The sequence below is a fragment of the Vipera ursinii genome (genome assembly GCF_947247035.1).
Source record: "Vipera ursinii genome assembly, chromosome: 6".
Lineage (NCBI taxonomy): Eukaryota > Metazoa > Chordata > Lepidosauria > Squamata > Viperidae > Vipera > Vipera ursinii.
The window spans coordinates 74,917,100-75,061,278 of NC_139515.1; the positions used below are offsets into that span (position 1 = coordinate 74,917,100).

Sequence of the window (144,179 nt, forward strand, 5' to 3'; positions counted from 1 at the left end):
GATTGTTGCACTGGCGAAGATCCACCACTCCGAAGAGTTTTAGGGGGAGGTTTCGCCGCCATCTTTTAATCCTCAAATATGACGCACTTTCACTTAGAGTTTAAAAAGTTCAAGTAATTAGAGAGTATATTAAAATAAGCCTCTTCACCTTTATCTCTTGTACCGCTCTGCCTGCTCCTTTAAATCATAGTCCTTTCTTCAGGCAGGGATGGTTCGCAGACGCCTGGCTCTGCTCCAAAAAGTTCAGAGCAGACACGCCGGCCAGCTGGGAGCAACCCAGGCTACGGGGGAGTTCAATCCTTCAGCCGCCCAAGCTCCAAGCTCAGGCGGCCTCGGAGAGCTCTACCCCTACCTGGGGCCTCACCCCCTCCTCTTCTCCCGAGGAGGGGGCTTCAATTTCGCCCGAACAGCTGTTCGGCGCTGTTACGGGCGAAAAAACAAACAGCTGAGCCGCGGGCAGCCCGGGAAGGCTGTCTTCGGCGCCGCGACGCCACCGGAAGCCAAGTTGTGTCAGGTCTTGAATAGCTACAGTATTGCCCCATAGAGATCTGACATTTTTAGATGTACTTTACATATTGAGCAGTGTGAAAACATGAGCTTGGAGCAGAACTTTTAAAATTAGGAGCTTCTTTGATTTCTGTCTTGTATTTCAGCACATGTTCTAAATTAAAAACCATTCTTAGCAATTGCTTGAAAACTTGTTAAAATTGGTCTGAAGGATACTAAAACAAAATTAGCAACATGATCAATAAATATAGTTATGGCTCCTTAGAGACTGACAAACTACTGCATGAGCTCTTATGGATCCATTGCTCACTTTAAGGTAAAGGTTCCCCCGCACATGCGTGCTAGTCGTTTCCAACTCTAGGGGCCGGTGCTCATCTCCGTTTCAAAGCCGAAGAGCCAGCGCTTGTCCGAGGACGTCTCCGTGGTCATGTGGCTGGCATGACTAGACGCCAAAGGCACACGGAGCGCTGTTACCTTCCCACCATAGTGGTCCCTGTTTTTCTACTTGCATTTTTACGTGCTTTCGAACTGCTAGGTTGGCAGAAGGTGGGACGAGTAACAGGTGCTCACTCTGTCACGTGGCACTCCGGATTTGACCCACCAAACTGCCGACCTTCTGATTGACAAGCTCAGCATCCTAACCCACTGAGCCACCACGTCCCTTATTGCTCACTTATATACAGTAGCTATTTAATATCAGATCGAAAGGGAAGGCATGTCTTTTACATTTTGACAAACATGTTTTTTTCCTGTTTTAATTATGAGATTGATTCGAGGGCAAAAATATATTTTATATGCATTCTCTTGGGATAAAATAGTTTCCAGCTAAGCAGATAATTAACTTTTATTATTCAAGATATCCACTCATAAATCATTACATGATAAATTCATTCCCTGATGCTATTGCCATTTTTAAGAGTTAAGTCACTTATATGTAGTTGGGTAGCTATATAAATTTGTTTAATAGTTAATAATGAGGAATACAGTATTGAATACATAGAAGCTATACATTACCTTTTAAAATCTCATATTGCTTTACTAGGCTAACTATTAAACAAATTTATGTAGCTGCCCATCTACATATAAGTGACTCAACTCTTAAAAATGGCAATAATGTCATGGAATGAATTTATCACGTAATGATTTTTGTATCTGTCCTACAACATTTAAAGAACAGGTAAGAAATTACATAAATATTAGAGATATTTATAGACAAAATAGAGGTGAATAAATGCAGTACCTGGGAATTCTAGTAATTTTATTCCAATATATGAGAATATCATATTCATACAAAATAGTACAAAATCCTCTAGTAATATGTGAGGAAGTATAAATTCAATAAATATTTCCTTGGAAATATATGCAAAATTTCTTAAGCAAGTCAATTCAGCCAATATTTTATTCAGAACATTGTACAACCTCTCACTTTCTTGGTTCATTTAGAAGCAATTTGGTTGAATGATGATCAAATAAAGTAGAAAATAGAATAGAATCTGAGCTATTGGATATAAAAAGCACACTGTAAGACAGACAAAGAACTAGAAATATAAATACCAATTTGCCTGCACTTTCTTGGATCGAATAAGGAGCACTAGGGGGAGATATTTACAGTGCAATCGTTTTCAGAAACATTTCAAAGCCCTCAAAAGCCAACACAAAACTTAAGAAGCATATCATATTAAAGACTGTCTCTTGCCTCTTCTGATAACTCAAGGTTCTTTAAGACTGGACTAAATCAAACTTCTCTAGTGAGAAGAAACATCTCCTTACTTTCAAACAACTAGCTTGCTGTGAGGTTGGGATAACACCTTTTGACCTCATGCACATGGAGTTCCACCACAGTTCCGGAGTATCCAATAGCCTCAGTGTAGGGATACCCTCTGCAAGGAGTAGGAAATATAAACCCTGTCTTCACTTCGAGATCAACTTAATTTTCTCCATGCTGGTTGGGGAATTCTAGGAGTTGAAATCTACATATGTTAAAGATGCTAAGGTTGAGAAACATTGGTTTATATTATCCTACAATCACTGAAATCTAAACTCATACATAGCTCTAAAAACTTCATTCCTTAACACAACTGTAATACATAGAAACCAAAGAACATCTTTGGATAAAATATATTTTAATACATAAAGAGAAAGCAATTAATATTTGGAATATCAAAGGATGTCCCAGTTGCAACTATGACAACCCAACTGCCTTTTCAAATAATGTAAAAATAGAATACAAAACAAGTTTTCAGAGCCTTTCACTTGTTGCAAAAGAAGATTAATCTGTAAAGCTTTAAAATAATATACATGCCTATAAAGCTTATTATTAAAGCTAGCAGAAATTTGTACTGTGGCTTATTTATCATATACTGTATAGAGCCAATGCTTGCACCGATCTGTATTTTAACAACCTGATAATATTAATCGAAATACAAAATTAAAATTAAGATTCATATGCTTTCTATAGCCATTTGAACTTGAGAAATGGGTATGTATGTGAAAGCAGGGCTGCTTTACGCCCCCTGCAAATGATATGGGACTTTGACTAATCGGGACACCCAATTGGAGGAGAGTTCATGTTTGTTTGAAAGCCTCTATGACTCTAAAACAGAGGTGGGAAATTATGGCCATTTTATGACTTGTGGACTTTTAACTCCTAGAATTCCTGAGACAACATGGCTGACTCAGAAAAGTCTGGGAGTTGAAGTCCACAAGTCATAAAAGGGCCATCATTCCCCACTGCTGCTCCAAACTAAGGGTGGGCAACTATGGCAACTTTATGACCTGTGGACTTCCACTCCCAGAATTCCAGAGACAGCATGGCTGACTCAGAAAAGTCTGGGAGTTGAAGTCGACAGATTATAAAGTTGCCATAGTCGCCCAGCCCTGCTCTAGCATAATGTCTCATTTCCCAATGTTCTGATTGCTATGGTAAGTTTTCCTGAAACAAAAACTAGATGTATGACATCCTTGAACTTAAAAACATTCATAGTAGTTGCTGAAAATGTCCCCAAAATCTATGATACTGGAACTGCTGTATTTGGAACAACTGGTGTCATTACCAGCACGTGTCCCAGAATGTGCAATAATTCAGGAATGGGGAACTTATTATCCTCCAGCTACCATACAACTTCTATGATCTCAAACTATTGGCCATACTGGTTGAGGCTGGATTCCAACCACTGAATACGGCAATACATTTCCTATGTCTACATGGATAGTGGGGCCTTGGGAGATTTGGGCTGTTTATGTTGAGGATTGTGCCTTTTCTGATCAGGTTGCTTTAGTTATATAAAATCTTTTTCCAGAATCAAGTGTAGAGCTGGTTATGGAACGACAGATTAGAAAACAGGTTGAGAAAAAAGGAAGCTTATAAATGGATCAAAATCAAAGGGTGTCCCTCAGGTCTGAGGTCTGTAGTTCTGCAGAAAGATCTCCCAGTCAACTGCAGTGTACATCATCCTGCAAGGAAAATCAAAGGTTAAGGACTGTTGTATACATTATCCATCCCAACACTGCTGATGGAATTTAAAGGAGGTAAATTTAATAAACTCATGAAATATAAACATATGTTTACCCACCTCTTTGCCCAAAATGTCTCCCAGAGCTATTTGTATTAAATTGATTTAAAAAGAAGTGTTTGCATTGCATTTTTTTCAGTACTAAATTAAATGATTAATACACACACACACACACACACACACACACACACATCATAAGATTCTATTTTAGAAGTGGCAACTTTATCCAAGATTCTCCTGGAGAAAATCTATCTACATCAGGGGTGGGCAACTTTTAGCAGCTTTATGACCTATGGACTTCAACTCCCAGAATTCCTGAGCCAGCATGGGATTCTGAGAGTTGAAGTCCACAGGTTGTAAAGTTGCCATAGTTGCTCACCCTTGAGCTATATAGTCCTTGAGAGTTGAGACTGATTTGCTAGCACGTAATCAATCAATGAAAATCATGCAAAGCAGAGCAAAGTATTAGAAATTAGATATGAGGTAAGAAAAAAGGAAAAAAATGACTAAATCTATTTTACACCACCATTTTTCACTGTATCTTTATAAAATGCCCTTGCTTCAATTACATCAGTATTCTGATTCATACATCTTTTTTGTTGTTTCAATTCTTAAATTCTCTCACCTGTGGATTTCATTAGCTCCCTCCAACCACAATTTTCTCAATCTTCCTCTTCTTCCTCCTCTCATTTCATTCACTCTTCCTTTAAGCATTTTTTCCCCCAAGTCAGTCCATATTCTTTCTCTCCATATGGCCAAACTATCTTAATGGGCTTCGTTGGGATGCTTTTATATTCTATCTCGATTCATTCAGTCCTCATTTATTTTTGAGCCCTTATGTTCTTTTAGCATACACACTGCTTTTATGTAACCCCCTGATCTCAAATACACAGCCCTTTTCACTTCTTTTGGCATCCTTTCCCCTCAGAAGCCTACATACCACCTTCTACTTTTCTATCCATTTTAAAAATTTCTCCATCCATTCTCCCAATGGATATTGGTAATACATAGCCAAGTTAATTTTTCTAGCTAACTAGCTAACCAGACAGCTGAAAGCTAAAAGAATGGGGGGCGGGGGAGAGAAACAGGGCACCAAGAAATATCAACTTACTCAGATGAAGAGTTAGATAGGATTCCATCACCTTCTTACCCTTTCAAGAGTCAGTAGAACCTCCGTCCATAAGAGTTTGGATACAGTCCTGTCTTCTGCACCCCAAAGGCTGTAATGAAGATGTTGATAATGACTGTGATGAAAACTAGGACTGTGGTAATATTGTTGAGCAAGTCCAGACGCTGCTGTTTTGCCACATCGTTCAGATTCAGTCGAGCTATAAGCATTAAATCCAATCTGGTCAAAATTTCAGACAGAGGTACTCTGTTTTCGTGACCCCCCTCCCTCCCTTCAATTACAGGAGCCTTTTACTAAGACTCAAAAAACATTTTTTTAAAAAAATCACAAAAATGCATTGGATTATTTTATGATTTCTTGAGTATTAAGGTGATCTTATTTTATTTTTCTCCAAAAAGATGTCATTCCCAATCCTATATGTGATTCCTCCCCCCCACCCCTCTACAAAACAGTGATATGTACTGCTAAGCTTGTAAGCCGCCCTGAGTCTTCGGAGAAGGGCGGGATATAAATGGAATTAAAAAATATATATGTAAAAGCTGAGAAACAGGGTTTTGATCAGGTACAGTTGCGTGTCTTTACTGGTATATTTATAGCTGGATCAAATATTTCAGAAGCAAATTACATCTCCAGTTATCTCTCCTCCTTGAATTTCTCACTGCCTAGCAAAGAGGAGAATGCAAAACAATACATTTCCTTGATGTAATATAAGTTTACACGACTCTTAAAATAAAATGTGCATATGGAGAACAGGTCACAGGAAACATGTGGCCCTTCCTGATTACTTCCCCCCTGAAGAGCAGGATTTGCTGTCAAGCAAATGACATGTGTATCTAATAGCAAAAGTGTCTTGGTGCTTGGTGATCTAGCCTAGCTGCAATTTTCAACAAAGTTTGTTTAATTGAAAACCAAATGCAACTGTCCATCCAAAAGGGCCCTAATTGCTTTTTAAGAACGGATTAGATGACAGTGAACCATTGAGAAAAAAAATGAGTCACTTTTTGGACCCCCGGTGGTCAGAGTTTTTAAGAAGCTGAAAGCCAAGGGGAGCAGGATCCATGCATGTTGGGAATGCTAACAATCATCCCCTATATATAGAAGAGAGTTTCTATTGATACAGCAGGACTGCAGCTGTATGGAGCTCAAGTTCATGACCCTGTCATGCCTTTCAATGCCAAATACATAAGGAGAGAAAGACAGGCTGCTTTTATCATGCAAGGGCACGAGGGCGGTGGCGGGGGGAGGGGAAGCAAGGGGAGGGAGCATGGAGGACCATCCCAGACAGTTGCGGACACTGCGCCCTCTATATATAACCACAGAGATACAGAGAAATATACTAGGGCGATTACAAAGGGAGAGAAAGAACCACCAGGGTGGTACATTTATTTAAGAAATGGGGTCAGTGCAGGATGGTGTGTAGGCAGTTTCAGTTGCAACATGCAACAAACACATCCGTAATTTCATTGCTGCTGACAGCAAGTATCAAAGTCTTCCCAACAAGAGCACCGTGATGAAAATTTGATTGCTCACGGTGACCTGGTTAATTGTAGGCTTCCAAGCTATCTGCTTCAATGGAAAAGCTTAGCATTGTTTAAGGCTTCGCTTCTCATCAACTCCAGCTAGTAGAGACAAGGACTGATAGAAACTGTAGTTCAACAGTCCTGGGGAGGCAGCAAGCTCATTATTGACATATCTGTTGGATCTTAAATTGTGCAAATTTTAAAAATGGAATAAAACAAGAAATTGGAGATCCCCATTTTGTTTAAACAGGAGGAAACTATCTTAATATCAGTATCAAAAATTTTAGTAGTTCTTAGATTACAGCTTATTTAGCTAACTACTATTCGTACTAATATACCAATACTAAAGTAAGTTTCATTAAAACATATTTTCAATGCCCTAAAATTATTATAATCTAGGAATAAATAATTATATATATTATTTTTTCTTTTCTTTGTTTTATATTTGGACTTTTATATTCTTTTGAATGATCTCCCATTACGCAAAATTGATGGCTGGACAACAAAAATTAATTCCTCATGGCCTGCCTTATTGCTATAAGGATGATATCACTCAGTGAACTGAAAAGTTGAAGTTACTTGCAGTTTATGAACACATTGCTTATAGATGTAGATTATATTTGGATGGTTACAATGAAATAGAATGTCCTTCACTGAAACCGATATTAAAATGTTCTTATATACATATAGGAGAACCCCTTACAGATATAATATTTGCTGTTATAGTTTTGCTCCTATCTCCCATCTTTCTCTCTTTTTTTGCTATGTTTTTTCTGACTAGTTAAATAAAGGCTAATATATAAATAAAACAGATGACAAAGTGAGCTGTAGGTAAGAGAAATCATTTGCCAATCAGTTTTCTCAACCATTAGTTCTTTCCACAATTTGTATGCACCAAAGAAGTTGGAAGTGAACTTGCAGCAGTCTGGCTGTTGACCACATGGAAACTGCAGTCACAAATCCCTAGCCCAGGGGTGTCAAACCCAATTGCACTGTAGGCCATATTGTGATGTATCAGGACTTTTTTGCCTTTACAGGGCCAAGGTGGGCATGGCCTGCGCAGGCCACATCTAGCCCGCAGGCAGCATGTTTGACATGCTTGCCCTAGCCCAGGGGTAGGCAACTGACTCAGGAATTCTGGGAGTTGAAGTCCATGAGTCATAAAAGATCCGAGGTTGCCTACCCCTGCCGTAGCCAGTAAGCAATACTAGCATTTCTGAAGGCCACCACATTGGAAAAGGCTGGTCTTGAGTAATTCTGGCGGCTAGTTTTGGCATTTGCATTTTGGGACTGTTCACATGCGGTAGCTACTCTTGTAAATGATATAAATGACTCAAACAATTCAACCACAGTTTGAAACAAAGAACAGGAAAGCTCTCCTTATATCTGCCCATGAAACTAAATGCCTGCAATAAAAACAACCTTACCCATCACAATAAGGAGAATCCCAATGGTCATCTGGAAGAAGAGGGACACACTGATGAGAACTATCAGAGCCACATAATAGTAAAATGAAGGTCCCTGTTCCAGGACTGCCTTCAGCTGTGTAGCATTAGCCATAAAGAGGGCCACGTCCAGCATGCTCTCCGCCACACTTTTCTTGGTAGCATAATGGTTGATGTTGATCACACTTTCCCTGCTAAAGCCGGGACTAGAGGCCTAGAAGAGAAGAAAAACCATTAAGATTCAGGAAGGGAAATGACCTTGCCCTTCTGCTATAGGTAGATGCACAAAATGTTCTTTAGATGATAGGCAATACCACCAAAAGGGCAAAGGAGTCCTCTATTAGCCAAAACAAAACTAGATCATGGTCAATGACCAGAATTCCAAAAACAGATAACACTGCATATATTAAAATCAGGCTCTATTATCTTTTTGCAGCCTGACACCCTCTAAATATATTGGATTAAAAATACAAAATGCATTTACATATATGCAACATGCATTTGCAAATTAAAAATACAAAATACATCCATTCTTTTTTTCTTGTTATTTGTTTGCACCTTAACCTATTTATCCTGATAAATGAGAGTGAAAGATTCCAGTAAATGTTGGATGTAATGTTGTTTAGAGCAGCCCATAGTCTTTGCCACAGTATGCCTCAGTTCATTGTATAGTCTTTGCTGTAAGTGCTATCTGGAGAGTTTTTGAGAGACCTGGATGGAGAACAGCAATAGCACCTAGATTTATATATACCTTCATAATGCTTTATAGCCCTCTTTAAGCAGTTTACAGAGTCAGCATATTGCCCTCAACAATCTGGGTCCTCATTTTATCGACCTCGGAAAGATGGAAGGCTGAGTCAACCTTGAGCCAATCAGGATCAAACTCCTGGCAGTGAGCAGAGTTTGCCTGCAATATTGCATACTAACTACTGCACCACCAGGGCTCTTGTGGTGTCTCCTGTGTCTTTATTCGACACACCTACAGTATCTTCTCTTGGTATGCCATATATTTTTCTCCATTGTTTTTTTTCTCCACTGAAATCAATGACCCAATAAACAAGGGCATGTATAGAAACCCAACAAGCTGAAATAACTCACGACATCATTTTTAACGTCTTTGTTTTACTGCTTCAAGAAACAACATTCATGTATTAGTAATGGTCAAATCTCCTTGGGACTTGTTTTTTGCTTGTCACAGATTTGCACTGTCACCTTTTTGGGCCTCCCAATCTATCCTAAGCATACCAAAATATCTGATTATTCTACCAAGGAAGATTTCTCAATGAAACAGAAGCTACCATTAAGAATTAAGTTTGTGTTGTGATTCAGGGTCAGCCTGTGGGTTCGGCAGTTGGGTCAGACGACTCAGTGGAGGAGGGTGTTGAAGAACTTGCTGAGGGGGTTGGAGAGCTTGCTGATGAGAGCTCTCAGCCAGGCCCCTCCCACCTGGTCACTTTCTTGGTTAATTTAGAAGCAATTTGGTTGAATGATGATCAAATAAAGTAGAAAATAGAATAGAATCTGAGCTATTGGATATAAAAAGCACACTGTAAGACAGACAAAGAACTGGAAATATAAATACCAATTTGCCTGCATAAGACAGACAAAGAACTGGAAATATAAATACCAATTTGCCTGCACTTTCTTGAATCGAATAAGGAGCACTAGCTGTGTGAGCCTGACAGCGTGGATGAAGATGACCCACAGCTGGCCCTGTTCAAGGACGCCCGACGCAGGAGGCAGTCAATCAGGAGTAAACAGAGGAAGGCAATGGGGCACCTCGGAAGGAGGCAGAGAGAAGCCACGCCCTGAACTGTATAAAAGGGGAATGTGTGGGAGGGCGGGTTTGCTGAAGGCAACCGCTTGAATAGCTCCTGTTTCATGGTTCGTGTCTTGTTTGCTTTTGTATCCATAAATTTGGTAGGCTTAGTTCCAGCCTCTTGCCTTCTTGTAAAAGGGGTTGTCCCTGCCTTTTCTGCATGGCCGGTAGCAGGCTGGTACAGAACAGTTTGGAGGAATAGAACCATTCAGAATAAGAAAGGTCAAAAATGCATTGACCTTATATCTGTTTAACTTGCACAGGAAACACAGTGCAAGTTGCAGTATCTGAAGAAATAGCTGAGAAAATCAAAATTGGAGACTAAAAGTTACAAATCTCAGATATGGAAAAGACAATACTTTGACAGATGAAAATATATCAGGCTCAAAAGAGCTCATTAGAAAAGTAAAAATGGAAAATGAAAGGTAATGCCAATCTGTGCACATATGATGAATTTATTGTGTTCAAGAATGGAATAAAAATAGATGGTATGCTAGGTACATCAAAAGATTAATCCCAAGGAGGTAGGAAATGATAAACTTAAATAAGAGTCTAAACCTTAGAGCCTCTTGGTGAGTGAGATGGACATTTTATATATAAAGTAAATAAATAAATAAGATCATCAAGGATCAGACTACCAACAAAGATAGGAATAGTTAAAGGAAGACTTTCTTAGTGGAAATTTATGGCTGTGAAAGCAAGACACTGAGAAGAACAAAAGAATGAAAATAAATAGTTGTGAATCATGTATTTGGAAATGGTTTCTAAGAATATCATGAACGGCTGGTCAGTCCTTGAACAAATAAAGACTGACTACTCTTGAGGCAGTGATCAGTAAACTTACATACATTTGGGCATGTGGTGCAAACAGGTGATGAACTAAAAAAAAATGAGTCTGCTTGTAACAGTGTGGGAAATACAATAAGGTGAAGATAACAGATAAGGGGGATGAATGAGACCAAGAATATCACTAGAACATTCCTGGAAAAACTGTACAACATAAGTAGAGGTTGTTGAATTGGAAAGCATTTGTCCATACAGAATAGTCACACAATCAGACCCACCTCAGAGTGGCTAAAATCTCTCTGTAACCTTTCACCAATTGGAGGCAGCCAAGGTACCACGGGCTTGCTTCGCTGGAGGTTGATCATGTTAGTTTATGAGAGCAAAACATCAGAAGAAGTCTAGTGACATCTTTTCCAACAAATTACATTAAAAGGTATTCACTTTCATGAGCTACAGTTCATTTCAACAGATACATACTGTATAGGTAGTCCTTGGCATGCGACCATAATGGACCCTGCCCATCTCAGTCATAAGTTGTGAGAATCATAAAACAGAAAAATTGGACAGTGAAGCAGGCAGTATATATAAACAAAATGGGTTGGTCACATGACCAATCTGATTTTACAGTCCTTTTTGTGATGTTTATTAAGTGAATCATCACATTAAACAAAGCAATAGTTCATTATGGGTGCAGTTTGGCCAAAAACTAGAAATGCTGGTTTTGGCCAAAACTATTGTAAAATGCTATCATGTGACTGCGGGATGCTGCAAACAGTTACAAATGCAGCCAAAATTCAGTCACAGGACAATGAGAGGGTGGAACTTTAAATCCGGGTTGTAAGTAGCCCCAGGATAAGTCTGTCATAACTTTGAATTGTTGCTAAGAGACCGGTCATAAGGTGAGGACTACCTGTAGTGTGGTTAAACTGAGGTGGGATTTAAATTGGGATAAGGTGGGGGGAAAAGACTGATTATGCATATACAGCTAAGACAGATTATGAATACCTTACTATTAATGTATTAAAAATCCATTGCGTTTGTTAGGATCATCTGAATTTGTCTGAAAGCTGCTACTGAAGTCACCTAGCAATTTCTCACTTAATAGTGTTGTTAATAAACTCCTACTTTTCTAAAACACTCACTCTCAGGTCTGCAGCAGAATACTGTAACAGGTTAAAAAGCTCTGATATCATTTTGTCTGAGCTTTAAGTTCTGGTCAAACTTTTGATCATTGTATGCATTAATTGCTTTGCACAAAGTTTATTCCTTTTGTCCTACACAGAATTCAGAGAGACATTGCTGGCAGGTGACCTTGGAGGTCTTCTAGTCCAACCCCCTGCTCTGTCAGGAAACCCTATACCATTTCAGACAAATGAACTCTTCTTAAAAACTTCCAGTGTTGGAGCATTCACAGCTTCTGGAGGCAGGTTGTTCCACTGGTTAATTGTTCTAACTGTCAGGAAATTTCTCCTTAGTTCTAGGTGGCTTCACTCTTGATTAATTGTTAGGGCCTATGCTTGTGCTGTTGGTGTAGATGTGGGGACAAAATAGACAACTGGCTTTGTTGCAGGGAGCCAAAGCAATTGTACTACTGTTAGAGAAAAATAGGTAACATTCCAAATGATTTCCTGCAGGGGTATTTTAATCAGGAATGTGGAGCCTCCACCCTTTAACTGTTACACTGTGGGAAAAGAGATCCTTGCAATTTCTAACAAACTTTTTCTTTTGCCATTACCTCTTTCTTAGGGCTGAGTGAAAGTGACCAGTCCAAGGTTACTTATGATGGGACTAGAACTCACTGTCTCAATGTTCATTACAGCTTTGCATTGTCATCCATGCACTTCAGATTTCTCAGCAGGCATAACAAAGAACCATCTTACATCACTATAAGTCTAATTAATACTTTTGGGTTTTTTGGTAAACATATTTGTTGTTGGTCACTTCTGCCCATCAAAGCCCTTTTTTATTATCTACAGATTTTAAAAAAACAATTGAAAACTCTAAAGCCAGGGCAGATTGAAACTGACAGTGTCATGCCATTCTACTTCTTTTAACATCCTATTGTTCTTACATTTCATGACTGGCTGAGCACAGACAGTCTCTGTGGTCACCTGGCCACCAACATCGAATTGTGGAAAAGGACCTTTCAGGGCCAAGTACAGCTAGATCAGATGAACTGCCTGAAACTGCCTTTAAGAATATAAGAAAGTGGTCTACATTGCATCCTGTGCCGGTTTCTCTTACTGCTCATCATCCACTCCAATGATAAAAATATCCATTGCCCAGTTGATTGTGATTTTTTCCAACATAGTACACTAAGCCATGCCGTGCCTGTCCATGATTTGTAAATGGTTTCATAAACTCTATGCCTTAAGCCATGAGTAACATTCATGTAACATGCTAAACTACATTTTGATTTATTTTCATCATAGGTAACCCCTCTCTTTGATTTCTACTCACAGGAGCTATTTTATAGTACGGTCCTCCATTACTGGAGGCTTTTAAGAAGAGACTGGACAGCCATTTGTCTGAATTGACATAGGGTAGTGGTTTTCAACCTTTTCTTCACCAGGGACCCCCTTTAAATACCTTTTGTGGCACAGACCATGGCCACGGACCCTCAAGACTTAAGATTTAAATCATAACATTTCTTTAAGCCTTTGTGGACCCCCTGTGACAACATCACAGCCTCCCAAGAGTCTATGGACCACAGGTTGAGAACCCACTGGTATAGGGTCTCCTGGTTGAACATGGGATTGAACTAGAAGACCTCCAATGGCCTTCCAACTCTGTTAGTCTGTTGTTCAGTAGCTGAGACTCACACCAAAAAAACCCCTGCTAATCTTATTTTTTAAACAAGTCTCAATGACAGCAGAGCTAAACACAGGAGAAGCTGGTGAGATTAAAGTTCAATAAATCTGTCAAAGGCCTTATATGCCTTGCTTTATTTTACTTTCCTCTATTCCTAAAAAAATTACAGGCAACTCTTCATGGGCAACACTACTCATCACAACTGGTTTTTTAAATATATTGAATCTGTTTACACTAAAAACTACTTTACAATTTGAAAAAAACTAGTAAAGTCTGCTAGCATCTTTAAGACCATAAAACAGTTTATACCAACACATATAAGGACAGAAACGTCCTTATATCAATAGTAAAATAATAGTGCTGCTACTCATCTGGAAGTTGTTACCAGATGCCAGGGGAGACCACTCCTTTTTTTGAGTTATTCCAAGATCTAAATCTGATATTACTTCATTTTTTGTGACTTAAAGGAGGGAAGGAAGGGGGAGAGGCAAGGACAGCAGGAGAGGAGCATGTCCAGGAAAGAGAGGAGGGAGAATCATATGAATGATAAATAATCTTCTCCTCTTTGAGAGTATTTGCTGGCAACTATCAAGGCACTTTGTTAAGAGGCCGTTAATTCCAAGTGAGCCTCTGTGGAATGCCAAATCAAACAGAGAGAGACACCCCGGCAATCCACACAAAGGAAACAAAAGAGGCAGCATGTACAACTGGGCGTAGGAGTCCGGGATCCTTAAGGCTGCACAATCAGACAATGAATGTCTGAAGATGATTATACAGAGACTATTCAGGGCTGAGGCCTCATCTTGAATGTGAGCCATGAGCCAAGGGGCAGAAGAAGAATGTAAAATGCCCTGGGTTGCAAAAAAAAAGAAGAAGCTTGTTTTGACTTCCCACAGCAACAGTTCAACACAAGGGAAAACCATCTTTTTAAATGCATAAAGGTAGTCTTCCACTTACAGCCATTCATTTAGTGACTTTTTGAAGCTATAACAGCGCTGAAAAAAGTGACTTATTTTACACTTATGACCGTTGTATCATCCCCGTGGTCACATGTTCAAAATTTGGATGCTTGGCAACTGGCATGTATTTATGACAGTTGCACTGTCCCCTGGGTCATGTGATCATCATTTGTAATCTTCCCAGCCAGCTTCCAACTAACAAAGTCAATGGGCGGGGGAGCCAAATTTATTTAATGACCACATGATTCACTTAACAATTGCAGTGATGTGCTTAACAATCGTGGCAAAAAAAGGTTGTAAAATGGGATAAAACTCACTTAACAACTTCCTTGCTTAGCAAAGGAAATTTTGCGCTTGGTTGTGGTCAAGGATTATCTGAATATCCCAAAGATGCTTTTTCACAAGGCAACTGGACTTTCTTGTTTTTCTTTGAAGACGTTTTGCTTCTCATCCAAGAAGCTTCTTCAGCTCTGACTGGATAGTGGGGAATGGAAGCTGAAGAAGCTTCTTGGATGAGAAGTGAAACATCTTCAAAGAAACACAAGAAAGGCCAGTTGCCTCATGAAAAAGCATCTTTGGGACAACCATGACCTGGGTGACTGAGAACCTCCATAGATGATTACCTGAATACCACTCAGGTAATCTCTAATTTATTCCAACAGGCCTATGCATTATAAAGTGCCTTTCCCAACTTGCTGTCCTTTAGATGGGTTGGACTACAACTCCCAGAACACCCAGTCCATATGGCTGACTGGAGGTGTAGTCCCTATATATCAAGACACCAGATTGAAAGCTGACTGAGAAGCTACACTTCCTTTCTTCATATTGTAGGGGAAATGATGAGGTTGCATTGTAAACTATCTTGGCCGTACATGCTACAGAAAGGTAGAATATAAATAAAACAATTAGGACACTGAGACTTCTCTTTAAACCATCAGGGTATTCCCAAATGGCCTATTCAAAAGTTCAGGGACTGCCAAGCACAATGTTCAAAAGTTCCAAAGCATAATATTATATTAATGGTCATATGATGTTCTTCAGAAAAAAAAATCACACAATGTGTCTTTTGAGAGTCCGTGTTTCATTAAATAAAACACAAATATTAAGCCATAAATAGTTTCAGCTGAATGTTTTGTGCCAAAAAAAGTTACCCTAAGCCTGCAATCATGGATTGTCTTCAAAGCACTTTTGTGGGATTACGGAGTACAAAAAATCACTTGGCTGAGATGGTGGCTATAGAAATTGATTAAATAAATATATAAATGAAAAGAATGGCAAGACATGCCCTCAGTTGTAAGGTAGAACTCCCCACCCTACACAATGGCTTGATGGGCACCCCAACATTAGGACAGGGAAGCTGCAGTGTTTGAGATAATGCTTTTTCTTTGGGATTAGCTAGCTCAAATGGGGTTCCCACAAAGTAGAAACCTTCTAAGAAAATAATTGTAATACTGAGAAACTTTCTGACATAGAAAGAAGATTGGCATGTCTCCCTGCTGAAAGTTGTTGAAATTACAGCTGTTTACATTTAGACAACAACCAGGAAAGATTGCTTCAGACCTCACATGAGTGCAACCCCCACCTGCTATTCATTAAAACCAAACTTTTTTTTTCTATACAAGCCTGGAAAAAAGGAGCTACTGCTTTAAGAGTCACATTAAATTGAATGATTCTTTAAGCAGCAGCAACTTTTTTTCCCCAGCCTTGCACAGAAGCTTATTGCAAGATTTAACACATTGCTTCGGGCTCATTTTCAGGGCTTGTGCAGCCTAAGAAAAAGCAAACCTCTGAAATTTAAGTCTTAATTTTCTTAGAAAGCTTTCATGTAGACACCCGCTCCCCCAAAATGTTGATTTTTGTGAGTACTGTCATGAGGAGAGAGAAAAGTTGCTAATGGTGATCAAGAAAGAGTTGAAGAGGGTCCCCTAATGTCAGCTTAAGCAAACACTGTTTGATGAATTTTAGTTCTGCCACTCATCTCATTGACACGTTAGGCAGAGCAACTGGAAATACATGACAAGAACAAGTCTTGGCTGGGAATTTAAAGTGTGCAACTTTTCAAGAACAGGTAAATCAAGACGAAAGGATGTTGGCGGACAGGTTTATGGCCTGTACTTGGCAGGCAGCAAGAGCCAGCAATCATTCCCTAAGAATTAAGTGGAAACTAACTCTTGACCTTTATATTCACCTCTCCATCAGTTTTCTAGGATGCTGGAACAGAACTACAAGCAACAAACAAGAAGAAGAAATGGATTTGGTTTTCCAGGAAGAATCTATATTTACTACATCCAGGTTTTTTAGCCTTCAGGAAACCCTGAAAGTCAGTTACTTTCTATGAAGGCAAAAATAGCAATAGCAATAGCACTTAGACTTACATACCGCTTCACAGTGCTTTACAGCCCTCTCTAAGCAGTTTACAGAGTCAGCATATTGCCCCCAACAATCTAGCACCTCATTTTACCGACCTGGGAAAGATGGAAGGCTGAGTCAACCTTGAGCCAATTGAGAATTGAACTGGGGGCAGTCGGCAGAATTAGCCTGCAATACTGCATTCTAGCTGCTGCACCACCACCATTCAGAACAATCTGATAAATTAGTGAAAAGAGCTGAAAATGATACAATGACATTTTTCAAATAAAAAATAAATTTTGCTGAAGAATTGGCAAGGTATAGTTGCAAAACAGGAGAAATCAATTTCAGACTGCATCCATTTCTAAATCACAGGATGTAATATTTTTGCTTTACGCTCTGTTGCTTGGAATCCACCTCCTTCATTATCTCCAATTCAGGATACCACATTTAAGAAGGAGTGTTTGAATTTGCAAAATTGCAAAAGTTTGGTCAGAGAAAAAAAAACAATTAAAGCTCTTTTTGAAAGACTGGAAACCTTATATGGACTTTTTGCTGAAGGAAGAAGGGAAAGACACGATGATTTATGGATGTGAAGATTAAGAAAGATATGGATTAAATGAGGGGCTGAAGGAGTCTGTATAATATCTAACAGGGAAGAAAGTAAAATTGTAATTATCTGTTTAAAAAAATGGTTGGCAGTCCCATATGCATTCTTTTAACTTTATTTTTTTTTCTTTTTCATTTCTTGTACTTTTCTGATTTTCTCTTCTTTCAATGTCTTTTATTCTCTGGAAAAAATATCAATAAATACAAATAAATTGTATCAATAGCCTGTTATTTTGCATGGTGGCTTGTGAAGAGAAGGTAAAATCTCTCTGGACCACCTCGATTGTACAGTATAAACACCCCCCCCCCTTCCATATGGCAGCTCCCTAGATATTGGAACACTGCTACTATCATGTCATCCCCAATTCTTCTTTACATTAAACTAGACATATCCAATTCCTGCAACCATTGTTCATGTGTTTTAGCCCCCAGTCCCCTAATCATCTCTGTTGCTTTTCTCTGCACTTTTTCTAGCATCTCAACTTCTTTTTTATAACATGGCGACCAAAACTGGATGCAGTATTCCAAGTGTGATCTTGTCAAGGTTTTATAAAGTATTTCTAACACTTCGCATTTTCTTGATTCTATTCCTCTGTTAATGCAGCCTAGGACTGTATTGGCTTTTTTGGCAGTTGCAGCACACTGCTGGCTCATATTTAAGTGATTGTCTACTAGGTCTCCAAGATCCCTCTTGCAAATAGTACTATTGACCTATTCTATACCTGTGTATTTATTTTTTCTTGCCTAAATGTAGAACCTTACTTTTCTCACCATTGAATTTCATTTTGTTAGCTAGGGCCCTATATTCAAATCTATAAAGATCCTTCTGTATTTTGAGCCTATCTTTTAGAGTGTTGGCCATTCCTGCCAGCTTGGTGTCATCTGCAAATTTGTTAAATTCCTGTTTTATCCCCTCATCTAAATCATTGATGAAGATATTGAAGAGTACTGGGCCTAAGACAGAGCCTTGCAGTACTTCATTGCATATTTCCCTCCATGCATTGATGTCTGCAAACCTGGAGTTGCTCTACTACAAATGCATTACTCAATACAATAAACAAAATCTTCAGTCATTCTTAGCTTTGCCACCATGCATAAAAGTCTATGGAATTAATACGGATCCTTTCAAACAACTCATGTAGAATGTGGACTTTTTCTGGAATTTTTCAAGATTACATAGCTATTCCTAGTGGTCTCAGGCCCTGACAAGCTAATTTTGGCAACTGGAAAGTACACTAAACTTCACTAAGTCTGTATTATTATTGTTATGTACGTATGGGGTAGGAGCAGCAGCTCTGCAGGTACCACCAGGTGGCGCTGTGCTGTGGTTGGATTGGCTGAAGGGTTTTTGGCAGGAGATTCAGATGGATGGATTGGCCAGAGTGATACCTGGCTGGGTATATAAGGGGTCCAGGTAACCCCCTTTGTTCAGTATGCGCCTACCACTAATAAAGAGCTGTCATGCGGTACTCATCCGTTACTTCCTTACCATGCGGTCCAGAACCCACTACACAATAGTGGCAATGAGGATGGGATGCTGTTTCGCTCAGAGCTGAATCACTAGCTGAAGTCACTAGCTGAAGTCACTGGGTCGGAGAAAAAGAGTTCTTCCCTGAACCCTTGCCGGAGCAGCATCTTAGACCAGTCAGACCATGGCAAAAATCACTCAGATCCGTGACTTCGACATTCACCAGCCCGAGCGATGGGAATCGCACCTGGGCCAGGTTGAAGGGTACCTCCCCATCAACAGAATTACTGAGGATCACATGAAAGCAGTGGCGCTACTGTATATCAGCGGGTCTGCCGTTTATGATGTAGCCATTGGGTTGTTCGCCCCGATGCCCATCGCATCCATTCCCTACCACAACCTCGTAAACAAGCTGAATGGGCATTTTATGCCTAAGAGGTCTGAGATGTCCTGGAGATTCCAGTTTATCCAGTGGATCCAGAGGCCAGGCGAGTCAACAACTGACTTCATTGCGGACGTGCGACAAGCTGCCCATCTTTGCAAGTTTCCTGACTTAGAAGACCGCCTGCGAGATTGTATCATGTTTGGGCTGAATGACAAGCGGCTGCGGCAGAAGCTGTTCGCGAAGCCGAAGATGAGCCTGCAAGAGGTGTTGGGCAAGGTCCAGGCACATGAAGCGGCCAGTGGCAACGGTCAAACAACCCACCAACCCAGCAGCAGCTCTGGGGGATCAGTGCACCCGGAGAGCACTGCGTACTGTGGAGCGGACAAAGACAAGGCGGCAGAGATTGACGCAGTAGACCGGAGGCTGGCACAACAACAACTATCACAACCGTGGGTAGACCAGGGGACTCAGCAGAGACCGATGGCATCGCAGAGAGCTGCTGGTAGGATCGGCGCTGATGCTATTCTGGGAGCCGGAGCAACCAGTCTTAAGTGTGCCGGCTGTGGGGGGAGCCATGCAAGAGTGACCTGCAGATTTCGCTTGGCTAAGTGCCAAATCTGCAGGAAGACAGGCCACATCACTGCGATCTGCCAGAGCCGGAACAAGGATGCATCACCAAAAGGTACTGGGACACCCCAAAACGTGACCTCCAATGCTGTAGTGAATCTTAAGGCTGTTTCCCACTTGGGGGTCCATCAGCTACTCACCACCAAAATTATGCTAGAGGTCCACTTGCAGGGCATTCCCTGTAAGATGGAGCTAGACTCCGGAGCCGCTGTCTAAATAATCTCTGAAGAGACCTTTAAACAAGTGTGCGGCCGGAGCAACTGATGGGCTACTTTAAGACTGACTAACCTAAAACTAACTGACTTCCAGCATGCTCCCATGAAAATTAAGGGGGAGGCCACACTGTTGGGGTTCAGGGGGTTCCGTGGGGACTTGGATTTGTTGGTAGTTAATGGCTGAAGGACTAGTCTAGTGGGGCTGGACTGGTTCGGGCCTCTGGGCATAGAAATCTCAGGGATCCATAGGGTCCAGGTCACGAGCCTCGAATCCGTCTGCAAAACATTTACAGACGTATTCGAGGACAAGCTAGGCACATACACGGGGCCACCCATCAAGTTTAAGCTAAATCCCAATGTTATGCTCATTAGAATCAAACCACGAAGGGTTCCCTTTGCCCTTAAAGGTAAAATAGAGAGGGAGTTGGACAGGCTAGTGGACCAGGGGGTGTTAGAGCCCGTGGAAGGGGGTGAATGGGAGACCCCTATAATTACCCTGCTAAAAGGTAACGGGGAGGTGAGGATCTGCGCTGACTACAAGTGCACTGTGAACCAGGCCCTCAATTCGCATGCTTACCCGGTTCCGACGGTCAGCCACATCCTTGCCTCTCTTCAGGGAGGTGCCATTTTTGCAAAGCTAGATTTGGCGCAAGCGTATCAGCAGCTCCTGGTTTCCCCAAAGACAGCTGACGCGCAAACCATAGTAACACACAGAGGAGCATTCATAGTTAACCGTTTACAGTTCGGTATCTCTGTAGCTCCAGGGATTTTTCAAGAAGTGATGGAGAAAACTCTGAAGGGCATTCCAGGAGTATGCCCTTACTTTGATGATGTCCTCATCGCTGGAAGCTCTGAGGAGGTATTGGCTGAAAGACTGCAGGCTGTTTTAAACAGATTTCACTCTGCAGGGCTCAAACTTAAAAAAGACAAGTGCAGCATAGGGGTGACATCTACTGAGTTCCTTGGGTTCAGAATAGATGCCAAGGGGATTCATCCTGCTGAATCCAAGGTGAGGGCAATAAAAATGGCCTCCACTCCAAAAAACAAGGGGGAATTACAAGCTTTCCTGGGGCTCCTAAATTTTTATCATTCATTTCTTCCACATAAAGCTGCCATTGCTGATCCTCTACACAGGCTCCTAGATAAGCAAGCTGCTTGGAACTGGACAAAGAGTCATGAAAAAAGTTTTAGGGAACTGAAAGAGCTACTGTCCAGTAACTCTACTGTCACCCACTTCATAGAGTCAAAACCTATATGCATCACATGTGATGCATCCCCATACGGAGTGGGTGCTGTACTGAGCCATCTTGAAGATAATGGGGACCAAGTGCCCATTGCCTACTACTCACACACATTGTCTAGGGGAGAAAGGAACTATGCTCAAATTGACAAGGAGGCCCTGGCCATAGTGGCTGGGGTTAAGAAATTCCATGATTACCTCTATGCAGGGAATTCACCATATTCACAGATCATAAACCTCTGTTGGGTTTGTTCACAACAGACAAACAGACACCTCAAATATTATCACCCAGGATGCTTAGGTAGTCCATATTTATTTATTTATTTTATTTATTTTAATCCCATTTATATCCCGCCCTTCTCTGAAGACTCAGGGCGGCTTACAATTTAAGCACAAACCAATGTGCTTAGCAGTAGCCTTCATTCTATGTATATGCCTGCTTATTAGGGCTTTCGCCCCCCCCAAGTGGCATTATTACAAAGTCAGCTTATTGCCCCCAACAATCTGGGTCCTCATTTTACCTACCTCGGAAGGATGGAAGGCTGAGTCAACCTTGAGCCTGGTGGGATGCGAACCTGCACTAATTGCAGGCAGCTGGTGTTACTTAAGGAGGCATCAGCCCACTGCTCCACCAAGGCTCCTATCTGCATACTCTTGCAAGTTAGTTCACAAACCAGGGAAAGAGATGGGCCATGCAGACGGATTAAGCAGGTTGCCTTTAGACAAGGCTGAACCTGATCCAGCAGCAGCAGCCCAGATACTGTCCATTCAGGACCTTCCAGAGTGCCCCCTGCAGGCAAAAGACATAGCTGCTGAAACAGCAACAGACAGAGTCCTAAGCAGAGTGCAGTCTTGGGTAGTCACGGGGTGGCAAGAAAAGGCTCCAGGAACAGAATTACAGGCTTACTTCAATAGGAGGCACGAGTTGTCAGCACACAAGGGCTGCCTGTTATGGGGAAGTAGGGTCATCATTCCCGAAACACTGAGAAACACGGTCATTAAGTCATTACATGAAGGACATCCAGGAATAGTCAGAATGAAAGTGTTAGCAAGAAGTTATCTGTGGTGGCCCAGTCTTGATAAGGCTATTGAGGAACAGGTTAACAGTTGTTATGACTGCCAAAGGTCCAGACCTGAGATGCCCCATGCACCAGTATTCAAATGGGAAGAGACACACACTCCATGGTCCAGAGTACACATTGATTACGCAGGCCCCTTCCAGGGACAGTTGTTCTTGGTGATGGTAGACAGCCACTTTAAGTGGTTAGAAGTGATACCAGTCACTAGCATGACCTCAGCCAAAACCATCCAAGTGCTCAGGGGGCTCTTTGCCACACACGGCCTGCCAGACGTATTAGTCTCAGATAATGGGCCTCAATTCACCTCTGCTGAATTCCAGGCATTCACCAGGGCCAACTTGATTAGGCATGTTACAATGGTGCCCTTCCACCCATCGACTAATGGATTAGCAGAATGCATGGTAAGAACAATCAAGGATGCATTGTGGCACATCGTCAATGGCGACTGGCATCAACGGTTGGCACAGTTCCTGTTAGCTCAACACACCACACCCTGCACTGCCACAGGCAAGAGTCCAGCAGAACTTTGGTGGGGCTGGAGGCTCATCACCAAATTGGACAGGCTGCACCCTGACAGAGTGGCTGCTGAGACTGAGCATCCCAGAGTCTCTAGAGAATTTCTCAATAACGACTTGGTTTGGGCAAGGAACTATGGGCTTGGTCATTTTTGGATTCCGGGGGTGGTGGTTGACAGAACTGGGCCATTGTCCTACTTTGTTGGGGTGGAGGGGAATCGTCAGATCAGGCGTCATGTAGATCAAATCAGGAAGCGAGTTCCTGAAGGGCCTCAGGGTGACCAATCACAACAAGAAACAATTGAACAAAATAGGGAAGCCCAGGGATTGGGTCAAACAGAATATGGGGACCAGGGCTCAACCATGACCAATGATGATTTGGAAGACGAGCAAGGACTGAGAAAGTCTATCAGGACCCACAGACCACTGACATATCTTGCAGATTATGTGCAATCTTGAACAGGCCCAGAGCCATTCACAGTATATGATTAATTTGTGTTGTAATGTGCTATGCAAGCCAATTGTATTCTATATGTTTTTTTTTCTTTTAATGGGGAAGGGGTGTTATGTATGGGGTAGGAGTAGCAGCTCTGCAGGTACCACCAGGTGGCGCTGTGCTGTGGTTGGATTGGCTGAAGGGTTTTCGGCGGGAGATTCGGATGGATGGATTGACCAGAGTGATACCTGGCTAGGTATGTAAGGGGTCCAGGTAACCCCCTTTGTTCAGTACGCACCTACCACTAATAAAGAGCTGTCATGCGGTACTCATCTGTTTCTTCATTGCCATGCGGTCCAGAACCCACTACACAATAATTATCCCCTCCAAAATTAGGAGTAAGTCAAAGGATAAACTTAAAAACAAAACACCAAGTGAGAATATAAACCTCAGGAGGCTGGCTGACCTGAAAATGACCTAGGTCAGCTGTAGTCATTCAAAACAGTACTCTGCAAGAAGCTTAGCATTTGGTGTGTTAGGTTACAGCATAACCAGGATGGGATGGGCATGTGCAAAAGTATGTGAAGATTAATGTCCTGGATACTGTTGCAAACAACCTTGGCTCAACATTCACACCCAATTCAATTCCTTTTAATTTGATATTTATGTCTCTGTGGAAATACTATATCCTGCCTTGATCAAGCATTGCAACAGGTGCAATCTGCCCTAAATTAATCATGTATGCGTCCAACTGAGTTCAAAGGCGATTTAAGTATGGGCTTAAGCTCTCCAAGTGAAATTGGTATCAACCCCATGGGATAGCACCCTAAAGTTGATGATAGTCACATGTTTTATATGCAGAGGGCTCCAAGACCAGTTCTAGTATTTCACATTAAAATTATCTCAGGAAGGAAAGCTGAGAAAGAATTTGGCTCCTGAGGTTTTGGAGAGCTACACCACCATCTGGGGCAGGTAAGGCAAGATAGTCTGTCCCACAATTTTTATTTGGCAAGGCTTATGTTGCACATTCAGAATGTGCATATTTATCTCTTGTTACTCCTTGTCTTGCTTTTCAAACCACATATCAAGTCCACAATTTCAGATAAATAGATATCAAGGAAGGTGTCCAAAACTATGTGGATACCCACAGATACCACCATATTTACCCCAAGTAAAATAGTGAAGAAAGAGAAAGCCTGCTGATGTAAACTCCAAAGCCTGTATTTAATCATGATTGTAAGAAATTACCATATTTCCCCGAAAAAACGCCTAACTGGAAAATAAGCCCTAGCATGATTTTTCAGGATGCTTGTAATATAAGTCCCACCCCAAAAATAAGCCCCAGTTACGATCATCAGCCAGATGGACGTATTTAGTACCGTATTTCCCCAAAAATAAGACCTAATTGGAAAATAAGCCCTAATGCATCTTTTGGACCAAAATTAATATAAGATCAGGTCTTATATTAGGCAAGGCATTTGTTAAGTGAGTTTCACCCCATTTTACAACCTTTCTTGGCACACTTCTTAAGTGAATTGCTGCAGTTAGTAACTGGGTTTGTTAAGTAAATTTTGTTTCCCCATTGACTCTGCTTGTTAGAAGATTGCAAAGGGTAATTGCATGAGCCCAGGACACGGCAACAGTCATAAATAGGAACCAGATGCCAAGCATTCGAATTTTGATCACTGACCACGGGGATGCTTGCAAAGGTCAAAAATGTGAAAAACCGTCATGTCACTTTTTTCAATGCCGTTGTAACTTTGAACAATCACTAAGTGAATCACTAAGTTTAGGACTACCTCTATATACTTGACTTAATGTTTCACAAAAGAGCTTCAGGGTGATTATACCAATCAGGTTGGTACAGTTCAGTAATAATTTAGTTTTGAGGGTTCATAAATAGTACACCATCCTTCCCCAATTTGAGGTTATCCAGATACATTAGCATATCATTGGCATAATTCCCATCCAGTAAGACCAAAGTCACGTCCCAGTCAATTTCTTGGATAATCAAACAAACTTAAACTCTCAGCACCACACAAAGAATGAAGATGTGTGCATTTTACTGCGGATATTTGAGATTTACCCATCCCCCTGCTGATAGGAAGCAGCACAAATATCCCTTGAGTAGGAAAGCAAACTTGGCCTACAGAAGATGCAGGCCCTCTCCTTCCCTTCTTTCCTTGCCCCTTGGCTGACATTGAAGCTGGATTCAATTTCTCAGCTGTCTGGACTGGATTCATGGAACCATCAGAAAGTTTGCTTGTCAGATCAAGTGCATTTTCAGCACCACCTTCTCTCACTTGGCTCTGCCACCCCCATTTATTTAAGCCTATCTAGACATTGTTCAGAGTCTCCCCATGTTTTGCTTCCCTCCCTAATCTCCCACTCAGGACCTCTTCGCCAGTGAAATTGCTTTACAACTATTTTTCTTTATCCCAAAGAACTTGGAGAGTTATAGTTAGTTTGTAAGGAGTTGGCAGTTACCTAATGGCTTGGCTCCCAGGATTTTTTGATCGACACCATGTCTGATAAGCTAGAATCAATTCCAAAATATATAATTATTTTTTGCTGTTGCTTAGGGATTATTTTAAGATAAAGCAGTTTATGAAGTGTTGAAAATAAACCATGCATGAATAAAATGACCTTTAATAGGCAAGTTGTCCTTTATTCATTTTTTTACTGACAATTTCACCCCTTAAATATCAGCTTAGTTCATAGGCGTAGACAGAGAAATCTTTTCCAGCCACGCTAGCTAAGGCTACTCACTTAGCAATTGAGCAGCTTCCTAAAGGGCATAGCTTTCCACTAAAGATATTATATTTGATGGCCTTTTCTTCCTTAGAAAGATGCTCTGCCTCCTTTCCATTCAAAAGATGAACAATGGAGATTGATGATGATGATGATAATGGTGATGATGATGATGATGACAATGACAATCAATGAGTGTTGGCTAGGAAAAGACTGAACCAGGAACCCCTGAAACATGGTGTGCCCTAGAGCGCCACACATCCACAGCTCCCATTTAACACCACAGTCAATGACTGCAATATGCTCTACCTGGAGCTGCCCTTGAAGATTGCTTGGAAGCTTCAACTGGTCCAGAATGCAGTGGTGTGGGCAGTGATAAGCATGCCTCAGTATACCCGTGTTACACTCTTCTTCCTGAGCTGCACTGGTTGCCAGTTTGCATCTGCATGCAATTCAAGAGGCTGATTGTGACTTATAAAGTCCTACATGGAACAGGGTTTGATTGCTTGGACAGCCTGTTTCCTGTGGTCTCTTCCTGGCCAATTCAATCCAACAAGATCTGTGTGTTCCAAGCTCCTTCAATTAAGCAGGGCCAAATATCAGGACCCAGGATGCCTGCCTTCTCTGTTATGGTGGCTGCACCCTAGAATGAGTCCCCGGCCGTGAGATATAGGTGGTTCCTACTCTGGTGGCATTCCAGAAGGCCTTAAAAATTTGGCTTTCCTTCCAGGTGTTGGATAGGGTGTTTGACATGTTTGCATTGTTAACTGGATTTGCGATCTTGTTACTGTTATATGCTTTAGAAAACTGTATATTCTTGCTTTGTTTTTATGTTGTGACCTGCCCGGTGTCAATTAGACACATGTAGCTAGGTTTTGTGCAGCAACACAGGAGATCGGTTGAATTTTGATGGCCCAAGATCCTGCAATGCATTCTTTGTAACTAATTCACTTAGATTTTATTACTTTGTTGATATTGATAGCTTGAGATACTGTACTTTGTTGTAATTTTAGATATTATCTAAATTAACATGTTTAATATAATTTTAGTGTTTTTGCTATAATTTAATATAGGCTGTATCCCGGACCTCACTTATAGATATTAGTCAGGCTGTTTAATAAATGTATTTTAACTTTCCCCTGAATTTTATTGAAATTGAATTGAACTGGGGGGATGATGCTTAAGTGAATTAATAAATAAGATAAAATATCTGCATGAAGTTGCTAGATCAGCCTTCAGTTTTGACCATGTGACTTCAGGGGTGCTGCAACAGCCATAACTTTGAGGACAGGTCCTAAATGCCATTCATTCAGACCATTGTAACATCAAATGGTCACTGAATGATCATTATACAAGGATACCTGTATTGCATTGGGAGAACAGTACTTCAGTCCTCAGTCACCATATGCTTAAACTATTTCAATGCACTCTACATTGGGCTACCCTTGAAGACCACTCAAAATTGCAGCTGGTTGAGAACAGACTGGCATGTGCTTACATAACACTAATGCTTAGTGAGCAGCATCATTTACCAGTAGGCTGCTGGTTATTATTAAATAAAAAGTACTTTATGTTCTATTTGAATTCTTTCATGATATGCATTGTTCTGAATTGTGATGGAATCAGGTAAATGTATCACTATCTAGTTGTATCCAATTCTAGGAGGCAGTGGTCATCTTCCTTTCTTAGCCAAGGGTGCCAGCATTGTCCAAAGACATTTTTGTGGTCATGTGACCAACATAATTATATGCCGAGGCACATGGAACACTTACCTTCCTACCAAAATGGTACCCATTAATTTACTTGCATTTGCATGCTTTTCAACTTCTAGATGGGGAGGAGCTGGGGCAAGTAACAGGAGCTCACCCCATCCTGCGGTGCTCAGGTCTCAAACCTGGGCTGTCAGCTTTCCAGCATCTCAACCACAAAGCCATTATGCCCCTCTCGACTATAAATGTAATAAATAAAAAATAAATGATAAAATACCCTACCATTAGAACTCAAAATCTCTGACTCAGTGAATGATCAGGACCGGCTCTACTAATGAGCAATGTTAATTTCAGGAACGGTAGTAAAAAATTATTAATTATTGAACCTCTTTATTAATTTACTTGGATTGCCATTGTGGGGGAGATAATGCATTGAAAATGTACCATCATGTGTAAATAATGCAAAATATGGCAAAATAGCTTGGCTGGTTTTAAATCCCTTGCTGGGAAGGGAGCACAAGTTATCTAGCTCTAACTCTCCAATGGTCATCGCTCAACCACCACCACCCCCATCCCTCAACTCAGAGTTCCTATTTTCAAAAATATTTTGGCAGACAAGGCTGAAAAATCCCACCACTTCCTCAGAAATAAAAATGCAACAGAAATGCAAACATTTAACATCCAAATGAAAGAATTGGACTGCTATATTCTCAAGTCAAGATGATATGGCATCAACTTATGTCCTCGACCTATGACCACAATTGAATCCAAAATTTATGTTGCTAAGTGAGACAGTTGTTAAGTAAGTTTTGCCCCATTTTTCAATCTTCTTTGCCACAGTTGTTAAGTGAATCACTGCAGTTAGTAACCCAGCTGAAAAGTGAATCTGGCTTCCCCATTGACTAAGGGAAGGTTGCAAAAGGTGATCACATGACCCTGGGACACTGCAACTGTCATAAATTTGAGCCAGCCAAGCATCCAAATTTTGATCATGTGACCATGGGGATACTGCAATGGACATAGGTATGAAAAATGGTTATAAGTCACTTTTTTCAGTGCCATTGTAACTTCAGTCACTAAACAAATGAGTATAAGTCGAGAACTACCTGTACTGCTTACTGGTAGCAGAACTGAAAAATCATTTGGATATTTTTTTTCTTCTCTTTTTAATTAGGAGATTCAGGAGAAGTCCATTTTGTTAATATAAAATAAATTCAAATTAACATGAAGTTAAAAATAGCTTGGCAGAAGTACTCACCACTCCCTAATGCTATTTATTTCTTTTAGCTCCTGGGGAAAATCCTTTCTAATGTGAGACTTGTCATAAGTAATGACAAAGAGGATTATCTAGAATAATAATTACTTTAAAAAAAAAGGATATGTAAACTGAGCTCCAAAGCATATTCGCATCCGGCCTACTTAGCAGTCATGGTAGTTCCCTTCACATAATATGTGAGGAAGCAGAAGAGACTAAATTAGAAACATGCAGAGAAACAAAAAGTAGGTTAGCATGAGTATGGAAAAACATTTATTTAAAAATTGAAGACAAATTGGGGTTATTCTTACACAGAGAAGAGTATAATAAAAATTAAGTTTTCCATGAGATGACAGTTTTTATTACAAAATTCTAAGCAGAAAATATAGAAATGATATTTATTTTTAGTTTGAATCTTTTGAGCAACAGTTTTGGCACTTATTAAGTAACATGTCAAGTTCATTTAAATAAAAAATTTACATTTTCTCCAGATCTGAATACTCCTGGAATAAGAGAATAATAGAATAACAGAGTTGGAAGGGACCTTGGAGGTCTTCTTGTCCAGAGGTCCCCAACCTTTTGGGCACCAGGGACCGGTTCTGTGGAGAGAGGTTTTTCCATGGACTGGAGGGTGCGTGGTTTTGTGTGTTGCTTGCATCCCGCAGATGGGGCTTTGCTTGTTTGTGCAGACCGGTTGCTGGCATGCCGTGGCCCAGTACTGGTCCATGGACCAGGGGTTGAGGACCCCTGTTCTAGTCCAACCCCCTGCTCAGGCAGCAAACCCTATACCAAACAGTTGTCTAATCTCTTCTTAAAAACCTCCATTGTTGGAGCACTCACAACTTCTGAAGACAAGCTGTTCCACTGATTGTTCTCATTGTCAGGAAATTTCTCCTTAGTTCTAGATTGCTTCTCTCCTTGATTAATTTCCATCCATTGTTTCTTGTCCTGCCTTCATGTGCTCTAGAGTATACGTTGACCCCTTCTTTGTGGCAGCCCCTTAGATATTGGAACACTGCTACCATGTCATCCCTTGAAAGAATTCTGTCAGCATTTCCACATCACCTGAATTTCCATTATATCACTCTGTTACAAACAATTTAGAATTGCACCTCATGAGTTTTCACTTTGATGAACCTTGAAAAAAAGAAGTCCATGCAAACTACTGTCAACCATACACAGTACGGTAGATTAGATCAAGAAACAGTGAATTGTATATAACATCAAAACTGTGGACAGATAATGTTAAAAATACTGGATTGGTGTTCTTATAGTTAGAATATAAAATCAATATTGCAGTCCATTCACATTGTTGCAAAAAAAAAAAACTAAGCAAGAGGTGCATAAGAATTTCTTCTCTTTATTTGGTGCTTTGAATAAAATTCCTGAAAGAATCCATAAAATGCATGCTTCTACCTTTATTATACAAAACAAGCAGTTGGCTCATTGAAATCTATCATTTTTGTTTCTCGCATGGGCAGAGCTGAAAATAAGACCATTTCCAATGAAAAGCTGGGGAATGTCTCTTTGTCAAACAGAAATTAATCTTCTTGATACGACTGGAAAATCAAGATATACTCTTTGTATAAACTCTTGAACCATCTGAAAGGAGGAAATGGAACTTATAGCATAGGACCCGTAATATAACTGAACCCAGGTAATATAACTGAACTCAGTCTCAGGTTGCTGCCCACAAAATAAAGTACAAATAAACACAAGAAAGAAATAATTATCATTTTTATTTATCTATCCTTTTACTAGAATGATATCTATGCATCTACATTTCAAACAGCTCAACACTGTATACATTTTTTTTCTGATTTTGTGCTCAGGCTAAAGATCGTGGTGGCCTTGATCCCTGACCTGCAAATTTGCCTACCGTGACTGAGAAAAACAAAATCTATTTTGCCCTGAGGAAATTTGAGAGCTATGGATTTCCAGATATTATTTCCCACTACATAGAGAGCCAGCAACAGAGAGTCAGTTTGGTCTAGTGGTTAAGGCTAGAAAGTGGTAAACCTTGGGTCCAAGTCCTGCCATGATATACTTGGGTCAGTCTCCCTCTCTCCAGCCCAGCTCACCTCACAGGGTTGTGGTGGTGGGAAATATAGGGGAACAAAGGAGTATTGCATGGGAATTAAGGAAGGAAGGAAGGAAGGAAGGAAGGAAGGAAGGAAGGAAGGAAGGAAAGAAAGAAAGAAAGAAAGAAAGAAAGAAAGAAAGAAAGAAAGAAAGAAAGAAAGAAAGAAAGAAAGAAAGAAAGAAAGAGTAATGTATCGGGCCTTGTTTTACTGAGTGTACCACGTGGGTTTGAATGCTGGAAGGTTGCTTAAGCAGGGAACTGGCTAACGGCTTACAGCTCCTCAGACAACCAGTCTCCAGCTCCGTCATTGGCTGCCTCTAGGGCAGCAATAGGTTGCTTCAAACCTATTGGCTACCACCTAGAGGCCAGGGTATAAATAGCTGCATTCGAAGCCCTGCTTCCCAGTTCGGTTCCTGCAAGCAAATAAAGAATGTTCTTGACTGAACTCACTTGCCTCGTCTCTTCTCTCAAGCAACAAGCCCAGTACACAACAGAAAGAAAGACTGTTTCAAGGCCTCCAATGTGGCAGATATTTATGAGGTAACATGGCAGCAGTCTTATTAGGGCAGCTGCCTTAGGCAGACCTGGAGTACCACAAAAGGGCAGGAAGTTATCGTATCTGTCATTGTGCTCATCATTATCCTATTGAGGAATGTGTATGCAATGAAAGGATGGGTTAGAGACTATTATGGAAATGAAAATGCATACAGTATTGCCAAGAAAACAGGAAGGGCCTATAGGGCATATGAGACTTTCTGCTTCAAGAGCACATGTGACTTGTCTGTCCTTGAGTGTTACACCATCATGACAACTGCATCTACTGCTCTGCCTTAGACAAACCAGCCCTTGGGCTACTTGTGAAGCCATAAAAAGTCAATACCAGCTATAGCGTCATGGATTTTCCCAACCTTCTGTCCTCCAGAGATATCAGATTTCAATTTTTATGTTTGTTTTCTTTATAAACTGGTCCATTAAATATGAACTTACAATATTTACAATAGCTACACAGACGCAATGTTTATTGGCTTTATCGAGCTGCCTCACTCTTTGCTCTGCACTTGAGAGCTACGTCAGGCCCAGTGGCACTTTCTATAAAAGGTGTTGTTTCCATTCAGGCCTAATTTGTTCCACAGGGTCAGAGTTCACTATAGCAGCTCTCTAGCACCACCATACTGACAGGAATTATGGGAGTTGGAATCCAAGTCACTTGGAGAACACCAGATCAGGGCAGAAGAGAACCATCCGCGATCTGACTAACAGTAAGTCTCATTTGCTATTGTGTTAAAGTAACTTAAAAACAGAAATGATAGAGTGATTGAGCCAGAAGCCCTCCAGTAAGCTTAGGTCAGGGTTAGGCAACCTTGGCTCTTTTATGACTCGTGGACTTCAACTCCCAGAATTCCTGAGCCAGCATGGCTGGCTCAGGAATTCTGGGAGTTGAAGTCCACGAGTCATAAAAGAGCCAAGGTTGTCTACCCCTGGCTTAGGTGGCGGATGGTGGACTTGAAACAGGGTAGCCCCGTGTTGTAAGTTTAGTTCTTATCACCATCAACAACGTGGCACTTTCTAAAACTGTTATTACTCTATCCACCCATTCACCTTTATTTTCTTTCTCTCACTTCTTTTGATGTCTTCAATTTCGCTTTATCTGATTTTAAATGACATCCGGCTCTATAGGACAACCAGTAGGTGGTGCTGAGAGGTAAAACCTAACATGCTTTGACTCTTTTGCTCTCTTTTTCTTTTTCTTGAGTAATCTTTCCAAGGGCATTCATTTGTCTTCTGCCTCCCCCCTTCGGGCTAATGCACTGACAGATTTTTTTCAGTGCATTATGGATTAGATGTGATAAGACCTAAAAGGGGCCACATGTTATCAAGATAATATATTCTCCTTCTTGAGGGAACCGCAGGAGTCCATTTGTGTAATTCAGCAGTTTCTTATACTGTATTATTATTATTATTATTATAACTTGAAAGTATAGGGGTTAAAAGTTTAAAAGCAGCACAAAAAAAATCCCAAGGATTAATGAAGCTTATTTAGAATGAAGTAATAATGCTTATTAAGATTTACCCCATAAGGACTAAGGAGTGGTCTTTTGATGTGATTGCTTGTGTTCATTTAATAATGGCAACACAAGCCAAAACCAGAATACCTAACTATTACAAAGATGCTAACTGAACCTCAAAGTGATGACTCCCAAATTATCAACAGACTCACACATCTTGCTAAGCCATATTGTTGTTTTGGTTCCTGGTAGTAGTTAGCACATTGTGTGAATCCAGGAAATAGTGGCTTGCAACTCATGTATTGTAATTTAGTACAATGTGTAAACTGAACAAGTCGTGATGTAAGCCAGGTTTGTTTAGTTCAGTGGTTAAGACACTGGGCCAGAAAGTGGGAGACCATGAGTTCTAGTCCTGCCTTAGCCATGAAAGCTGGCTGTTCCTTCTCTCTTATAAGGGTTGCTTTTGTGAGGAACTTAGGAGGAGAAAGTTGCATTGGATATGTCTGCTGTCTCGAGTTATTGGTAAAAATAATAAAGAAAGGGTATCAATATTAAAAAGTAACATGTCCTCTACAACCTCATTCAAATCCTTTCTGTAGAAATGAAACCTGGCCTAGGATAGCGATTTGCAGCACTCTATTATGATTAACAAAAAATTAATATTTGATTCATTTATTCAGCAAGCTGCAATTTTTTCCATCTGTAGACAGTCTGTAGTTTGGCGTACATCTTACAGCTTGTCAAAACAGCTATCCCGGGAAATTTAAGGTTTTGTTAAATAACCTATTCATGGCAATTCTATCTTCCAAGCTAATAAATCATGTTGGCTAATGAAAATAAATGCTTCTTCTTCCAGAGGTTCACTCACTGAGTACTTCATCATGAATTCTAGAATGTTTTTTCTGACATTGACTTTAACTTGACATATCCTTTGATTACTTTACAGTACATCCAAAGCTCCCTTTTCCAATATGGAATCCTCCAGAATTATTGCATTACAACTCCCAGCTTTCTTGAACAACATAGCTGGCCGTGTTGGTTGGACTTTTGTTGTGATTTCCCAACAGATCAAGTTGGGAAACTTTCAGCTATAGCAGGGGTGTCAAACTCAATTTCATTGAGGGCCGCATCAGCATTGCAGTTGCCCTCAAGGGGCCAGGTGGGTAGGGCCAGGGTGGGAGTGGCCTGCTGGGTGGGCGTGGCTAGAGTGCATATGCCCTACTGGGTGGGCGTGGCCAGCTCTACATCGTTCGCATCAAGGGTGCCTATGGGGGGCCTGGGCAGGAGTGGGACAGATCTGAGGGTCTCTGGCAGAAGGAGGGTCTCTGGGCCAGGGCCAAGGCAGTGGGGGCCGTTCCCTCCGTGTTTCCAGGATGGCTTCGCGGGCCACATGAAACCACTTCGCGGGCCGGATCTGGCCCCCGGGCCTTGTGTTTGACATGTCTGAGCTATAGCATAGATGGGAAAAAACAGCTTCTATGAGTCTACCAGATTTCCAGGACTTCAGAAAAGAAAGATTATTATTCTCTCCTTGCTTCTTTCTTTGTCTCAAAATCGCTTCTTTGAATTTTTTTTTTTGATCATCCGTCTTCTTTTAATGAGGATGTACAATATGTGTCACTGCCAAGTTCTTATAACTCACTTTTGGAAATGTTCAAGAGATATCTCTTATTATTTCCCAACTGCTGATGAAGTATGTACAAAGTTTCCTAACCCATTAATCTGCCTGTGAAAAATGATTGGCCAAATAGCAGCCATAACAATATCAAATATTATAATTCTATTCTGTATAGAAGCAATAGAATAATTTTGGATAAAGCAATAACAGAAAAATCTTTAATGATCAAATCTAATGCTAAAATTACTAATGCATAAGAACATATAAAACATTTTCCGAGAAACAGAAAGCAGTTCACAGTAGAATCACTTTTCATTAGAGCCTGACAATAATGTAATTATCTGGGAATCAAGTCAGCAAATGACAAAATGAATCATGATATAATAATAAATAAAAATAAAACCTTTATTGTCAAAGTACAACATGTGTACATTGAGATTAGCTGAGCCTCCCCCCGTGCTCTCTCCCCACAACACACAGTGACAACAAACCCTCCATCCTATCACACCATGTGAACCAACTACACTACACACCGGCCTCCCAAGTCAATTCTGCATAAAATTATGTCCCATTTAAAAGCCTAACAGCCCACGGATAAAAGCTATTTTTCAGCCTGTTGGTGCGGCTGGCTATACTCCTATATCTCCTACCGGATGGTAGGAGAATGAAGAGATACCGTCCAGGGTGTGAGTCATCCCTGAGAATCTTCCTCACTCTTCCAAGGCAAAGAGCCCTGGCGATGTCATCCAGTGGTGTCAGGGGACAGCCCACAATGTCTTGTGCTGTGCTCTACTGTTTCAATACTTGCATCATAATGTCATCTGTTGCCCACTTTGATCCTAAAACTCTCACTGCAGCCCATCCCCTGCTCCTACTATTCCTTTCAGACGTGACTGAGGTAGATTTCAGAAAAAAGGACTTGCCACCATCTCACCTGGTTTGGGATCATAAAGCCAATGTCAGCCTAGTGAGTCACTTTGAGTCTCACCATCAAATATAATGACACTGTTGACAAATCTGGGACCTCAGAGGTCTTCTAGCCCAACCCCCTGATCCAGCAGGAGAGACTATACCCTTTCAGGCAAATGATTGTCCAGTCTTTTTTTTGAGAGCCTCTAGTGATGAAGCACCCACAACTTTTGAAGGCAAGCTGTTCCATTGGTTGATTGATCTCGCCATTAAAAAGTTTCTCTTTAGTTCTAGGTTGCTTCTCTTGAACTAGTGATTGCCTGTGCAGCTGGTAACTATGAAGGCATGAAGCTTGGAAAATGTGTGTGAGTGTTTCTTCCTCCCATCCTCTTTTTGATTTTCTTTCACCTCCTCTGACAGAATTTAGCTTCAGAAATAGGTCAAGAGGAAATCAGATTTCTCGTTCAAAAGCTGACCGGTTTACGTGAGTGTGGCAGTTTCACTCCTCAGCTTGGCTGGTACAATTAGGGGGAGAGCAGGAAGTGAAGGTAACCTTGGAACCGAAAATGCAAGCTTGGCTGGGAAGTTTTGTAAACAGAAATCAAAAGTTGCCTCAGTGGGCCATCTGCAAGTCATTGGCACCTTCAATTCCCCCTTGCAAACTTCCCCATTAATAAATTCAACAACTCAGCTTTAAAAGCAGAGAGAGAGAGAGAGAGAGAGAGAGAGAGAGAGAGAGAGAGAGAGAGAGAGAGAGAGAGAGAGAGAGAGAGAGAGAGAGAGAGAGAGAGTAATTGACTGCACTGTGAAATTATTCTCATTTGCAGTGTACGCCAAAACTGTGTCATGCTGCTAGGATGGAAAGCTATTCTTTGCCAACAGGACTGGAGAAGTGATTAAAAAAACTTTAAAGGGCACTACCCAGACTAAGTTGAAGTCAGCATCTGTTATGCTTTTACATTTTTCCAACCTTTTTTTCATCAGACTGAAAAAATCTGGACCAAATTTTAGTTTTTACATGTGATCACCTTGGCAATGGAAAATAGTTCAGTTTCTTTTCCTTAATATCAGGAGGAAGTTATAGGACTGAGTTGTAGTTATGTAGGACAAAGAATTTCAAACAGTTACGTGGATTATCTCTTCTAAAATGTAAAATTACATGCAGAGCAAAAATTGAATATGTACTTACACGCACAAATACACACACACACTTTTCTAGCGAGCCACTTGGCTCCATCAGCTCATTAACTTTTTTAACGTATATTTAAATGAATTACACTATTTTGTCAATCCATATTAGGTTTTATCTGCTTAGATGTTAGTATCTTGGCATCTTCACCTGTTACATGAATATACCCTGAATTCTTCTATTTGCAGTTCCATAAGTGTAGAGCATAAAGCATGGTTTATGGGTAAGTAAAATGTGTGAGCAACAGTCATATGGCTTTAATAAACCATGGTTTAGTATGATATGTGAAAAAAACAAAAAAAAACAAATTTTTCTCAGAATGCCTCAATTGTCCCCAAGCTTGCTAAAGGCTATGCTACTAATCAAAATGGCATCTTCTGGTGGGACCAGCCAAGCAAATCATGACATTGCAATTGAAACTCCACTCTTTCTGTATTTGTATAACACACCCAAGTACATAAGGACCAGTGTTCATGGCAAGATATCATAACATTGTTCATAATTTGGAGAAAAATTCAGTTTGGTACAACACCCCTGTAGGAAATGAATTACAGATCCTTTAGGCCTGTGGGTGCATTTGGAATTTTAAGAGCAGGTTATGAGCATTGTGACAAAGTAGCATCTATTGTGGATTTGGCCATTTAGCAGAAGGCAAACAGTAATGTTCCTTCTGAAGATCTTCCAATTCCTTCCTTCCTTCCTTCCTTCCTTCCTTCCTTCCTTCCTTCCTTCCTTCCTTCCTTCCTTCCTTCCTTCCTTCCTTCCTTCCTTCCTTGGAAAGGTTGAGGGCAAGAGAAGAAGGGGACGACAGAGAATGAGGTGGCTGGATGGAGTCACTGAAGCAGTAGGCGTGAGCTTAGATGGACTCCAGAAGATGGTAGAGGACAGGAAGGCCTGGAGGAACGTTGTCCATGGGGTCGCGATGGGTCGGACACGACTTCGCAACTAACAACAACAACATTAACACCTCACATGATCTGCAGCCCCCTTGCTGGCTCATATTTAAGGTATTCTTTTTTCATTATCCTTTTCTGCACTCCTCATTTTACTCTGTTTTGAGCTTTCCTTTTTATAATTCCTATTTTTCTGTTTCTATGTTTTGTATTTTGCTGAAATGTAATAAAGTTTTTTTTAAAAAAAAAAGCAAGCAAGCAAATAGCGGAATACTCACAAGGAAAACTAATTAATTTAATACAACTTAAAAAAGAAATAATAATTAAACATTCATTGACCAATTAAATATGAGCATGCTGTAAGCCACTTTGGAAAAACCTCAAGGAGATCTTACAACCAATTTAGTGCAATTTTGATCAAAAATTATATGAAGCTTGTGCATTTCTTTAGTCCTAGTCTTTTTTATGTCTCGGTCCCAACTGTCATAATCCTTGTCAGGCCATCAGCACAGAGTTTATTTCAACAGAATTTTTATCATACCTTCCGATTAGGCCTGTCCTCTTAGAGAGGACACATCATTCGTATTTTCTTTGCTAGGCCATCCACTTTGTTCCATTTCCTTTTTTGTTTTCTAAGTATAAAAGTATTCTGGTTCCATGATGTAATCATTCTGTTTTCAGCTGCTTAGATACAGCAGCTTATTTGGCTATTTGGAAACTATTTGATCTGGCTAATTATGCTATTTATTTTTACACCATTCTTCAACATGATTTACAAATTTACAGCCCGGTGTGTGGTGTAGTTGGTTCACATAGTGTGGTGGGATGGAGGGTTTGTTGTCACTGTGTGTTGGGGGGAGAGAGCACAGGGGGAGGCTCAGCTAATCTCAATGTACACATGTTGTACTTTGACAATAAAGGTTTATTATTATTAACAAAACCTAATTAAGATCGTAATAAAAAACAACACTCAGTACCATCTTATGTTAAAGTTATACAATGATCTCAGCACAATTACAGGAAGTAATCCATGAGCTCAATTTCATTTATCTCTGAGAAGGGATGCACAAGATTAAATTGTTTTTTTTTTTTTTAAAAGGAACTATAAATCAGCCAGTAGGACTAAAATGACATCCAAACTTCTTGGAAGTAAAATGTATTTTGCCTGATTGCAAAGGACAAAAAAGCAACTCAAGTGTTTCTCATAAGGAAGCTTATCTTAGAATGGAGGTGTGCTTCTCTGGGATACCCCAACTCACATAGGTCTCATCCGACTCCAGATTTGTTTAGCATTTTCCAAGTCAACTTCTCTATGGAAGAAGATCTACAATTCCTTGAAGTTGATGAGTCATAAGGCAACAGCAGGTCAGCAATTCAAGGCTACTCATTACTTGAACATTGTCTGCCCACTGCCTTCTATTTCACGATCTTGATCTTCCAGCAAGCTACTCTTCCCTTGGACTCATATCCTTGACCTTGGATTCTGCTGATCAGGAACAGCTTCATCCCACATAGAGCATTTATTCATACTTAACCATTGCTCCTCTCAATATGCATGATTCTTGTTTTTCAAAGAACCTAAGAACGGAAAAGAGACTAAGGCAATATGTAATATAGAGACAAGTCTTATTTTTATTCTTTCTAACACCTATTAATACGTACTCTATCGTGATCTCTTGTTTAATAAATATATTCATTTCTTGTATTCAGATGTGTACCATCTCTCATAATCCCTTTGGCTAACACCTCTGCAGGCACTAGATTAATTTATTAAAGTAGTAAATTAATAAATATAATATTCTGCATACTACGTTTTTATGCACCCCTACATCTATATAATGTTCCCATTGCTCCTTTGTCCTACACAGGTAGTCCTCTACTTATGACTATAATTGTGCCCAAAATTTCTGTTGCTAAGAGAGACAGCTGTTAAGTGAATTTTGCCCCATTTTCTTGCTACAGTTGTTAACCGAATCACTGCAGTTGTTAGGTTAGTAGCATGGTAGTTAAATGAATCTGGCTTCCTCATTGTCTTTGCTTGTCGGGTCACAAAAGGTGATGACATGATCCCGGGGCACTGCAATGGTCATAAATATGAACCAGTTGCCAAGTATCTGAATTTTGACCATATGACAGTGGGGATACTACAACAGTCGTGAGTGTGTGAAAAATATTCATAATTTGCTTTTTTCAATGTTGGCGTAACTTTGAACAGTCACTAAATGAATTGTTGTAAGTTGAGGACTACCTGTAACGGTTTCTCTTTCAATGACATGTTGGCCAAAGAGAATTGGTTTTTCTAAGATTTTTTCTGGCAATCTTTTAAAACAAGAAATGGCAGCCTACAACCTTCAAAATGTTTTCCTTGCAGATCGCAGAACTGTTTTTCATTTCAACTGTCAAAATTAGAGATTCCAATTGTATTGCCCAGTCTGGAAATACACATAAATTATATTCCCAAAATAGGCTCATTACAATACAGAAACAAATAACAGATAAACAGATAACAAACTCAACTCCCATCCACAAATTTGGAAAACAAAAAGATGCCTCATGGCTTTGCTATACGCACAGTGGGGTCGCAGTCATTTTACATGATTTCTCTACCCATTGCTTAACCTTCCCCCCCCCTAAAAAAAATTAGGCCCTAGCTGCTCAAAGATTTCCCACATAGTGCTCTGTAGCAAGGCAACACAAGAACATTGTGGAGAATTCGCACAGCTATTTTCAGATCTGCTTTTTCAAAGGGAATCCCCAGAGTAAACTTTAGCTATGGGCCTATTCAGGTGCTAGCTCTTGATACCTGTCACATGATTCTGCATGCAAATATTGAGCCTTTCAATTGAAGCCTGTCCACTGGTGCCAAGGCAGCTTGCTACAAGGGTATTTTCCAGACTAGACTGTTGAATGCTCTCTAAAGTAATGAAAAACGTGAAAAAACCCCACTGTAAGCAATTCCCAAGGTGAGGGAGAGAGGGAGGGTGGGGAGAGTGGGGTGGAGTATGCCAAGGCATCTCCAGGGAAGCTTCTTTTTCTATGAACTGAAAGATTCCTCATTTTTCCGTAGCTGCCAAGGTACACAAAGCGATATCATTTTAATAGCAGTTTTAACTATCATGACTTTCTCCAAAGAGCTTTGGGAACTGCGGTTTGTTGAATGAGGGTGGCACTGGAGAAGTGCAAATAGAATGGGTAACTTGCAGGCTCAATTTTGCAAGTGCAGAAAACAAATCCAGTGGCATGAATTCTCAACTATTTTTATTTCCCCTTCCCCTGGTCTCCATTTTTTTTTAAATGGATCAAGCTTAATACTATAGTCAGGCTTAATGCTCTTAGATCTCTTAAGAAAATCAACATGTCGTCAGAGAGCTAACAACTGACCTTCAGAGTGCTTACGACCAGATGACTGCAAAGAATACAGTATACAGTAAATCCTTCTGTTCCCCACCATTCAGTCAGAACCAAAGAACCTTCTTGATGAGAAGTGAAATATTTTCAAGGGAAAAAAGAAAAAGAAAAATCCAGTTGCCTTTTGAAAAAGCACCTTTGGAACAACCATGACCTGGATGATTGAGAATCTCCATAAATTTTCAACATGTCACAGTTTCCTCATATCTTGCTATCTTTGGTGATGGTTTTTTTGATGGATTTCATCTAGATGTCAAAAGATTGTCCAGCTCTAATGAAGCATTGAACACCGCACCCCCCCATAATTGCAGGGCAACAGGAAGTCCAAAGATATCAGGTTGGCAATGGTTGTACAAGAGGTTCCCTACCTTTCTTGGGGAGAGGAAATTGAGGCTTAGCTGCCATATAATTTTTGCTAGGTAGGGACTTTTGGGAATGGTGAACCTTGGCATGAAATGCAAGCAGATACTGTTTATGGCAGATCACTCACTCTGCCTTAGTGGGGAGCTACACCCAACTTCATCATCAAATATAAGAGTTGTAAAAACATCCAACTTTCCATGAAGCTAGCTAGGGTGTGTCTCCGATCATTACTGCCCAGTACATCAACAAAAAGATACTACTCTCAAAAACGAGGGGAAAATTCATTCCCCTTCACATAAAAACTGTTTTCAGTAAAAACAAACCTTTGACATTCCACATTCCTACAAAAAGAAGGTGCCAAGTGAGACAAGATAATAGGTGTTGCTTTAGCTGAACTTTTCCGATCCTTTGTCTCTGCCATTGAATTTGGCAACCTACAAGACTGTTTTTATGGAACCTCTTCGGAAAGGTTAAACCTATTAAAATGTATCTTCTGAGAGCCTCTCTTTGGATCACTCCAGCTCAGTGGCGTAGCGTGGGTTGTCAGCACCCAGGGCAAGGCAACCGGAAGCGGAAATAGAGGGGCGGGCGGGCGGTGACGTCACGGCACTGCTGAAAAGACGCGCCCCGCAGAGGCGTAGACTTTCCAAGAAGAGTCGCGCGCATGCGGGATGCTTCCGGGTCCCTCTCGAGGGCGGCTGGGCGGGGCTCCAACCTGCAAGAGCCGCTGCATTCAAGCTCGCACGTGAGCCCCGCTAAATAAAGCCACGCATGCACACGAAGCTAGGCCGGCCAGCCAACGGGTCCGTCTTCGCTCGGCCAAACCTGCCAGGGCGCCTGCGGGGCGCTTGCAGTTGGCCTGAGCCTGGGCGGAGAGTTGGCCGCTTCTATTTATTTTATTCAGTTTATGTGGCCGCCCATCTCACCTGCCGGACTCATTTCGCTTTGCAAGAAAGAGCAGCTCGAGAGCGGAGCCAAGCCAACTCTGTGCAGCCCTTGGGGCTCCCTGAGCAGCTCAGTGCGAGCGCGCCCCCCCCAGATGTTGCGCCCGGTGCGGCCGGCCCCCCCTGCACCCCCCACGCTACGCCACTGCTCCAGCTGCTTGAAAACTATGAACTATCATAACAATATGCACTTCCTACCTCACAGTGCACTTGCCTCCTCATCTATTCCAAAATTAACAAATACTTCCTGTGGTCTGGTCTTTCCCAGCCATGGCCACTTTTAAGTTGCATGGACGTCAACTCCCAGAATTCCTCAGTCAGCAGTCCATGCATCTTAAAGTTGCCATGATGGAAATTCAGCGTTATAACTTATTCTTCCCATATCCATTTCCTGAAGAATGCTATTTTCTAAAGGCTGAGATCATACAACATAGGTCTATGCTAAAATATTGGGGAATAATTAGTTGTACAGCAAGTTGCGGGCATAATTGGTTTTATATGTCAGGATAACAAAATCATTATGGTTTATGTATATAGTCACAAAGCTACTACTGGTAGATATGGACCACAAAACTCTGATCAGCATAAGTTATTTTCTGTATCTTGCTCTTGCCATTGGAAATGTTTGCAGCCCAGAATTGATAACAGCATGTTGTGTGGATGTAGCAATTATGTTTTGTTAATCTGGAGACATAGTGTTTTGTACGCAAAGAAGTCTCTTCTCCTTTGTGATGTACCTATTTAAATTTCTCATAAACCTGACATTTCAGGACTTGAAAGACCAGCCATAGATACCCACAGCATTTTAGACTGGGCTTTGGTATAAGTACTGTAAGTGTATCCTAGTTAGTGGTGGTGATCTTTTTGCTTTGAACATCATAGCTCCAGAAGTAGCAGTGTTTCTATCAGAAATGCAACATGAGGAGGAAAGGGCTAGGACTGCAGTCTAGATTCTCATTGCCATCCCCTCCTCACATCACTACCAATGACTGCTAGGAAAACATGCCCGTAGAAAAATAAGTGTGAATAAGCGGAATGTCCCAATAAGACTAGTGTAAGCTGCTTGAGATAGACCAGACTAGGAAATCAAAAGGCTACTACTTTTATTGTAAGTTTATCACAACATAAACTTGCAGGTCTGAATGCCTTTCCCTCCTCCCTTGCTTTTTTCTTCTTAAGAACTAGGAGGTCTTGTCTGAGACATTTTCTTGGGTTACAGTTCTCGTCTGGATTCAGATTATTATTTTTAATCTGACTGTTGTCTTCTTAGTGGCTCGTCTTCATATTCATTTATTCATTTATATAAACAGTATGTCCTGCATTTATTAAATTTACAAATAACTCAAGGCCGGGAACACACACTATGTATACACTTTCAGAGGAAGCAACTAAATTTCATTTTTAATGTGTGCCATTGTGCCCACAGGAAAAAACTGACAATAAAAGTTATCTATCTATCTATCTATCTATCTATCTATCTATCTATCTATCTATCTATCTATCTATCTATCTATCTATCTATCTACCTACCTACCTACCTACCTATCTATCTATCTATCTATCTATCTATCTATCTATCTATCTATCTGTTAAGTATTGGGCTCAATGGTAACACCACGTGGTAAGCTGTAGCAGCTAACGGCTCTCCAGCAACCCAGACTTCAGGTCTCCAGTGCTGCTATTGGCTGCCCCTAGGTGGCAAATGGTTGCTTTAAACCTATTGGCTGCTGCCTAGGGGCTAGGCAATAAATTGCTGCAAGCTGCAGCCCAATTCTCAGTTCAGATCCTGCAAGCAATAAATGAGCTTTGTTAAACTCACTTGCCTCGTCTTCTTTCCTGCGCGAAAAACTCACTATACAACACTGGCGACGAAGGTGGGATCCTGCTTCTCCAGAAGAGCTGAAGTTCACTAGGGGAGAGGCAGCTCACGCCTGGAGGGAAAAGGCATTTCCCCCCCACTTCGGTCGGCTAGCAAGCCACGCTAGCGACCTTGTGCTCAGCGGGTTCAGTCCCTGGGCCTTGGAGAAGCAGGATCGGAAACTGCAGGAACCAGCCGAAGACAGCATGCCAAAGGTCGGAAGACTTCGCAAATTTGATGTCAAGCATCCAGAGGGATGGCCTTCCTATTGTCCCAGGTAGAGAGCTACCTCCGGGCAAACCAAGTCACAGAAGATGGGCTAAAGGCCGCCACGCTGCTCTGCATGTGCAGCCCAGCCACATTCGACCTGGCCAAAAATCTCTTCGCACCGACGCCAATAGAGTTAGTTTCCTACGCTGACTTCAAGAAGAAGCTGGGAGAGCATTTCCAGCCAAAGATGTCAGTAATTGCTTGGCGTTTCAAGTTTGAACAGCGATTGCAGCAGCCTGGCGAAACAGCATCTGAATACATCACGGCCTTGAGGCAGGCCACACGCCTCTGTAAATTTTCTGACATGGAGGAGCAACTGCGAGATTGGCTCGTCTGTGGCCTACGGAATCGAACGCTCCAGCAAAGACTTTTTGCCAGACCGAATTTAACATTCATCGAAGCCCAAGATGAAGTAATGGCAGACGAAGCCACCAGGGGTGCAATCCAAACAGTCCAGCCCACCAAAACAACAAAGCACGAAGAAACAGTCCACCACAAGGACGCCAAACGCTCAGAGGAATCTTTGGAGGAAGAAGATCCTGAAGTCAACAAGCTTCACAAGCAACCCAATGCACAGCACCGCAGCAGCAAACAGCAGGAGAACACTTACAAGGCAATCCTCTTACCGAGATGTAAGGGCTGCGGCGGCAACCATCAATGCGCTGATTGCAGATTCTGGTCAGCCACGTGCAGGGCCTGCAGCAAAACAGGCCACATTGCAACGGTTTGCAGAGCTCACCAGAGGGACAGGCCACCCAAACACCAGTTGGAAGATCTTACCAGGAGAGGTACTGGGGCCCAGGGTCCATTTAGTGTAGGGTTTTGTAGAAGCCATAGAAGTGTATGCCGCACCGGGGCCCAACGCCCCCTCAAACCTAAACTCAAACTGCAGGTGGAGCTACAAGAAGTCCCTTGTAAAATGGAGTTGGACTCTGGCTCTGCTTCTCCATCATCTCCCTGGACACCTTCAATTTTGTGTGCAGTCGCAGTAGGAAATGGGCCAAGCTAAGGCTCTCCGACATAATTTTAACTAACTTTCAAAATGCCCAAGTCAAAGTGAAGGGAGAAGCCACCTTGGCTGTAAAAATTAAGGGGTTTTATGGGCACCTGGATGTCATAGTAGTAGGGGGCCAGAGAACGAGTCTCATAGGACTCAATTGGTTTGATGCTTTAGGCATTCAAATAACTGGTATCAACTGGACACATGCTGCAAACCTTTTGTCAGTCTGCGAGGACTTTGCAGACATTTTTGATTCAGCCCTAGGAACATACACAGGCCTGCCTATCTCATTCAAGCTAGATCCCAACGTAGTCCCCATTAGGGTTAAGCCTAGAAGGGTCCCTTTTGCCCTGAAGCATAAAATTGATTTAGAATTAGACAAGCTTGTAGAACAGGGTGTTTTACAACCAGTTGATGGTGGGGAGTGGGAAACTCCTATAGTCACGCTACTTAAGGCCAACGGAGAAATTAGGATATGTGCAGACTATAAATGTACACTGAATAAAGCCCTTAAGCAACACGCTTACCGTGTCCCAGTGGTGAACCACATTTTAGCCTCTTTGCAAGGAGGAACCATTTTTGCTAAATTAGATTTAGTAAAGGCCTATCAGCAACTGCTGGTTGATGAGGCCACAGCCGTGGCTCAGACAATCGTGACTCACAGGGGGGCTTTCAAGGTAAAGCGTTTACAATTTGGAGTTAGCGTTGCCCCAGGCATTTTCCAGGGAATCATGGAACGCACACTTAAAGGCATTCAGGGTGTTTGCCCTTATTTTGATGATGTACTTATTTCTGGGGAATCCACAGAAATGTTAGCCAGCAGGCTCAGGGCTGTTTTACAGAGGCTTCGAGAAACAGGCCTCAAATTAAAGAAGAGTAAATGTAGTATTGGGGTCCTTTCAACAGAATTTCTAGGATTTCAAATTGATGCTAATGGTATTCACCCTGCTGATTCCAAAGTGAAGGCCATTCAGTTGGCTCCTAGCCCTAGTCCTTCTTATCTAGCTGATTAAAGGAACTATAATTTGTCTGTACTGAAACTTGTCACTGTACTGAAACAGTATTGGAGCTATGATGTTAATTGTCTTGTGTACTATAATGGAAGTCTATTCATTCTGGCTAACTGATACTCTAATGTAACTTGTACTGTTTTACAAAAGTTGCTATGATGTTAAGTCTTGTAACTTGTACTATTTGCCAATTATTGCTATGATGTTGTCTGATCTAAGAGGGGAGGGGTGTTATGTATTGGGCTCAATGGTAACACCACGTGGTAAGTTGGAGCAGCTAACGGCTCTCCAGCAACCCAGACTTCAGGTCTCCAGTGCTGCTAGGCGGCAAATGGTTGCTTTAAACCTATTGGCTGCTGCCTAGGGGCCAGGCGATAAATTGCTGCAAGCTGCAGCCCAATTCTCAGTTCAGATCCTTCAAGCAATAAACCATGAGCTTTGTTAAACTCACTTGCCTCGTCTTCTTTCCTGTGCAAGGAACTCACTACACAACATATCTATACTTGTTGTGATTCCGTGCCAGCCTGTGATCCCGGCAGCTGAGTCCGGAGAATCTGAGGAGGGGCCTGGGGAGTCATCGGAGTAGGAGGAAGGCTCTTGTTATGTATGGGGATAAATAAAAATACAAGCAGCGGCTCATTGTCACCATCAGGTGGCGATGTGCTGTGACAGGATTGGCTGGTAAGCGCTCGGTGGGAAAACCCAAATAAGGGATTGGCTGCCAGTGTATCTGGCCAGGTATATACGGGGTACAGGTAACCCCTATTGTCCAGTTCTGTACTTCACCAATAAAGAGCTGCCATATTGAAACCCTTGTCTGTCGTCTGACCATGCGATCAAGAACCCACTACACAATAGTGGCGACGAAGGTGGGATCCTGTTTCTCCTGATGAGCTGAAGTCACAGGCATCTTTCCACGAACCATCTGCGGCCGGCTAAGCAAGCGCTTGTGGTCAGAGCGGAGAAACAGGACTCACTATGGCACATTATGGGCAGATTCCGCCGTTTGATACCAGGCACCCCGAGAGATGGGCTTCACACCTGAGTCAGGTTGAAGCGTTCTGTTGTGATTCAGGGTCAGCCTGTGGGTTCGGCAGTTGGGTCGGATGACTCAGAGGAGGAGGAGGGGGGTGTTGAAGGGCTTGCTGATGATGGCCTTGAGGCTCCGCAGAGCCCTCAGCCAGGCCCCTCCCACCTGGTCACGATGGAGACCCAGCTGTGTGAGCCTGACAGCGTGGATGAAGATGACCCACAGCTGGCCCTGTTCAAGGACGCCCGACGCAGGAGGCAGTCAATCAGGAGTAAACAGAGGAAGGCAACGGGGCACCTCAGAAGGAGGCAGAGAGAAGCCACGCCCTGAACTGTATAAAAGGGGAATGCGTGGGAGGGCTGGTTTGCTGAAGGCAACCACTTGAATAGTTCCTGTTTCATAGCTCCTGTTTCATGGTTGGTGTCTCTTTTATGTTAATAAATTTGGCAGGCTTTATTCCAGCCTCTTGCCGTTTGTGAAGGGGTTGTCCCTGCTTTTTCTGCAGGGCCGGTAGCAGGCTGGTACAGAACACGTTCCTGCAAGCTAACCAGATCACAGACATACATGCATGAGTGGCTCAGCGATTCACGATCTGGCCGTTAACCTGTGCGCACCGACGGCAATTGAGGCCGTGTCATACAAGGACATTGTGGAGAAGCTGAACAACCATTTTAAGCCGCGGATGTCTGAATTGGCTTGGCGAGGGCAGTTCGATCAGCGGTGCCAATGGCCAGGTGAGTCAGCTTCCGAATTCATCGCAGCCCTGCGGGAAGCCGCTCACCTGTGCAACTTCAACAATCTAGAAGACCGACTGTGGAATCATTTGGTGTGTGGACTCCGGGACAAGAGGCTGGAGCAGCGACTATATGCTCGGCCGATAATCACACTACAAGAGGAGCAGGATGAAATCCTGGCCAGCGAAGCCACCGGCAGGGCAGTCAACATGACCTATCCAAACTGACCCAGCAGCCCAGGTAGTTCTGTTCATTTTGGAGAGGCTGTGTACGGCGGAAGCGGGGAAGCATTGGGAGAGGCTGAGGTTGATGTCGTACAACAAAAGCAAGGGAGACAGCAACTGCGGCGCGACAACAATGGAAGCCAACGAAAGCCCACAACAGCCGACAAATGTACCAAATGTGCCGGCTGCAACTGCCGAGAGACCATTCAAAAGTGTGCAAGCTGTGGAGGGAATCACCCGAGAGCGACCTGCAGATTCCGCTCCACAAAGTGTTGGTCCTGTGGCAAGACGGGACACATTGCAGCTGTCTGCTGGAATCGCACACAGGACAGCCTGAACGAACTACAGTCGATATACGCATGGCTTAAAGGTACTGAGTCCCCTCAGCTCACCTCTACTAAATACTGTGATAATGGGAGGACCGTGTCACACACAGAGATCCACCAATTATTCACACAAAAAATCAAACTGGAGGTCTGTTTTCAAAGTGTACCTTGCAAGATGGAACTCGATTCCAGGTCCGCAGTCTCAATAATTTCGTTTGAGACATTTAAAGCATTTTGCGGCCGGAGCAAACGGTGGGCTCCTTTGAAGCCCACAAACATTCAATTAGCTGATTTCCAGCATGCACCCATTAAAGTTAAGGGGGTGGCCACCATGTTGGTGGGGTTCAAGAACTTTCAGGGTCCCTTGGACGTCCTGGTAGCAGAGGGCCAGAGAACCAGTTTAGTGGGGCTGAATTGGTTTGTGGCTCTGGGAATTGGGATCTCTGGAATCCATATCACCCAGACCAAAAGCCTCGAATCCATCTGCAAACTGTTTGCAGATGTATTCGATGGCAAGCTCGGTAAATACACAGGGCCCCCAATTAAGTTTAAATTGAACCCCAACATCCTCCCCATAAGAATAAGTTTTAAGTTTAAGTTTAAGTTTTATTGAATTTTTATACCGCCCTTCTCCCGAAGGACTCAGGGCGGTGAACAGGGCATATAAATAGAAATACAAAAGTTAAAAAAGATTAAATTATTGCCCAATTAAAACAATCAAAATATAAAAACATTAAAACCTTAACATTCCCCCATCAGGCCAGGCCAGCTTGTTCGAATAGATGGGTCTTTAACCCGCGCCGGAAGGAGCGAAGATCCGGTGCCATCCGGAGCTCGACCGGCAGTTGGTTCCATAAAGCCAGGGCACCCACAGAGAAGGCCCTCCCCCTGGGGGCCACCAGCCGGCATTCTCTGACCGGAGGTACCCTGAGGAGGCCCTCTCTGTGGGAACGCACAGGGCGGAGGGGAGTCGACGCCGGCAGCAGGTGGTCCCCGAGGTATTCCGGACCCATGCCATATAAGGACTTAAAAACCATCACCAAGACCTTGAACCTCACCCAGAAGACAACTGGTAGCCAATGCAGCTCGCGGAGCAAAGGTGTAACATGGGAGTACCGGGAAACTCCCAAGACAACTCTCGCGGCCGCATTCTGTACCATAAAAGTTCCCTTCACTCTCAAGCACAAGACTGAGAGCGAATTGGATAAATTAGTGGATCAAGGGGTGCTAGAACCCGTGGAAGGGGGAGAGTGGGAGACCCCAATAGTCACCCCACTCAAAGCCAATGGGGAGGTTAGAATCTGTGCGGATTATAAGGCCACGGTGAACTGGGCCCTAAATCCGCATGCTTACCCGGTCCTGACGGTGAGACACGTCCTCTCCTCACTCCAGGGCGGTGCCATCTTTTCTAAGCTCAATTTGGCACAAGCGTATCAGCAACTCCCTGTTACCAGGGAGACGGCAGATGCTCAGACTATTGTAACTCACAGAGGAGCTTTCAGAGTTAACCATTTGCAGTTCGGTGTCTCTGTGGCTCCTGGAATTTTTCAGGAGGTGATGGAGAGGACTCTGAAGGGCATACCAGGAGTATGCCCTTACTTTGATGATGTCCTTATTGCTGGAGATTCTGAGGAGGTCCTGGCTGACAGGCTGCAGGCTGTGTTAAGCTGACTCCGTTCTGCAGGGCTGAAACTTAAGAAGGACAAATGCAGTATTGGAGTGGCATCAACTGAATTCCTGGGGTTCAGAATTGATGCCAAAGGAATTCACCCTACTGATTCAAAGGTAAGAGCAATAAAAATGGCTCCTACCCCAAAGAACAAAGCTGAATTGCAAGCTTTCCTGGGGTTGCTTAACTTCTATCATGCTTTCTTACCCCACAAAGCAGCAATTGCTGAGCCGTTACACAGGCTCTTAGACAAGAAAAGTCCTTGGAATTGGACCAAGGTCCACGAGCAGAGTTTTAGGAATCTAAAAGACCTATTGTCCTGCAACTCAACTGTCACACATTTTATTGAAACCAAACCCATCTGCATCGCATGTGATGCATCCCCCTATGGAGTGGGTGCTGTCCTAAGTCACATAGAGGACAATGGGGAGCAGAGACCTATCGCTTATTACTCCCGGACACTGTCAAGGGCAGAGAGGAATTACGCCCAAATTGATAAGGAAGCCCTGGCAATAGTGACGGGGGTCAAGAAATTTCATGATTACTTGTATGGCAGGAAATTCAATATTTTCATGGACCATAAGCCTCTGTTGGGGTTGTTCATGACTGACAAGCAAACCCCACAAATCCTATCCCCCAGGATGATGAGGTGGTCCATATTCCTTTCAGCATACATGTGCAAACTGGTTCACAAACCAGGAAAGGACATGGGCCATGCAGATGCATTAAGCAGATTACCAGTAGCCACTACAGAACCGGATCCAGCGCCTGCTGAACAGTTTGGCAATTCAGGACTTACCAGAATGCCTGCTCCACGCTAAGGACATTGCTGCCGGGGCCACAGCAGATAAAGTTCTCAGCAGAGTACAGGTGTGGGTGGCCTTAGGGTGGCAAGAAAAGAGTCCAGGCCTGGAATTTCAGGCATTCTTCACGAGGAGACATGAGTTGTCTTCTCATAAGCGATGTCTATTGTGGGGTAGCAGGGTCATCATCCCAGAGAAACTTAGGGATAAGGTCTTACAGTCACTACATGAGGGACACCCTGGCATAGTCAGGATGAAAGCCTTAGCCAGGAGTTATTTGTGGTGGCCGGGCCTGGATAAGGCTATTGAGGAACAGGTAGCGGGATGTTACACATGCCAAAGATCAAGGCCAGAACAGCCACACGCACTGGTACACAAGTGGGAGGTGACACACAAACCGTGGTCCAGAGTCCACATAGATTATGCTGGCCCGTTTCAAGGTCACACTTTCCTAGTGGTAGTAGACAGCTACTCCAAATGGCTTGAGGTAGTACCAGTGTCGAGCATGACCACAGCCAAAATGGTCCAGGTGCTCAGGGGACTCTTTGCTACACATGGCCTGCCTGATGTGATAGTTTCAGATAATGGCCCACAATTCACATCTGCTGATTTCCAGGATTTCACGAGGGCCAACTTGATTAGACACGTCACCTCCGCGCCCTTTCACCTGTTGTCTAATGGGCAAGCAGAACACATGGTGAGGACGACCAAGGATGCGTTGAGACGCATCATCAGCGGAGACTGGCATCAGAGGTTGGCCCAATTCCTCCTGGCACAACACACCACTCCATGCACCACCACAGGAAAGAGCCCAGCAGAACTGCATTGGGGCAGACGACTCATCACAAAGTTGGACAGACTCCACCCTGACAGAGTGCCCACGGAGATAGAATGACCTTTACCCCCCAGGGAATTACACACGGGAAACCTGGTTTGGGTCAGAAACTATGGGCCGGGACATGTGTGGATTCAAGGGGAGGTGGTTGAAAGAACAGGGCCGTTGTCTTACATTGTAGAGGTGGAGGGGGGTCGTCAGGTCAGAAGACACATTGACCAAATCAGGAAGCGGGTTCCTGAAAGGTCACAGGGCGATCAATCCACCCAATCACAAACAATAGACCCTGGGGAGGAGGAAGATCTCACGAACTCTATACTGATGCCAGAGACTCTTGGCAGGTCTGAACAGCAAGGGGAACAACAGGCTCTGAATCACCAGGAAGATGTGGTTGCAAGGGCCCAGAGCCAGGTCTCAACTTATGATGTGGCTATCCAGGGAGGGGAGCAACCACTGAGACGGTCAACCAGGGCTCATAAGCCACCTACCTATTTGGAGGACTATGTAAGGACATAAGGAAGGACGCAATGCGTCTAATCATCACCAAGAAGCATGTATCAGAAATAAAAAAATGTTTATTTTTTATTATGGGGGAAAGGGTGTTATATATGGGGATAAATAAAAATACAAGCAGCGGCTCATTGTCACCATCAGGTGGTGCTGTGCTGTGACAGGATTGGCTGGTAAGCACTCAGCGGGAAAACCCAAATAAGGGATTGGCTGCCAGTGCACCTGGCCAGGTATATAAGGGGTACAGGTAACCCTTTTTGTCCAGTTCTGTACTTCACCAATAAAGAGCTGCCATGCTGAAACCCTTGTCTGTCGTCTGACCATGCAGTCAAGAACCCACTACACAATAGCTCTGATGAGCTCCAAGACTTACATTCTAGTGAGGAGCCTGGCCCTTCCACTCATGCTCAGGATAAGACGCAGCTGTGTGGGGAGGCTGGGTCGGACTCAGAGGACGCACAGCTGGAGGACATGAGAGATGCCTGCAAACAAAGATAGGCCAGGAGAGTAGGCCAGAGGGAGGCAATGGGGTGACTCCGGGGGATGGGGAGAAGGCATTGAGAAGCCACGCCTTGAGGACTGAATTACAAAAAGGGAATATGTGGGCTAGTTGCTGGAGGCAACCGTTCCAAAGTACTTCATGGGATCTTGTTCTGTTGGTATTGTCGGTGAATAATTCTCTGTTTTGCATTGTGTTTCATGTGGACAATTTTCTCCATTTGGATTGTGTTTTGTTGCCTTTGTTTTTGGACCATTTGACAGGTTTGTTACCAATATTAAAAGGGGTTTTGTTTTCTTCTGAGTCTTCAGCCTACTTGTCAGAAGGGGTTTTGTTCTTGTGCATTTAACAAGGACGTACATAGGCTGGGACAGAACAATACTCCTTCCTCCTCCTATTTTCCCCACAACAACAACCCTGTGAGGTGAGTTGGGCTGACAGAGCGTGACTGGTTTAAAGTCACCCAGCTGGCTTTCATGGCTGAGGCAGGACTTGAACATGTGGCCTCTTGCTTTCTATCCTGGTGCCTTAACCTCTAGCCCTTCCTTCTTCCCGTTAGGCCTCACTTTGGAAAAATGGGCCTCTTTGCAGGTGCCAAGAGAGAGGTGAATCTTGGCGCTTTGTCCACAGACGGCCTGCTGGCTGCCATGCAAATGGGTGCTAATCTGCAAAACTCCTGGATCAGCAATGAACATAAGCACTTTGCCCCTCCCTGTCTCCACGAGCACACACCCATGTTTATTTCCTCTCTCGCACTCCCTGTCTCTCGTTTTGTGTTTGTTTTAATATCAACACCATCCCAGCGACACCTTTGCCTGCAGTGGGTCAGACAGCTGATCAGCCCACTTCCCCAGGAGCCCAGGCGCTCCTGTTTGTGCACTGTGGGACTGAGCCAGGAGGAAGAGCTTTAAAATGACCCATTGAAATGGAAGTTCTCCCCACCCAAATACCTGAGGTCACCGCCAAGCTGGCTGAGTTCCCTGAGTTTCAGACCTTCATACCAATAAATGAAATCATAACGTTGCTTCACACTTGGCGTTGGGAAATCAGGGACGGTGAGGCAGCCTTCCCAGCCAGGTGCTCCCATATCTGTTGGGGATGTAACTTCCAGACTTCCCCACCTGAATTACCAAAAGACTGGGAAATCTAGAAACAACGTTATCAGAGGGCGCCGGGTTGGAGAAGAACAACACAGCTTTGTAGATCTGCTTAGGAATGGTCATTTTCCCAAGGGTTTCTTTTGGATCACGGCTGTCTTAAATCTGCTAGAGCTCAACTCTGGCATGGGATCAAAGACATGCCTTTCCATAGGCCAGGTGGTTACTTCCAACACAGATTATAGTAAGGCATTAAATCAAAATTGAAAGTTAAGTGCTGAGAAAGTATTTGGATTCAAATCATTTTAGCCAGATTTGTAAAAGATTAGCCTTTTTAACTAACACCACTTTAAATTAAAAGTAGCCTTTTTCCAACTGGGTGGCTTCCAGATGTGTGGAACTACAACTCCCATCTCTATCAGCACAGCATGGTGAGCATTTTAGTCTCACGCATCTGGATGCTGGGTGGTTCGGGAAGGCTGAAAGTATCTTATATATGTTTTCAGGGTGTTTTTACTTGGCTTCAGCCAGATTAGTTTGAGAATATCTTAAATAATCCCCATTAGTTCCTCAAGGGAGCCGAATAAGGTTACTCTAGTTAAAATGTTTATTTTAAAGCTTTCAGATAACAATGATTATGTGTTACAATTAAAGCAGACTTTAAGCACAGTTCATTTTATCTTAGAAGAAATGTGCCTTGCTCCAGCTATGTCTGCTTCTCCAGCTTACAGTATTTGGATGGAATCCATAACTGTATAAAGACACAAGTGCATGATACACTCCCTGAGGCAAAAGAGAAAGCCTATTCAGGTGACTGAATGAGAATTCAGCAGAAATTCTACAAAAGGACAATACACTAGATACAATCTAGAAGGAACTAATCCTCCTGGGAGATACAGGAAGTAAAGGTACTCCTCAACTGACAAAAGATGGTCACATGACCCAGAGACACTGCAGCCATCATAAATATGAACCAGTTGCCAAGCATCTGAATGTAAATCACGAGACCATGGGGATGCTGTAACGGTCATAAGTGTGAAAAAGGCCATTTTTTTCAGTACAATGATGCTGAATAAAGTGACCTTTTTCACACTTATGACCGCTCCAGCATCCCCATGGTCTCGTGATTTACATTTGAATGCTTGGCAACTGACTCACGTTTATGACAGTTGCAGTGTCCCAGGGTCATGTGACCATCTTTTGTAACTTTCTGACAAGCAAAGTCAGTGGGGAAGCCAGATTCACTTAACAACAGTGTTACTAATTTAACAACTACCACGATTCACTTAACAAATATGTGGCAAGAAAGGTCGTAAAATGGGGCAAGCCTCACTTAACCAATTTCGTCACTCAGCAACATAAATTCTGGGCTCAATTGTGGCTGTAAGTCAAGGACTACCTATAAATTGTTTAAAGTGGCATTCAATAAAGTCTCCTTAAGGAACTTCAGTTTTTTTTACAGTCTGCACCAATACCTTAAAAGTTACCATTGCTTAACTTAAATCCTGAAAACAGCTTCTCCTGAATGGGGAAAATTCCGACCACAGTTGGAATCAGAATTTCTGTAGCTAAGCAAGACGACAGTTAAGGCAGTTGCACCCAATTTTGTGACTTTTGCAATGGTTGTGAAATGAATCATTGCAATTGTTAAGTGAATCACACAGTCATTAAGTGAATCGGTATTGACTTTGCTTATCAGAAGCCGGATGGGAAGGTCGCAAATGACGATCCCATTACCCTAGGAAGGTGCAACCGTAGTAAATACATGCCAGTTGCCAAGCCACCAAATTTTAATCACGTGACCATCAGGATACTGCAATGATCATAACTGCAAGGACCAGTCATGTCACTTTCTTCAGTGCTGTTGTAACTTCAAATGATCACTAAACAAATGGTTGTAAGTCGGGTGCTACCTGTATATAGAATGTGAAATGTTCATGGAGACCCATTCATATCACTGGAATTGAAGGATGTGGTATCTTCCAGCAATATCTACAACAAGTAGGGATCCATGTGCTTATAGAAGAAGAGCATGGATCCCTCTGTTTATTTATTTATTTATTAAATTTATATGCTGTTCATCTTCCTGGTAAGGCTCTTCTTCATGCTGCTAATAGAGCTTAACACTCCTTTTAGTGCTTACTTGAGGGGACATAGAACTATAAATTTATTTATTTATTTATTTTAATCACATTTATATCCCGCCCTTCTCCGAAGACTCAGGGCGGCTTACAATTTAAGCACAAACCAATGTGCTTAGCAATAGCCTTCATTCTATGTATATGCCTGCTTATTAGGGCTTTCGGCCCCCGCCAAGCGGCATTATTACAAAGTCAGCATATTGCCTCCAACAATCTGGGTCCTCATTTTACCTACCTCGGAAGGATGGAAGGCTGAGTCAACCTTGAGCCTGGTGGGATGCGAACCTGCACTAATTGCAGGCAGCTGGTGTTACTTAAGGAGGCATTAGCCCACTGCTCCACCGTGGGCTTCATCCACCTTTAGTACTAGCAAGACCAAAGGATTTCACATCGGATTTTTGTTGTGCATCATTCAAGAAGCAGTTGATCTGACAAATTTAAATGCACATTTCAATGTTATTCATTTGGTTATAAAATTTATTGGTTGCCCATGTTACCACAAAGTAACTCTGGGCAGCTTACAATCTTAACAAAGCAAAAATTATACAAAGCTAAAAGACATAAATAAAATACTATGAAATGTATTTTATTGTAAATGAAATGGTACCAAAAAAAACCATTTAGGCAGAATTGCAGACATGAATATGTACATTTGGAGAAATTTGTCCAAACGCACAAACCCGTTTTACTGTAAACTTTTTTTTAAAAAAATGAGCTGAACAATACCATTTATAAGAGTATAAACAGAAATCCACACATAGAAAAGGAACATGAATCAATACGGATAAGAGTATATGTAGAACCAGCCTACAGTTTGGCAAAGTGAGATCATTACTTCAGCTAACTAACACTGAAAGGTGAATAAAGCGATAAGACCATAGACTTCATAGCTTAGATCTCGGCTAGTTAAAGAGGGAGCCTTCTGCACGATCTTCCACACATTAATTGAGGTAATCTGTTGAGATTTGCCTAGATATTCTGGTAACATCTCAAGAACAAGCTATTCTCTGTAATCCTTTGAAGAAAAAAAATGCTTCCCGTGGAGCTAATGACTTAACCTCTGCTTTGGCTTTCTAAAAAGACCTTGTGAAGATAATCTTTTTGAAGAGGCTTTTGATTAAAGTTTTAATACCTCGAGTAAGCCTCCATATGAGACCATTTCTATAGCAAACATAGAAGGCAGAAGTAAAGAACGTGTATGTTGCTTCCATATTCTGAGAGTAAAACTGCAATCCAATGCATGTGTAAATCAAAATAACTTTTTTTTTAGAATAAAGCTCTGTGGGATTAGACTGTAAACTACTCCATTTCTCTTGAGGTTCTGGGACCGCTGAAAATAGAGAAGTTGTTTTGCCTGCTCTACAAGAATGTATTCATGACAGAGCCTGTTGTCACAAGATTTTTCAGCCTGATTGTTGCCCTCAAGACTAAATTAATCCCCTTAATTCTATTAGCTTTGGTGGGAGTTACGTAATGGGTCTTTTTATATCTCCCCCTTCACCCCTAATGATACACAATGAGAAGCCACTTTGTTAAAATGATTGGACATTTTGAGATTCGCTCATCCTTCGTTTGCAGAGAAAATGTCGCTTGGGCAACAACAGAGAGCTTGAAAAGTCAAGACCTCAATCAAAAGCTCTCGTGACACCCTTTATCCTTTGAAGTGGGCAAATAAGGTGCTGTGTAAGAATAGGAAAGGGTGCAATCCATTTAGTTTCCATTTTGTATGCAAAACAGAACATGAACTGAAACTCAACTATCCTTCTAAATTTGTAGTTCTCTGAATTTAGCAGAGCAATTCCTCAGTAGAAACAGCAATAGTGTATGTTAAAGAACATTTTGTGCCAAACCTGTTCATGAATGAATATACAACTTACATTAGCTATTTTGTTGCCCAAAATGAATGTACAGTAGGCAGAATTGCAGACATGAATATGTACATTTGGAGAAATTTGTCCAAACGCACAAACCCGTTTTACTGTAAACTTTTTTTTAAAAAAAATGAGCTGAACAAGAATGAGACCATCAAAATTAATGTGATACTTAGCATTGATTGTATAATTTAGGCAACCTTACGTTCATTAACACTTTTGAAATTATATTTAAACTTCCCTTGGGTTTCAAGGTGCAATGTACTTAAACTTCATAGTATTAACAATTTCTAGTTTCTGTTGGATAAAAACCACTGCATTCAGTTATCATTTGTATTTTATAATGCTTTATTTGCAGTTATGATGTAATGAAACAATCAACTTAGAAAAACAATAAAAAACCAAGGGAAACCAACAATGAACCAAGAGAATGCCTATTTCAGTAAGCAATAGTGCTTGAGGAGTTGTTTAGGCTCAGAAGTCATATCAAGTTAGGCCAGATAAGTGCCTAGGTAGGGAACTAATAAAAAATATCATGTTGTAGACCAGCCTAGAGAGTTTGAAAAAAAATTCAGAAATTGGCGATGGCAAACCTGTTTTGTAACATTCCCTAAAAAAACCACACAGATGGATCAACGTAATTGCTAGAATTTATGTTCGACTGATAATTGTCTTTAAATTTTTGTGCAAGAATTAATTAGCTAATAGTAAATCATCCAATTTTCATTTATTCATGCTAACCTTTATAATATGATTTCTAGCTTATGCCAATTTTTTAAAAGTAAATTCCTGGCTTTACATTTCCAATGCCTAATTAGAAATGTTCATCATGGTATGAAAAGTAAAATTATTTTTTATTATTTCTTGACTGTGGAAGCTCCATAGTATTAAAATTCCTTCAGGATTCTCTGATATAAAAGTATGAATAAACACAATCTGCAAGGGTTTTCATCATGTATGTCCTAATTATGTATATTAATTTATAAATTATACACATGTACTATTATACATTATGAAACATAACCCAAGAATACCTTTTATTTTCTATATTCTATATATTTAGTATAGCTCTGTTTCTCAGTTGTTTTAGATTGTGGGAAGTCAGCCCTCCCACCCAAAAGGAAATATTTTGGGGAATATTAAAAAAGGCAGAATATTTTATTTCCCCAAAGGATCTTAAAGGCAGAAAAGCAGGCCCAGTTTTTCTTAATAGCCCCAAGCAGAAACCAGCTTTTAGAAATGCAGATTTGGTGATTCATTCAGGAAGAACAAGGCCAGGAACCTTGGAGCTGATTGGACTAGAAAAACAAAGACCCCTAAAATCTATATCCCCCACCCAAAATCTAAAGACATGACCTTAAGACACAATAGCATTAACCCACCACCATTAGAATACCAAAAGGGCACACTCAACCTCAGGTCAAAGTTCATGCCACAAGAACAGGAAGAGCCTCAAATACAATGCCACAGGAACAACTCTAAACACAAAAGCCCAAGAAGATATAAAAACCCACCATTCCCAGCTCCATTTTGTCAGCCGTTCCAGAAACACATGCTGTGTCACTGAAGTTTCTGGCAACTCAATAAACTGGACCTTTCCTAAAGCACTCTCCATTTTCTTATTTTTGGCTTGGACTAGACCTGAAGATTTTTCTTTTAACAAAATAAAGGAATATAAAGAGAGATTCTAATATTTTGTTTTCCTGCACCCCAATGATTGGTCTTGCACACCCCACTACTTTTCCTTTAAGTAATTCTGGAACACCCCTTGACAAAGCTCATGATGATTAATGAAATTTGCATCCATCAATTACCGTAGGCAAGTTTGGCAGAGAAATCAAGCCTTTTCTGGCCAACTCACAAGCATCAGCCACAATCTTAAATCCAGTTCCAATAAGATAGCTCTTTCCTTCATTCACTTAGCAAAATGACTTCCCTAGATGGAAGCATGTAGACAGAGCTTGTGTGACACAGTTGCTACAGTGGTAGAAGATAACTCCACTTAATGATCAAACAACAGCAGCAGCTTCATTAAAATATCTCCCTCTTAGAATGTCTATCCACAGTGTTGGCAGCCTACCAATAGCATCTACTCAGGTGTCAAATATTTGCTAGCCCAGTCCATTGTTCTAAATAATCAAGTACTTTAATCAGCTCATCAGTTGGCAGTTAGCTATAATTAACTAGTGTTCAGGCAGGAGCTTGTTACCATGCTAAGCCCAGAGACAAAAGGACTTTCCCAGACCACCTTCCTGTCACTGGCCCAGTTGATGGAAAATGTACTCTGACAAATGCAAATAAGAACCAGATGCAGATGGCAGCAATACCAGCTAAATGAAAGATAAGGAACTTCACAGGGTCACCCTTTTCAGTTCCCATTTTCCTACAGAACAATTTGGAAGTGATTGAAAGTCCCTCCCTTCAGCCACACTTGAAACACTGAGAACATGAAATGATTGCTCAGCCACAGAGAAAAAGGAGATAAAATCAGTGCCTTGTCTTTGCTTCTACTAGTTCTGGAACAAGAACCTCCTTCTATATGAAAAAAAAGAAAATCACAGAATATCCTAGTCTTTTGTCTCATCCCATCCATGCTGCTATGAAATAAATCATTTTGCCACAATTTTCTGCAGCACTCCAAAGACAATGATGCTTTTTTAGGATGGTGGCAGGTAGCCGGGACCTAAAAACCTGGCTTTTTGAGTTAGCTGGCCTGGACTGAGGGGTTTTAAGGTTTTTAAATTCTAATTTTAAATTTTGGGGCTATTGATTTAATTTTATTTTAATTTTTATATTGTATTGTTTTAATTTTGCCCTGTAAACCACCCTGAGTCCTTCCGGAAAAGGGCGGTATATAAATTGAATTAAATAAATAAATAAATAAATAAATAGTCCCCATACCTGGAAGACCAAAAGAGTCAAGAGCTCTTGTCAGTGGGCAACTGGATTACAAGCTAGCTCCACTGTTTGATTGAGTTGTAGGAAACACACACTTCTTTTAAATAAACCTCAGCCAAAACAACCACTAAAAAAAACCATCAGATATCATGTGATAATGCAGGTCTACACATGACTTCGAAGCATCAGAGAGTTCCTGTAGAAGTGTCAAGAGCAAAGAATGATTTAATGTATATTCTTGTCTGTGACCCAGTAGAAAAAAAATTCAAAATAAACTGTGCTGCCCAGGCTGCGTCAGTACTGAGGACAGCAAGTGATTCTGTTTTTGCTACTATAATACAGGAAGTATTATTTACTTAAGAATTAGGGTTTTTTTTACTGTTAAGTACTGTTGATACTGTTATTTATTATTAAGGGAAAATAGCCAATTTGGTGAAGTGGTTAAGACATCAGGCTAGAAACTGGGAGTCCTTGTGATCTAGTCCTGCCTTAGGCACAAACAGGGCTTTTTTTCTCATAGAATGCTCAGAACGGAGTTCCGGCACCTTTTTTTGGATGGAACCTTATAGGGTAAGCAAGCTGGGTTGTATGACATGTGTGAGTTCCGGCACCTTTTTCTTTTACAAAAAAAGCACTGGGCACAAAGCCACTAGGTGATCTTGGGCCAGTCATTTTCTCTCAGCCCTAGGAAAGAGGGAATAGAAAACTACTTCTGTAAAAAAATGTTGTTAAGATAACTGCAGGGACTTGCCCAGGCAATCTCTGAAAATCAGACTAATTGAATAGGAGAAAAAAAAAGTTTTAAAAAAACCATAGTTTCGACCCCCTCCCACCCAGTTACAAGAGAAACAGCTGCTGAATCATTTCCTTACTATGGGATGGACAAGTTTGGAGAAGCTTAGGTGAAGACTTTTATCAGTTAGTCTAGCCACCTATTGTTTGGTAACAGGCTGCAGGCACTGAGGTTTTCTGTGCCTCTTGTCTAACAGACTGCTTCTAAGCACAGGGACACCACTTTAAAACAGACACTGAAGACAGCTACCTCAGTTGTGGGCTTGAGATGAAATGAAGGCAATACCATGAGGTCATAGCATATAAAATAGTTACCAGGGTATGTTTATGCTGTGATTAGGAGGACATGAAAATGATTCTAAGATAATGATTGCCCTAAAATCCCCCTCATGAATTTCCATGGCTAAGGCTAGAACACAAATACAAAATATATTAATGGAACATACCATTTTTTAAAAAAAATATTAAAAACCATCCATCTCATTCAGATGTTCTGGCTTAATTTAGCTGCTATCATCATCATCATCATCATCATTATCCTTATGTTTAGCTCTCTGTTGGCTAGTTTGAAGTATAGAGACATGAACAATAAATGCAGGTGTAAAAAGACTAAGAATTAAACATATTGCATATATTACACTTTTAAACAAGGGTATCAGTTACAATAGATTTGAAATGTCAAAAGAAAGTGAAGAGAGTGGAAAATTAAAAGGAGTTGAAAAAACACGTGCTATTTTCCAAATTGCATTGGCTGGCAATTATGCTGTTATAATAAAATACATACTTTGAAGAAGTGTTTCCTATCTATTATACAGTTTTGTCTGGTAGCCAATACCAATATTGTGATATAATACAATGGAAAACAGATGCTCATACAAAAGAGTGGCAACCTGGCAAATCACAATAGAAGATGGAACTCAATGTCTCTTTCCTTCCTCTTTTTTATGTGGAACTTGGGGAAACCTGTTCTAATACTTTAGCATAACAAATTATCCTGTTTGGCTTACACTCAAAGAGGAAGAGAAAACAGTCGAATTGAGACCCTCCCAAACAGATTAAGCGGGACAAAATTTCGTCTTTGTTAGAGGCAGAAGGCCCCTGAAGGAGCCTGGAGCTGAGAATCTCTTAGGTTTAATGCGGGTTGTTCAAAACATCCTCTTTGAAGATGTTCTATTTTTAAGGAACATTCTCAGATTTTCCCCTCTTCCTCTTCTTCTTCCCCTTTCCTTTTACATTTGGTTAATTGTCACATTCAATGGTAAATCTGAAGGCGCCATTTTTTATTAATCTAATTAGCATAAAGATGGGACACTAGCAGGAAAATCACAGTTGTCTGAATATTTTAGATTTATTTTTTCCTGAAAAACAAATCCCAGAATAAGAAAATGTAGAAAAGCTATGTGATTGTGTCTATCCATTTTGATTGGAGGCAGATCTTAGGTTTTAAGCCATTCAGGATGAAGAACAGCTCATAAAGGCTTTGAAATTAAAATATTAATGGAACAGACGTTCCCTAACAATCGGCAAGATGGTGGGGAAAAATTGGAATATGGAGGAAAAATATGCCAGGAAATTTGTTTCTAAGAGTTATATCTCATCTTTTGTTCAGGAGCTCAAAGTACTTCTATTTTTCCCCCCAACCCAAATATGATACCTCCGTTTTTGCCTACCAGGCTCCTAAATTTCAGAAAAGGAAGGAAGGAAAGAAAGAAAGAAGGAAGGAAGGAAGGAAGGAAGGAAGGAAGGAAGGAAGGAAGGAAGGAAGGAAGGAAGGAAGGAAGGAAACCAAAGCTTTTAGGGAAAACAAATGCCATTTTCTAGTATCAATGTTTTTTAAAATAATGACTCAGACTCACATAAGCCACAGAGGTATCCTTAAAAATATGTATTTGTTTGTTTATTAAATTTCTATGCTGTCCATCTTATTGATACAGTGTCTCTGTGTGGCTTGTAATATAATACAGAGTAAAAAAAAGTACTAGAAACAAAATTAGAGAAACTGAATAGAAAAGCTAAAAACCAAGATGATGCACAGCCTGGGGTGAAGATCTTCTCTACTCAGTGAGTCACCCCACATGGGTAATTATAGCCCAATTCTGTATTTGGAAGTGTGCCCACCAACCTAGTGGGGAGAGGGGGAGACTTGGATCATGTGTCTTCTCTGCCAGCTAAGTATCATATTTAACATTGACATAAAACTTTTTTCTCATCTTTAAAGATTAAATTTATCTAATTAATCAAAGTGTTAACAGTTTCCAATTTCCCTTGTATAGATACCACTGTACTCAATAATTACCTATATTCTATAATGTGTTGTTTGTATTTGATAGTGCAACAAAACAATTAACTTAGGGGGGAGGTAAGTTAGTTGAAGTGAAAAAGAATGCTTTGGAGAATGGAAGGAACTGTGGACTGCTTTTACCAACTATTCTACCACCTTTTATAATACTAGACAACACAGCATCAACAGTAGAAACCTTCACGTTTCTAGGTTCTATAATATTTCAAGATTTAAAATGGACACCTAACATAAAAAATGTCATCAAAAAAGCACAACAAAGAATGTTCTTCCTGAGCCAACTCAGAAAGCTCAGAGTGCCCAAGGAGCTGCTGACACAGTTCTACAAAGGAATTACTGTGTCTGTCATTTGCACCTCTCTAACTGTCTGGTTTGGAACTGCAACCAAACAAGGCAGACATAGACTTCAACGGATAGTTAGAACTGCAGAAAAAACAGTTGCTACCAGCCTGCCTTCCACTGAGGACCTCTTATCCTGCACAAGCAAGAAAGAGGGCTTGTGAATATATCTACAGACCCCTCACATCCTGAACACATAAACTATTTCAACTTCTTCCCTCAAGACGACACTAGGGCATTGCACACCAGAATGACTAGACATAAGGATAGGTTTTTTTTTTCCCCCATGCCACCACTCTGCTTAACAACTAATTCTTACAACACTGTCAAACTACTTAGTAAAGCTGTATTACTATTATTCTCCTTGTCTTTCTTATTACCTATCCTTATCTTCTTATGACTATAACTTTATTGCTTGCAACTTACAATTTATATTGTTTTTAGTATCCCAGTATGATTTATGTTGTTGCTTAGCTAGTATCCTATGACTATCACTGTGTTGCATCTTATGATTTATGATGGTGTTGTATTTTATGATTTATGATGAATGTATTTTTATGTTGTTTATGATCATGATTTATCACTATTACTTGTATGTACACTGAGAGCTTACGCACCGGAGACAAATTCCTTGTGTGTCCAACCATACTTGGTCAATAAAGAATTCTATTCTATTAGGTGGGTGTTTTCTCCATCATCATGCTGAGAAAAGGTGTTCAGGTAAGACAACACCCCTTCTGACTGGCCAACACATATCAGCCCTTTTGTGTGAATGCCGATAAGCCTACACCTTTAATTCCTATTATTCACTCTTCTAATGTTTTGTTTTCCAAATTTGGAATTGCAGGGAGGGAAGAATCTTCTGCTTGGAGAGGCCAGTACTGGCCATATCCTTTATTGCACTTCCACAGCATCCTTTCACCACCAGTGATTCATGACTGCTTTTACTTCTACTGACGTAAAATGCAGAGAACAAAGAATAAAATTCTCTACCCTGCCCTGATCTGGTTCAGGCCCTGCAGCATCAAACTCTCTTCCTCCCTCAATTTCCCTTGCCAAAGAAAAGCCGGAACTGACAGGAGCATGTCAATTTCACCCAGGTCACCTATCAGACCTGGACTTTCGGAGGCCAAGTTCCCAGCCAAAAAGAGTTATTCCCCTTGTGAGGCAATCAATCACCGCAGCTGCCAAAAAAGGAATGAGGGTGTGCAGGGTCACGGAGCCGATGTATGAGCAACCATAAAAAGTTTGCACAGAAGCTCCCTAACTTATTAAAGATCGAAAAGTGGATTGTTTTTGAAGATAAAACTCACTCAATCCTTTGGCTATATCCAAATGGCCCAATACTTTAGCCACATCAGATACCTGACTACAGAGTGAGTTTTTTCCTCAGCCCCATTTGCTTCTACAAACCCTGTGAAGCTCTCTCTCTCTCTCAACCCCTTCTGCATGTTCCCCCAACTTTCTCTGGATCTACCATCATCTTCTGCATGCTGGCAGAAAGATATTCCCCAGTGCAGCTTTCCCTTAAGTTCTTTCATGCTTCTCTTGTCTTTTTTATTCTCTCCTCAAAGTATTCAGCCTCTCTTTTTCATATGGGGACCCCAGTTCCAGCCATCTCTTCCAATTTTTTTTTAAGCTACAAAAAAGATATCTGGAATTCTGATCACAGATCCACGTTGTTGCCTGTAGTTGAGCCTCAGACAAGTGTTCCTAAATCAACTAACAGAAGAATACAAGTCAGTCAGCACTTTTTCTAGGAATATCACTAAATAAGGGCAAAGGGCTTTGCGGTACTAGAAAGCATGCAGGAATTAGCCATTCCTGCGAATACAAACAAATCTGTTTTCAAGGCAGAGATTTTGTAACCGCTCGGAAGCCACACATTTAAAGCCACAGATGCCAAGAAATTCTTTCAACAGGGAAATAAGTATAGTGTTGTATACACGGACACCGCATACACTTTCATTCTGGAGCAAGACCAGTGAAAACAGATAGGTCCTTAATATGTCCTGCATAATCTACTTATGGCATAGTGTGAACCAAAGAAAGTTGGCACATCTTATCAGACCAGCCACCAGCACTATGAGTAACCAGGACCAAGAGATTCTTGAGTTAGTCCAGTTGTGGCCTTAGAAATTAAATAGAACCAGAGCCAATATTGGCTACAAGCTACCAGTTGAATTCCTGTTATCCGAATATTCCTTCAAACATTTTTCTGACGTTTATCAAAACAATTAGTCCTAGTTGATACTTTCATTGTATCAAAATAGCCATTTAAATAGTAATTACTTCCTGCTTCCTGGAACTGTTGACATTCAGAGAATGTCAAAGATGCAATCTAAAACTAAAGAATAAATAATTGGGTGATTGGCAGCACTCTGAGAACTTCTACACCTCCATTTTCCCTCCTCGGATCTTAAAAATATTTGAAAGTAACTTACAACTACATTCACTGCCATCAACTTAGGTTCGGATAGAAAGGGCCATTGGTTTGAAAGAGGGGTAAAAGAATCCAGCTAAGTTAGAATTGAACAGTCCTCTCTCAACAGAGGGGGGAGAATAAAACACCACCTTTCTCCAGTTTCAACACAGCTCTTGCAGCGGTTCCAGGAAGATTCCACAACCAATTGCACCCTGATTTAGGTGACCCTGAGGGCACAGATAAGTGGCATCAACAGCTCTCAGAGAGAGTGCTAATGACCAGATGACTGCAAAGAAATACAATTCTTCCATTTCCCAACACCACCACCATCCTAACAGAACCTAGCCTTGCATCCTCCTGCCATCTGAACCGATGAAGCTTTTTTGGATGAAAAGTCAAACATTTTCTTCTTCCTCCTCAGGAAAAAAAAACAGTCCAGTAGCCTTTTGAAGAAAAAGGCACCTTTGGGACAATTTTTTTTAATTTTAATTCCATTTATATCCCGCCCTTCTCCGAAGACTCAGGGCGGCTTACAAGCTTAGCAGTAGCCTTCATTCTATGTATATGCCTGCTTATTAGGGCTTTCATACACCCCCCCCCAAGCGGCATTATTACAAAGTCAGCTTAATTGCCCCCAACAATCTGGGTCCTCATTTTACCTACCTCGGAAGGATGGACGGCTGAGTCAACCTTGAGCCTGGTGGGATGCGAACCTGCACTAATTGCAGGCAGCTGGTGTTACTTAAGGAGGCATTAGCCCACTGCTCCACCAAGGCTCTTTATAACCTGGATGACTGCAAATCTCCACAGACATTAACCTCTTAGTTCCTTAGCTCCACTAGGTAGACCCAACAAGGAAATCAATTACACAGGAAGGCTGAAACTACTTTTATTGAGGTTGGTGATGATAACAAAATCTGACTGTGTTGGATCTCCTACCTGCTTTTATACTCCAGTGAATCAGAGTAGGGGCTGCCTGAGTCATTCCAAAATTACATCATTTCTCTGAACTTGTTTTGACCCTTTTCTCTAGATAATAGTTCTTGCATATTTCCATCATGATCATCTTCCTTACTCTCTTCTGTACCATAAGATAGAAAATGAAAATCAGTCTTGAGTTGCCCCAGGTCTTGCAGTGACAAAACCTCTCAACCCCAATCCACACAGAAATATTTATTTATTTAAAAGTCAAACAGGCACTTTTTATCTAATGTAAAGAAGCTTTCAATTCCCTACCAACTTGCTTTCACCAGGGCTATGGGTGGAGAAATGAAACTATCAAGCTACATTCTCCTTACAAGATTTGCTTACTAAATTGATTATACTACGTGCCATCAAGTTGGTATTGGCTCTCAGCAACCCCTTAGATAGATTTTCTCCATGATGATCTGCTCCAATTTGGTCTTTCATGTCTTCCAATGCGCACCCATTGAAGCTATAATTGGGTTCATCCACCAGCCAGAGTTACCTTTTAGAATGGCTAAAATGTGATATTTGGAGAGGCTGTCAACATTTTAGAATGGCGTAGGGGTGAGACAACTGTTTATCTCCAATAAAAGAAAACGCTTTTTTTACTGTGAACTATGAGTAATTGGAAGTAACTTGACTACAGAAAGAGGACATTATGGGATCATATGCTCTGGGAGCCAAACAAATACCTTTTAGCTATTAATTTAGCTTAACACAGGCCTCCAATGCATTAATATAGTTTTGCATAACAGAGAGCTGCATTGTTGTTTGCTATACTATAGCTTAGCATAAACAATACACTCAGTGCAAGATTGCCAGTCTTGCGTTTAATCATTTTACCTCTTGTTGCATTAAATATATAATTTGTTGAAAGATAGGATCAACTACATAGAGAATGTCAAGATGAACACCATTACTGCTTTGACACTTACACCAACAATTAACAGAGTTCCAAACATCCACAAAAACTGTAAGGTTGTTTTCGGTGTCTGTATTTTAATGGGTGCTAGGAATCTTCACATTGTTGTTACAGTTGTACTTCCAGTGAGTCAATTCAGCTTACGGTATGTTAAACGGCCAAATATTTTCAAGACAAAAGTCATCAATAATATATAAAAAATATAAAGGCATCTAAAAGGACATCCATCTTGATTTCCCAAACTAGCTGTGTTAAGCTTGCTGGTGTAGGAGAAGGAATGGCAGAACCTGGGGTCAGAGTGAAAAGGAGGATCAGTCTAGAATCATAACGTAGCCATAAGCGAACTAAGTCCAATCCCTGCTTGGGTTCCATTGGCCCTTATGTAATATTAACCAGGTGTCCGGCGATAGGTGAGAAGATTCTGGTGTATAGGCTTTACCAATAAGTCAGTTTAATTGAACCTCCATATATGGACCTGGGCTTTTGCGCCTGACAGCTGGACTATAACAGATTGTAGTCGGTTTCAGGAACCCCAACCCTAATTCTAATCCTGTAAGTACATTGAGATACAGAATGCTGACAGAATGAAAGGCTGTACATTCATGCACAATCTCTCCTCTATTTGTAGCTGCGTTAAGCTAAAGAGCTCTGCACCCACCTCACCCAATAAAAACATCACCGGATGGACTTTTTGTTTGGAAAAATATATTGAATTTTTTAACCTGACGAACTGAAGGGGAGTGATTAAAATAATACAAGATAAATATTTGAGTTTAGTGTTCATAAAGAAGTTTCAGTAAAGCACCTTTCCCTTGATTTGCATATGCATATTAAATGAACATTTCCCTTTATACAACACCTAATAAGAGAAAGGCATTTCTTTCCTGATTTTTCATGGATTGAACTCTTAAACAACCAAGGTACTGACCTTGTTTCTTGTATGTGGGTATCCATAACTTATTGCAAAATGAGAATGTGAGCTGGCCCTTAGAACCATGCACATTTTACTTGTAAATTAATTCAATGAGATCTAGTCATTATGCTAAGGACTCAAATTTTACTAAAATGTTAAGATTCACTCTTATGCCCACTCTGCATATAAGCAAATTCCCTATATTTTAGATTTCAGTCATTCTTAAATTAAAGACCTTGTCCCAAAGTCACATTTTTCAGATTTGGTCTAAATGCACAAAGGTATTTCAGACGATTTGGTCCTGAGAATGAGATCAGCTGAATCCTCCATTGCTTAATAAATGTTGCAAGAAGTGGCTTGGATTGGAAACAATTTTGGTCTCTCCTTGGGCCAGTAAAAGGAAATGTAGGGTCAAGATAATGAATACAGCTTCAGAATTGGCAAGACGTCCCAGCTTCATACTTGATAAGCTACTTTGTATTTCTGTAGAGGGAATTCTCTCCACATGTCTCAGGTCCTAAGGTGCCACACTGAAGTTATACAGGTAGTATAACTTCATTACGGCCACAACTGGGCCCAAATTTTCTGTTGCTGAGACATTTGTTAAGTGAGTTCTGCCCCGTATTACAACCTTTCTTGTCACAATTGTTAAGTGAATCACTGCAGTTCTTAAGTTAGTAACCTGGTTGTAAGCTGAATCAGGTTTCCCCATTAACTTTGTTTGTGAGATGGTAGCAAAAGGGGATCACCCATCATAAATATGAAACAGTGGCCAAGCGTCTGAATGTTGATCACGTGACCATGGGGATCCTGCAACGGTTGTAAAAGTGAAAAATGGTCATAAGTCACTTTTTCCAGTGCCATTGCAACTTCGAGTGGTCACTAAACAAACTGTTGTAAATCAAGAACTACCCATATAAAGGAGCCTAAATTCAAAACTTCCAGTATAGCAGAAAAAAAATGTTGAATGCAGTGGATGTTTGCCGCTATGTTAAGCACAGAAAAATGCAAGAACGCTAGCAATTTATTTTCTTTTATTTTTATGAAGAGGGGGGAAACGGATGTGCATCTAGGCACAGCTTTGAGGAGGTAGAGTAAGACTGTCAGTTACTGGTTGGCAAGCAAACAATGATTGGCTAACAGTTCTACATCTTCAGTTTGGGGCCAGTAAAAGCAACTGCTAGTTGGCCGGCAGTTTTGTCTGCAAGCTTTAGACGTTCAAGCTTTTAAATATGCTTGGGCTTTTAACAGTCTGACGTACAAACAGACCAGGAAATTATCAAAAGGATCTGGGTTAATCTTGGGTACATTTCAGTCTGGATTTGTCTGGAAAATCCCAGAGTTGATGAAACATGTTTTGTGCTTTTCTAATACTGAGTGACAGATACATTCTGGACAGCAAACATATCGCCTTAACCACCTTAGCCCTAGTTTTGGCGAATAAAACCTTGCAGTCAGGCATTAACCTCCCATCTGCCACCCCATGACGCATTACAAATTTTCACACATATAAGGTGCTGTGAAATATGGCAACCCTTTGTTAAAATGCCTAAAATCCTGTTATTAATTTTAAGCATTCAGATTTAGCACTTTTGAACACCTTTAGGATATTTGTTAGATACCACACCGTAAAGAAAAGTTGAAACTTCACGTACAAACTGTAAAACAAACAAACCTGCAGAGGTTTTTCACTCTTTCCACTTGCTTAATAGGGGAAAATGGAATGTTTGGACAATCCAGCCAAAATCAAGGATTGTTTAATCCCATTAATTTCAATTTAGACAGAATGAGGTTCTATAATTAACTCTCTCAATGATTTCATTTCAGCACAGAGGGCAATTCTACATATACTGTAAGGACCAGGAATTATTATATTAATCTTGAGTTTTTGAAGTGCTTACTTTGATTAGACCCTGGACTGTGCACTTTGATATTACTCTTAATCTAATATGTATTACTTTACTATATCTTGTCAAATTAGGAAATTCCTTAAGTGGTTAATGAGTTCAATATGGATTTGGTTGCATTAGAGAATATATGACTTCCAGCTAACATGACAAATGCTAACCTATGGATCAGTTTTCTGTTTGCAATTGAAAAATAATTACTATTGAGCAGATAGATACTCCCAGGTGTAAAATGCTTGAGAATAAATAGTCTGTTTGTGAGGCTGGTCACCATATTTATTCCCAGGGTATGGACAAATCTGGCAGGCATGCAAAGAATTATTTCTATGAATAAAGTTCCTTTTTCTTCCTGTTTGCAGGAAATGAGCAACTTCTTTAATTTCCTAAGGGGAAAGCAACAGATTGGAGGAAGCAATTTATTCACTCAGGTATTTCTACAGTTTTAAATTTCTCAATCTTATTTCTTATGTAACATTTTCTGGCTAATTCTTTCCTTCCAAGGCCAATTGCAAAGCATAGATTGTGAGTCATAATTTTATCATTCAAAAAGAATATTGGGCTCCACGGAAAAATTGGACTTTAAATCAGCAAAGAGAAATTAATTCAGCTTTCCAAAGCTGATAGCCTCATGAAGGGCTAGGGATGCAGTTCCCAGAAATCCCAATTGGTGTTGCAGAAGGGAATTCTGGGAGTTGTATTCACAACATACAGGGAATCCTCATTTAGCGACTGTCCCATTTGACAGCCATTTGCAATTACAGGGAGAATGAAAAAGTAACTTTACAACCGATTCTTGCATTTATGACCTTTGCAAGTCTGTAAAGCAAAGGAAAGCTGAGGTTAGATCATAAGCATTACTACTACATAGCCACCACTTCGCTTAATGACCAGGTTGCTGGTCCCACTTGTGGTTGCTAAATGGGGGCTATCTGTACCTGTGTTTAAAACTCACTTGGATGAGTTTTATGACAGGAATTACCAAGATTTTAGCTGTTTCAGATAAAAGACAGAAGGGCTATTTCCTCCCCCTCTTGAAGAGACAGAAATGCAATATTCATATTCTTCATTATTGATTATGATAGATAGATAGATAGATAGATAGATAGATAGATAGATAGATAGATAGATAGACAGACAGACAGACAGACAGACAGACAGACAGACAGGATAGATGAATAGATTGGACAGATTGAATAGGATAGATAGATAGATAGATAGATAGATAGATAGATAGATAGATAGATAGATAGATAGATTGATTGATTAGAGGTTTCTCAGTCCAATTTATCATGAATTGCATTATAACATACTTTTTAAGATAAAATAACTAAATAGTAAAAATACCAGTGCCACCCTCACACTTGAAGGCAACAGCCTCCATTAGAAAGTGCAGTCAGATTGTATAATAGATTCAATTCTGCCCTCTAATGCTTGGTGCCCTTCCCTAGCATGCCCTGACTGCATGAGTGGTGGCATCACAGCCCAGACTGGGAGCATTAATGAGAGTGACCAACCAGATGGTTCTTAGATGCTCTCAAGGAAGGACATGTAGGCAACAGCCTTCTGGCATAATTGGTTCTGTAGATCTGATAAATTGCAAGGACGTTGCTCTGAACATGATTATTCTGCTATACAGGTATTATGTCAAGGACGACTTCTCTTTCTCATCAAGATTCGAGCACCTGGAGCTGGAAAAAAAATCTCCTGGAAACATATTTTATGTTTCCTATTTATAGGAATTCAGATCATATCCAGATTTAACTTGTTTAATGTCATTGCCTTTCCACAGGAAATTCCGAAAACAATCATTCTGAAAAAAGGAAGCAGTCTGTAACACAGATTTTTATATTATAATCATTGTTGCATTCATTTAATGAGGGCATTCACTGTCTTGTTCTTCAGCCCCAAAATACAAATGAGCAAACATTGCACAATATTGTAAGTTATAGTGCAGCCTTAAAAAAAAATTAAACTTATTGGCCTTGAAGCCAGCTTGTGTGTAGAATTAGATTCTGGGCCTGTGGAAAGTCTCCATATACACTGAGGCAGAATATTCTAAATGAACACCTACTTGGTTCTGACAAATGTTTGCTGGTCATAAACATCTCCTCTCCTATGGTATAGGGACCTGGTGAAAAAAGCAGCTGCTGGTGCAGATCTGTGTGGAAGAATGTGGTCCTTATGATGCCAAAAACAGGCCTAGAAACAGGCCAAGAGCAAAGGAATTTTTTTAAAAAAACTAGTGAGATGTATTCCATTTGAAAGATTCCAACCAGTAAAGTATTAACTTCATTTGCATTGTAAGTACTCATCAAAGACATCCCTACAGCAACACACAACACTCCAAGCAAAATGTTTTAGAGCTGTCGGATCTAGACTGCAAAAATCCAAATAGCTAAAAGGTGGCAACAGAGATTCCAGTTATCTGTACTTCTTTGCTGCCATTAGTGGTCATTTGGCTTTTTGCAGCTCAAATCTGGGGGCCCAAAGTATTAAATATAGCACAAATGGTAGTCAGACTCTCCCTGTTAAGGAGGAGAAGAGGCATAACCTTATATCCTGGAAGGGGTTTCATGTCTCAAAAGCCATTGTGAGAAGAATCCAGAGAAAGAAAAATTGGGGGGAATATTAAAAAGGCAGAATATATTTCCCCAAAGGAATAATGGAGAAGATCTTTAAAAAGACAGAAACCAGCCCCAGCCCCTCTCCCCCAAGCAGAAACTAGGCAGAAGCCAGCTCTTAGAAATGCAAATTCAATAATCCATTCAGAAAGACAAAGACCCCTAAAATCTACATACCCCACCCAAACTCTATTGGGGACATAATAGGATTAACCCACCAATACAAAAAGGGCACACTCAGACTCAGGTCAAAATATATGACACAGGAAATACAAAGCCTCAAACAGGAACAGGAAACAACCTCAAGAGCTCAAGAAGTATAAAAACCCAACACTCTCAGCTACATGTGGTCTCTCTTTTTCCAGAGCCATCTTTCTGTCTGGCTCTGCTCTTCAATAAACTACAACCTTCTTTCTAAAGCAGTCTCCAGTTTGTTTATTCCCAGCTTGGAATGGATCCTGATGAAGACTTTTCTTTCAACACCATGTTAGCCTTCAAAGCCATGGCCAGATTAAAGAACCTATCCAGGCCCCCCAAAAATCAATCCTTTGGGAATACAGCTGAATATTCAGGCCTGCAACAGAAGGAGATTTATTTATTTATTTATTTATTTATTTTAATTCCATTTATATCCCGCCCTTCTCCGAAGACTCAGGGCGGCTTACAAGCTTAGCAGTAGCCTTCATTCTATGTATATGCCTGCTTATTAGGGCTTTCACACACACCCCAAGCGGCATTTTTACAAAGTCAGCTTAATTGCCCCCAACAATCTGGGTCCTCATTTTACCTACCTCGGAAGGATGGAAGGCTGAGTCAACCTTGAGCCTGGTGGGATGCGAACCTGCACTAATTGCAGGCAGCTGGTGTTACTTAAGGAGGCATTAGCCCACTGCTCCACCAAGGCTCCTTTATGAACAAGCAGCTTCTTCCAACTGCTCAGCTAGGCTTACTTACTCATTTTGTAAGTAAATAAACATATTGTTGTATGAATTTGATGGAATGGTTAGTTTGCATTTCAGTAGATTGTAAGGGCCTAAGCCAGGGGTAGGCAACCTCGGCTCTTTTATGACTCATGGACTTCAACTCCCAGCATAGCTGGTTCAGGAATTCTGGGAGTTGAAGTCCATGAGTCATAAAAGAGCCAAGGTTGCCTACCCCTGGCCTAAGCAATGAAATTAAGTCCATAAAGAGAGCCCATCTGGAAGATCTCCTTTTAAAAATATCCTTCCTAAAAGTAGAAAGCTATTGTGGCAATAAAAAAACACAGGACTTAGAACCTCTCACCCTGATATAGTTGTTTTCTACTTGAAGAAAGTTTTTCAAGGTAGCATTGAAAGGTTGTATTCTCACATAGCATTTGAAGTGAACCCATGGTTTCTGTCTTCTTGTACTGCCTTGATGGTACTTGCTTTTGGGGGGAGGGACAGGGCGGGGGGGGCAGATGGTTATTTGAGGTTTGCTTGCAAGTGGGTAGATTTATTTCTTCCTCGTTCCTTAGGAGACAAGGTTAACTCTGCCAAAACCAGGTAACCCTAATTGCAACCTCAGTATATCCTAAAGTCGTGTTATGGCCTACCGTTCTTCTCTTAAGCTGAATGCTCCCTTTCTTCACTTTGCTGGGTACTTCTCTGGTTAGATTTTTTTTCCCCTTAAAATTCAGCCCATCGACCAAAAGCATTGACCTTTCAAGGGATGCCAAGTTGAGGAAGCAGACTCTCCTTGTCAAACAAACACTAAGAAGCAGTCAAATGGCTGGATGAAGAGGTTGCATCCTCAGGAATCCTAGATGGTCATTCAACTCTCTCCTTTTCTTGCTTAGGTATTGCTTTATTTCTATTCCTACAAACATTTCAGGAGCATTTTCTTAATCAAGCCCAGAGGAGCTTTTTGAGAAAGAGCAGAGGTGAAATCACAGTTTTCCGGCTGGTAGGAAAAAAAAATGAGGCTACCTTCATTTGCTTGTCCTTTTAAGAAAGCCCTGATAGTTCTCCTTTCATCTCCCTGCCTCTCAGCTTTATTATCCGTGCAAGTTAATCAATCCCTGGATGAGAAGAACATAGGCTGTAGATCCTATTATCAGCTCCAATGAGAGAGCCAGGAAAGCAAAAGAGAAAAAAAAACAACAACAAAGAAGCATCAAAATAAGACAGAACAAAATGGGAAAGGAATCATGAGGAAGAAGAATTAGGACCTGCTCCTTACCCACCCTCTCTCTTGGTTCATGGCCAAGAAACACTTACGTGAAGGTTGATCATTTCTCCTTCCGATCCCATCTTCAGTCTCCCCAGGTTTTCTCCTTAGTCCTCTTGAACCCACATAAGAGATCACGTCTCGGTAGCCTTCTGGATTCTCCAGAGCATTTGCTGAGTGGGAGGGAAAGTGCAGCTCCTGGAACAGACCTGCTATTCATTTGCCTGAAGTCCAACTCTCGCTTTGGCTGGAGCATTGGAATGGGGGAGGAGGAGGGAGACTGGTAGTGTTGGTGGAGGCAGTGGCATGCAAAGCCATTATTGTCTTCAAGATGCTGAATGCTCCTCCTTGTTATGTTATCCATGACTACATGTCTCTGGAGCTTCTGGATCCAGCTGAGTCCTATGAAGTCACTGGCATTGCAATTCAGGGACACCTGCAAATGTACCACTGGGTTCATGGCACAGATCAAGCCAGCTTTTGGCAGAAGACAGGCTGAAGCTAGAGGGAGTTGGAGTGCAGATGGCACAAGGCTGGCCCTCTTGGTGTATGTGTTATTCCAGGCAGCCCCTAAAAAGACCAAGAGAAATCAATCACTAACAGCAGTGAGTCACTTTCCAGCTCCGGATTCGTAATGTTGGGACCAGTTCTTATCCATCCAAGTCTGGCTTTGGAATAACACCATAAATTATCCAGTGCTGGAGTTGATAGTTAGAACCACAAAAAGTAAAGATGGCAGCCACCGTGGTAAGATTAAAGCTCCATCTGTTAAAAAAAATAGATGGATCATTGAATTATGATTGTGGCCACCAATTTGACTTCTTTTTACCACACTCTGTGGATAATCCTGGTTGTAAACCTTTAGAAGCAGCAGTTCTGCCCCTTCCCTGCTGTCTCTTAAAATTATGTTTTCCACCCAAGAGGGACACCAAAGGACATGATCTCAATATAAGGCTTCGTGCAGGGATGGCTATTAGGGCTGGTTCCAGGGATCCAGAATCCCAAGGAGAAACTTTGCATTCAGCCCTTCTGCCTAAAATTATTTCCCTGGCGATTTGCATGGGAAAGTCTTACTGGTTGGGTTTATGTTTCACTAAGCCACAGAATATTTAATAATAACTTATTGAATAAACCATTATTGGCTAGGTTTGTAGAACATACTCTCAGTCACAAACCATGACAGAGCAATCAGAATGAGAATACTGTGTGATTTGGTATGTTCTCTCAGTCTATGACTACAGTGAGCTAGAGGCTTTTTTAAAAAATATCAGTTGTTACTTATTTTCTGTATTGATAATTGGTGTCCCTTCAACATACAGAATTTCCAGAGCAGCTTCCATTAAAACCAAAATAATATAAAGTGCACTGTCAAAATATCAGGCTCTAATGAGCAACAGATTAGCAGATAACACAGAAACATAGCTGCAGAAACTCATGTAACTGTTCATTATACTGCTATATTTAACTATTATTTTTAAAGACCCTTGTTGGGGCTTAGGTGAGTCACTCTAAAGACAGCAGGGTTTTTTCAAGGGGAAGGGGTAACCCAGGGGTCTTCAAACCCGGCCCTTTTATGTCTTGTGGACTTCAACTCCCAGAATTCCCCAGCCAGACACACTGGCTGAAGAATTCTGAGAGTTGAAGTCCACAACTCATAAAAGGGCCGCGTTTGAAGCCCCCTGGTGTAACCCCATGGGTGGCTTACCTTAGGCCTGTAAGCACAAAGTCACTGTTTCAGAGAAGCTAAGATGAAAATGCTAATATAGATTTTCTGTTGTTGTTGTTGTTGTTAGTTGCGAAGTCGTGTCCGACCCATCGCGACCCTATGGACAATGTTCCTCCAGGCTTTCCTGTCCTCTACCATCTTCTGGAGTCCATTTAAGCTCACGCCTACTGCTTCAGTGACTCCATCCAGCCACCTCATTCTCTGTTGTCCCCTTCTTCTATTGCCCTCAATCTTTCCCAGCATCAGGCTCTTCTCCAGTGAGTCCTTCCTTCTCATTAGGTGGCCAAAGTATTTGAGTTTTAGCTTCAGGATCTGGCCTTCTAAAGAGCAGTCAGGGTTGATCTCCTCTAGGACTGACCGGTTTGATCGCCTTGCAGTCCAAGGGACTCGCAGGAGTCTTCTCCAGCACCAGAGTTCAAAGGCCTCAATTCTTTTGCGCTCAGCCTTTCTTATGGTCCAACTTTCACTGCCATACATTGCAACTGGGAAGACCATAGCCTTAACTATACGCACTTTTGTTGACAGGGTGATGTCTCTGCTTTTTAGTGTGCTGTCTAGATTTGCCATGGCTTTCCTCCCGAGGAGCAAGCGTCTTTTAATTTCTTGACTACAGTCCCCATCTGCAGTGATCTTGGAGCCCAGGAAAATAAAATCTGTCAATACCTCCATTTCTTCCCCATCTATTTGCCAGGAATTGAGAGGGCCGGATGCCATGATCATAGATTTTCTGAGAAGCTGTATAAAAATCATTATAAATAAGGCTGGAATTGAAATAATAAGTATGGCTAAATGACAAAATTATATGGGAAACTAATATACGTACATTTCTTTGGATTTGCATAGTTATGCTAGGCTTCTGACCTCCAGCTGCAAATCCCATAAATTATCATTTATGATCACATTGTTTGCATCTTCAGGAGCCAAAGAAATATTTGCCTGGCTATAAAGTTGAAAACAAAATCTTTGAACAAAAGTATTCTTGGTTTGAATTAGTTTGATTTAGATCATGTGTGTTTAATTTTAAGTTCATTACATTTCATAGTCTTGAGGTTTAAAAGGCCTGCCCCCCCCCACCATAGATCTTTTAACTTTCACTTTTCCCAAAGGACATACTTATAGGCAGAAGTTTAAAAAGCACAATTGACAGAGCATCTGATGAAGTTTATTGTACCTCACAAAATCAAATTTGCCCAGTTCTGAGAGGGATTATCGTGAAAAAGAAAAAGAAATCAACTAAAGAATGTATACTTTAAAAATAAAATGCAGGATGTGTATCTATTCAGAGGTTATATCTGTAAAGTTATAAATCACAAGTACTCAAAGTGTTTTCCGCCCCATAATATGGGGTTGTCTCACATTGTCCTTCAAATATTTGAATAGTGTAATCATTCCAATTAGTCCACACCCTTCTCTTTTCATCCTTACTTCTCTAGGCTAAATCTTTTCTCATTGCTATTCATCATCAGTTTTCTTAAAGTGCAAGCCTAAAAATGAATGTATTAGTTCCCATACAGTGAGAACCAGTTTGGTGTAATGGTTAAGGCATCAGGCTAAAAACTAGGGGACCGTGAATTCTAGTCCTGCCATAGGCACAAAGCCTGCTGGATGACCCTTGGCCAGTTTTTTTCCTCTCAGCCCTAAAAAGGAGGCAATGGCAAACCACTTCCAAAAAACCTTGCCAAGAAAACTGCAGGGACTTATCCAGGCAAACTCTGAGAATTGGACAGAAGAAAAAAAAATTCAGCAGCACCAAGCTGTTCTTAGCTGACCTTGAAAAAGCTAAGCAACAATGGACCTAGTTAATCATTGGATGGGGCACCATCAGGAAATTTCTGGGCTTTGGGTTAAAAAGTCCAGGAAACTCTCTGGAAGCAGGCAACAGCAAACCAGTAGTGTGTTGCCAAGAAAACAACATGAATATCTCTGTGAAGTTATCCACAGTCCTGCTCAACTCAAGTGAGTTTTTTGATTCCTGAAAATGTATGTATGCATATACAGTATTTAAATTTATTACAGCTGTCCAGTTCCAATGGACTCTGTCTTGTCCAGAATATAATAGAGTTATTATTCCCCTGACTTTGAAACTGTGCTTCTGTCTATTAATTTGGCCTATAATCATGTTAAATTTCTTTGCATCCACATTACACAACTGTTTTATGTTCGACTTCTATTAGAGTCCTGTTCTGGGTGATCACAGGCATCCCTGAACGGTTTTGACATCATGATAATAATTTTTCCAGCTGTTGCGGTCCTAGAAACCATTGCCATTCAGTCTTGGATCACCTCATCATATCTGATGTTCAGGCAAAAGCTTATCCAGAATCCAAGCATTGAGATATGTCAAATATCTTGTCTGCTTCTGGTTCTTTTTAAAGACACTTTATGGTTGATGTGTATTTTCTTTTAAAAATTCTTCATGAAAATGATGGAACAAAGATTCCTTTAAGATGGAAGTAATCACTGGAAGATAGGTCTGGATATTACTAATGCTAGAGAAAAAGAATACTTTGAGCTACGAAATAACTTTAAAAACAGTGTCCCCCTACAAATATGGGAAATATTACCATATCATTTTCATTTTAACAAATGCAAAATTTAAGGATGGAATAAAAGTTCTAGTTATTTACATTTTAAGGTAGGCTATTTGAACAGAGGTATCCATCTCAGGGAGGATTTTGAAGGTTTTGTGCTGCACTTCCAATACTGATCTCCATTCAAGGAGGCACTGTATTGGTGGGAGAATCTGGGAGGCGATTGGGGCATTGTCTTTTGACATGCAGTCAGCCAGGCTCCATCTGTTTGGATCAGTGATAGAACCAGTGATGTTGTCAAATGAAAGGCTAAAATAAGTTGACTTATCCCATTGCTCTGTACTATCAGTTAACACAAGGGTGTCAGACTCGCAACATCACGTGACATGTCACGACGTATCGTGACTTTTTTCCCATTGCCGGCAATGGGATGGGCGCGGTTTCGCCATGACACATCCAGCCTGCGGGCCGGCAGTTTGACATCCCTGAGTTAACATCTCTTGCCAAGTGCTTCAGCTTGACTTAATGTCTTTGGGAAACCACTAATAACCAAATCTAAGTCTTCATTTTCTCCAGTTCTGTCCTTGTTACATGTGAAATTACATGATCTAGTACCAAAACCCTTTTCTCAAGATATTGCTTTATCAGTATGCCAATATAATAATCATAATCATAATAGTAAAGTTGGAAGAGACCTTGGAGGTCATCTAGTCCAACCCCCTGCTCAGGCAGGAAATCCTATACCATTTCAGAGAAATGGCTGTCCAGTCTCTTCTTAAAAACCTCCAGTATTGGAGCATTCACAGCTTCTGGAGGCAGGTTGTTCCTAACTGTCAGGAACTGTTTCTCCTTAGTTCTAGGTTGCTTCTCTCCTTGGTTAGTTTTCATCCATTGCTTCTTGTCCTGCCTTCGGGCACTTTGGAGAATAGCTTGCCTCCCTCTTCTTTGTGACAGCCCCTGAGATATTGGAACACTGCTATCATTACTTGCCCAGATGTTCCCCTCCAAATATTGTCCACTGGATTTGCCCTTGAGGTCCAAATCTTTTGGCAATCCTTTCTCACGTAATTCCTCTGCCAGATCTGGAGGATCCAGGACTATGGCTTGCAGAAGTCTGGAAACCATTGTAATCCCCCATTAACCCTGGATACCGAGGAGAAATGCTTGTTGCCTAGTTAGCAAAAATGTTTAAAAATATGTCAGATAGATGTTGGAAATGTAAACACAAGTCAGGCACGTATTATCATGTTTGGTGGACATGTGATAAAGCAAAGAACTATTGGAAAAAGATACATACCTGGCTAGAAAAGATGTTAGGAGAACATGTTGATTTTAAACCTGAATATTTTTTTAATTAGGTATAATGCCAGAAAAGACTAATAAACAAAACTTATACTTGACCCTGCACGTTGCAACAGCAGCAAGATTTATATTTGCGCAATACTGGAAAAATGAAGGAATACCATCAGATGAAGAAATAAAAAAATACTAGAATGCACAGAGATGGACAGATTGACTATGAGATTGAAAGAAAAGGAAGAAATGGACTATTATCAAATCTGGGATTTATTTTACCATTGGCTAGAGGAAAGAACAAAGGATTAGGAATTAAAAATGTATTAGCGATGTAAACTCAGACAGCACATTTGTTGAAAAATTATTATTCTTTGTATGGAAAAATGAATAAAAAAACATGAAAAAATATGGAAGGCTGATTCACCTTGCATTATCACTGAGTACAGAATGGGGATGTAGAGGCCAATAATATTTATTAATGTCCAGATAGGGAGGTTTCTGTCTGAGACATTCATTTTAGTCAAATCATTTAAATATCCAGAGCATACAATCTGGGAAGTATATTTGCCATGATGTAGCATTTGATACCTCATTGTGTATTTGCTCAACTGACCAGGAGCCACACATTAGTTGTTTGGTGAATGCCAAAGTCCACCTTTGTTAGGCAGAGTTCATCTTTTGAATGAAATTTCTTCAGGTATTGTGTGTTCAAAAATATTAAGTCTTAGAAAGTTGGAAGGTGAGGAGAAAGCCCTCCATGGTGATTTCAGAAGCACTGAGAACCAGCAAATGGATCTGCAAATCATTGTTTGGAACAGAAGAGTCTCCAAGAATTTTAACCGCTGCAGTAATCCATGGGATTCAGGAGGAATGTTTGATAGGGAGGCAAACAAGCTAGGCCCATGCTTACCAGATCTGTTCTATCTATCTATCTATCTATCTATCTATCTATCTATCTGTCTGTCTGTCTGTCTGTCTGTCTGTCTGTCTGTCTGTCTGTCTGTCTGTCTGTCTGTCTATCTATCTATACACACACACACACACACACACACACACACACCAGTGTTTCCTCGAAAATAAGACTGGGTGTTTTTTTTGCCTCCAAAAGAGGCACCAGGTCTTACTTTTGGGGGATGTCTTACTCCCCTCAGGCACCGACAGCCCCACCCAGCCGGCCCACTTCTTCTTGGGCTGAAGGAGCAGCTTCATGCTGCAGCTGCATTCCAGCCTGGATTTTGCAGTCAAGCCGTTTCAGAAGGCCTCCACAGATGAGTACCGAACTGTGGATTAAATCCATAGCTCAGTCCTCAGTGCAGATCTCTTGCAGAACCGAGCTATGGATTGAATCCATAGCTCTATTTTCAACTGCAGTGGCCTTCTTGGAAAGCCTCTGACTGCAAAATGCAGGCCTGACTGCAGAAGACGCTGCAAAAGTGGGCCGGCGAGGAGAGCCCTGGCTGCAAAGTAAGTGGGTGTGGGGCACAGGGGGACAGATCCACACCTCCCACCCCTGCCCTAGCTTGATTTTTAGGTGAATACCTAGCCCAAGAACTAGGGCTTATTTTCGCAGTAGGCCTTACTTTCGGGAAAACATATATTTGTTGGATTACAAATTTACAGGCATGGAGCAATGCCAAAATTTCCGCAACTTGTGCAGAAATGCAAGGCAGAAATGTCCCAGATTTCAGGACTAAAAGGGAAGAAATCTGTTGGGGCCCTTTTCTTCTAGGTAGAGGTGGCACCAGTGACTTATATTTCCATGGTGGCTTCTTATAATAATAATAAACCTTTATTGTCAAAGTACAACATGTGTACATTGAGATTAGCTGAGCCTCCCCCTGTGCTCTCTCCCCCCAACACACAGTGACAACAAACCCTCCATCCCACCACACTATGTGAACCAACTACACCACACACCGGCCTCCCAAGTCAACTCTGCATAAGATTACATCCCATTCAAAAGCCTAACAGCCCACGGATAAAAGCTATTCTTCAGCCTGTTGGGGTTTCTTCATATCAGCAGAGATTTCATGGCCAAGATTCTTCCACATCCTTGGCTCTTAATAGAATAGTAGAGTTGGAAGGCATATTGGAGGTTTTCTAGTCCATCCCCCTGCTCAGACAGGAAACCCTACACTATTGGATTGGACTAGAAGACCTCCAAGGTCCCTTCCAACATTATTGTTGTTGTTGTTGTTATTGATCATCTCAGTCAGCCATATGTTCAGACTGAATTTGGCATTTTTGTCTACCTATCAAGTCCTTATAGGGACAGGGTGACTCAGTGGGTTAGGACACTGAGCTTGTCAATCAGAAGGTCGGCAGTTTGGCGGGTCGAATCCCAAGTGCCGTGTAACAGAGTGAGCGCCTCTTACTCGTCCCAGCTTCTGCCAACCTAGCAGTTTGAAAGCACGTAAAAATGCAAGTAGAAAAATAGGGACCACTACGGTGGGAAGGTAACAGCGTTCTGTGCGCCTCTGGCGTCCAGTCATGCCAGCCACATGACCACGGAGACGTCCTCGCTGGCTCTTCGGCTTTGAAATGGAGATGAGCACCGGCCCCTAGAGTTGGAAACGACTAGCACGCATGTGCGGGGGAAACTTTACCTTTACCTATCAAGTCCTTACCAAAGACCTGGGATAGGCAGATATGGATGTTTGATGGTATTACAGATATCGTTGCAGGATGGAAGCAGTTCCTAGTAAGGCCGCCTTTTGCAATTGACTAATGGTGAATTTGTCAATGCCAATGTTGTTGTTGTTGTTGTTGTTGTTGTTGTTGTTATTATTATTATTATTATTATTATTATTATTATTATTATTATTATTTCAGACAAATGGATGTCCAATCTCTTCTTAAAAACCTCTAGTGTTGAAACACCCACAACTTTTGGAGGCAAGTTGTTTCACTGATTAATTGTTCTGTCGGGAAATTTCTCCTTATTTCTAGGTTGCTTCTCTCCTTGATTAGTTTCCATTTGCTTCCTGTCCTGCCCTCAGGGGCTTTGGAGAATAGGTTTTATTTAGTTATATTTATATACCGCCCTATTCCCTGAGGACTCAGGGCGGTTTACAGGGAATTAAAAATCCAAAATACAAAAATTAAGAACAAATTAAAAAAAATATTAAATTAACCCTGTAGTCAGTTAAAAAGAACCCCAAATTAAAAATTCCTCCTCAGTCTGGGCCCGAGAGCTGAAAGAGCCAGGTCTTCAGGCCCCGGCGGAATGATCGGAGGTCGGGGGCAGTCCTCAGCTCCACCGGCAGCTGGTTCCAGAGGGCAGGCGCTCCCACTGAGAAGGCCCTATCCCTGGGTGTCACCCGCCGGCAATCTCTCACCGGCGGAACCCTGAGCAGACCCTCCCTGTGGGAGCGCACTGGGCGAAGGGCGTTTGATGCCGGCAGCAGGTGTTCCCTCAAATATCCCGGACCCAGGCCATGTAGGGCTTTATAGGTGATAACCAGCACCTTGAATTTTGAAACCCACCCCACTTCCTTGTGGCAGCCTTTTAGATATGTTTCTTAGATATGTTTCCATGTTTCTTCCATGGAAACAGGGCGGCTAGATTTAACATTGGTGAGCAGGAGACAATAACCCAGAGAGTTTATAAAAGTGAATCAGATTTTTTACTCAAGCAGCAGAAATGGAGAGCAGTTAAGGATGTATTCTCACAGCATGTGGAACCACTACAGCAGACATGTCAAACACAAGGCCCGGGGGCCGGATCCGGCCCACGAAGTGGTTTCATGTGGCCCGTGAAGCCATCCTGGAAACAGTGAGGGAACGGCCCCCACTGCCTTGGCCCTGACCCAGAGACCCTCCTTCTGCCAGAGACCCTCAGATCTGTCCCACTCCTGCCCAGGCCACCATAGGCACCCTTGATGCGAACGATGTAGAGCTGGCCACGCCCACCCAGTAGGCCATACGCACTCTAGCCACGCCCACCCGGCCCCCTGAGGGAAACCGCAATGCTGATGCGGCCCTCAATGAAATTGAGTTTGACACCCCTGCACTACAGCGAGAGTGGGTCACCAGGGAGGATTTTTTTTGCATGATTAATATTGCTTCTCCTTGTACAAGTGAGTTGAGCATGAAAGGGGAAATAGCCCATTGGGCAAATTAATCTCTATGCTTCTGTGGCAGAACTCCTGCGGCAATTCTTGTTTGATCATGATATCATCGTAAAAAAGAAGTTTGTAAATAGGAAACCCAAGTGCTGGGAATGCTGCCAGATCATCCTTGTATTTCTGGAATGCTATTTCACACTTGAATAAATCCTGGAGAAGAGCATATATGTACTTTTGATTGCTGACAAAAATTGTTTTACAACTGGCAAAGGATGCAGACTGGGGTACATAGGAACCTAGGCTTCTGCCAGACATGATGACTGTTATTGTATGTAATTGCCTGACTCTGCACTTTTCAGCCCTTTGAGGCAGGCCACACCAGAAAATGAACATCCGAAGAATTACAAGAATGCTACTTCATGGTTGTAAAGTTAACAACAAAACCTTTTTTTTTCTTTTTCTTTTTTTCTGATTATATTCATTTTTATTTTTCCATTTCTTCCACAAAATAGTCAACAAATATACCACAATACATAGATACATACACGTAAGTTTGGGTGCTGCTCGCCCATTTCCCCTTTCACTGTATCCACCCTCCTTCTCTCTCTTCCCTCTTCTCTACTTTCTTTCTCCCTTTCTCCTTTCTTTCCTACTTCCCCCTTCTTCCTCTCCTCTCCTCTTTCCTTCACCACTCCCCTCCCGTTTCTCCCCACTTCTCCTCCTCTTTCCCTCCAACCTTCCTACTTCCTTCCCCCTCCTCTACTCTCTTCCCTCTCTCCTCTCCTTTCTTCCCTCCCATTCCTCTTCCGATACAATTCAGGGGTAATGTCTGAGCAGTTCCTCTCCTTAGATTTTCAATATCTATATTAGGTATGATAACATTAATTTTCTATTACATCAATATTTCTATAAATCTGACCTTCTCGGTATATACTTCTATAAATTTTTATACTACCTCCGGTTATGCAATACTGTGTCACCTGGGCCTCCCTCCTTATCTCCTCATTTTTCTTCCATCTAAATAAGCCGTCTTTTAAACACATTCTCTTTTTCACCCACTTGTAAAATTTTCCCCAAATTTCATAATACTCTGACTCTGTCTTATCTTTAATTATCACTGTTAATCTATTCATTTCCGCACATTCCATTATTTTCCTGATCACCTCTTCTTCTGGAGGAGTTTTCAGTGACTATTGTGTAGTGGGTTCTGGACCGCATGGCAATGAAGGAACAGATGAGTACCGCATGTCAGCTCTTTATTAGTGGTAGGCGCGTACTAAACAAAGGGGGTTACCTGGACCCCTTATATACCTAGCCAGGTATCACTCTGGCCAATCCATGCATCCGTATCTCCTGCCGAAAACTCTTCGGCCAATCCGGCCACAGCACAGCGCCACCTGGTGGTACCTGCAGAGCTGCTGTTCCCACCCCATACATAACACCCCTTCCCCCTTTAAAGAAAAAAACATATAGAATACAATTGGCATGCATAATACATTACAACACAATATCAATAATATACTGTGAATGGCTCTAGGCCTGTTCAAGATTGCACATAATCTGCAAGATATGTCGGTGGTCTGTGAGTCCTGATAGACCGTCTCAGTCCTTGCTGGTCTTCAAAATCATCATCGGTAATGGTTGAGCCCTGGTCCCAATGTTCTGTTTGACCATCGCCGCTGGCTGCCTCATATGCCTGGACCTCGTCCAAAACCTCTTGCAGGCTCATTTCGGCTTTGCGAGCAGTTTCTGCCGCAGCCGCTTGTCACTCAGCCCTAAAGTGATACGATCCCGCAGGCGGTCCTCTAAGTCAGGAAACTTGCAAAGATGAGCGGCTTGTCACACGCCCGCAATGAAGTCAGTTGTTGACTCGCCTGGCCTCTGGATCCACTGGACAAACTGGAACCTCCTTGACATCTCAGACCTCTTAGGCATAAAATGCCCGTTCAGCTTGCTTATGAGATCGCGGTAGGGAACGGTTGCAATGGGCGTCGGTGCGAACAACCCAACGGCCACATCGTAAATGGCAGACCCGCTGATGTATAGTAGCGCCGCCGCTTTCATGCGATCCTCAGTAATTCAGTTGACGAGGAGGTACCCTTCGACCTGGCCCAGGTGCGATTCCCATCGCTCGGGCCGGTGAATGTCAAACTCACGAATCTGAGTGATTTTTGCCATGGTCTGACCAGTCCTAAGATGCTGCTTCAGCAAGGGATCGAGAAAAAAATTCTTTCCCTCCGATCCAGTGATTTCAGCTAGTGACTTCAGCTAGTGATTCAGCTCTGAGTGAAACAGCATCCCACCCTCATCGCCACTATTGTGTAGTGGGTTCTGGACCGCATGGCAATGAAGGAACAGATGAGTACCGCATGTCAGCTCTTTATTAGTGGTAGGCACGTACTAAACAAAGGGGGTTACCTGGACCCCTTATATACCTAGCCAGGTATCACTCTGGCCAATCCATCCATCCGTATCTCCCGCCGAAAACCCTTCAGCCAATCCGGCCACAGCACAGCACCATCTGGTGGTACCTGCAGAGCTGCTGCTCCCACCCCATACATAACAAGTGTTAGCCATCTTTTAAGCACATTCTCTTTTTCACCCACTTGTAAAATTTTCCCCAAATTTCATAATACTCTTACTCTGTCCTATCTTTAATTATCATTGTTAATCTATTCATTTCCGCACATTCCATTATTTTCCTGATCACCTCTTCTTCTGGAGGAGCTTTCAGTGCCTTCCAGTTTTGTGCAAACACAATCCTAGCCCTAACCCTGAGAAGACCCTCCCTGTGGGAGTGCACTGGACGAAGGGAGCTTGATGCCGGCAGCAGGTGTTCCCTCAGATATCCCGGACCCAAGCCATTCAGGGCTTTATAGGTCATCACCAGCACCTTGAATCTCACCCAGAGGGCAAACGGAAGCCAATGCAGCTCGTGGAATAGAGGTGTTACATGGGAGTATCGGGAAACCCCCATCACAACTCGCGCGGCCGCATTCTGCACCAGCTGAAGCCTCCGAGTGGTCCTCAAGGGCAGCCCCATGTAGAGAGCGTTGCAGTAGTCTAGACGGGAGGTCACAAGCACATGAGTGACTGTGCGTAGGGCATCTCGGTCCAGATAGGGTCGCAACTGGCACACCAGGCGAACCTGGGCAAAAGCCCCCCTGGCCACGGCTCCTATATGATCTTCAAAATTGAGCCATGAATCCAGGAGGACGACCAAGTTGCGAGCCCTATCAACAGGGGGTAACACCTCACCCCCCATTGTTAAAGGTGGAATAATCTGGTTAGCCCAAGATGCCGATACGCACAGCCACTCAGTCTTGGCGGGATTGAGACGAAGCCTGTTTCTCCCCATCCAGACCTGAACCGCCTCCTTTACTATATTTCTCTGGTAAAATACCCAACAGGAATATTTCTGGTCTTAGTTCTATACGTTGTTGTATCATCTTTTCTATCCATGATCTGATTATGTTCCAATAGGTTTTAGTTTCTGCACACGTCCACCACATATGATAGAAAGAGCCTGGTATTTGATGGCATTTCCAACATTTCATAGATCTGTCCTTAAACATTTTAGCTAGTCTTTCTGGAGACATATGCCATCTGTAGAACATCTTATACATATTTTCTTTATATGCTGTCGCCATTGTCAGTTTATAGTTTCTTTCCCATAGTTGCTGCCATCTATCTAATTCAATCGTATATCCAAAATTTCTTGACCATTTTATCATTGACTCCTTAACTTGTTCCTCCTCTAATTCCCTATATATTAAGTAGCTATACATTTTTTAAATCCATTTTTCTTCAGTTCCCGTAAGTATTTCATCTAACTCTGTTCTCCCCAAATTAAAACCATCTATTTTAGCATCTTTTTCATATCTAGATTGTATTTGCGTTCTCATGTACCAATCCATCTTTATTCCTTGTTCCTCTAATTGTTTAACAACAGAACCTTGAAAGCTGGCAGATTTTCCCTCTGTCCCATCTCATACAAGACAGAATCAAGCCCAGTAAAGTCTAATCAACCAACCCTTTATTTGATTACTCATAGTGGACAGAATCTTGCCACACTAAAGTTATAATCTTCTAACCTTCTAGATATAGCCTAAGAGAATATGGGCTGTGACTACCCTGAACCTCTTTTCCCTTTCCCATTCAGTTTGGGACTGTGCAGTCTCATAATTTGGATCTCTCTTTGGGAAAACTCCATGTTGCCAAAACTGTTCTCCACCGCTCCTACAGATGCATATTCCATCACATCAGGGTTATTTTGGGTTTCTTTCTCATGGCTTCCCTTTCCCAAGGCTGTCATTTATTTACTATTAACAGTCCTTCACACCTGTCAATTTTCCACGATAGATTAGGAAACTAAACTACTACTTTTATTATAAGGGTATAGCCTGTTACTCGTCCCAGCTTCTGCCAACCTAGCAGTTCGAAAGCACGTAAAAATGCAAGTAGAAAAATAGGGACCACTACGGTGGGAAGGTAACAGCGTTCCTTTGGCATCTAGTCATGCCGGCAACATGACCATGGAGACGTCCTCGGACAAGTGCTGGCTCTTCGGCTTTGAAACGGAGATGAGCACCGGCCCCTAGAGTTGGAAACGACTAGCACGCCTGTGCGGGGGAACCTTTACCTTTACCTTTTTAACATTACTTTGCAAATCTGAATGTGCTTCCCTCCGCCCCTTTCTCCCTTTTTCTTCAGGAAAACTAGTGAGGGTCCTGTCTCATTCAGTTACTTAGATTACAGAACTGGCTCAGACTCAAATTTCTTTTGTCTTGATTGCGGCTTTTCCTCCTATTCCTCAAGGTTCATTCTTCTGCCCATTACAATACCTTCATCAATATTTCTGTACATTCTCCCCTCTTTGAATACACCACCTATTATCAGAATCTTTGAGAATGCTACAGTTGATGGAGACATACCGTTTTTGATCAAAGGCCATCCATTAATGTAATAATGTTTATACCACTGGGAAAATATATGTCATGAGGAAGTAGCTGTGATATGTGTACAAGAAAGATTGTTAGCAATGAAGGTTTTATAGCTCAATGCATTGATTTTTACATTAAATAGGCAAACATGATAGAAATATTTGGGAACTGTAAGTGACCTAGGTACTGTATGCAACTGAAAAAAGTATACATATATATATAGAACAGTAAAAAAATTCCCTTTAGATAGGTGAATGCAGTTTATTTTTAGGACTCTGATTTCCTTCATCTTTCCCCACAAAATCAGTTTTTAGCTTGCAAAAAAAGTATCTTGCAACAGAGGTACATAGTATTAAATGAAAAGTTATTATTCCCAGAAGAGCAGCTATGTTAATCTTTTGTCACAAAAAACGACAGGCGCCTTAAAGGCTATAAGTTCAAATTGGAAAGCTGTTGTCATTTGTCTTAACTGCCTGTGTTACATAATTTGCATATTTTTGCATACGCACTAGGTGCCAGGGTGCTGCTGGAAATGACTAAATAGTTTATTCTGCATCTGTAATCAGTAAAGATCAACTAAATGAGAGTTCTGGATGTATGAGGATGTGATGGATTATGTCTTTGGAGGGGGTGGGGCGGTGTGATCAAGTACAGTGATGTGGTAGTTTCCAAGGAGGGAGGGAGCACATTCTGAGGAAGGGGTGAGACAAGAGAAGCTAGATCCAAGAAAAAGGAAGAGATTTAGGATAGCCACTTCCTGGAATCTCCCAAGGTATAACATTAGGGTTAGAGGACTAGTAGTCCTCGACTTACAACAGTTTGTTTAGTGACCGTTCAAAGTTACAATGGTACTGAAAAAATGTGACTTATGACCGTTTTTCACACTTACATCCTTTGCAGCATCCCCATGATCCTGTGATCAAAATTCAGATACTCGGCAACTGGTTCATACTGATGACCGTTGCTGTGTCCCAAGATCATGTGATCCCCTTTTGTGACTGAAGGGATTTTATTCTGCTTATGATTTTATTATGCTTAAGTATGATACTAGAGGTGATATTTTGTAATCATTTTATATATATAATCTTGTTCACGTGTAAGCAGCTTTGTAGGTGCCTTATATTGGGAAATTATTTATATAAAAGCAAATGTCTCATACTCTAGGTCAGGGGTAGCCAACTTTGGCTCTTTTATGACTCGTGGACTTCAGCTCCCAGAATTCCTGAGCCACCATGGCTCAGCATGGAAACCTCTCCCTTTCCCTTCAGCATGTTTGGCTCAGGAATTCTGGGAGTTGAAGTCCACGAGTCATAAAAGAGCCAAGGTTGCCTACCCCTGGTCTAGGTACAGGTGATTGCTTACATAAAAGGTGAAAAATGAAATTCAATGGTTCAGGAAATAGGGAGGGGGGAAGGTGAGCTAGCCTGGATTGATGTCACTACCCCTTTCATGACCATCTGACAAGCAAAGTCAGTGGGAAAGCCAGATTCACTTAACGAATGGGTTGCTAACTTATCAGCTGCAGTGATTCACTTAACAACTGTGGCAAGAGAGGTCGTAAAAAGGGGCAAAATTCATTTAACAACAGAACTTGAGTTGTTCTTTCTTGTAAGAAATATCTCACTTAACAACAGAAATTTTGGGTTCATTTGTGGTCGTAAGTCGGGGACTAGCTGTACTATAGATTTAGTTGGCAAGATAAAGAACTGAACTTTGGCTGGATTGTTTTATGTCGTTCTTGGGCTGGGCCTGACAGAGAAGGTAAAAAATCGATAGGCATTTTAAGATATCATATATTCAAAGTTTGTTACATAAATGTTTGTTGTCCTTCTTAAATTTTCTGCAATTTTGTTATGGTTGTCCTTTTTAAAATGCACTTTCAGTCTTCACCCCTGCAATTTAGCCATCTTAGGGAAATCCATAAATACAGACATGATATGGTTTGTTGACGTTCCAGCCAAGCCTAATGGATATTTATATATTAAATTTATATAGCCAACTGTCTCATTTCCATGGCTCTAGGTGGCATGTTGTCTTATGTCAGTTATAATACAATCCAAATCTTTGGCCCATGATTCTTTTGCTATCCTCTTTTCTTGGGGCATAGTAGTGTGATATAATTTATTTATTTTTATTTATTTTATTGCATTTATATACCGCCCTTTCCCTGAGGACCTCACTGCATTTTTTTTGACAAAAGCATGTGACATACAAAGGAAAACATCAGGTAGAAGTCAAGGTTATAGTATTCTGTGCATATGTAACATGGATCACAACTTATTCAGATATTTACCTCTCTTCCCTCAATTTTTTAATATTTTTAAATCATACAAACTCTTACAAAACCACAAATCTCATACATTTTTTTGTGTTCTCATCATCTGGAAACATGCAAGATTTCAGCATTTTCACATGAGCTTTTACCTGGTTTCAACATCCTTGTGCAAGGTGTACTAGCCTTTCTAGTTTTTTAAAAATACAAATGTAGGGAATTTGTGGCTTTCCTGGCAACCATGTATGCTGTGTTATTGACCCTAAGTAAACTAATAAATAAATAAAGTTATTGTCAGCATAAATGCCTATTTGGAATTATTTTTCACATGTGCAAGAGATTGCACAAGGTGCAAGGCTGTGAAGAAATACTGCATTTGCCAGTGGGAACTTATATCATGCACCATAATTAAGGAAAAGTCTGACTGAGTGAATTGCCAGCCTGCAAAGAAAATTACTATGATCTTCCTTGGTTAAAAGTAGTCAAGGAAGCCATACCATTTGAAACACTAGGTCATTTAAAGTTTTGTGGTTAAACCATACATTCCATGTTGGAATAAGAAGGAAGTGAGAAATGTCGAGCTGAAAAAAGAAAGGGAAATAGAGATAGGGTCCAATTTTCAATTAACTTCTGAAGTTCAGACTAAGTGCCTCTCACAATTGCTAGGCAAACATCAGGCTTTCTTTAAATTTGATTTTCATAATAAAACTTCTAAGAAGGAGCCAAGTGATAATTGGACCCTTATGTCTCCACTAATTTTTGAATGTGCCTCTTCAGTTATGCCTTTCTATCTTCAGAAAGCCTCAAGTCAAGGTGTTCACCCTCAGAGAAAAATGGAGGAAAAATGAAGAACACTCTGGAAGAAGTGCGTGCTCTGTCAAAATATACACCTGTTTTATACTTTTTTTTTCTCAGTTTTATACATCATGTTGGAGCATAAAGCAGTTTGACTTTGGTTTAGAATGTAGTGCTAATTCAATCACCGCAGTTTGTAAACTATGTTTTATGGCAGTGTTTTTCAAATTTGGCAACTTTAAGATGGCTTGAATTCCCAGAATTCCCTAGCCAGCAACTTGCCAACTTGGAAAACACTGCTTTATGGCAATGTATATTAGTAAACCCAGCCAATTATGATGTATTCAATAAATAATTTATTCAACCAATAAATCAGGCTTGAGCAAATCATGACTCAGCATAATATGTGAAACAGATCTTTGATTAAAAAGTTAGTTAACCATGATTTCTCTCTAAAGTCTTAAAAATGTAAAGAGGAGGAATATCTTCCCTGGCTCCACTCCCAGCTTCAGTCCTGGATGCCTTTTAGAGGTGGGAAACATACAAAATGAACATGAAAGAAACTAGGAACAGAGCAAAATGAAAAGAGATATAGTTGGCTATAAACCTGGCTCATAACACAGGAGAAGTTTAATTATGCCATATAGGTAGTCCTCGACTTACAACTGTTCATTTAGCGACCGTTCAAAGTTACAATGGCACTGAAAAGAAAGACTTATGACCAGGGCTTTTTTTTGTCATAGAACGCTCAGAACGGAGTTCCGGCACCTTTTTTGGATGGAACCTTGTAGGGTAGGCAAAGCGGGTTGTATGACATGTGTGAGCTCCGGCACCTTTTTCTTTTACAAAAAAAGTACTGCTTATGACCGTTTTTCACACTTATGACCATTGCAGCATCCCCATGGTCATGTGATCAAAATTCGTATGCTTGGCAATTGACTCATAGTTACGACAGTTGCAGTGTCCCGGAGTCATATGATTCCCCTTTTGTGACCTTCTGACAAGCAAAGACAATGGGGAAGCCGGATTCACTTAACAATTGTGTTACTAACTTAACAACTGTAGTGATTCACTTAACAACTGTGGCAAGGTAGGTCGTAAAATAGGACAAAACTCACTTAACAAATGTCTCACTTACCAACAGAAATTTTGGACTCCATTATGGTCGTAACTCAAGGACTACCTGTACTTTCATTACTGGATAACTTTGTTAAGTTCCAGACCAGGAGCTTAAAAAGCAATCCACAAACAGATTAGCAATGCTGTCTGGGGAATTCTGAGATTTGAAGCGCACAGATCTGAAAGCTGCCAAGGTTGAGAAACGCTGGATTAGAGTGTATCTGGATGTGTGAGCACTCTCATTCCTTGATACTGCTGGAGCTGATTTATATTGCACTGGAATAGTCATTTTTGTGTAACGAAAAGCTTCCCATGACAATTCTTTAACCACAAAATGATGATTCAGCTTTGAGAGTCGGTTATTCTTGATTTCGACTGTTTAGAACAGAATTCCAAATGCAAAATTCACCAGCTGCAGAAACTTCTTTTACTTTTTTAAAAAAAGAAGTTGACTACTCATAACAGCCTTGGTTTGGAATTAATGCTCTGCTGGCCTTACCTAATAAATTTCTGTGCCTTTGGGTGAGGCTGAGAAAACCTTTTTGTGAGCCCTTTTTCTTCTGCTTCCCCAACCCTTTGTCCTCCAAACAGGGTGAGAGTGATACAACTCCCAAAATTATCAGCCAACATAGTCATTGTAATCAAACCTATCTGGAAGGCACTGGGGGGGGGGAGAAACACTACAGTACTACACTGTGTATACGCTTACCTACAAGTGATACTGACATCAGTATAGATGAGAATGCACTGCTGGGTGGTTTTCAAAGAAAGTGTAGTACAGGTACTCCTCAATGTATGACCACAAGTGAGCCCAAACTTTCTGTTGCTAAGTGAGACATTTATTAAGTGAGTTTTGTCCCATTTTATGACCTTTCTTGACACGGTTGTTAAGTGAATCATTGTAGTTGTTAAACTAGTAATGCGGTTGATAAGTGAATCTGGCTTCCCCATTGACTTTGCTTGTCAGAAGGTCATAAAAGGTGATCGCCTGACCCCAAGACACTGCAGCCATCATAAACATGAGTCAGTTGACAAGCATCTGAATTGTGATCATGTGACCATGGGGATGCTGTAACAGTCGTGTGGAAAACGATCGTTAAGTCACTTTTTTCAGTGCCGTCGTAGCTTCAAACGGTCACTAAATGAACTGTTGTAAGTCAAAGACTATCTTTTTTTTAAACAATCCCATTTATATCCCACCCTTCTCTGAAGACTCAGGGCGGCTTACAATCTAAGCACAAATCAATGTGCTTAGCAATAGCCTTCATTCTATGTATATGCCTGCTTATTAGGGCTTTCGGGGGGGACCAAGCGGCATTATTACAAAGTCAGCTTATTGCCCCCAACAATCTGGGTCCTCATTTTACCTACCTCGGAAGGATGGAAGGCTGAGTCAACCTTGAGCCTGGTGGGACTCGAACCTGCACTAATTGCAGGCAGCTGGTGTTACTTAAGGAGGCATTAGCCCACTGCTCCACCAAGGCTCTATCTGTACATAGTATTGCTTAATTGGACCTGGACCATGAATATTCAACATCAAGTTTCTGTTCAAATATAGAGTTCATTGAAGAACATTTCTTCTAATCCACCTTCACTGGGTTCTTATAGAAATATATTTTTATGGGGTGGGGGGGGGAAACCTATGTTAGCTGCCATTAGATTTCAAAGTAAAGTTTGGGCACTAGATGCTTATGTAAATAAGACAAATTATATAAAATAATTATTAAACTGATCTATCACTTGTCTTCACCCATCATTTGACACACCACCAAGAAAGAGACATTATGAGAAATAATATACTGAATATCAAGAAAATTTGGTCTGATCAAGCAGACGATGAATCTGTTCTCTCTTTCTCTTCTCACAGAAGGTCCACTACAGCATTCTCAACTGCACAAGGGGGGGAGAGAGAATTCAAAAGGTGTACCTCTCCCTTACTATTTCTGCCAAGAAATGTCTTTTAAATTTTACCCTGCTGCTAAGCTCTGAAAACCTCCAAGGCTGCTTGATATGGTGATTTTTTTCCCCCAGCTTCATGATAACAGTGGGGGAAAAACTGTCAGATTTGTTTTCTGGCAATTGCAAGAAAAGATTTAAGTGGCAAGAAGAGAAATACAGAAGAGAGAGAGAGAGAGAGAGAGAGAGAGAGAGAGAGAGAGAGAGAGAGAGAGAGAGAGAGAGAGAGAGAGAGAGAGAGAGAGAGAGAGAGAGATTTTCTTATCTTCTCTTTGGGTTGTGCCTCTATCTGGAAGACTGAAATGACACATTTCATGTTCTAGCTTGCCATCCTTTCCGTGCCCTTCAATTTGGCAAGCCAGAAGCTCTAAGCTAAACAGTCTGTATTGCATGGTCTGCTGTAACCAACAATGTTTTGGGGGAAAAAACTAGTAAAGAAAAGCCAGTAAAAATCAGCCTCCAAAATAAAACAAGGAGGAAAGGAATATCTTAAATATATTGTAGTTGCTAGACTGTAGTTGCACGACATAGTACAGCATAAAATCTTATGCCATATATTTACGTAAGACTAAAAATTTAATCATTTGTACTATGAAATAAATCTCAGTGAGATGAATTTCGGGCAAAATACACCCAGGCTTGCAATGAATAGTTGGGAATCACACATCACAGCATGTAATGATTTGTCTTAACTAGGTTTCCTTGAAAAAAATGGTGGCTGGTTATGTTTTGAGTGTATATCCATAGACATCTCTGCTCTCACTGATTATTCATATTAAACATTAATTACTATAAGTAAAGGGACGCAGTGGCTCAGTGGGTTGGGATGCTGAGCCTGTCCATTAGAAGGTCGGCAGTTTGGCGGGTCGAATCCCAAGTGCCGCGTAACAGAGTGAGCACCTGTTACTCGTCCCAGCTTCTGCCAACCTAGCAGTTCGAAAGCATGTAAAAATGCAAGTAGAAAAATAGGGACCACTACGGTGGGAAGGTAACAGCGTTCTGTGCACCTTTGGTGTCCAGTCACGCTGGCCACATGATCACAGAGACGTCCTCGGACAAGCGCTGGCTCTTCAGCTTTGAAACGGAGATGAGCACCAGCCCCTAGAGTCGGAAACGACTAGCACGCATGTGCGGGGGAACCTTTACCTTTACCTTTACTATAAGTAATAGTAAATTTTATTGGGAAAGTCATTTCACCCACAAAGAGATATAAGAAAACCTGTGTAAGTTAGCGTACAGCATTTAACCAGATAAACATGCATCTTTCTTGAAATTATTTTACATAGAATTAAATAAAATGAGCATTAACGTGGAACTGATAGGAACTGAAATTAGTAGTAAGTTTATTACTGTAACCACAGGTAATGACATAAAGGGTGAGGGGTGACATGATAGCAGTGTTCCAATATCTCAGGGGCTGCCACAAAGAGGAGGGAGCCAAGCTATTCTCCAAAGCCCCAGAAGGCAAGACAAGAAGCAACGGATGGAAACTAGTCAAGGAGAGAAGCAACCTAGAACTAAGGAGAAACTTCCTGACAGTTAGAACAACTAACCAGTGGAACAACCTGCCTCCAGAAGTGGTGAATGCTCCAACACTGGAAGTTTTTAAGAAGAGACTGGACAGCCATTTGTCTGAAATGGTATAGGGTTTCCTGCCTTAGCAGGGGGTTGGACTAGATGACCTCCAAGGTCCCTTCCAACTTATTATTATTATAAACATAATGGCAATAGAATAGTGAGATTATAAAGTGAAATAAGAAAAAGAGTGTTAGATGTAAGAAGGTTAAAGCAAGATAAAGCTAGGGCTACAACTGACAACTTAAGTCAAGGGTCTTCAAACTTGGCCCTTTTATGACTTGTGGACTTCAACTCCCAGAATTCCTCAGCCAGCGTGCCTGGCTGAGAAATTCTGGGAGTTGAAGTCCACAAGTCATAAAAGGGCCAAGTCTGAAGACCCCTGATTTAAATATTTCTAAGTTTTAAAAAAGCAGCCTAAAGTAAAAGTAGCAGCCTAACTTTTAACAGTTATAAACACATTTTACAGAGCTTAATTGCTTGAGGTTCAAGCCACTGGGTTTTATATATGTATGTATTTTATTAAGAAAATCCATATGGCCACTCCACTCGGTCAGAGTGACTTTGGGCAACTTGCAGAAATAAAATCATAATACAAAACTCAATAAACCCCAAGTTCACCTACCATCCATATATTCTGGCCCTTCAGTAGCATCTGAAGTCTAAACCATTTCGACAACATTACCATACTAGGTTGCTTCAGCCAACAAATCTACTTCTATTGAGCCAGATTAAATCCAGCTTTTCCCCACATGTTCAGTTTTAGTGAAGGCTGGGAGACACATATCTTAAGGCAAGGTATCTACTTTGGCTGAGCAACCCTTCAATATGAGAAAGATTTAAATAAGTAGGTCTGAAATTTGCTTATCTTCTGCTGGATTACCTCCCAGTTTTGCAGCTAAACCTTGCCCTTTCTCAAAATGACACTATATTTTTCTTTCCTCCTTCTGCAGTTGAAGCCCCAGGTAAACCTAAAAAGAAATATTCAGTCTTTCTTTGTAAATCTAAAATTTATAAGAAGGATATAAGTAAGGAGAATCTAATATCATCACCTTTAAGATATGTAAACTGCTTTCAGAACCACTTCATTGAAACCACCTATATCCCAGCAATCCTTATTCTAATCTATATTATTAGGGTCAAGGTTTCTCTGGCTGTCTGTTAAATACATAACATGCCTGGCTAGTTAATCATATGCATGATGGCTAAATAATGAAGCAAATGTCAATTGAAAGGGTAATCTAAGGACAATTTTAAAAAAAGAAGTGGTGCTGTAAATGAAGGAGTTTCCTGAATTCCAGGTCAAGAATTCTATTTGCTTTGGAGGCAAACAACGCTTTAGAAAACAAAGACAAGGAACAGCCAATGAGAGAATAATAATGCATGAATAATGTCATTACAGCAGTAGGGCTAGGCTGACTTAATAATATCTGATTGGAGCCAGAATATTTTTGCTGTTGTTTTTTCTTGTTTAAGAAAAAAATTCAGAACATTCTTTTTGACTTTGCTACCTTACATAGTACACTGAGGATGAGTACACAGGTTGATAGGAAAGGAGATGGCAGCAATAGGCACACTGCAACCCTTTGTAAAGTTATAAATATTAAGATTTCAAAATTGCTTGTCTGCAGCAGATGGCTGCAAAACAGAATAACAGCTAATGGAATTGATTGAAATGGTGAAACTGATTAAGTTGATTAAAGAAAAGACCTTGTCTAGCTTTGTTTCTACCTGGAAACCACTTTTGGATTTTTTTTAAAAAAAATAATAATAATGGAATAACAGAGTTGGAAGGGACCTTGGAGGTCTTCTAGTCCAACCCACCTGTTCAAGCTGGAGACCCCATACATTTCAGACAAATGGCTGTCCAAGCTCTTCTTTAAAAAACCTCCAGTGCTGGAGTGCCCACAACTTCTGAGGTCAAGCCATCCAATGGTGCTGTTTCAGGACTGAAAAAAAATGACACAACCTGAGACACAAACCTTCACACAACCCCTTTCTTTTGTTTGTCAGTGAGAAAAAGTAAAGGGCAATATTTGTCATTTTTTCTTTTTTTTAATTAACTAGCTTTGTATCCAATTGTTAGTCAGTCCAGGTCTCTTCTTTTCAATGCTGAATCTTACAAAGAAGTAAAGAAAAAATAAACTAAAATAATAATCAAGTCATCATCTAAGCCTGAGGTTTGCAAGATGATCTGTCACCAGTCTTTGCTAATTTAAATTATTTTTTTTCTAGATTATGATGAGGAGAGAGTGATGTCTTCTGACTTACATAGGCTTGGACCCTTTTTTTAATTTCCAAAGGATTTTCATGTTGCACATAATATTCAAAATCCACATGCATGAATTCGTAGTTCTAAGAACAGATTCCTTATTTATTAAATTTATATGTAGCCCATATCACTATAGAAGTGAGATCTCACCCCTATTTATAATCTAGTGTTCATTTTCTAGTTCTATCCAAAACTTTAAACCAACTGACCAGGAGGAAAAAAGGAAACAATACTTTAGATAATAATTTTAGATGACCATTTCTGGCTGGTAACTTCAAGACTTTGGTGGCGTAGGGGTTAGAATGCAGTATTGCAGGCAAACTCTGCCTGCAGTCTGGAGTTTGATCCTGACCGGCTCAAGGTTGACTCAGGCTTCCATCCTTCTGAGGTCGGTAAAATGAGGACGCAGATTGTTGGGGGCAATATGCTGACTGTAAACCGCTTAAAGAGGGCTGTAAAGCACTGTGAAGCGGTATATAAGTCTAAGTGCTATTGCTAAATGCTATTGTGCTGTTAAAAGCAAATAATCAAACCAAATGTGGTTTTGGCTCAAAGGGAAGATGAAGAATTCCTTCTTTTATTTCAGGAACAAAAATGTGCAAGGGTAAAATTGCTCACATTCAGACATTTTATAAAGAAAAAAATAAATAAAATAAAATAAAGAAATAAGGATTCTCTGGACTGAGGTTCCAAAAAGTGCCTATTACTCTATTCTCAATATATTAGATAACAAGTTTAAATTTTCAAACAAAACATTCATCTGAGGAATGCCCAGGATATTTGGAGTCACAAAGTAGGACCAAAACCAACGGTAAATTCCATTTATTTTTAATTCTTAGTGAATTAACATTATAGTGCATTAACTATAAAAGCCGTGACTATGATCACCGCATTTGTATTTCATAGAATCATGTTAAAAATTAAAGTTTATGAGCAATTTTCGAAAGGGTCCTGAACGCTTTCTAAAGGGATGCATACCTCTTTTCTCCAAGGAAGCAATTCAACCACAATTTATTTGCATTTTATCTATCTAGTACACCATACTCAATACCAAATCAACCCAGGAGACAGTTAGTTTTCATGTTGTGCAACCTTTGGGATTACAGCTCAGCATATTTGAGGAGGGAGGGGGGGAGAAATGCACTACTGCACATATGTTTGATATCCCAAATCAAAATGTCACTTTCTACTTTCTGAGTAGCAGAAGCCATTATCAAAACATGCAGCGTTTCTTATAATTAGTCTTCTGGGAGATGCTATGTTTTGGATCATTTTTGCAGCACTGGGAATTGTTCTTCAAGCCTGCAGAGATGTTGCTAAGCAGATAATGCTGGGGGTGAGCAGAAAAAATAAAAATCCTACAATGCAATGCACCAGTAAACAAGAATCACCTGAACATCACAATCTGGAATGAAAAAGGCAGGATATCAAGAAGTTCTCGAAAACATACTGTACATGAAAGTTATGAATGATTTCTTTTAGTCTGCAATTCCATTCCATTCACAATGGGGAAGATATTTTGGTTCTGTTGTGTCACAGAAACAGTTTCCCAGACATTAGTCTTCTGCCTAAACATCTTGTGGTTTTCTTCCTTCTTATTCCCTGAGTGTATATCAGTATCTGGATTTGCACCTCCACAACTTTTTATATCTTCCATGACTTCTTTTTTATATAATAATTTTATTAAAAATTACAATTGTAGTTTTTGTACACTTGGCTACTGGGTCTTTTGGTTTACTTAAGATGTTTTGGAGGGCTTTAGTTGATTAGTGTGTTGTGGTGATGCTGTGTAGTTGTAATAGTCAGTTGTCTCTGAGATATTTTTTGATGTATGGCGTTGTTATCCTTTTCATAGCTTGTGTTAGCTGTGCTGTAGAGAGTTGAGTGGTCAGACACTTTTTTGATAAAGTCGGTGTCCATATGAAAATACATAGATGGCCTGTTTCTTTTTTCTGATGTCACTGGACAATAAAGATTTTGCTTCCTGAACAATATAGATTTTTGGCTCTAATCATGAAAATAACTTGTAATTTAATCTACCACATACCGTATTATAGAAAGTTTCTGTTTTTACACAGTATACATCCTTCAGTATCTGTTGGCTATGCTGCACACATGAAAGAAACATACAAAAACATGGAACAGTTGTTGAAGTACATCCAATAAACCAAGCACAACTGGAATATCTGTGGAGATCTAAAAGTAGTGGCTCTGATGCTTGGAATGCAGCTCAGATATACCAAATACAGTCGTTACATATACAAATAAGGTAGCCATGCAAGAGAGTTGCATTACATTAAAAGGGAATGGCCGCTTCGAAAGAATTTGGGTCCAAGGCAGAAAAAATGTGGCACACGAATCACTTGTTAAGCCAACAAAGTTGTCTTTGCCTCTGCTCCACATAAAACTGAGACTGATGAAAAATTTTGTGAAAGTGATGAGCAAATAAAGTGAAGATTTTTGCTATTTGAGACAGAGGTTTTCAAGAATTATTGATGCCAAGATTAAGGAAGGTATGTTTATTGGTCCACAGATCAGATCCATCATCAATGACAAGCTGTTTGAAGTTCTGTTAGTGGGGCTAGAGAAAATCAGTGGGAAAGCATTCAAGGATGTCGTTGACAATTTTCTTGACAATTACAGAGCACCAAGCTACATTCAGCTGGTGGACAATCTTCTTACAGCACACAAAGGCATGAAGATTCATTTTCTGCATTCACACATGGACTTCTTTCCTGAACATTTAGGTGCAGTCAGTGAGAAACATTGTGATAGGTTTCACCAGGACATTGCCACAATGGAAAATAGGTATCCGTATCAGGGTAACTGGAATACATTAATGCTGGCTGATTCTTGTTGGACACTGCTGCGAGATACATCGGACACCGAGTACAAACAAAAATCAGCAGCAAAACATTTTTGGCCCTGTTGAACTCATGCAGCATGTTGGAAACATGTGATTAAATACATTATAGTCATTAAAAGTTACTTACATATTTCTGAAGATTCCTATGTGATATAGTCATTCTGACATTATATTTGTATTCAGTTTGAAGGGGTCTATCATAATCACCAAAATATTGTCAGGAAGAAAAACATTTTTGGGTGGGGGAAATGCCCAATGGGTTCTGGGTTGCTGCAATGCATTTGTGCTCACCTGAATAATGTTCTTAAACAGCTCCTTTTGTGGGAAATTGGGTTGTTACTTTGGTAATGGACCACTTGTTTAGTGTGGACTGTTTTTCCTCAGACTTGTGTTTGTATTCGATAGACTTGTATTTCTAACTTTCTGTTGTTTCCTCTGCTGTTGAGAATATCCAGGAAGCATAGCATGTTGTTATTTTCTTCTTCCCATGTGAATTTTATTCCTTTGAAGGTGCTGTTGATTGTTTCATGTGCCTTTTCTGGCTGTTCCTTTTTTATTTATGTAGGTGTCATCTATATTAGACCCATACTTTTAGTTGCAGGCACACGAGTGCCATATCCTAAAGGTGCTTTTTCAAAAGCCAACTGGACTTTCTTTGTTTTGCTTGAAGACATTTCACTTCTCATCCAACAAGTTTCTTCATTTCTGAAAAGTGAAATATCTTCGAGCAAAACAAGAAAGTCCAGTTGCCTTTTGAAAAAGTGCCTTTGGGACAACCATGACCTGAGTGACTGGGAATCTCCATAGACATAGGAGTGCTATAATTTCTGAACACTGTTTCTCAGTAGAGTCCTGAGAGTAGTGACCCCTGGGTATTCCTCTGGTTTGTTGGCATATTGGTCCATCAAACTGAACATAGGTAGTGAAACAGAGTTGATGACATTCTTGATCCTAGGTATTTCTATCTTAGTGCATTGGTTAGGTTGAGTATGTTGTGTAGTACTGTTGCCACACATTATTTCACTACTTCTCAGTTTATGGATGTAAAGAGTGTTCTGACTTTGAATGGGACAATAATTTCATCTTCTATTTATTTATTTATTTATTTATTTATTTATTTATTTATTTATTTATTTATTTATTTATTTATTTTATTACATTTATATACCGCCCTTTCCCGGAGGACTCAGGGCGGTTTACAGGGTAATTAAAAACCAAAAATACAAAAGTTAAAAACCAAGTTTAAAAAAGATTAAATTTATCCCTGTATAAATAAAACCCCAATTAAAATAAATTAATCCTCAGCCTGGGCCAGAGAGCTCGAAGAGCCAGGTCTTCAGGCCCCGGCGGAATGAACGGAGGTCGGGGGCAGTCCTCAGCTCCACTGGCAGCTGGTTCCAAAGGGCAGGCGCCCCCACTGAGAAGGCCCTATCCCTGGGTGTTACCCGCCGGCAGTCTCTTACCGGTGACACCCTGAGAAGACCCTCCCTGTGGGAGCGCACTAGACGAAGGGAACTTGATGCCGGCAGCAGGTGTTCCCTCAGATATCCCGGACCCAAGCCATGTAGGGCTTTATAGGTCATCACCAGCACCTTGAATTTCACCCGGAGGGCAACCGGAAGCCAATGCAGCTCGCGGAGTAGAGGTGTTACGTGGGAGTATCGGGTGCATTCTGCACCAGTTGAAGCCTCTGAGTGGTCCTCAAGGGCAGCCCCATGTAGAGAGCGTTGCAGTAGTCCAAACGGGAGGTCACGAGCAAGGTCTATGATTTCCTAGAGGCCTTGTAGTGTGGGGGTTGATAGAATATATTTTCCTTCTGTGAGATGTTCAAGGATTGTTGTTGTTTGTAAATTCTGATGTCTTCCAGTTTAAGTCCTGTCCAACCAAAACCCAATCACCCAATTTCCTTCCTTCCTGACAAACCTGCTAGATTTTAAGCCAGGGGTGTCAAACTGCCGGCCCATGGGCCGGACATGTCATCTCAAAACCGTGCCCACCCCATTGCCGGCGACAGAGAAAAAGCTCCAATACGTTGCACGACGTCATGTGACGTCATGAGTTTGACATGTCTGTTTTAAGCCCATTATGTTCTATGGCAACCTATCAGGTTCCAGTAGCTCTCCAGATACTGCTCAGCTATAGTTCCATCAATCCCAGCCAGCATAGCAAAAGTGAAAGATTCTGGGGATAGCTATTTAGCAAAACCTGGAGAGTTATAGGCTGGAAAGGGCAAGAATTAGTTTCAAATAAACTTAACACATCATTGGATGACAGTAGAGAAGATGGAACTTTCCACTACCTTAATCCCCAAAATAGCCATTCTGGGCCTCCTGCAAAAGGCCAATGTGATAGCAAAAGGCCACTTGAATGGAATAGCAGGAAAGATAAGCACGGATGAGAACTATAAGTCTCTGCGTTATGTATTTCCTAGGATATGTCCCACAGCAGCTTCTTCACTTTGAGATTTACAAGCAAATGTCAAGAGCATTTTTGACAGAGGCTTATTTTAGATATGTACCCTGTCTATTAGGATTAACACATGATTTGCAGGCAGACTACAATGGTTTAGATCATGGCATTTCTATTTGAAAAGCTCTCTGGGGTCTTTTTCTATGTGTGACAACAATAAAAGAGTTCTTTTAAAAACAAGTAAACATGTCCAGGCAGAATAATAACGACACAGAGCTGAACTGCAGGACTGTAATCCCTGCTGCCTTCTGTTTTGTTTAAAATGGGGTTGCGTAAGCTTTTGATTGATGCCAATCCGCCCACTCAATTGGTCCTTTTGCAGTGTGGCAGGGAAGCTCCCTCCCCTCCTGTTATTGGTCCCTGCCCTCCATGGTCATTTTTTCATTTAAAAAAAAATCACTAGCGCAACAGTAAAAATCTGGGTTTTTTTTTTTAAAAAAAGGTGATACCATATGACATTCTTAATTAAGACCACATGAGAAGGAACAGAATAAAGGGTCCTGTAGTTAAAACAGGGTTGGTAATGATATCATTACAAAAGAAGAAAATAACCAAGCCAAGGAAGAATTAAAATAGATTACTTTGGAGGTGACCACTAAAGGAAAGAAGCAATTGAAAAATATCCCAGACATATGCAGTTCAAGATTGTAATGAATTAAAAAGTGGGAAAACAACAAAAACCTCTCTTTCCTATCACACCATGATTCTCACACAGTTGTAAGTATCCCTTTGCTTAAGAACAAGCTTGCTACTTCAAGAAAGACTCAACTTCCTCTCTGGAGAAGGTTGAGGAAAGATAATACTTGCCCACCTCCATATCACCCAACAAGATTTGTTATAGTCCTAGTTGCCATAAGCCACAAAATATTAGGGGGAATAGAAAGGAAAGGCCACACTCTGATCACTCTTCAGAGTCCATATCAAAGGATCTAGGAGAGCTTTGTCTGCTTACAGGTTCCACAGATGTGGCCATCTTCATTTCCTTAAATGGCATCCAATATAAACTTGATAAGCTCATTCAAACTCTAACAATTCCTGGTGCTAGTAGTTGCCATGCCACAACAGTTAACCTTTTGACAACGACCCATTTGAATGGCATTCTGGGGCTGCTTAAATGGGTGTTTTTTAAAAAAAATGCAAAGATTTTCTTAAGTCAAGCCTGAATCCTAATGTAGACATATTCATGTGGTTTTCTTGAAAGTCATATTGCCTCCTTCTAGAATGATGCTTATTTTTTTTATTATTCTATAATTCTAGTAATTCCTGGTGGTTCTCATTCAAGTATTTGCCTACTTAGCTTTTTCGTGGCCAGCTGGGATTGGCTAGGAAATTTAGAAATGGATAAAATAAATGGACAGGACTAAGAGAAGAATTGAATTTGATTTCATTCACTACATGTTTAAAAAAACCCATTAATATGAATGTTCCTTGGATATTTAATAATTTTCATCTTTTTTCCAGTTTGGGAGCTAGGACTTGATGGGGCGGAGGGGTTCATATCTAGGTTTTTTGGTCTACATGTAGCCCTGGGGCCAAAGTTTGCATTTAAAAGATATGAAAGAGCCAACCAAAATAAATAATTTGAAGCAGAAATATAGAGCATTAATGCTAGTAAAGTGGGCTAAGCTTCAGTTACTTCTGTAGGAACTATTAGCCACAAAGGAGAAAAGACAGATATTGTTTGCACTCTCTTTCTCGATGTACGCTTTATAGTAACCTTGGGAAGATTTAGCATGGAAAAATGGCAGATAGAAAAAGGTTAATGCATTATGCCAGCACCATATTAAACCAGGCTTCTCCTCTCAAGACATCAATTTAAGCTCTTCACCATACCATCTCCACACGAAAAATGAACAGGCCAGTTTGTCAACAATTACTAGGAATTGTAAAATTAGCTTTGAGGAAAATTCTGCTCAACTTTGCCAAGTTTTTGCAAGTGTTATAAAATATTAGAGTTTGAAATATCTTTTTGACACAAACAGGCTGGTGTTGATTACAGAATGATCACTGTGATATAATTCGAAAATGTTCTGAATAGCATTTATGGTTTTTATTATTGTTTCCATGTTTCTTTTGTCACAATCTGTGGCAAGATTTGCAAATAATGTCTAGCATAGAGTACATTTGGTTTTAACAGATTAGAAATGATGTACTTTTATAATTCAGCTCATGTTGCATTTTAAGGTATTTAATTATTGATTTAAACTGATTTGGGTCATTATGACCTTGACAAAATGGCTCAATACATGAGATTGCTAGATAGTCTTCTATCCAGACAGCAGAAAAGTATTCAGTATAGACAGTGCTTTTTTGTAAAAGAAAAAGGTGCCAGAACTCACACATGTCATACAACCCACCTTGCCTACCCTACAAGGTTCCATCCAAAAAAAGGTGCCGGAACTCCATTCTGAGGTTTCTATGACAAAAAAAGCCCTGATATCTAGCAATACAAGAAGGATGAGAGTTATATCCAGATAGATCTGGAGAACCTCAAGTTGGGGATGAAACTCCAACTCATCTCGTCTGGTTTTATTAGATATCTAGCAATATAAGAAGGATGAGAGTTATGCTGAAACAGATCTGGAGAACATCGAGTTGGGGGTGAAACTCCAGACCATCTATTGTGTATTAGGCATCTAATCAATGCTTTTTTTGTAAAAGAAAAAGGTGCCAGAACTCACACATGTCATACAACCCGCCTTGCCTACCCTACAATGTTCCATCCAAAAAAGGTGCCGGAACTCCGTTCTGAGCGTTCTATGAGAAAAAAAGCCCTGAGTATAGAAAAGGATTATCTAAGATAGCACTTTCTTGGAGATGTAATGAGGACAATGCTTCAACATGTTTTTACAATGTCCTATACTTACCAAGTAGTGGTGGACTATATAAATGTGATAATATTCCCTTGAATTACATACCTTTGACAATCAGATGCAGATTTTCAGTGCCCTTGTTATAACCAAAAGTCTAATATTGCAATGTTGGAAAGATAAATGTATGGCCCCATTGATTGAAGTCCTGATTACATTTGCTATTTATGAGCAGATTGCCTATTGGTGTAGAATTTATATGGATAAATACCAGTATAAGGAGATATAAAAATACAAAACACAGTATTTAAAAAACATGATACCATTACAAGTATTAGAAATATACACCTGCACATATATTTGTATTAGGTAATTATATATATAGAATTGTAATTATTTTAACAGCATATTATACTCTGTGTCTTATTTTTTCCATTTTTCTGTTACATTTTTTCATTTATTTTTAAGCACATTAATTTTATAGTGTATTTTTGTTTTTTGTTCCTTTTGCTTTGTCTATTACTTTAAAAGCAATTACACACATAGACATAAATGTCTTCTATGCACACACTAAACAAACTTAGCTGATTTAGCTTCAGCAAGATGCGTTGTGTCACAAATTCCCAGATCAAACCTTAATAATGTTTTGATTCCAGTAGAACAGAATATATGTAGCTCAGGGTCGAATTGTGGAGTCCTTGGTGCTCTCTGAGTTTGTTGTTTGCTTGCAAACAACCATGCTCACAGAGCATCAAGGATTCCACAGTGGCTTGATTTTGGGGGAATGTGCTAGGTAAGGTGTTGTCTCTTAATCTTCAACTTCCACCTGGGAAATGTAAAATGTAGGCCCTTAAGAAATGGCTCAGCCCTGCCTCAAAGCATTCACTTTGATCTGGATAGTTGCAGTAATTGGATTGAAGGAAATTCAGACTATCAAGAATATCAGAGTGCTTTGACACCTTCATCTGAAGTGTTGAAGCAAGTCGACCAGATCTGGCTGGTTTTTTGATCCAGTGGGAAAGGTGCACTGAATACATACCATTCAAGAGGCCCTTTGACAACCATTTTGATCCAGATTTTGAAGGAGAGCGATGCTTTGCTTCAAAGAGGCATTCAAATAACTCTATGTGCCATTTTAAAGATCTTCACATTCTCCTGGATAGCAGTACTAGGCTTTGCAGTGATTATATATGGTGAAGTGTGGTGAATTCCATGAAGCACCACACACATTTTAGATACTATTCTTGGAAGACATTAATAGTCATGGCTAGTAGTTTGCTACTGGAGGCACTGGATAAGGAAGTTTTAAAAAGTTCAACGTGAGCTCTGATGGGGGGAAAATGGAATAGTGAAGTAGCAACACTACAAATTGAAATCATTTAGTTTTTGAAGATAGACTTTGCCACCCTGATGCCACATAGATATGTCAGAAATACAATTTCCATTATTTCCACCTATGGAGCACCAAGTTGGGGGAAGCTTTTTTTTTAAGCTATAAAATTGAAAGTAGTGAGGAAATACAATGTGGCCAAGACATCTATTGGAACCAGCCAGTCCAGATGCTTAAGAAATATGTGACTGCTGGCAGGAGGCTGTGCTAAAGAGATTTTGCAATAATGATGTCAGGCAACAATGAAAAGCTATTAACTATTAATGATTAACAGCTCTCAAAAACTGCACTACCACTTAGATTAAGTCAGAAGACCTAAAATAGCAGCAGCTGTCCAAATATCAGATGAGCTGTATAATGAACCAGGATTTTTGGAGAACTGTTCAGGTCAGACTAAACTGTTTCTTAGAGTAAGCAACTTAATTCATTCCTGACTACTGATACTCTACAGGTCTTTTGGGTTTTAATTCCCCCCCCATAAACCAGCAAGAAGGAACCCGAGATGACAACAGTAGTTCATAAAATATGGTGGGTACTAGTTTTCTCCTTGTACAACATAAACCCCTTGCCCTGCTACAGTGCTGCTACTTTTCCCTAATCCGATGTTCTCCAGATGTATTGCATTTCAGATTTTCTACCCAGTGCTGCCTGGGTATTCTGGAACTGTGAAGCAAACAGATTAAAGAAGTCTAGCTTAGGCTGACAACAAACTAAAACAAAATTTAGGAAGCAGAACGGTCTCCATAAACTTTGGAATTCTTTAGAGCAGTGTTTCTCAACCTTGGCAACTTTAAGATGTGTGGACTTCAATTCCCAGAATTCCCCAGCCAGTCATGCTGGCTGAGGAAATCTGGCAGTTGAAGTCCACACATCTTAAAAGTTGCCAAGGTTGAGAAACACTGCCTTAGAGTATTAAAGTAAAAGCCCTGGGATGGGGGAGAAATGGACAAAGTCCATCTCATGTGGTATAAATCCATCTCATAAGGGCATAAGTAGTAAACGTTAACTGTTTAGTTTAAGTCATTTCTTGACAGTCAGCCAAACAGCATTCTTTTCTAGATCTGTTCAGTCAGAGAAGATGATTGTTTAACTGCATGTCTTGCAAACATCACAAGATTGTCTTAAATTAGGATTGTCAGCTGATAGAAGTTGTGCTTGTTGCTGTTGTTGAGCTGTTCTTATCTTCAGTACAAAAGATGGGGCTGGAACTGCTTTGATGGGAGTTAGAGGAACACAAAAACTGTTTCTTAAATATCTGCATGTTACCCACAGGTCTGTCTCATAAGCAGTATGAGGAATCACCCTCTCCTCAATCACTATTCAAGGGAAATAATAATGTCCATCCATATGGCAACCTCATCTATGGCAGGGGTGTCAAGCTCAATTTCATTGAGGGCCGCATCAGCATTGCGGTTGCCCTCAGGGGGCCGGGTGGGTATGGCCTGGGTGGGCGTGGCCTACTGGGTGGGCATGGCTAGAGTGCATGTGGCCTACTGGGTGGGCGTGGCCAGCTCTACAACGTTCGCATGAAGGGTGCCTATGGGGGCCTGGGCAGGAGTGGGACAGATCTGAGGGTCTCTGGCAGAAGGAGGGTCTCTGGGCCAGGGCCAAGGCAGTGGGGGCCGTTCCCTCCCTGTTTCCAGGATGGCTTCGCGGGCCACATGAAACCACTTCGCGGGCCAGATCCGGCCCCCGGGCCTTGTGTTTGACATGTCTGATCTATGGGGTTTCTCCATTGTTCTGTTTGCTTGTCAGAATTAAAACAGGCGTTGCTTCATTGTTTCATCAGTTGTTGAACCAAACCAAGGTCAAAAGAGCATCTGAAAGGTAGAACTGCTAAAGGTCAAAGATGCTGTATCAACATTAGTTAACTTGACCTGATCAGGCTGCCAGATGTTTGTTGGTTTTATTTCTTTTCATTTGTCTTGATGTTTGTCAAAAAGGAATGTTTCAAACACCAGAAGGGCACTGGGATGAAATTTAGCATGACCCAAAGTTACAAGAGGCTGAATATGACACCAAGGGCACCTGGCTGAGGCTTTGCTACTAATGTTGCAAATAGTAAATATAAACTGAGTTCCAAGAACCTTGAGATTGAGCTGTGTCAGCAAACAATCTAGAGATCCCTCACCCCCTTGCCTTTCTCCCTACTACTGCAAAGTAGAACCCAGTGTTAGAAAAAGTGCCTGGGAAAGAAAATTTTCATTCAGACCCTGGCTAAACTTCAGCTGAAGACAAGATAGCTTAGGAAGGAAAGAAATGTTGCCTTGTGACAGATGACAGAACTGAATGCAACCCTTTACTCTACAGAAGAAAGCATTTGATAGCATTTTGTGAGGAAATTGTTTCATAGGATTCTCTCTCCATTTCCTGGACATTATTAGTAGTGTCTTATATATTTTGTTTCGTTTGGTAAAGATCACCTCAGAATTAAATATGGCAACATCGCTTAAGTGAACATTATTCTATTACTGCCAACTGTTGTAACTCATTAGTACAGTACTTGCTTGGAATGGAAAAAGACCAGGGTTCATTTTTTTTAGTATCTTCAGGGGATCTAGGTTAAAAAGGCTGAAAAGCTAACTGATAATGAGACTGAGCTAGATGGATTTGGTATTAGCTGCCACACGGATGTCAGCAGATGACGACATATGTGTAATGTCATTGTGCAAATGCAGCAACTAACTTTGGCTTAGTCATCCAGACACTGTCGCTGCAGCATCTGCAGGGTTATATCACTGCAGAAGTATCATTGCTGACGTCGTTGGTGGTTGATGCAAGTGCCACTATATTCATAAGGGGCAAAATGACTTGTGCAAGATTGAATAAGCCAGGCTCTCCAGATGATGCAAAATTTCAGTCCTTCATCCCAGCTGGCATGGCCAAGGAGAAAGGGTGCTGGACACTATTATTCAACAACATCTGTAGTACGACAACATGCCTGGAATAAGATCTATTACAGATGCCTGCAGAAAAGTTGGATCTATATCTACTGTAAATATATTTTGACTTAAATTGCATTGGCTTATGATCCAAATTGCACTTGTTGTTCTTAGTTTGATTTATAATATATTTAAGAACTATATTTTTAATTAATAAAATTAAAATATTAAATCTATGGATAAAATGACTACAAGTAGTCATCAACTTACAATAGTTCATTTAGTGACCTTTGAAAGTTACAACAGTACTGAAAAAAGTGACATGACCAGTTTTCACACTTATGACCATTGTAGCTTCCCCATGGTCAGGTGATCACAATTCAAATTCTTCAAATTATTATTATTATTATTATTATTATTATTATTATTATTATTATTATTATGAGTTGTAAGGGACCTTGGAGGTCATCTAGTCCAACCCCCTGTTCAGGCAGGAAACCCTATACCATTTCAGACAAATGGCCGTCCAGTCTCTTCTTAAAAACTTCCAGTGTTGGAGCATTCACAGCTTCTGGAGGCAGGTTGTTCCACTGATTAATTGTTCTAACTGTCAGGAAGTTTCTCCTTAGTTCTAGGTTGTTTCTCTCCTTGATTAGTTTCCTTCCATTGCTTCTTGTCCTGCCTTCGGGCGCTTTGGAAAATAGCTTGACTGCCTCTTCTTTGTGGCAGCCCCTGAGATATTGGAACACTGCTATCATGTCACCTGTAAAGTCGCGTGCTTCACAGAGAGACAGACACGGAGCTGGGTAACAATGCATTTATTCAGGAACAGAACAAACTGGGGGAAAGGGGATACCTGGCGTCTATTTGTACCTGCCCAGGTGAATGACATCCAATCAGTTCAAACCTGGGCTTCCCGCCAGTGCAGGTGGCCAATGGGTTTAAATCCTGGCTTCCCGCCAGGACTGACCATGCCTGGGGCTGTCAACAGCTTGAGCCATTCAGGCTTTTCCCGCGTGAACGGTTATAGCCCAGAGCTGTCCAACCTCCTGCTGTGCTGCTCATTCAGCCTCCTGCTGAGCTGTTCATTGTGTATGCTGAGTGGCATACACTGCATCACCCCTGGTCCTTCTCTTCATTAAACTAGACATACCCAGTTCCAGCAACCGTTCCTCATATGTTTTAGCCTCCAGTCCCCTAATCATCTTTGTTGCTCTTCTCTGTACTCTTTCTAGAGTCTCAACATCTTTTTTACATTGTGGTGACCAAAAGTGGATGCCGTATTTCAAGTGTGGCCTTACCAAGGCATTATAAAATGGTATTAACACTTCACGTGATCTTGATTCTATCCCTCTGTTAATGCAGCCTAGCACTGTGTTGGCTTTTATGGCAGCTGCAGCACACTGCTGGCTCATATTTAAGTGATTGTCCACTAGGACTCCGAGATCCCTCTCAGAGTTACTACTATTGAGCAAGGTACCCCCTATACTATACCTGTGCATTTGGTTTTTCTTGCCTAAATGTAGAACCTTACTTTTTTCACCATTGAATTTCATTTTGTTAGATAGCGTCCAATGTTTAAGCCTGACGGTTGCAGTGTCCCAGGTCATGTGATCCCCTTTGTGACCTTCTGACAAGCAAAGTCAATGGGGAAGCCAGACTCACTTATCAACAGTTTGACTAATTTAACAACTACTGTGATTCACTTAATGACTGTGGCAAGAAAAGTCATAAAATTGGGGCACACTCACTTCACAAATGTTTCACTTAGCGATGTAAATGTTGGTCTCAATTGTGGTCATACATTGAGGACTACCTGTAATGTCAATTATTATTACTATTACTAATAAATTATTACTATTCCCTTTCCAGGAGGAGAAGCCCAGGAGGAGAATGTTCACTTAAAAGAACATGTTTTCTTTTTTTAGTGCACCCTATTTCACAATTTGCTTTCCTCCCTTCTGTTTTGTCCATTAATCCCAAAAAGAAAGAGCAGAAATGTGTTGGAAATCTCCTCTGAATAACTCTTACAACTGCATTTTAGATGATTTGTTTTACTGGAAAGCATCTATACGAGTTGAAGTTGCATTTTGGATCGGACCTCGTTTTGGACTAGCTCCCAAATGCCAGCTCCCTGTTCAGTACCCTGAACAAAACTCTTTGTTTTATCTCTCCTTATCTCAGGTGCAGGAGTCTCACTTCACGTCACCTAGCAGATTTCAAATGTAGTTACCTAACACAACAATAGCTTTTAATCTGGGGGATCATTTTTAGACATGCTGAGGAAAAGAAGTGGAAAGAACAAACTGTATGATCAAAGGTAAATTACAATTTATTGCAGTTGTTATGTCTCCTGAATGCATTCCAGGGAGCTAATTCACCTTTAAGCTTAGGAATTTGAAAATTAAACCCTACCATGCCAGATGGGTGTGAGTCAGTCGAACAGTTACTGTGGGTAACATTGTGAATGGTAAATGAGATAATGCTAGTCATGAGCTCTCTCCCACTTTAAGTGCAACATAAACCTTGATTTATTTCATCATGTTCAGATGTGGGACAGGGTGGGGGCATGGGAAGACTTTTGTCAGCATAATTATCTGTTCTTTCCACATTGTTTTTCTGTTGTAACTTGTAAAAAAAAAGACCTGAAGATGTTTGCTTTTCTGGTCCAATAAAAGTTTACATGATAAATTCTATTATACCCATTTGAATTAATATGCTTTGCGTGGCAAAAATAAAAGGGGATTTAGGAGATACTTTTAAAGTGTGGTGCATATCAAAGATATTAAAAAGAAAATGCCCTTTTGCTATGCAGAACTTGTAAAGTTGACGATCCTTACCCTGCCCTGCCCCACACACACACACCAGTCTCCAGCTAGAGTAAATAATTAAGACTATTGGATAACTCACTTTTATATGGAAGATAACATAGTTTGCTGCACTATGGTTTTTAAGGAATGGGGTTTTGGAAGAGAAGAAGGAGTTGGCAAAGGAAGTAATTATATGACTTTTACTAGGCATACCCACAACTCATACTCTCTGATCAGTAACATATACTAATAGTTGTAAATCATGGTTTGGTATTGTGCAGAAATAAGATTATTAATTTAGGATGAAGAAAATCCACTGAACTATGGACAAACTTAGATAAATCTTCACCTCAACTTACCATTGCCCTAACTGATTGATTGCAGGAGGTCATCAGAGAATAGAATAGAATAGAATAAAGTAGAATAGAATAGAATAGAATAGAATAGAATAGAATAGAATAGAATAGAATAGAATAGAATAGAATAGAATAGAATAGAATAGAATAGAATAGAATACATTTATTGGCCAAGTGAGATTGGACACACAATGAATTTATCTCAGGTGCATAAGTTCTCAGTGTGTATACATATACAGTATTATAATATGGAAAATATGTATATTTTCCTTGATTTAAACTCCTGTTGTTGTTCTGTGTTACTTTATTGTATGCTACCTTAAATCTCACAATTGGGATGGTGTACAAATAGTATAAATAAATAAATATTCATTAGTTTAAATGTGGCTACTCAGGATTTTTACTTATTTAATTATAAACATATATTGAATCAGATTTTAGTAACATATAATACAAAGAAAAGGCTTGAAAATATTTTAATTTTTTTTTAAAAAAAAAACCACAGGATCAGAAATATTCACTTTGCTGCCATTGTGCTTCTTCTTAGACAAAATCATTAAAGAGAAGCTTCTATATTGTAGCTTCAATTCGTTTCCACAAAATGACTACTGAGATTAAAAAAAGTTCTTCCTGTAGGTAGGAAAAATTAGCTATTCAAATACAGAACTGATGACTTCTGCGTTGGCATGTGAAAATGAGGTGGATCACAAGCTAAACATCGAGTCAGCTGGGTAGGGCATTAGCTAAAAGTCTAATTCAGTTCTAGATGATGATAAAATGATAAATGAACTAATCCAAGCCATAAAAAAGCAGGTTCATGATGAAGCACTGTGATTTAAGAAGGGTATCAGCAAATTGGAATGTGAAGAAAAGATGGTGAAGAGTTTGGAGATCAAATCTTATGAGAAAAGATTAAAGGAGTTTATTTTTCCTGAAGAAGAAATACTTAAAATGATTCAATGTCTTCCTTTAAATATCTGAAGAATTATTATAATTGGAGCAGTATGGGTGTTCTGTTGATCCAGATATTTGAATCGAAACTAATACATACTAATAAAAGAAGAATTTCCCATTGACTGTTGCTTATGTGAGGTGCCTCTCTATTTCCACTTGTCATGGTGGATGGAGGAGGAAGAATATGAAATGAAGGCTATTCTGGACTCTAGACACACAAACTGTTTGGAATGCTTGATGCAGGGGAAAAGCTTACCAGAGATCATGGGAGAATGCAACAGGTGTGTATGGCCCACAGTTTGTCTGCCAGTTTCATCTGCAATGCCCACGAAAACCTCATTCACATGAACTGCCACCAAAACATGAGGCTTGGACATCTTAGCATAAACAAGACTGTGTGTTTTCCAGGGTGGAGGGAGAACTGACTCCAACAGGGCATGTGGTCTAAACAGTAAGGAACATTACTGTGAAAGAGATATGGATGCTCCATTACCTAGGTAAAAAGGGCTGAAGTTCATAACAAAATAGCATGTGGAAGAGGCCCAGGCAGATGCCTCCCTAAATTACTGAACTATTGGGAGTACAGCACAATCAGACATGAAAGATTACATTATTATAGACAATCTAATAAAAGCAGCCTTCCTGTGGAATTGATTTCCTGTCTGGTCTATCTAATGGGGCTGACACTACCCAAGATCAGAAGACAAGTCTGACATCCTTTCTCTGGAGTCCAAATAGGAGAGAACAGACTGAAGATGGACCTTAGTTGTGATTGATATATCAGGGTTTTCTGTCACCACCAGATGGGCAACTATTATCTCTCAGAGAACAGGTTCATGACTTGAGGTTCTTCTGGGATTAGGTTTCCTGCTGAAACAGCAGGTGAGACCATATACTCAGTTTCTGCTGGTGATTCTGTCTAAATGAGTCTTCGGCTGCCAACATTCTGACTATATGATGAAGGTAAATAAAGAACTAAACATTGGCTGGATTGTGTTATGTCATTCTTGGGTGCAATGGCTCAATGGTTCAACACACTACACTTGTCAGCTGGAAAGCTGACAGCCTGGATTCGGGACCTAAGGAATGGGATGAGCTCCATTACTTGCCCCAGCTCCTGCCAACCTAGCAGTTTGAAAGCTTGCAAATGCAAGTAGATAAATGGGTACCAAGTTGGTGGGAAGGTAACAGTGTTTTATGTGCCTCGGCATATAGTCATGCAATGATCACAGAAAAAGTCTATAGAGAATGCTGTCTCCTTTAGCTAAGAAACGGAGATAAGCATGGCCCCCTAGAGTTGGACACAAGTGGACAAGGAAAACCTTTACCTTACCTATTCTTGGGCTGGGCCTGACATCAGACTTGCCAGTAACCTTATCCTGGGAGATTCTCGTGGCTCTCCTAAGTCTCTTTCCCCAATCCAGCTCTGCACTGTGCTCCTGTGTCTTGCCCCAGTCCTTGGAATGTAATTCCTCCTTCCTGTATTATTGTAATCCATCACATCACCTCTCCCCTCATAGACACATTGCATCACAATTGATTTATCAATTGGTTTCCAGGTACAATTAATAGTCCTGGTTTTAACCAGTAAAGCCCTTTATGGCTTAGTTTCTGGATACCAGCAAGCTTTCCTACTCCAATCAGAACCAGCCTGACTGATTAGATTAAGTAGAAGGAAATTTTTAATAAACCCACATTTGGGGAAAAGTCAGGGGGGCAGACTAAAGCGAGAAGGTGCTGCTGTTTCTTTGGTAGCACCAATGCTGTAGAAGAATCTCCCAGAAAGGTTAAGTAAGTTCTCCTTGTGGATGTTTCAGAAGCTATTCAAGACAGCATTGTTTTGGAGAACTTTTCCCTGATTTCACAATGCCATATCAAACATGTACTTTACTTGTTCTCATTTTGGGTTTGGTTGGAGTGTTTTTGTTTTCCTTTTGAGAAGTTTTTACAGTGGTTGTTCTAATTAGTTAGGTAAGTCACTAAGAGTATTTTCGATTGCAGTGAGGTAGAAATATGTAAAATAAATGAAATAGCTGGACTAACTAACATGTAACTAGTTCAATATATTGTTTCTAAATATGGAATTGGGAAACTCACAAGGAAAGGATAAGATAATAGCCCATCCTTGTTTTTCAATGTCACGATCAGATATTCCAAAATATTTTGCTATATCTCAAAAGGAAAATTCTGTTTAAGTATTATGGTGAGTGTTGTGTAGCCAGTTCTTTGTAGGCAATAAGTGAGATGAGAGGTTGCAAACAGGAACATTGCTTTATTGAGGCAAACAGGAACAGAACTGTAACAGAGGCTGCTGCGCATGTACTTATATGGTTGACCACTAGGCAGCCGCCAATAGGTTTAAAGGAACCCATTCCCACCCCAAATCATCCAATGATCTTCTTGGAGACAGCAAGTCTGTCTTAGTCAGTGACCATTACACAGACACACCATTGAGCAACCATAAGCAGCATACAGACACGTGAACAGTTCAAGTAAAAATCCCAATACATTACACCCCTCCCTGCTAGAATGTACATACATTATTTAAGAATATAATCTTGTAAATATTGCGGTGGTCTACGCGACTGTTCAGAATGCCTGGGGGATCCAGGCAACTCCTGGTCTACCAGCTTGCCCGCTGGTAGACCAGAGCTCTTAAGTTCATGTGAGTCAGATTGACTCGAGTCAGTTCCTTTGGCCGGCCATTCCTGGTCGGCCCAAACCAAAGTCCAATGAGGTAGCTGTGTCAGCAAAGCTGCCACCGTGTTCGGGTTGTCTTTTCCCATCTGGAGACCCATGTTGCACTCCTGGACTATGTCCATCTACGACCACCTCCCCGTTGATTCTCAGAGCGTGTGAACTGCTCTGTTTGGCTACCAGTTTCCGACTCTAGTTGCGGACCTGCCATGAGATATCTCACTTAGTGGCCATTCTCCAAAATGCTTCCGCAGCTGATCAATATGGTGGTGAACGACTCACCCCCCCCCATCCAGAGCCACCTCATAAGAAAGAGGTCCCAAAATTTTGACAATTTTACCCGGCACGCACAAGTTCCCATGCCCATAGTTCCGGGCCCACACCCCATCACCCACTTGCAACCCCCTTGGACCCTTTGGACGTGCGGTGTCTGCTGCTACCTGGTCAGGATGCAACCTGTCCAGTTTTGTGATTAGCCTTCTTCCCCAGCGCAGCTCTGCTGGGCTCTTGCCCATTGCTGTGCAAGGCGTAATGTGGTGGTAAAGCAAGTAATCAGCCAGCCTATGCTGCCAATCCCCGGTCACAATGCGCTTGAGTGACTCTTTTGTCGTATGCACCATGCATTCGGCCTGCCCATTAGTCGAGGGGTGAAAGGGAGCCGATGTTGCATGCCTTATGAGGTTAGTCCTCAAGAAGGCCTGACATTATGCCGGTTGTCTGAGACTATGACATCTGGCAGCCCATGTGTGGCAAAAAGCTTTCTAAGCGCCTGGATGGTCCTAGCAGTAGTCATAGTAGATATAGGAATTACTTCCAAACATTTAGAGTGGCTGTCGACCACTATCAAAAACAGCTGTCCCTGAAAGGGCCCAGTGAAGTCAATGTGAATTCTTGACCATGGTGTATGTGTTTCCTCCCATCAATGGACTGGAGCCTGTGGCATTTCCAGTCTGGACTGTTGACACGTGTAACGCCCGTGTACTTGGGCCTCGATAGCCTTATCTAACCCTGGCCACCAAAGGCTGCTCCATGCCAGTGCCTTCATCCAAACTATGCCCGGATGGCCCTCAAGCAGAGACTGAAGCACACGGTGCCTTAATGAACTGGGGACAATAACCCTGCTCCCCCATAAGATGCAGCCTTTGTGAGCTGAAAGCTCTTGTCTACATGTGAAATAGCTCTAGAACTCTGGTCCAGGGCTATTTTCAAGCCACCCAGTGTGAATGCATGACAACACTCTACTTAAGATTTTGTCTGCGGCAGTTTCCGCAGCCACATTCCCAGCATGGAGAGGAAATTCAGGTAAATCCTGAATTGACAAGATATGAGCTGCTGGAGCTGGCTCCACATGTGGCAATGGCAGCCTGCTAAGGCCGTCTGCGTGGCCCATGTCTTTGACGGGTTTGTGAACCAGCCTGTAGCTGTAGGCTGACATAAAAATGAACCATCTTAACATTCTAGGGGACAGTATTTGAGGCATCTGCCTATCTGTGGTTAATAACCCCAACAATGGCTTGTGGTCAGTGAAGACTGTGAACTTCCTTCCATACAAGTAATCATGGAATTTGTTCACCACGACCATGATGGCCAGAGCCTGTCAATCTGAGCATAATTGCACTCAGCTGAGGACAATGTCCTTGAGTAATAGGGAATGGGGACTTGAGTTCCATCATCTGACAAATGGCTTAGTACAGCCCCCACCCCATAAGGGGATGCGTCACGTGCAATGCATACAGGCAATGTTTCATTAAAGTGTGTAAGCACTGAATTTGAGGACAGTAGTGAATTTACTGCCTAAAAACTATTTTCGTGAACCTTGGTCCACTTCCACGGGGTGTTCTTGTCTAAGAGCCAGTGTAACGGCTCTGCCACTGCGGCCTTGTTAGGTAGGAATGCATGGTAAAAATTCAGGAGACCCAGGGATGCCTGGAGCTCTCCTTTGGATCTGGGGCTTGGTGCCAGCTGAATTACCTTCAGCTTGGACTCTGCAGGATGGATGCCTTCAGCATCAATATGGAATCCCAAGAACTCAGTGGAAGGGACCCCAATTTTACACTTGACCCTCTTCAGTTTGAGTCCCGCTGTACGGAATCATTGAAGGACAGTCTTGAGCCTCCTTGCAAGCACCTCAGTGGACTCACCAGCAATGAGCACATCATCAAAATAGGGGCAGACCCCCAGAATACCCTTGAGCATACGCTCCATAACTCCCTGGAAGATCCCTGGGACCATGCTAACCCTGAATTGGAGGCGTTTTACTTTAAAAGGCCCCCTGTGTGTCACAATTGTTTGTGCGGCCACTGTGGCCTCATCCACAGGTAACTGCTGATAGGCCTGTGCCAATTCTAACTTAGCAAACATGGTACCCCCTTACAGCCCAAATATCAAAGGAAGGGAACTGCCTTGTAGGAGGGCTTCGGTTCCTTGTTGTGGTGCTGTTGGATCTTGTCAACTTCGTGGTCAGAGTCGACGTCTTCTGAATGCTTGGCGTCCTCGTGGTGGACGGCTTCCTCGTGAGGAGTACTTTTGGCGGGCTGCAACGCCTTCACGACCCCGCCGGTGACTTTGTCTGCCATGACTTCTTTTAGGGCTTCCTGGAGTGAGAGTGTCTCTTTTACGAAAAGTTTTTGTTGAAGCTCTCTGCTCCTGAGTCCACAGACGAGTCAGTCTCGAAGCCTTTCTTCCAAGTCTGAAAATTGGCACAGGCACGAAGCTTGTCTCAATGCCATGATGAACTCTGTGGCCGTCTCGCCGGGTTGTTGGACTCACTGTTCGAAGGCATGCCTCCACGCTATCACTGACAACTTCGGTTGGAAATGGTCGCTGAGCCGTTTCTTCAGGTCCACGTAAGTAATGGACTCCACCCGTGCTGGTGCAACTAAGTTCTCCATGATGTCAAACGTTGCAGTTCCACAGACACAGAGAAGTGTTGCGGCCTTCAGGACATCTTCGGCGACTTGGTTTGCGCAGAGGTAGTTTTCTACTCTTGAAATGTAGGATGACCATCTCTCTGGGTGAGTGACATTGAATTCCTCGAGCTTTCCGACCTTCGACATGATGAGAAGTCTTTGCAGCTTGGGTCTCGCGTTGCCTCTTGCTGCTTCTTCTTCGTAGGTCCTGGGGCTGGACTGCACGGCAGGTGGTCGCTAGCGTGGCTGGCTAGGCCAACCGAGGGGGGGAATGCGGTCCCTGCCAGGCGCTATGCTGACCTCACCCGCTAGTGACTTCAAGCTCTTTTGAAGAAACAGCATCCCACCCTCATCGCCAGTGTTGTGTAGCGAGACAAGAGGTTGCAAACAGGAACATTGCTTTATTGAGGCAAACAGGAACAGAACTGTAACAGATGCTGCTGCGCAGCTACTTATACAGTTGGCCACTAGGTGGTGGCCAATAAAGGAACCTATTCCCGGCCCAATTCATCCAATGATCTTCTTGGAGACAGCAAGTCTGGCTTAGTCAGTGACCGTTATACAGACACACCATTGAGCAACCATAAGCAGCATTCAAACAGACACGTGAACAGTTCAAGTAAAAATTCCAATACATTACAGTGATTACCAACTAGAAACTGCATGAGTTTCTGGTGAAGACATTCAGAAATTAAATATTGTAAGCTGCCCAGAGTTATCCTGTGGTAAGATGGGAGACAAATAATTTTTACAAATACATACATACATACATACATACATACATACATACATATATACATACATACATACATACATATTTTTTCTACTTTGAGTCTAGTCCATTCATTTAATTTTACCCTAAAAGAATGAATGCCAAAGTTTTTTTTTAAATTCCTGGTTCTCAGGCTTGGGGTGGGGTTTAATATGGGTCTCATTTATTGGTTGAAAACCTGTTCTATTGGGGGGGTTGTATTGTTTGTTCTTTTAGTTTAGGCTGTTTCAATTGTTTTTTTCTCATTTTATTGATTTTGTAAGCTACCCAGAATCTTCCTGAATGGATAGCTCTATTACGTCAATTAAATTCAATTAAATTATTAGGGATTTTTTCTGATAGTGCTGTCCTGATTAGAGGGAGCACAAATTAACTGCTTTCTGAGAGCACCATAATATTGTAACAATCCAATACATTCAATAAAATGTTGTTTTCTTATTATTTATTTATAACATCACCATTATTAACAAAAAAACAAAAGCCCAAGTTGGAATTGGAAGGAAAAAAAATATTCTCGTACTAATTTTAATTGGAATTCTTGATGCAATACCAAACAGGTTCACCAAATCCTTGCAGGTTTTAAACTTACTGAATTTGACATCCCTAATTTTGCAGACGAGGCAGCATTTGGAACAGCATACATTTTAAGTCAATACCTCCATGATTCTTAGATCCTTAAGTAGGACCCAAATCATTGGAGTCAATATCCAATCAATTACTGTAGATGCGATGTTTATTTGCATGAATAGAAATAGAAAACAAATGGGGAAAAACAGAATTCAAATCATTCTGTAGGCAAAAATAAACTCATGCTTTCATTCACTGATTCTTGTTGATGCAACTAAAGTATAATTCAGTCACTAGAAGATAATTTTGCATACAAAGGTCTCTAAATTAACTCTTCTTCTCTAAATTAACAGAATCTAGCAGTGTTCGACAAAAGAAAGCTCCATTTGAAGTCTTAGGGATCCCCTAAGTGAGGCTAAACTGGTAGCCAGACATTATTTCCAACAATTTAGCACTAACATGAAATCCTACCATGATGTTGAAACTATATTATGTACATGTAAGAAAGACACCTGTTTTCATGATATTGATGTCTTCTACTGCTAATTCAGGTTTTGTCGAAGCTAATAAACACATTATTTTTCTCTTTTGAAATTATGATGCATGGCATGGCTTCAGGCAGTTTTTCTTTTCCACATGTTTTTTTAAAAAAAATTAACCCAATTTATGCTTGCAAATACCTATTTTTATAAGTATTATAGAACGCTTGCCTTTTGAGCATATCACCAAAATATTGGGAAGATGTGGATGCGGGCCCCAAATACGTCTTTTTTTCTTTAGTTTTCCATCAAATACATGTATTACAAAAGAGAGTATCTGAAGTATCTTAAATTACCCAAATTTGATTGATTAAAGTCAATATGGCTACATACACAGAACTTGGGAGCAGTTGGGGGAGCACTGTATGAATGTGGAAGACGCTAATTATGGCAGGGCTAAGATAAGATAATTTGGTAAAATCATCAGCATCAGTCACCTTTATGTCCTCCTCACCTAAGAAAACTTACATAGAACATAGAATAATAGAGTTGGAAGGGACTTTGGAGGTCTTCTAGTCCAACCTCCTGTTCGAGTAGGAGATGCTATACATTTCAGATAGATGGTTGTGCAGTCTCTTTTTGAAAGCCTCCAGTGATGGAGCACCCACAACTTCTGAAAGCAAGCTATTCTATTGGTTGATTGTTCTCATTATTAGGAAATTTCTCCTTAGTTCTAGGCTGCTTCTCTCCTTGGTTAGTTTCCAACCATTGTTTCTTTTCTTGCCTTTTGGTGCTCTGGAAAATAGTTTCACCCTCTTGCCTTTGTGGTAGCCCCTTAGCTATTGGGGCACTGCTATCATGTCACCTCTAGTCCTTCTTTTCATTAGACTAGACATATCCAATTCCTGTAACCATTTTTCATATGTTATAATGGTTCGTCCATTTTATTCCTAGAATCTGCTCCCTAAAATATTGAACTTGAGCCAGGCTTTTATTTGCTTAGACTGTAGTGGCTCTGATGTTTTCCTACTGGATGAATGACCTTGGTTTGTATATTTCAGCTTGTCCTATTTCACACCTAAAACAGGAAAAGAGAAGAGTATACTTCATTTCAATGTTGACTAAACCTAAAGAGCTGGGGTTGTTTGCTTTCAGGCTATAAATCTGGCTTGCAATTACTAGCCCTAGTTTAAACAAACCGTAGTCCTTTAAGTTAAGATCTGTGGCCTTTTCACATGGAACGTGATATTTCATACATTCATTTATGGTATGAAAAAGAGCGTGGAAAACGTGCCTTGTGGCACATCTGACCAACTGGCCCTTGAGTCAAAATTGTCAGTACAGGCTTCTTTCTCGCTTGGAGAGGTCAGAAATCTTACAGAGGACTGTTAACGTTTCAAACTGACTATATTTTTCTACACACATAAACTATATAATCAGTCACACTGAGCTCCAAAAAAGGAATGACAATTATCTAGCACAGCCCTGGATGAGTATTTTTCCCATGACCTCATTTATTGGTATTCAACTTGTATAGTGCAGGCTAGTATATGAATGCTCCATTTAGCTAACATTTTTAATTGCTACCCTGATTGTGAATAGAAGAGATTGCATATCTTAAGGGAAAGTGAGAGAGAGAAAAAATTGGACTTAGGTCAAACCAGCATACCTCTTTTCTCTCCTCTGTAATCCCTGCTGATTGATTAGCAGTTATAAGGTAATTTCTCACCCAGTCTAAAGCACTTTTTCAGCATGACTTCCTCACTTTTTCTATCACCACACCTTTTCGAGCAAATCTCACTCCCATAAACAGCACATAAACAGTCTCAAAGCTTGCTTAAGTCTGGCTATTGTTACTCCATCCCTTTGTTCGCTCAAGTGAAAAGGAAGATATATTTCTCAAAGCAGAGACAAAATCAATCATTATGAACGGAAATGAACTCAAAATAAGGCGATGAAATAAAACAAAGGAGTGAGATTTTATGAGAATTACAAGACGGAAACATTTACTACTGAAGAAAGAGGTTGTGTAGGGCATAATGAAAGTTAAAAATATGGAAAACATAGATTTTGTGGCATGAGTTGTTTTTGATGCAGATTTTTGGAGCCAAAATAAATTTAGTAAGGCAGAAAAAGCAATATTCGTAAGAGAGATAATAAATACAATCAACAGCTTTTCAATAGTGATCTTAAACTGGTTATTCTCTATGCATTAGTCATTTGGATATGAAGCTGGCTTAAACAATTTATTTCCAGATTTCAACCCCTTCTGTGCTTTGGCCACAGTGGTGGTGTAATGTTGTCAGAAGGAAAGAGGGAGGGAGGGAGGGATATATACTGCTTTTTGAATCATTTGGGATAGAAAGGGAAAGTTGCAGAACTCATGTCAAATTTGACCTGTTTTCCATGAGTGAACTTGACAATTTATCATTTCACAGTTTCATCTGTAAACTCTTTATTTTTAAGTTATGTTTCGTACTTCTGTTGATGAATTTTGGGGAAAAGAAAACGAAAAGGCCGTGAAAGCCAGAATCATGACTGGTGCAGAAAACAGCCAATTGGAGAGGAGATATTCACTTACAGGGAAATGAAGCGCAGCAGGCAAATTGGACCACTCCACTTGAACTGGCACAAGTCAGAAAAGATTTTTTTCTTTTTCGTTTCTTCCTTTTTTTTCTTTTTGCTCACAGAAGAAAAATATAGTTGGAAGCTGTTTTTCTTCTATGAGCTGTATAGGAATAGAGGATGATACTGTGCATTCCTGCAGCTACAATTAGCTTCTTTCTTTTTTTTCAGACCAACCTGGTTTCTTATTGGATTATTGAAGTTAACACTGATCTTTTCCTAGTTACTTTCTCAAAATGGGAGAATCCATTTACTTAATACCATCCCAACTACCCTTCTTAATAAGTTAAAGGTAAAGGTAAAGGTTCCCCCGCACATGCGTGCTAGTCGTTTCCGACTCTAGGGGCCGGTGCTCATATCTGTTTCAAAGCCGAAGAGCCAGCGCTTGTCCGAGGACGTCTCCGTGGTCATGTGGCCGGCATGACTAGATGCCAAAGGCACACGGAACGCTGTTACCTTCCCACCGTAGTGGTCCCTATTTTTCTACTTACATTTTTACGTGCTTTTGAACTGCTAGGTTGGCAGAAGCTGGGATGAGTAACAGGCGCTCACTCTGTTACGTGGCACTCAGGATCCGACCCACCAAACTGCCGACCTTCTGATCGACAAGCTCAGCGTCCTAACCCACTGAGCCACCGCATCCCTTGTTAATAAGTTAGATGCTCTCAAAAAATTATACTGCTTACCAGTCCTTTTTTTCTATTATATCTTTTATTTATATAATTTTATTTATATTTTTACATAATTAAAAATTATATATTTATGGATTATCTGGATTTTTGTCATTCAGCCTTAGCTGCACAATGACTGGGAAGCAGGATGTATTAAAATATGACACAAATTCCACCCCTTACATCACAACACAAGTACAAAAGGGGGAAGCTTGTACTGTGGTAGTTTTATTGTATTATTACTGTATTCTGGAACTGAGTACTGTAAATTATTTTTGAAAACAGGCAAATCCTTGTCTGAAATAATGCTGTTTTTTAATGGATTCACACATTATGCTGAGCCATATTGTTTAACTGTAATAAATCACCATTGGCAGGATTCATACATATGAACCCACAGTCTAAGTATACTATATTTATTCATATTTTATATATACCATAAATTATGCATCTAATCTGGATTCAGCAAATATGCTAAAGTGGATCAATCATTTGCTGTCTAAAGTGATGTTTGGATCCAGTCATTGCAAAGCAACATTTATGACACAGTGTATGTCCTAAATAAGTCAGTTTGGGGCATACTCAGGAAACTATGGCCTAATAATATGATGTGTGAACTTATTTAGAATATCTTTCCCTTCTGCTTGCAAGGAAACCCTTTTTTGTCTTGCTTTCTGATGTCTGATGAACCTGCTGATGCGGGGCCGGAGCCAGAGTGGCTGGTGCTATGGAAGCCACGGGGCCCGCTCTACATGGAGCTGCATGGGGCGGGTGGTGTCACTGGTGGGGTGGCTGGGAGCGGGTGGCTGGCAGCGGTGGGCTGCCCTGAGGCCGGAGTCAGCATTGGACAGCTAGTGTTGTGGCAGCCACGGGGCCCGCTCTACATGGCAGGGCGGGTGGCACTGCCAGGGCAGTTGCAGGCAGGGACGCGTGGGGTGGCAGCGGTGGGCCACCCCCCATGGCCAGAGTCAGCATTGGAGCAGCTGCACGGGGCAGGCAGTGGAGGCGGCAGCAGGCATCCAACGCTGGGTAGGCCACTATCTGGCCTGGCCCGTGGAAGGTCAGCCGCCTGCTGCACCCCACGTGCGTCACCTCTGCGCCCAGTGCCCACAGCCGCCCCAGCAGCGCCTACCGCCCCACCGTGTAGAGCGGGCCCAATGGCTGCCACACTAGCTGTTCCGGTGCTGATTCCAGCCTCGGGGGACAGCCCACCACCGCCACCCACCACCCACCATGCCCATGCCCACAGCCGCCCCGGTAGTGCCACCCACCCCACTGTGTAGAGCGGGCCCCACGGTTGCCACACTAGCTGCTCTGGCGCTGACTCCGGCCTCGGGGGACAGCCCACCACTGCCACCCACCACACCCCTACCCGCAGCCACCCCAGCAGCACCGCCCGCCCCATTGTGTAGAGCGGGCCCCACGGCTGCCATACTATCAGCTCTGGCGCTGACTCAGGCCTCAGGGGCAGCCCACCGCCACCATCCCCCGTGCCTCCACCTGCAGCCGCCCTGGCAGCACCACCTGTCCAGTGTAGAGCGGGCCCTGCGTCTGCCACACTACCTGCTCCGGCACTGACTCTGGCCTTGGGGGGCAGCCCACTGCCGCCACCCCCCCCACCTCCGCTCTCAGCCACCCTGCTAGTGATGATGCCCGTTCCATGCAGCCCCATGTAGAGTGAGCCCCGCAGCTCCCACAGCACCAGCTGCTCCAACCCCGGGGGGCAGCCTGCAACCAACACCCCCCGCGCCCCTGCCCGCAGGAGCGGCACCACCCCTGCCTCCTGGTCCTCACTTACCTAGTTGAGATGGTGAAAGTTGGGGAGCAGGGAGAGGTGCAAAGTTCCTGCCAACTCACCTTCGCTGCAGACAACTTGCCTTTGTCTTTTGGCACACTCAGCAGCAATTCCTATTGGCTTTCAAAAGGCTTTTGAAAGCCAATAGAGGGAGTAGCACAGCTTGTGCAAAAGGTTTTTCTGTGTGTGTGCAAAAAAAAGGTTCTGGAACACCGTTCTGAGCGTTCTATGAGAAAAAAAGCCCTGCTGCTTACCAAAACGGAAGTAGTATCCACACGATAATCTAATATAAATGCCTTCTTCAGACCAAGATCTACCAGATGTAATAAACTAGAAATTCTATCATCCCAAGATAGAGGTGTGAGCATTACACACCTGAAATTGGAAGTATGTTCTTTGTGCCCATAAGAAGTTTCATTTAATCATGGATGGCTGTACAAATCGAATATACAATAAATATAATATTAGAGAACATTATTGTTCAAAAACAGAAAAGCTGAATTAACATGGTTGCAAAAAGGAGGAAGAAAACTAACTAAAAATTGATAGATTGCTTTGTGTCTTTTGCCTAACTTTGCACTCATTTCTCTTTACATGAGTTAACAGTTTTACAGCCTCTCACTCTTTTAACTATACAATTCAGGCAGCCCAAATCACTCTCACGCACATTACTATAAAAAGCAAATGAGAATAGCTTCAGGGATGAGAAGGGAGATAAAAATCAATAATATATTAACGCCAAAAATCTTTTTCCAGATTATCCCGCAGCAAAACGTCTGTTGAAAAAGGATCAAAGTGAGAAAAGAGAATAGTTTTCTACCAAAGTCAAAACTGCAATTCATTAAAGTTTTTTTCCCCCCCATTAGAATAATTTTCTGGGAATAAAAAAGAGTATTTGAAGATGCCTGATTTAGTGAAGCAGGTCTGAGCACAGTTACTATCTTGATGGTAGACTGAGAGCTCCATGGCTCTATAAGGAATTAAAACAATACAAATAAATACAATTAAAATAGAATTAAATTAAGACTAGCCCACAATTAAAACAAATTAAAATTTAAAATTAAATTAAAACCCCCTCAGTCCAGGCCAGAAAGATCAAATAACCAAGTTTTCAGGTCCCAGTGAAACGAGCGAAGGTTAATGCATGTCTGTGTACAACTTTGATCATATGTACGGTATATGCATGATACATATACAGTGTTCTATATTTGGCATAATGTTAGCCTTGCAGGCAAGAAACAAGTGACATGGTCTTTTAAAAACCATTGTGACTGCTGTCATGTCCTTTAGTGAGCAAACTCAATATTGTTGCTTGATAAGAGCAGCTGCTGAGTGTTGACTAGATACTGAATGAATCTGGGCAACTGCACTTCAGGGAAGGTGTTTTGGATTTCAATAGCAGAAGTGCAACAGATTGCACAAATACCAAAATCCCAAGTGATGCTTTTCTCACATTGGTCAAAGATTCCTTCACAGAATCAGCATTTATGGGTGAACATTGCAAAAATGTCTGCATTCGGTGTTCTTGGACAGAAGAGGATTTACAACAAGAGCATTGATTTTAATGGTCTTCGCCTGTTAAGGAAGATAAGGCAAAATACTGTAAAGGCAAATTTTATGTTGCAAAATTTTCTTTTCCTTGTGAAGGTCTACCATAGGGTCAGTATATGAATGTCCTGCTGGATCACATCAAAGGCCCACCCAGTCTGGCATCCTTTTCCCCCAGTGGCCAACCAGATGCTTACAGGAAGCTTATAAAATGTTTTCCCACTAGAAACTTTTCAGCTGGTGTTAAGAGTTATATTACTACTGACGTTGAAGATATCTTATAGATATTTGTGATATGCTCTCTTAACTAGTAAATTTGTTGCAGTAACTGAAAGTGAAATCGTCTGTCAAATAGTAATAGTACAGTAATAGGTTTTAAGGACATTTGTATTATAAATGTTCTCATAAAATAGGCATTTGGGTGTATTTACAGTCATGGTCGAAATTGTTGGCACCCCAGAAATTTTTCCAGAAAATCAAGTATTTCTCACAGAAAAGTATTGCAGGAACACATGTTTTGTTATACACAGGTTTATTCCCTTTGTATGTATTGGAACACAACAAAAAAGGGAGGAAAAAAAGCAAATTGGACATAATGTCAAACAAAACTCCAAAAATGGGCCGGACAAAATTATTGGCACCCTTTCAAAATTGTGGGGAAACAAGATCGTATCAAGCATGTGATGCTCCTTTAAACTCACCTGGGGCAAGTAACAGGTGTGGGCAATATAAAAATCACACCTGAAAGCAGATAAAAAGGAGAGAAGTTCACTTAGTCTTTCCATTGTGTGTCTGTGTGTGCCACACTAAGCATGGACAACAGAAAGAGGAGAAGAGAACTGTCTGAGGACTTGAGAACCAAAATTGTGGACAAATATCAACAATCTAAAGGTTACAAGTCCATCTCCAGAGATCTAGCTTTGCCTTTGTCCACAGTGCACAACATTATCAAGAAGTTTGCAACCCATGGCACTGTAGCGAATCTTCCTGGTTGTGGACAGAAGAGAAAAATTGATGAAAGGTTGCAACGCAGGATAGTCCGGATGGTGGATAAGCAGCCCCAAACAAGTTCCAAAGAAATGCAAGCTGTCCTGCAGGCTCAGGGAGCATCAGTGTCGGTGCGAACTATCCGTCAACATTTAAATGACATGAAACGCTATGGCAGGAGACCCAGGAGGACCCCACTGCTGACACAGAGACATAAAAAAGCAAGATTACAGTTTGCCAAAATGTACTTGAGTAAGCCAAAATCCTTCTGGGAAAACGTCTTGTGGACAGATGAGACCAAAATAGAGCTTTTTGGTAAAGCACATCATTTTACTGTTTACTGAAAACGAAATGAGACCTACAAAGAAAAGAACACAGTACCTACAGTGAAATATGGTGGAGGTTCAATTATGTTTTGGGGTTGTTTTGCTACCTCTGGCACTGGGTGCCTTGAATGTGTGCAAGGCATCATGAAATCTGAGGATTACCAAAGGATTTTGGGTCGCACTGTAGAGCCCAGTGTCAGAAAGCTGGCTTTGCATCCGAGATCTTGGGTCTTCCAACAGGCCAATGACCCCAAACATACATCAAAAAGCACCCAGAAATGGATGGCAAGAAAGCGCTGGAGAGTTCTGAAGTGGCCAGCAATGAGTCCAGATCTGAATCCCAATGAACACCTGTGGAGAGATCTTAAAATTGCTGTTGGGAAAAGGCGCCCTTCCAATAAGAGAGACCTGGAGCAGTTTGCAAAGGAAGAGTGGTCCAAAATTCTGGGTGAGAGGTGTAAGAAACTTATTGATGGTTATAGGAAGCGACTGATTTCAGTTATTTTTTCCAAAGGGTGTGCAACTAAATATTAAGTTAAGGGTGCCAATAATTTTGTCCGGCCCATTTTTGGAGTTTTGTTTGACATTATGTCCAATTTGCTTTTTTTTCCTCCCTTTTTTTGTTGTGTTCCAATACACACAAAGGGAATAAACCTGTGTATAGCAAAACATGTGTTCCTGCAATACTTTTCTGTGAGAAATATTTGATTTTCTGGAAAAATTTCTGGGGTGCCAACAATTTCGGCCATGACTGTATATACCTCTTATTTTTAATGTCCAAGAAATTAATGTTTATATGAAGTGTTTCATTTGAAATTGGGTAAAACCTGCCAAGGAATACTTTGATGTGCAAAGATAGCTTGAGTTCTTTCCTCAAACCTATCTTTCAGAAACAGCTGGTTTGTTTTCAATGGGAAGCAAAAGTATGATTGCAACATTGTAGCTCATAACATGAAATTAAAATAATGTACAGAAGTAGAATCTGCTTGATGTTGGATCAACCGAGCATAAATGCTAGATGTTATAGGTCAAACAACATTGCCTGACAGCCTTCAGAGGAAGCCTCACTATTTAATAATAATAATAATAAGTTGGAAGGGACCTTGGAGGTCATCTAGTACAACCCCCTGCTCAGGCAGGAAACCTTATACCATTTCAGGCAAATGGCTGTCCAGTCTCTTCTTAAAAAACCTCCAGTGTTGGAGCATTCACCACCTCTGGAGGCAGGTTGTTCCACTGGTTATTTGTTCTAACTGTCAGGATTTATTTTATGGATTTTATTTCTTTAATCTATTTCTAGAGTCACATGGGCCTTACCTGGAATAATTCCAGGGAGAATTTAGGGTTTCTGAGCATCCTTCAGTTTGTGCCATGAATGTAAGTTTTAAAAAATGGGTTCAAGGACCAGCTTAATTCTGTTTTGGATTTCAACGGTCCATCTAACTTAGTTCTTCCTAGTCCAGGGGTAGGCAACCTCGGCTCTTTTATGACTCATGGACTTCAACTCCCAGAATTCCTGAGTCAGCTGACTCAGGAATTCTGGGAGTTGAAGTCCATGAGTCATAAAAGAGCCGAGGTTGCCTACCCCTGGACTAGTCCAATCTCTGTAGAGGACACAGCTAGTCATCTTTTGTAATTCTACTGATATAATTGCCAACAAAAGCACAGTATGGCTTGGTGTTAATAATGGTAGCCATTCTTCTGCTAAGAAATATTGCATGAGCTTTACAAAGTATAAAGAACAATAATAAGTAAAGAATAAACACATAACAAATGCAATCATCTTATTGGACACTTGTGCTGTTTGGTTCCACTTTATTTCTCAGGATGCTGCTGTTTCCCTGAAATCTTTTTTTAATAGCCTTTTGTCTCACTTCTCTGTTCAAATTTGTTCATCTAATTTCTTTTGCCACTGAGGAACGCATCAGCATTCTGATACAGTAGATCACTTGATAGCATGAATGGCAGTGAAAATCCACTGCCAAAGGGTGTATCCCTGTTCGCAGAGATTTACAGGCCGTAATTTGGTGTATGTTTATGCATTTGGGCATTTGATCCAGATCAAGTGGCATTTGGCTCCAAAATGTTTGCCCAACCCTATACCAAGAGATATAGTATCACATATTTCCTCCAACATCATTAATATTTATTTAGATTTCTATTGCTGCGTGCTCGCACATGGCAACTCAAGGCAGCTGACATAAATAAAAAACACCCTATAAAAACTAAAATAATAACGAGGAAGAATGAAATGATATAATAACCTTCCACCCTCCATCCCGGTGACAACACACATTAAACAAGCCATTTGCTGGGCTCTATCCCACTCTGGGTTCCCCAGGCCTGCTGGCAGAACCAAGTCTTCAGCACCTTCCGGAAGTGGGAGCCAGTCTAAACTTTGAGGGAATGATGTTCCAGAGGGAGGGAGCCACCACAGAAAAGGCCCTGCCAGATGCATCTCCTTAGGGGATGGCACCTGAAACACTCCTTGCCTCCCTGCTCCCCAGGTAGATGTGACCGGCAAGAGATGGTCTTGGGGACTTATTTGATAAGATTCATTCTGATTTTCATTGGGCAAAAAGAAAATTCTACATCTCTCCAATATGGATTATCATGATGTTTCTGTCAAAATCAGTTGCTAATTCCCTTTTCCTTACAGAAATATATTTATAGAATCACTGATAAAAATCCTAAAAGATATATTAAGTATGTAAAATACTTGCAGAGTTTTTGCTATATCCGGTAAAGTTTTAAATCTTAAGATTGTTTCTTTATACTCTATCTGGGATAAAGGAAATGCACTGCCAACTAGTTTCATGCTTTCCAATAAACTATTATTTATGGAATTACAGATTATAGAATAACATAATTGGTTGGATTTGCATGACACATGAAGTCCAAACAAGATACTGTATTAGAGTTAGCACAATGTGGGAAATCCACCATCCAACAAGATTTTTAGGGACAGACAAAATATTTTCCGTCCGACCAATATACTGAACTCCTTGGGTCAATTTAACCTAGGATTTCAGTGATAGTCCTAATTATGCACCTTTTTATCTCATCATACAATATATGTACAAATAATAAAAGTGGGGATTTTGAAATTTTTAATAGATCTTATATCAGAAGAAATGAATTTCAAAATACAAATTAAAGTTCAATCCCTAATAATAAGCTTTTACTTTTGAATACCCCTTATGGATTACTGCCTTGTCGTGGCGAAGGGGCTTGTGTAATTCAATGAAGCTATGAGCTATGCCATGCAGGGCCACCCAGGATGGACAGGTCATAGCAGAGAGTTCTGACAAAACGTGATCCACTGGAGACGGAAATGGCAAACCACTCCAGTATCTTTGCCATGAAAACCCTATGGACAGTACCAAAAGGCAAAACAATATGACGCTGGAAGATGAGCCCCTCAGGTCGGAAGGCGTCCAATATGCTACTGGGGAAGAGCAGAGGGCTAGTACTAGTAGCGCCAGAAAGAATGAAGCGACTGGGCCAAAGCCGAAAGGACGCTCAGCTGTGGATGTGTCTGGTGGTGAAAGGAAAGTCCAATGCTGTAAAGATTTTTTCTCCATAGGAACCTGGAATGTAAGATCCATGAATCAAGGAAAGCTGGACGTGGTCAAACAAGAGATGACAAGACTGAACATCGACATCTTAGGAATCAGCGAACTAAAATGGACAGGAATGGGTGAATTTAATTCAGATGACCATCAGGTATACTACTGTGAGCAAGAATCCCTCAGAAGAAATGGAGTAGCCTTCATAGTCAATAAAAGAGTAGGAAAAGCAATACTGGGATACAATCCTCAAAATTACAGAATGATCTCAGTTCAAATCCAAGGCAAACCATTCAATATCACAGTAATCCAAGTCTATACCCCAACCACCAGTGCTGAAGAGGATGAAATTGACCAGTTCTATGAAGCCCTACAGCACCTTATAGAACTAACACCAAAAAATGATATCCTTATCATCATGGGGATTGGAATGCTAAAGTAGGAAGCCAAAAGATAACAGGAATAACAGGCACGTTTGGCCCTGGAGTACAAAATGAAGCAGGCCACAGGCTGATACAATTTTGTCAAGAGAATACGATGGTCATAGCAAACACTCTTTTCCAACAACCCAAGAGACGGCTGTACACATGGACATCACCAGACGGTCAACACAGAAATCAGATTGACTATGTGCTCTGCAGCCAAAGATGGAAAAGCTCTATACAGTCAGTAAAAACAAGACCGGGAGCTGACTGTGGCTCAGACCGTGAGCTTCTCGTTGCAAAGTTTAGGCTTAAACTGAAGAAAGTAGGGGAAAGCACTAGGCCACTCAGGTATGAATTAAATCATATCCTGTTGAATATACAGTAGAGGTGACAAATAGATTTAAGGAATTAGATCTGATAGACAGAGTGCCTGAAGAACTATGGACCGAGGTTTGTACAAGAGGTAGCAACTAAAACCATCCCAAAGAAAAAGAAATGCAAGAAAGCAAAATGGCTGTCTGAGGAAGCTTTGCAAATAGCTGAGGAAAGGAGGGAAGCGAAAGGCAAGGGAGAAAAAAAAAGATACACCCAATTGAATGCAGAATTCCAGAGAATATCTAGAAGAAATCAGAATGCCTTCTTAAATGAACAGTGCAAAGAAATAGAAGAAAACAATAGAATAGGGAGGACCAGAGATCTCTTCAAAAAAATTGGAAAGAGCTTAAATGGACTCCAGAAGATGGTAGAGGACAGGAAGGCCTGGAGGAACGTTGTCCATGGGGTCGCGATGGGTCGGACATGACTTTGCAGCTAACAACAACAACAACTTTTGAATTACATTAATTTAAATTTTGAGACAAGTGTATGAACATTATTCATTGATTCAAATGCATTTATCCATAAAGACATAGAAATTAGGTCGTACTGTGGAGTATGAACAAAAGTATTGTTGCTTTCAAACCACGGTTACTGCACAACATAATCTATGAAAATGGTCAATAGTGGTTTAATTAATCATCACTAAGCATGACTGAATGTTTCAATCAGATAACCTACAAACCCAGAGAACTCTTACTGCAAATGTACTGTATATATTATGAATGTTAATGATATAGAGTATCATACCAAAGCTGTGTTCATACAGTGTTCAAAGTAGCTTGTTTACTTTTGATTTTTGCATAAAAGAAGCCAATGATGTCCCGTATAATACCATGATTTAATATGATATGCAAAGCCAAATAGACCAATATTGGTCTGAACAAATCCGACATTGCATTATCTCAGAATCCAAATGATTATTTAAAACATGTAAAACATGTATATCCCCTCATATCAAACTCTTGGAAATTCCCAAATTATTCAAAGTAGGAATGTTGAGAACCAGTATTTGCTCAAGTGATAAGGTGAGATTGGACCAGATTTCAAAATCTAAAGGCACAGAAAAAAAACTTGACTAGCCAGATGCAAAAGGGGGCAGACTTTTGAATCTTTTCAAAATTGTATTGTTGTTGTTAGCTGCGAAGTCGGGTCTGACCCATCGTGACCCCATGGACAACGTTCCTCCAGGCCTTCCTGTCCTCTACCATCTTCTGGAGTCCATTTAAGCTCACGCCTACTGCTTCAGTGACTCCATCCAGCCACCTCATTCTCTTTCATCCCCTTCTTCTCTTGCCCTCAATCTTTCCCAGCATTAGGCTCTTCTCCAGTGAGTCCTTCCTTCTCATTAGGTGGCCAAAGTATTTGAGTTTCAACTTCAGGATCTGGCCTTCTAAAGAGCAGTCAGGGTTGATCTCCTCTAGGACTGACCGGTTTGATCGCCTTGCAGTCCAAGGGACTCATAGGAGTCTTCTCCAGCACCATAGTTCAAAAGCTTCAATTCTTTGGTGCTCAGCCTTTCTTATGGTCCGAATTTCACACCCATACATTGCAACATAATTGTATAGAAGTGGGAAATTTTGGCAGATGTAGTTTATCTTGTGGGAGTGAAAAATATCACTTCAGCTACAGCAAAATGCTCTCTTGCTCACAGCTACTCAAAGTAGAGGAATGAGTCTCACATTCTTACTGCTGAGTTTAGAAGAAAAAGAGTGCTGATAAAGGATATAGGAGTGGCTGATGAAAATCAAAGAAATGCTGTGGAAAGAAATGGAAATTTGATGCAATTATAATAGCAATTGACTTAAGAAAGGATGAGTGAATTGCATTAATAATAAATCACTGAACTGTCATCAGAGCAACATAATTGGCTTGTAAGAAACTGTTGCTGAAAACTTGGAATGGATCAACTACAACAGTACAAACAAGCAAAGGATGCATTCGCGTGTCATGCATATCTATGTCCAAGAAGTCCGTCATGGTTTATTCAACTAACCCAGTTTCCTATATTTGTTTCAGACATGGAATTGTAAACTACCCAGATGGGCTCCATTTGTTCTATAAAGTGTGGTTGTCTGCTTTGTGATGCCGGGTGTCAATCAAACACAGCTAGAATGAATAGTATTACATAATTAGTATCTATTGATAAAGATCCTTGATCCTACTGCTTTTAAGATTTTGTGCAATTGGAAAGGGTGGAGGGGAAGGGGAGAGATCCAGGAAAATACCAATCATCCTGCTCAGGCACCTGAAGCCAGATGACAATCTAAAGCATACACCCATCATTCCTTAAGAATTCTCTGCAAACAAATATGCCACAGGCATGAATGGGCATGAGGAGGCTGTACCGAATCCAAGTTGCAATTATTAGCTGCCATGTTTGGAAAGGAAATGAGAGAGACTTTGCCACTCATTTTAATATGATATATAATAGGATTTACACCAGGAGTTTCAGTACGGCATTGTCAAAAAAAGTCAGCCCTAGGTATAGCTTCAATGCCATCATCATGGCACCATCTTGACTTTTTTGACTATATTCCATGAATACCTCTGATTTACACTGATTGGTTATCCCAGACAAATGTTGCATATTACTTTAAAATAGTAAGATAAGCCCTTATTTCTGCCAGAGATGGAGAGCACCTGGCCCATCACTGTTGGCCTTCCTCAAGGTCAGTGGTAGGCAACCTTGCCTCTTTTATGACTTGTGTACTTCAACTCTCAGAATTCCTGGTTCAAAAAACAGAAAGATAGGTTGGGTGTTGCTGGGCCTTGGAGCAGGCTAAGTCTTGCAAATCCTTGCTTGCTGGATGGGAAGGGCTGCACGTACCCGGAGGGGCGAGAAACAGACTACAGGGTGCCTCAGAGGATGGGGTAGCCTTGGGAGGCCTGGGGCAGGTGACTCTGGGTCTATGTAGGCCTCCCACCTGAGGCACCCTGTGCTTCATTTAACTATCCTCATGTTCATTTACCAGCTGCATCAGGGAGAACAGGGGATGCAGTTGTTAAGGGAGGCTATTTTGCTGAATGGCTGTTATGATCATAATGGGCAGGCTCCAGTATAGTTGTATCTCCAGGACTATCTATACTCAGTTTTTTTTTCCAGATAGAAGCACAATTAATAAATTAATATATATGCACTATGCAGACTAATGCATCTTTATTGAAAAAAAATCAATAAATCAGTAATGATGCTTCAATAAAGTGTCAGTCAAAACTACAGAATGAGTGTGGGTATGTATCAAAATTTACAGATTTATTAAAAAGTGACTTCATTTTCAATATATCTTTTCTGCTTTGGCCTAACAAACTCACTCTGTGTTAAAGTTCCATGTTCCCATTTCTAGTTGAATCTTAACAGTACTTCCTGGTTAACACCTTACAAATGCTATTTGCTAACTTCATTTACTACAAGCCTCAGGTGTTAATGTTAGTATTTATACACTGCTTAAGTCCAAATGGAAGCAAGATGGTTTATAGTTTATGTAATCAAGTATATAATAGTATAATAACATAATAAAAATATAAAGCAATATAACCATATAGTAGAACAGAGTTCAACATTAACAACTGTGGACTCAAAAGCCCTCTGGATAAGCCAAGTTTTTACAACTTTCTAGGAAGCCATGACATTATATGTTTGTAATTTACTCATGTTATTTTTATTAGTAGCTTCCAGTCTTAATGCTTCCTGAGAAAATCTATACTTACTACTATAATATTGATCTCAGTTCTCCTGTAAATATGCCAAGTATTTAAATGTTTATTCTTAGATCTGGCCAGTATTACAAATCTAGATTTAACTGATAAAGCTAACTGATTAATCTAGATTTAGGACTGATAAAGCTAGTCCAAATTATTTTATCCCCGAGCAGTGAGTGTAGTGAGATGCAAAGATCTCTCTCTTTTGTACATGTCTACTATATGGATCATATTCACTGAAAAATTCCTTGGAATGGGACACAGCACATCCCTATAATGTATGTTGTCACAAATGCTTCTATGAATACTTTTCCTTCAGAGTACACGTGCACAGGATCAGCATGCATACTTTCAAGACTCATGCTTGCGCAAGTCATTCTTCCCTCTAAAAACAACATGAAAAGAATTCCTACATGGCTGGGAAGTGGATAAGCAAGTACAAACTGAATTGCTCTCTTTTGGATGTTCAAATATTGGTGTATCTGAATTTGGCTCAAAACTAGCATGTCCAAACTCCTCAGAAATCAGTTTCATCATGAAATAAATTTCTGGTGTTTGAATTGAAGTATGTTTGATTGAAAGGGACTTTGAAGTTCATGTAGTTTAATCCCCTGCCCCATCCAGAAATCTGCTACTACAACAGGCCCAACTGCAGCAGATGGTCATATCACCTCTATTTAAGCATCTCTAGAGAAAGAGACACCATTTTCTCCTGTGGTTGTCTGTTCCAACTATTGAACGGATTGTAGGGCTGGAATGGTTTTCCTGATGTCCAGTCAAAATGTACTTCATTGTAATTTAAACTCATTGTTTCCTGTCCTGTGGAACAGCTGTGAACAATTCTTCTCTGACCTCTACGTGACAATCCATCAGATATTGCAAGGTAATTCTATTGACTCCCCTACAATTATCTCCTTTCCAGGCTAAACAAACCCAAGGTCTTTAATCACTTTTCATAAGTTCCTTCTACATCCTCTACCATTATTTTACCAGAACTTGTTCCAGTTTATCAATATTGTTCAGAACTGTAAGCAATATTTTAGCTGAGGTCTGGCCAATTCAAAATAGATCCATGTTGATTTTTGATCTTGATAGTATACATCTGTTAATGCAGATTAGGATTGTATTTGTCTATGAGCTTTCTGCACACTGTTGGCTCATGCTCAGCAAGTTCCTTTCTGTGTGTGATACTGCCTTATATGTTCTCTCCTCACTCCTTTTATTTTTTGCATCAAATGAAGAATTTTGTATTTGTCCTTGTTGAATTTAATATTGCTGGTTTCAGCTTATTGTTCCAGCCCAATGTTCTTTAAGGTGTTTGCTGTCCTCACCTGTTGGGAAGCTGCCAGCCAGGCAAGGAGGAGGGATCAAGTAGAGAATTAGCCTTGAGTTATTGTGCAGCCACAAGAGACCTAGGGCTACTCCCAGTGGTGGGATTCAAATATGTGAACAACTGGTTCTCTGTGTGGATGCTGCTTCCGGAAGTCCATTCTGGGCCTGGGCAACAAAAAAAATTAGCTACCGGTTCTGCCGAAGTGGTGCGAACCGGCTGAATCCCACCACTGGCTATCCCCCCTGCCCTATATTCCATGGGACCTTACATGTTTGTTTCCAAGAGAAGGCAAGCAATCTGGGGATATTCCTGTATTATAGGGAGATCACAATAAAGTAGCTACTTTGAACCCTACAGGTGGGGACTTGGTTGCTTGTGCCTGACACCTTCTCACTTTTGTCATCAGCAAATATGGTATTTGGTATATGGTATTTATAATATGGTATTTTAAATCATTTTTAATCATCATATTTTCTATCTGTTTTGCCAAGCTCTTTAGGTATATGTTCAACAGCAAAAGGTCCAAAATAAATCTTTCTGCAGACAGTGGGATATATTCCATGATACCATGCATAGCGCTTGACCAAATATTGTTATATGTCAATCAGAATGCATCATCATTAGTAATGTCCTTGCATTTTACTTGAAATGGACCATGTCTAAATTGTATTGATTGGAACTGGAGTACCGGTTGTAAATGATTTCCTGTTGCTTTTTTCTTGATAAGCTGCCACCTAACTTGACTATATTGTACAACAGCCGTATGCAAAATTCTGATGTCAAAGATCGCCTGTTGAATGGTTGTTTCATGATTCTCTTCATGAAATGTATGCTTGTTTTTTTTGCACCTTTTTCTTGCAGGTGACACTTGAAGGAATAAAACAAAACAAAACTGGAGATGTTAGCATGTTAGCATATATGCTGCCTTTATTTTAGCATGTCAATGTAGCTGCCTGCCTATGTCCTCAAGTAGAATTATACATGTTGATGTAGCTGATGATTCCAATCACAATACAGGCACTTCTATTCATGAAACATAGTCCCCTCTTTCTGACTTCTTTGACATCCACAAGTCTACTGAGGAACAGGCAACAACACTGTATGAAAGTCTGGATCTTGCCTCCAAAAAAAAAAAAAACAAAACAAAACAGCAGGCTGGATTAGCTACAGATCTTTGGGACTTCATCAAGCAAGAAAATATTTAATGATAAAACATGGGCTGGGTGAGCCACTTCAAATTCTTAAATTCTGATGAAACCGTAAAATAAAGAATGAATTCAGATCTGTGATACCCTACATTTATTACAGTAAATGAGCAAATTAATAAAAATGTAGAAGTAATTATAATATTTTCACCAAGCAATCAAAGTTTAAGTTTCAAAGCCAAATATTGTCTTTCCATGTAAATTCCATGTAAAAGTTGTATTGAAAAAATGCTATTAGATTTGAAAGAAAATACAAAACAGACAAGGAATGAACTACTGACAATTCTTAATTACGAATTGAGGAAAACAGTTTTTCTACAGTAGTCCTTGACTTACAACCACAATTCAGCCCAAAATTTCCCCTGCTAAGCAAGACAATTAAATGAACCTTCCGGTTATTAAGTGAATTTGGCTTCC

The 144,179-nt window shown here is 41.0% G+C and overlaps 1 protein-coding gene across 1 annotated transcript; it reads right to left on the reverse strand.

Annotated features, from left to right (window-relative positions):
* Positions 1–3,855: 3,855 nt before the first annotated feature.
* Positions 3,856–76,843, reverse strand: NINJ2 (ninjurin 2). Its single transcript, XM_083365431.1, has 4 exons — positions 76,739–76,843; positions 8,096–8,327; positions 5,170–5,347; positions 3,856–3,960 (listed from the first exon to the last, which is right to left on the reverse strand). Exons 1-3 carry the CDS (start codon positions 76,769–76,771, stop codon positions 5,181–5,183), a joined length of 432 nt encoding a protein of 143 aa, XP_083221557.1. The 5' UTR covers positions 76,772–76,843; the 3' UTR covers positions 3,856–3,960; positions 5,170–5,180.
* Between the last annotated feature and the right edge of the window lie 67,336 nt (positions 76,844–144,179).

Coding starts and splice junctions, on each gene's coding strand:
- NINJ2 (XM_083365431.1), bottom strand. CDS start 76,771: ATGGGATCGGAAGGAGAAATGATCAACCTTCAC. Junction 8,328..76,738: donor GAGAAATGATCAACCTTCAC/GTAAGTGTTTCT, acceptor CTTCTCTTCTAG/GCCTCTAGTCCCGGCTTTAG. Junction 5,348..8,095: donor GATTCTCCTTATTGTGATGG/GTAAGGTTGTTT, acceptor TAATGCTTATAG/CTCGACTGAATCTGAACGAT.